At 44.7% G+C, this 142,991-nt stretch overlaps 3 protein-coding genes across 6 annotated transcripts; 1 reads left to right on the top strand and 2 right to left on the bottom strand.

Annotated features, from left to right (window-relative positions):
* Positions 1-21,922: 21,922 nt before the first annotated feature.
* LOC134512661 (calpain-8-like) lies at positions 21,923-52,495 on the bottom strand. Its single transcript, XM_063328226.1, has 21 exons — positions 52,145-52,495; positions 49,377-49,446; positions 41,466-41,584; positions 40,222-40,355; positions 39,751-39,919; positions 38,778-38,861; positions 37,892-37,977; positions 36,454-36,528; positions 35,289-35,449; positions 34,422-34,597; positions 32,385-32,396; positions 30,470-30,681; positions 29,870-29,906; positions 29,110-29,175; positions 28,115-28,172; positions 27,474-27,538; positions 26,177-26,245; positions 24,790-24,868; positions 23,750-23,866; positions 23,055-23,113; positions 21,923-22,152 (listed from the first exon to the last, which is right to left on the bottom strand). Exons 1-21 carry the CDS (start codon positions 52,379-52,381, stop codon positions 22,129-22,131), a joined length of 2,109 nt encoding a protein of 702 aa, XP_063184296.1. The 5' UTR covers positions 52,382-52,495; the 3' UTR covers positions 21,923-22,128.
* A 6,404-nt stretch (positions 52,496-58,899) lies between these two features.
* On the top strand, positions 58,900-88,740 carry CAPN2 (calpain 2). Of its 3 annotated transcripts, XM_063328224.1 has the most exons (21): positions 58,917-59,392; positions 60,297-60,366; positions 69,094-69,212; positions 69,582-69,715; positions 70,587-70,755; positions 72,680-72,763; positions 74,349-74,434; positions 75,123-75,197; positions 75,428-75,588; positions 75,931-76,100; positions 77,366-77,377; positions 78,809-79,020; positions 80,321-80,357; positions 81,232-81,297; positions 81,871-81,928; positions 83,800-83,864; positions 84,942-85,010; positions 85,585-85,663; positions 86,688-86,804; positions 87,301-87,359; positions 87,991-88,740. In XM_063328224.1, the coding sequence occupies exons 1-21, from the start codon at positions 59,156-59,158 to the stop codon at positions 88,012-88,014; spliced, it is 2,103 nt and encodes a 700-aa protein (XP_063184294.1). In that variant the 5' UTR covers positions 58,917-59,155; the 3' UTR covers positions 88,015-88,740. The 3 variants fall into 3 exon arrangements, 2 of the variants coding, with proteins under 2 accessions (XP_063184295.1, XP_063184294.1); XR_010070197.1 differs by lacking the exons at positions 85,585-85,663; positions 86,688-86,804; positions 87,301-87,359; positions 87,991-88,740 and adding an exon at positions 82,737-82,930 and having other exon boundaries at positions 58,900-59,392; XM_063328225.1 differs by lacking the exons at positions 84,942-85,010; positions 85,585-85,663; positions 86,688-86,804; positions 87,301-87,359; positions 87,991-88,740 and adding an exon at positions 84,582-84,600 and having other exon boundaries at positions 58,903-59,392; positions 83,800-83,916.
* An 823-nt stretch (positions 88,741-89,563) lies between these two features.
* TP53BP2 (tumor protein p53 binding protein 2) lies at positions 89,564-139,677 on the bottom strand. 2 transcript variants are annotated; one of them, XM_063328222.1, is made up of 18 exons: positions 139,414-139,677; positions 119,243-119,390; positions 114,176-114,289; positions 112,456-112,535; positions 111,410-111,511; positions 108,428-108,602; positions 106,798-106,979; positions 106,240-106,404; positions 105,568-105,805; positions 103,653-103,781; positions 103,051-103,187; positions 101,753-102,242; positions 100,606-101,387; positions 98,567-98,704; positions 97,831-97,964; positions 96,405-96,571; positions 93,089-93,288; positions 89,564-90,315 (listed from the first exon to the last, which is right to left on the bottom strand). In XM_063328222.1, exons 1-18 carry the CDS (start codon positions 139,438-139,440, stop codon positions 90,274-90,276), a joined length of 3,450 nt encoding a protein of 1,149 aa, XP_063184292.1. In that variant the 5' UTR covers positions 139,441-139,677; the 3' UTR covers positions 89,564-90,273. The 2 variants fall into 2 exon arrangements, with proteins under 2 accessions (XP_063184292.1, XP_063184293.1); XM_063328223.1 differs by lacking the exon at positions 139,414-139,677 and adding an exon at positions 128,692-128,709.
* Between the last annotated feature and the right edge of the window lie 3,314 nt (positions 139,678-142,991).

Genomic DNA, 142,991 nt, shown 5'->3' with positions numbered 1-142,991 from the left:
GACTAATTGCATATCAAATTGCACCCAAGCCAAAAGCCAGTTGCAGAAGAGGCAATATGTAATTTCAGATAGGGTGAAATGGGATCATGTGAATGCATGAACTCAGCCACCTAGGTTCTGCTTAAATTCTCACTGTAAATATCCAGCAGAATTCACAAGGCCATAAGCCGATGCTCTGCGTGAATGTGAATTGCATCCGTAGCATGTATGCAGCTGTGTCTTGTATAATTCATGAGAATAGACACACGGGGTCACACCAAAGGTTCGTTTAGCTCAGCATCCTGTCTCTGAGTCTGAACAGTGAAAGCTGTGTAGGAAAAAAGCATAAGAAAGGGGATAAGCATAGCATGCTCCTTCCCCTGCTGGACCCTTTATCTACTGACAGTCACTAGTTCAGGGATTTCTGGAGGCTGTTCCTGCTTCCCAGAGCTTAATGGCCCATGAGAGACCTTTCTTCCCTGATTCTGTCTAATTGCGTCTACAGCCCATTCATATTTGTGATATCCAAAACATCCTGTGGCAAGGAGGTGCACAATTTAATTATGTATTGTGTGCAGATGTTCTTCCTTTCATTTATTGTGATTAATAATTTCATGTGTTGCCTGCTAATTCCTGTATTATAAGAAAGAGGGAACAATCTTTCCTTACTCATTTTTGCAGTTTTCACTTCCTCCTGTAGATTGCTGTATGTTATTTGGAGAAAATTAAACCTTGAACTGACTCATCTCAAATATTAAGGTGATAAGAGATCACATCTACTTGTTAACTTCCAGCCATATCTTTATAGTGGGTATGTTCTGAATTCCAGGTACAAGAAATGGTCTCTCTGTAGTGTTGAAGCTTTGAATACAAATTACAGCATGAACCTGACTGTGGCATTATTATCCATTGGGCTGCTGGGATTTAGAAACTCTTTGTGTCGTGTCTGATTACTATGGCCATTCTCAAATTCTGTTATTTCTGTGCTTTGTACCAGAACCGTAAGTATAAGGCTACGCTTTGGGTTGCCTTCAAAAGTATACAGCATTTCAATGAAAATCTCTCCATGTTCAGACACAGAGGTTTCAGCAGACCCCTAGACATGAAGACAAAAAAGAACCAAAACACCTTGGCTCTAACAGAAAAACAACCCTGTCCCCCCTTTCTCCTTGTCTTCACACATAACATTGTGCAAAATGCTGCTATGAAGGTCTCCCTCTGCAACTGCTCAACCCGTCATTGGCTTTTCCATCTTATTCAAAGTCTTACATATATCTAGTCTCATTTTACCCATGTACCCATAGAAACACAGAATGGTTTAGGTTGGAAGGGACCCATCTCCTAATAATGTACAAGATGCATCCTCCTGATGCTTGCCACGGGCAGCAAACATTTTTTCTTTCTCAAGGGAAAGCCATATTCATACATCAATTTTCCACCTTCATGCCAGAGACTCTCTCGCTTGCTTCTTGTTCTTGAAGCCCCTCGTACGAAATGCACAATGGCTACGAAATGACAGAAAATCAGAGCACCTGTATTTTGTATTCACCCGGCACTAGCTTGAGCGGCTGTGCAAAAGCGCAAGTCTGGAGTTTTGAGGTCGCCAGTCCTCAGCACCCTCGTAGGTCTGTTTCTTTTACATACTTTTTTCCCCTTTGCCATGTCTGAATTTGACTGTAGCTTCTCAAAGGCAGGAGAAGAGGGATATTCACAGTGCTTTGTTTCTTATTGCCAGTGCCTGAGACAATTAACCCCCCAGGACAGTGGTTCACTTCAAGTGTGGAGCACTACCGTTCTCGTCAAGGGGAGACAACCTAGTGCAGTTCCCAAGAGCTCGGGCTTTTTAAGCTCCTTTTAAAAATGACATTTCTGTAGGCAACAGAACATTTAGTTGAGTCATTCCATGCAAATTGAACGAAATCTTCCTGTTGTAATCAACAGGGGGTGCCTCATTTGAGGGGAGTATTTATACCGCCCAGCGTGGAAGTTTGGTTTATACTCTTTCTATGAGTGAGGGGATTCTGAAGAAGCTACCCGACAATCAGTACGTGAGGATGATGGCCCAACGGGACAGCAAGCTGCAGGTGATGGTATCTGCATTAGGACCTTTAGCTCTTCCTGGTCATCATGCCCTGCCTATGTGTTGCCCTTGCTCTGAGCTAATGGTGCTGCTGCCATCATATGTCAGGCCTTAGCATGAGCTGTGTTAGCCAAAATCCGAGCAGGGTCTGAGTGAACAGTCACAGCTCCAGGGGTCCCATCGAGCCTCCACCCTCCTGTGTGACCGTGCTGCGGTTTGGCTCCTAAAGGACCTGAACTCAGCCCTGGTGGCCGCTGGAAAGGGTTCTGGGAGAAGGGGTGTTCCCAAACTCCTACCCTAGGATTCATCACCAAACGACATGTACCTAGTCCAGAATATTGTATGGCAGACATAGTCAGAAGAGAGAAAAGACCATTTTCTTGTGGACATCGACTGTGGGGGCCCAGGAGTCATGGGGATTCAGCCAGTGAAAATGAATCAGCGCCTGCAACAACAGAGTCAGAAAGCACTGGTAGAAGCCTAGAGGCAGGAAAAGGCATAATTTTGTTCCCCGTTCTTTGGGAAACCCAGTTGACAAGGAATTGTTCATAGCCCAGAAGAGAGAGCTATTGCTGGCATTGACTACAGGATGGCTCTGGCACCTTATCCCCATGGGTAATGCCCTTAGAGACCTGTGCGTGTGCTGGGATGCTCAGTGCCCCTGTGCCACACAGCAAGGCTCCATCGGGAGCCCTTGGGCAGCCTCCATGGAGTTATTTCCAAACCCTGCGCAGCACCATCCCTCACCGTCCCTTGCCAGTGAGTTGGAGTGACTTAGAGCAGTGTTGAGAGTTGGGAAAGATGGGCAGAGGTACACACCTGGGCTTCCTGACCTGCTGCACCTTCCTACATCTTTTCGGTTTTCGGTTTTCAACCCCCCAAAGCATTTTCTCTCTTCCTCCTTTTCTTTTCTGGTTGTCTTTGACTTTCTTCTCCCCAGGCCTCTTTTCTCTTTTGTTTTCTTCATTTTTTGTTGTGCTGAGGAGAGGTTTTCATTGTGACCTTTCGATCTCACAGTGGTATTAGATAGGGAAAGCCATGACCCACTGGAGTCAGTTCTTATTTTAACTGAAGTGAGCTCACTTTACCTTCTTTCCTCTTGTCAGTTGTTCCGGGCATACCAGGGAGTTCCACCATACTCTCAGGGGTGATTGGAGGAAAAACTCGAGGAGCCTAAACTAGAAATTTTGGAGTTAACCAGTGGAAAGAGACAACCTGGAGTAGTAAGTGACTGTTTGCCAAATTGTCACCTTCGCTCTACAGAGAAGATCCCTTTGGCTGGTTTGCGTCATCTACATTTTGCACAGTCCACCCCACTCCACCCTAAAATAGACCTGATGAAGCTCTGCTGAAGTAAGACCTCAGCAAAAGCCCTCTCAAGATGACAGCTGCTCCCCTCTGCCTTTTTGTAGGAATTTTGTAGGATTTTTGTTCAATGAGGCACATACCTAATGCATTTGAGAAACAATCTTTATGGGTTTTTTTCAAGCTTTTCCAAGAATGTGACTGTGAACACTAGCGCAAACATTGAACAAGATGTGGGGGCTCTGTCCTCATTAGTCTAAACAAGACAGGAGAAGCAGCAGATGCATGCAGAGTGGGCATTGCTGAACGATGTGAAGTTAATTTGAGCTTGGATGAAGGAGGCCTTTGACTGGCAGCCAGCCCTACATGTGAAAGGGCACTGATGTGAACCAGCACGTGCGAGCCCTCAGACACACTGCATTGCACATTGCCGCAGTGTCCTTCATTGGGATCTGATTTTGCAGCACCCCAAAACACCAAGGGCAACTGGAACAGAAATTTTGCATCAACCTGTCATTGTAGCCATTTTAAACCTGAATTCACCTTGCGTTTGAGAGCACATTTCCTTAAGCTGTGTTCACAGCGCCCACCATGATAATGTTCGTCCAGGGCATTTTTTCCTTGCAGGCTTGCTGTACTACCACCCACATTTTACAGAAAGGGAACAGAGGTAGAGAGGGAGATTTGCTCAAGGTCAGAGTAGGCTGCTCTGGTAGAAATGGCAAAAGCACAGAAATGATGTGGAAAAGGTGGGTCTGGTCTAAACAGGAGGGACTTGAATGACAGTGATATTGCAACTATTTATACAAAGTCTGGAATGAAAATACAGTGTCAAGGCTATTTACATTATCTCCTCTTTTTAATCTTAATACTGGCAATGATGTAGCTTGAAAATACAATTACTCTGACCTTAAACATTGCGCCATACTTCAGATGCATTATAGTTGATATTTTCCTTAGGGATTTCTAACTTCTGATTATTATCCCTTACACTTTCTCATCTCCTCTTTTTCCTTCTCAATTTAACTGCCATTTATTTATGACGCTACCCACCTCTGAGCAGCCAGAATGTCTCCTCTGAGCAATACTCCCAAAGTAAATTCCACTGAAGTTTAGGAGCACACCTCTTCCTTAATCTAGTCGCAACTGCCTCTCTTTATTACAAGAAGATCCAGATATAGTCACTATTTTCAGGCAAGCTCGTGAACCCGAAGAGGTTGTACGCAGTGTTTTGTGCAAAACCATTAAAACAGACAGCCTCCTCCACCTGCGTGTTGTTTCGCCTGGGGGCAGGTTGAAGTCAGTCCCGTACACAAGGCTCTGCGACATGCCACAGCTCTCTCCAGCATAACAGGGCTTCCCAAGGAGTACCCAGGGCTAGCTAGTGCTGTTGCACCTAATGGTCTGCTATGCAGTAGAGAAAAAAAAATAAAATTTTTTTGATGAAAAGAACCAACGATACAGGCATCAACTGTGAGGTGCTTTGAGTCCCCCTGTGAGGTGCTCCATCATGCCACTGGCAACAGTCCGGAGCCAACAGTGGTGTATGTGTTACCCTCAGACCCTCTGTAAGACCACAGAGATTTGAACACAGACTCCAGATCCAAGCTGCAAGACTGAAACTGTCTCTGCTTGCTTGGGTAGACCTGTCTCAGCCAAGGATGATATGGCAAAAAAGATAAAAGAACATGAAAACTACGTGGCCCAGGGAGGAAAAGAATGAGAAAGGCCCTCTGTAACACTACAGACAAGACCACTGTGCCTGTGTGGAGTGGCTGAGAAAAACATATGTTTTAAATGAGTCCCTTGGCAAACGTACGGTTCTTGTTCAGTCCTACTGCACAGAACACAAAGCATCGGCCTGGACACTGTAGTTCCTCAATGCCTTCTGTAAAAGAGCCACTTGGCGAATGTCCCAAACATACGTTAGAAGCTAGAGAGAAGAAGTCAGAGCTGAGGGTGACAGCATCTCTCTGTTTCAGTTCTTTTCCTGATGCAGAGAGCCTGTGGGATTACATGAGCTGGAATACAAGTTAGAGCAGCTCCTAGCACCATTTCAGTTTCCAATTTGGACTGTTCAGGCCTCCTGTGAACTCAGAAATCAATGTGGTGTAAGTGTTTGGAGTTTGTTGATTTGTGTAACTTCAGGGGCTTTGGTAAAAGTATGTTATCTTGAAAATCTTTCCCCAACCTTGAAGTAAAAGTAGTCTTTATTACAGTGTAGGCTTAGCCAACCGTGCAATGCCTCTGTGGATGTGTCTCTTAACTAAAGCAATACACAGAGGTGAAATAAGTGTAAAGTGACCTTGCCTGGAGAAAGTCAGTTTTATTAAAAAGAAACCTGAAAGCAAACACTTCCTTTTGCCAATACTTCCTTGTCATGGGGCAACATGTGTCTCTCTATTATGTCTGTGTAAGGCACAGAGTTTTCATGCTTCGTCTAGGCAATGATGGTAGCAGTTTAATTCTGATGGTAAATAACCATCTTCTCTCCCGTAAGAAGTCTTTGCTCTCATCAGCTGTTATACTGCCCCCTTCACATTAACCATAACCAAATTCTTCTGGACAGACACTGAAACCTGTTTCCTTCGACTAGAGACTCAAGTCTGTAATTCACTCCTGCTACTATCAACCTTCAATTCAGATCAAACTTTTTGAGAACATCTAATAGCAGTTGCCAATTAAATCATTAGGCTCAGTTATCTTAAATAGATGCAAATTTTACCGGGAAAACTATAAAGTAAACAGCTGTTGAGAGAGGAGATTTCTCATGCTACAAATTATAAAATATTGCTAATCGGGCAATGTTTCATTTTCCTGGGGTGAAAATACGACTGCTGGGAGGATACAAATGCTGAGGAACTTGGGTGTGATTCCTGCAGCTCCTTCTGAACCTCTGTGTCTCTTGAGCTTTGCCACTCTCTCTCTTCAAAGAAAAACATTTGAAAAAGGGGGCAACATTAGTTAACCTTGTGTTTAGAGCCTGTCAGCAAGGGTGATTAACGGTATGAAGGGAGAAAGTCCTTCTCAGCAGGGGCTCAAGGAATGACCTGAAGGATTGCTGTAATGTAGTGTCTTGTACGAAGTCTGTGATGGCGTCTGCTTGCCCCCATTTGTACTTACAAGTATAGTTTCAACACTAGCTTAAGACTGGTCTTTTTTTTTTTCCATAATAGCCTAGTTCAGCACCTCGCAGAGCATTTAGAATCATAGAATGGTTGGGGTTGGAAGGGACCTTAAAGATCATCTCGTTCCAACCACCCTGCCATGGGCAGGGACACCTCCCACCAGACCAGGCTGCTCAAAGCCCCATCCAGCCTGGCCTTGAACACCTCCAGGGATGGGGCAGCCACAACCTCCCTGGGCAACATGTGCCAGTGTCTCACCACCCTCACAGTAAAGAATTTCTTCCTAGTATCCATTTAAATCTCCCCTCCTTCAGTTTGAAACCATCACCCCTTGTCCTGTCATTACACTCCCTGATCAAGAGTCCCTCCCCATCTCTCCTGTAGGCCCCTTTTAGGTACTGGAAGGCTGCTATAAGGTGTCCCCGGAGCCTTCTCTTCTCCAGGCTGAACAACCCCAACTCTCTCAAGTCTCTCAAGTCTCTTCTTGACTGCATGCAGAACGCAGTCCCTTAGAGAACACCATGTACTGGGGGAGAAAATCCTGCCCACTGTGTCTGTTGGTGAGCTACACCCTATAATTCCCCCACAGAAGGCAAGTGCTTGTCTAACTAGGGAGGCCTGGCCGTGGCAACCTGGTTAGGCTACTCATGGGACTGTGACGTGCTGTTTCTCACATTCCTTAACTCCCACCTAATGGCTGTGGATTCACAGCCCAGCTTTTTACTTTCTTGTGCTTAACTTCATGGGTTTGTCTTTTTCCTTCCCCAGCTTTTTATTTATCCACCTTTCATCTTCCCAAACACAGGTTGACTGAAAATGTAGAGTGAAATTTGTAGCACACGTAGTAATCCCAGATTCACCCCCAAGTATCACTCTCTCCCCCCAGGTCTTACTAAACTCTTCCTTCACAGGTGGTGTCCGGATCTACCATTTAAGTCCCTGAACACATTTTCTTTGAAGTATTGGCTAACAGTTCCAAGAAAAGTAGGACTTTGCCTCATTGCTATTCTCCCCTTTAGCAAATCCTACTATTTAGGAGCCACGCCATTTGTTACCACTCACTGATGCACCACGACATTAAAAAGCACATTGCATAGATGTACTGGGAATGCAACAACACTCTGCACCTCCACTCCCTCTTCCTTTCCCTCACCCTGGACATCTGGATTGTAGTGCTCCATCCTAGGAAACAGAGCGGAGATGAACAAGGCTGGAGGAGGTCACATACCTTTACCTCAGAACTCTCTGAAGGCTGGACCTTTCATGGACCAGAAGGATCTCTAAGGTGAATATTCAATTAAACTACTGAAACTAGTTCCCAAATTGAAGTTTGTGTCCAGTTTGTAGCATGCCAGTCCATAATCAGTGGGGAATCTTTTGCTGCCCCAAGAGAATTACCATTACTTTGAATATCCCTGCTTCTCCTATATTCTAAATGAAGGTTTAAAAGCCAAAAGCCATGAGGGTTTTTTTGCTTGAAGATGATATTACAATTATGTTGGTGTTTTGATTTCAAACATTTTTCCTGTAAACTAAAATTTTGAGGAAAAATATTGAATCAATTCATTGATACTCTCGTCCTGCTTCAACTCTACTCTGATTTCTTTCAACACAGAGGCGCTTTCTGACCAAAAGGGCATTTTGAAGAGACATTCCTCAAGTAGTTGTTACAGAGGCAGGCTGAGAGCTTTCCGAGATCTCCCTCTGCCCACTCTGCCACCTGCCCATTACTCCAGCCCTCCTCTCTGCAGCTTGCCAGTGCCATTCCTATCATTGGGGATATCAAAATAAAAGGGCTACTTTATCAACCAGCAGTCTCTGGGCTTACCAAAATGGTCGAGGGAGATGCTTTGGAGCATAGTTACATGTAGGAGAGCTGAGTCACAAGCTTGCATTCGGATCTTGCTTGCGTTGATCTCAAGGTCTTATGCCTTGAGATAAACTGGCATAGCTGAGGTGACTGTACCAACAACCTCAATGGGAGGTGGTTGTTACAATGGGAGCTGTGGGATGGCATCATGCAGTGCTAAATCAGAAGGGAAAATTATTCTGGCTTCCCTGTCTTGTTCATCAGGATTTCAGGAGGTCAGAGAGGTGCAGACAGTAGGTGACACAGAGCGGCACTCAGTGTCAGCTGGCATGCAACCACACACGGTTTCATCTGTTAAATTAATATATTCAGTCCTGACAAAGTAATCCAAGATAAGTGAGGAGTCAACCAGAGCTGGTCTTCTCGGGATGGGATATAATTAATTTAAAATTACTTATTTAGTGAAATTGTGATGATCAGTGTTGTGTTCTCTCTCCAGATGACAGGGTTATTAGCTTCAGGCTGCCTCAGGGTATGAAGTAGGAAGGAACTGTAGTTAAATAGCAGGCATGTACGTGCCACATGTAACACATTGATAGCCCCTCTCTGTTTTATCCCTGTCGTGCCCCCTGGCCATACCTCCTTGGTCTTTTACTTGTTTGACCTCTGGCACATATTAAAAAACTACTCACAATCAAAGGTCAGCACAGTCACTTACTACCGGTTGTGACCAGTATTAATCAGAATTTAATTTCAGCTGCTGCAACACAGTGTGAAATACAAGCACTTTCTTCAAACGCCTCCTGATTTTCTCTCCCAACCTCCCAGATTTCATTAAAACTACCCAACTGAATTTTATCTTGCAGTGTTCAGGTCACATACACAAAATGTTTATCAAATAAGCAGAAAAAAAAAAAAAGACCCAAACCAACCCAAAATAAAAACAGACTAAGAAATGAATATAATAAGGACGTGAAATGTCAGCCTTGGGGCACTGCAAAGGCATAGAGAGGGATTTAAATCAGCAGTAAAAAAGATTCTGTTTATTCTTCAAAATGTAAACATTTTTCATAGTGACATTCAGCTGTTTATAAAAAACAATACTACAACCCTAAGAGTTAGTGGAATGGTACTCCTTGGTACTCCCTCACCCCGAATTTCTGAATTTCTGGCAGCTTGCCTGTCTCCATGCCCCGTGGTACCTTGCCCCATAGGATGACAGGTCCTTCCAAGAAGGACCTTGACTGACATGTCCCTCGGGCCCTGGCACGGGTGGAAGTCACTGGCAGCACAGCTGTATTGAACACAAAGTTAGGGGCACCTCTTTCAGGCTGGAAATAAAGGATATGGCCACCTGAAAAGCCAGGGGCAATGCTTTATTCTAATTGAAATTTTAGGTATCATTGATCTCCCGGTCATTTTACTCTTTTTTTTTTTTTCCTAAAGGGAAAAAGGTATGCATCTCTCTAATATTCAAATTTGTTTATGATAAGGTTTATGCTATTATTTTAAGTGGTACTTACCAATTTTTTAAAACAAATTCGCAACATTCTCTACACACGCTCAGAAATTAGCTTAAATTTAAAGTTCAGTATCAACAAAATCAATACCTAGCAGCTTTTGCAATCTGTCCATGTCTCTTTAGAGACAGAAAGTACTGCATTCAGGATAGAAATGGACATAATAAATTCCACGTATAAAAAAGAAATAGTGACAATTAGAATTTCAACAACCGACACAAGACCATTTCAGCAAGGATAGATGAGACCGAGTCATTCGGCCGCTGAGTCTCTCTGGGAGAAGAGATACTTGCAACACCTCTCCGTCATTCGTACACCTTTGGCTCATTCTGGTCACGTTTCTTAAACAGGTTTCTCAGCAGAGGACCTTTAAAAATGGGGTGGACATTTCTGTAAGGGTCTTTCACCTTGATTCTCCTCTGATACAGTTTGTTCTGAACCCCAGGGCAGCCCATATCTCTCCAGTGCCACCGTGCACCAGCCACCCAGCACCAGAGCACCCAGCGGCACATTAATGGCAGAGCCTGAGGGGAGCTGAAGTTTTCCTCTGCTTGTGAGCAAGTGAGCTGGAAAGAAAATTTCCAGAAAAGCTCTGCTTAAATATGTCCAGGCCCTGCCAAAAGGAGCCAGCATGTTATCATTTCAATAGTCCTGCCATGCACAAGTAGTCACTGGATCTCTGCAGCTAAACAGTTCCAGCCTTGAAATTGCTTTTGAAAACAAGTGATGCTAACTCCTTCATCTGAGTATGAACTGGTGATGTCCCCTTGACTCTTCCCCATGTAGTGAGTCATGATCCTCATAGTTCAACTCGTGTCCAAAACTGAAATGAATCATGCTTAGTATTTTTAGAGCTAGCCACGGGCACTGACATATGTGAGTGTATTCAACTAGGATGTTTTGAGGATTAAAGCACCCTCCTAATCTGAACTGGAAAGAATGAACTGTTTTATTAGCTGATCTGACCTTTGCTTGTATTAGAGTCAAACTTGTGACTTCAGTGATAACTCATGTTTTATTGCCTTTTATTCCTGTTACTCCTATAAACCCTGAAAATTGCAGTCCAGATTTTATTTCTTTTCTGTATCACCAGGGGAATCGTGTACTGAGTTCCCAAACATTTATACTTTACAAATTCACTTAAAGCAAAAATGCCACTCAGGGTACAGGCTGAAAAAAACATCACGTCCTATTTTGTTTGGTGGAAGCCATATTCATCATGATGGTCTGGGACACCTGCCCAGGTTGATGGGTGTCACTGAGAAAGTTAACAACTCTTTTGTTTGGAAACTGAGCATAAAATTTCATACGGATATCGTGGGTGACAGAAGACACGGGGCTCTGCCAGCCTGCATACAGAGGAACCTTTCATTTTTAAAAGAGGACTTGCACACTTGGCATGGTAGTGAACTTCAAGTATAACAGACCGTCACACGTAGAGAGAGATCCCAACATGATGACTGAATCGCGGTGCTAGTGCAGAAATGCAGGCTGAGCAGCAGTTTATGTCTAGCTCATGTAGATGGTCTAGTTCATGTAGATGGGAGAGCCAACCTGTTGAAGAATGGACAACAAATATGGGAAACGGAGACCCCAGGAGAGATGAAATGACTTTCTCAAAATCACGCAAGTCATTTACGACACAATCGAGAGCCCAACCCAAATCTCCCAAGTCTAATAGCAACCGCATCGCCATCCTTTGCTTTCACAGCCTGCCATCCTCCATTTGCACTCTTAGAAAGCGCGATGGTGGCAACGCCACCGGCAGTGCAGTCTAAAGTGCATTGCAGAGGGCAAGCGGTAAGACGGATCCTGAGGCTCAGGCAGCCCTGGCTGCTGTTTTATACTGCTTCTAATCGGGCTGTGCTGAAAGGCAATTTTTTGGATTTCATTGTTTGGGCAGTGCTCGTGGATGCAGCACCTGGTACACGTCTTACCCAATTTGAAAGCAGATCTGTCTCACAGATCTTGGTCGCTGGAATGGATGACAGGCAAAAACTCAGGCTGCAGCTATGTGTTGCTGTGATTTTGTTAAAAGGGCTAGATGAAAAGGACGCATTACATCTTGTATATTATCATCGCTAAGAAGCATGTTTGCAGACAGAAATATTTGTCCCTTTGGGTACCCAGATGCTTCCCTTTTGGGAACTGATCTCTATCAATACAGCTATTTAAAATTCTAGTGGGTTTTTATTCAATCCCACATGTAATTTTCTAGAGCTGTTAGAAAACAGGAATTATGAAAGGATGTTTTCAGGTGATCCGGGGACTATTGTCACCATTATTATCAGATGTGGAAATCAGAGCCGTGGGTTGTCCCCATGCTGTGCTCCCTGAGGGGGCCCTAGGGACCCAGAGAGGTTTTTCATAATTGGCAGAGACCAGGATTATGTGAAATATTTTTAATACTTGTCTTAATGCCCTGAAGCCCACACATTGTGAGTTACTTTTATAGAAAAAGACAATTATACTTTTATAAGTTGTCCTCTGCTTTAGAGTAATTTTTACCCGTCAAATATATTTCAGCCAATTCAATAATTGGCCAGAACTGTGCTTTGCAAATACCTTTCACAGTCTCCATTGCCTTAGAAGTCTATAAATAAAGAATAAACATATAATTTCCCACTCAGCTGCATTTATTTAGGATGCAGTAAAAGCAGCAAAGGAAGGAGGAGGAAAAGTGAAATAAATCTTTCTGAGGGGGCAGAAGTTCCTTCTGCTCTGTGGCGTGTCAGCTCCTCTCTGCTCGGCAAAGCAGAAGCTGGCGTTAAGCTCCTGGCAGGTGTCTGAGCCCTTTTCTCATCTTGCCAAATATTCTAGACCAAAAACATCCAGTGACAATAAGCTCCGCATTTTAGTTAGCATTTTGTAAAATACATTTCCTTTGAACAGGTTTAAATTTATTACTTTGATCTTATATTGAACATCATCTTCTCTTGGAATCATAGAATCATGGAATCATAGAATCATTTAGGTTGGAAAAGACCCTTGGGATCATTGAGTCCAACCATCAACTCCCCTCTACAAAGTTCTCCCTTACACTATATCCCCTAACACCACATCTAAACGAGTCTTAAACACATTCAGAGAATGAAGCAGATGTTTTTGGGGAGACCTCTTGGTAAACTGATTGGCTAAGAAGCCAGGTTTTACAAAATTTATAAACAAAGGAGGAAAATAAATACAAAATATACCAAGCATTATTATGAAGTTTTTGGTTGGTTTCAGCGAAATATGGGGATAGGGCAAAGAGGATCCAGATTCCAGCTGCTTCCCAGTAGTGGTGGAAACCCAGAGGCACCAATGCTATGTTGAAGCACATCGGTGCCGTTGAAAAATACATTTTGTGTGTTTAACCTCAGTCATGTGCGTAGCTGAGTGAAACAAATAGTGCACTACTGCCTGGCAGATGTATTTGGCAGCACTGGGATGTGTGTTCCTTCAAAACCAGACTCCTCACATGGGGATTTTGGTTTGCATATCTTTATACTGCTTGATTGTAACTACTCTTGCATGGTTTTATTACATATCTACCTATACCATTGCGTATGCCAGTCACAATGATGGGATGGAGGGAGGCACCTGGGGGTATGGGTTCCTCGTTTCTGTCAGCATCACGTGAAAATGGCTAATTTGGGGGCTGATTGTGCTCCCAGTTTCAGAAGCATGCCATCTGTTGACAAGGACTTAGTTACTCCCCAAATGAGATGGCACTCAAGAACACATAGTCTAGCTCCTGGGTATTGTAGGGCCAATAAAACTGTGGATGCGCGCTGCAAATGGCTTCCTCTGGCTGTTGTTTATAGGACCTCTTAACAAAACCCTTACATCAAGCAGTAAGTGTCTCCACAGTAGTTCCATTGATTTCAATGGCACTACTCAAGTAGTAACTCAGTGTGAATAAGGGTATCCATCTGGTCCTCGGAGACGTAGCTGCATCAGTTGAAGGATCTGTCAAGCGTTCCCCAAGCAGTCTGTGCTCGTAGACATACGGGCTAGCACAAAATTAGGCCGGGGAGTATGCTGATGGAGCGGCAGGCAGAATAATCTGAGCAATAGATAAAGACCCTGCTACAATCCAAGAGTGGTTCCCCAGTGTAATTAGGAAGTACACTGTTATGCAATTAAGAAAATTAATTAGAAGTAAACGTTTAGGGAGTGCAGGTTGACGACATGTTGCAGCACAGTCTTGTCTAGCTCTGTGGTACTTTTAAGATCTGCTGGTGGTATAATTGGTTTTACAGTGTCTGTGAATGAGCTGTATTCCCAGACTTCTCTACTGACCACTCCAGTGGCACGGAGCATAATTTACTACACACATCAGGATACTTCAACGTACCAAAACCGGTATCAACACTTGCTGTTCACCTTTTGCTTAATGCAGTGAACCTCTTTGGTCCAGCCAGGTTCATTCATCTTCTAGCTAAGTTCTGATTTAGCTGTCTCCATCCATTCATACAATGATCTTGAATTTAGAGATGGAAACATTTCCTCACCAAGCATCCTCAAGCCAGTTATCACTATGTTGCCAGCTGCTTTTGAATGAAATAAAGGAGACCCAGACAACACTATTTTACTTACTTTTTTTCCCAGGAATCCCAAACCAAAAGTGTTCATTCAGAGTAAAATAAAGTTGAAACAAAAAAAAATCATACTCCTGGTATCTGAGGAAATTTCATCTGTTGTATGTGTAGGAATTCAGAAAGCAGTATCCTGATTTGACAAATACTGTGATTTTTCCAGACATGTTCATGTATATGCTGTTCCCAAAATGCACCTTCTCTTCAAAAAAAGTCCATCCCTATTGATAGTAGGACATCACCATTCCATAGCTCCATTACACCACAGAATGGTGATAGGACATCAGGTAGTGAAGAGAGATATCCTTTAAACTAGAATAACATTGGCAGTCCTGTGGACAGAGTTGGCTCGAGGATTTTCATGAGGACAGGCAAAATTAAGTCTGCCGGTGCCAGGGTCACTGGGACCCCCTGGGATGCAGGAGTCATAGACCTTTGCCAATAAGTCACCTGTGTTGAGCTCCCACCCATGAGCAGGACCTCAGGCTACACTGCTCCATGGAGAAGACCTGCCCCTCAGAATTCTCTGTCTCACCAGGTTTTCTGTATTCCTGGCATGCAACTACTTGAATTTATTTTGTATAGTGGCACAGCTTCCAGAGGAAGAACGGAGAGTCACCTCCCCTCCAATATCACCCCTGGTCTAGGTGGTAGACCCTCTACTGGGACAGGAGATGCTGACTTGCATCATCTAAAAAGAAGGCAGACTTGAAGCAGAGCTTCTCACATCCATCCTAGTTAAGTGCTTAAACCACTACACCACCGTGTATGGGAGGAGAGGGAAAAAGGTAGGGAAACAACCCTTCTGTAGACATATTCCAGACAAAAGCAATGCTATCGCTGTGTTTCAGAGAGAACTGTATCCTCCTGAGATGCTTCAGGCATCCTCAGAGATGCCTCTTCTCTTGGAGGACTCTTTCTCAGAGAAACATCTAGTACTTGGAACCTGGTTAGCCTTGAGTCTGAGCTCGATGCCAAAACCTGAAAACTGTCAAAACTTAAATATTTCTGCACATTTAGAGAAACACAGCTTTCAGGGGCCAGTACAAAATCTGCAGCACCTCTGAGTGGAGGTATCTCCACAGGCAGACAGCAACCGAACACAGGCAAGTCTGAGTGGTCCAGCTTTGGAGTTAGGGTCTAAATGCAGGTGGGGGACAGTTTAAGTGAATGCCCCAAGGACATTCTGGAAGTGACTAGCAAAGAGTACTGAACATCAAGCTCCTAATTCAGAAGGCTGCACTTAACCTTTCTACTAATTTGACAGAACACGCAGGAAATCCCTAGTGTGACCCACATCATTTTTAAAGTCACGATTTTTTCTTGTCACTCATGTTATTGTTATCACCGTACAACGCAAGGCGTGAACTGTGAAATTCATTTTATTTTCTCTCTCTGTAAAGCTTGTTCATTGTTTGTGCTCTAGTCAGCTTGGACACTAAAATTTGGTTAGATAATTTCTCGTTCAAGCTTTCATGCACCAGACCAGCAGGTCTGGAATTCAAACATTATGAGCATGTATAAAAGCGTACACGCACAAAAAAAATCCCAACCCAAAACTGAGATGAGTTCAAATTAAATTAACATGTAGAAGGCTGGCACTCTCTGCTGGAATCAACTTTGTTATTATGAAGTTCACAACTGCTGCTTCAGATAGCTCCTTCTCTCAGGATTTTGACTAAAGGTGCTTTACAAATTAGAGGTCAGGTTGGTACTTTATCATTTTCTCATTTTCCCTTTAATCTCCTTTCTTCTGTTTAATTAATTCCACGCTGATTCTTTCTGAAACTGAAAATATTTCCCTAGTTTTCTGCATTTGCATTTACCCTCTCCCAGGCGAGGCTTCCCCAGCAGAAGACGCCACGGAAGGCAGAGGGGAGCATCCTTCGTGTGACACAACCTGCACATCGGCACAACAGGGGATGCTGCTGCCCTCCAGCACACAGACCCCGCGGGATGCCCCACCGCCTGCCACAACGCCGGCCACCGCCAGCGATCAATCCTGCGTTTGACGAGCTCCGCGTTTCCTGAGCTCCAACTCCCTGCAAATTCACCAGCAAATACGATGAGCTTTTAAAACGTAGCAAAACACAATCTGCCGTAAACTGCGTTGGTCACAAAGCCCACTTAAACTCCCAAGAGATCATACCTGCTTTGGCGTGCGTGCTGGGTAAATTTACACAGCAGTCTAAGAGTGTGATTACAGCTTGGGAAAACATACACAGTTTTACAAACACATACAGTTTTAAGCTAGTGAGATTAGTGACTGTGCCAGATATCTTACTGATATCATTTACCAAATAAAACTCTTTAAATAAAAGGAAAGATTTTCTTTTCTGGTCAAGCCTGCATGGCTTACATTAAAGATGGATGACATTAAAGTCCAGGTATCCAGAGAGCTATGCCCAAGGAGTGCTGGCTAATCAGGCAGTTAAGGTGTGCAGAGAGAACAAGACACAGAAATGAAAAATCTGTGGAAATCCCAAATCCGGTGCTCTCTGTAGCTAAACTGTGGCAAAAGGATTCCATTCATTATTAAAGACAGCACCGAGGATTTTATAATTAAAGCAATGTCACACTGTCCTGGACTACTCTCTTTTTCCTTTAAAAGCTTCAGCAGGCAAAGAAGTAATTTGACTTCTTACAGAGGTGTGAAAGGCAACGAGAGCTATGGGCACCTAGTAATAAATCTGTTTATTTGCTTTTGTGTCTAAATACAGGCCCTCAGTGGCGCAGAGGGCGGTTGCTTATTTTCTCTTCGCAGTCTGTGATGCCACTGCCAGGGCAGCGACATTCATGGTGGGAAGTTCAGTAACGTACTCATGCATTTACAACGCAATGAAGACACATCTTTGGAAAGATTTGTGGTGCTTTCTACATGGATAGCCTAGCGGTTTTCTTTCCACGTACCTGTGTTACCTGAGCTGCTTCAAAGTGGCACGTGGCCTCAGCAGAGCTCCTGGGTGGTGTTCCCCTCGCCAGCGATGGTAGCTGCTCCTGCTGCTCCACCTCAGCAACTGATGGTGACGTACCAGGTCTGAATCACTGGCGTAGACCCTGTTGCTGGGGTATGGCTCGTGACTTGGCTGGCAAGGAGTGAACAATTGAGGAGGACAATGGAAATTCCCCTTCAAAACCAGCCTCAGTGTTCTTTGTCTCTGGAGACATTCAAAACCCGCCTGGACACATTCCTGTGCAGCCTGCTCTAGGTGAACCTGCTTTGGCAGGGGGATTGGACTGGATGATCTCCAGAGGTCCCTTCCAACGCCTACCATTCTGTGATTCTGTAATTCTGCGGGTTTTTTACATATAACAGAGAAACACTGAAACATGTTACCATATCAGCTGACAAAAAGCCTACAGCAGAGATAACAGTGTGACCGTCTGTGCAGTTAGGAGAATAAGAGAGAGAATATCAAAAAGGATGTGGGAATTTAGCAAATCCTGAAATGTTCTAAGACATTGGAAGAAGTCCCTCACTGTTATCTTCTGTATAAGAGCTAGATCAAGCAACTCCATTTAAACTAGCCTAGGAAACCTAATTGGTGAGGGATCATATTGAGGAGCAGACCAGCTAGCTTGACCTTAAAGAAAGCATCACTGCTTTGGGGTTGTTTTTTTTTTAATGAATAGGAGGTAGGTTAGAAGAAATACATACATCAACCCTTGAGCCAACAATGTAGTTTTTACACATTTAGAGGTGAGTGAATAGACAAAATCAGCAATGCGTTACAGAATTTCCCAAAAAAGTGAAGAGCATTTGTTTTCCTAAGTCAGCCCTGTGTATTACCAAGAGAGCGCATGTGCCTTCTTCCCTGAAAGCAGCAAGAGTCAAAGAAACCGTTTTCTCCAGTTCCTGACATTGTTCATTCCCTGTGTGGATGAAACTCTGATCCCTTCAGCTTCTTCCTGGCTGTTATCCCAGCATTTGTTCAGGTGCTTCTTTAGTCCATCTCCTGGATCCATTCCTACTGATTATTTTCTGCTCCACGCTCTTTTTTTTCCAACACAACCCTCCCCAAGAACCACACTGGCTGAGCCCTCCCGCCCACACAGGCAGGTGATGCTGCACTGATGGGGGCCTGCACTTCAGGTGAGAGCTCCATCAAAGATTTCAAAGGCAGAGGAAGGAGTTAATGAGCGGCCAACAGTAACAAGTGAAGTAATTTGCTCTATTAAGGAAAGAGAGGATTTTATGCCATACGTGCCAGTTATACAGAGAGAGACAGACACCATGGCAACAAGCTTGTCAGGCAGTAGCAGGGCACTACTTTAAGATTAACTATCACTGGGGACATCATTAGTGGTGGAGAAACTTCAAAAGCTTTGGAACTTGGGTTCCTTTTGCACCCAGAATCTCGCTTGCTTTTATGGACATTATTTGAATCTCCAGTCTATCAGCTTACGCTGGGCTAACAACAACAGCAGGCTGGGATTTTGGATGCATCCTGAATAAGATGGAAAGGAAAAACATGCTCACAGTATCTCACCGCTTCCAGGCCTGCCAGGTTGTCTGAACTGTATGGAAATGAAGAACTAAAACATACCGTTGAGTCAGGTTCAGTGGGATTGTCTGAAGTAAAGAACGAAAAGGAGTTTGAAAAGGACTGCTCCTTCTGTGCTTACTTGTAAGCCATAGATCTGATCATTAGCCTGCAGTGATGAAAAGGAGAGATCCCTCTGTAAATCTCCTATTCTGGGAGGATGAGCAGGTGACAGATAATTGCGTGTGCGAGGTTGATTCTTTTTATCCTCCTAGCTCATAGGCAGAATCCCAAATCCCCGTGATTGTCTTGCACGCCATGCAGACACTTACTCCGGCGCAAAGCTGGTGTCAGGTGCTGATGTGGTAGGATTTATGCCCACAGGAAGTTCCTCTATGGGCAACCACAAGACAATTAGTGCACGAGGAGTCTGGAACTCTGAACATGGCCTAATGTGAATCACATTTTACAGGAGCGATGTACAGAGTTCCAGTTTTGAGTTCACGAGGCTGCAGTGAATGAAATGAAAACATTTTGATGGAAAAGTGGAGAGAGAAAGGAAAGGTCTGAAGATCCATTGCGGAGTTTCTGGGGGGGGTCGGGTCTCTTTTGCCCCACCTTATTTATAAAGCGCTGAGAATGCCATGCCGCACGGATTTCATAGTGACAGGGAATGCATCACAAATTCATGAAGCTTTGTGACTCGCCTGCATTATAATTCCCCGTGACTGAGCTACTCAAGTCTAACGGGAGCTGCAGCACTTCACAGCTCCAAAAATGAAGCACAGCCAACATGCAGGGTATAAGAGCGCAGAGAGTCCAGATGTCCAAGCCCCGGCTCAGCCCGCTGTGCCCCACTGCTTCCACAGGATCTGCTGCAGGCGTTTTAGTCAAGAGGCATTTTAGCCCCATCAGGACTAACTGGGAGAACTGATGAGGGCAGACATTTGTTCAGCTTGCAGCGTGAGGAAGGAAAATAAGGTGGACATTAATCATCTTTTTGCAGATGCGTCAAGTAAAAAGGAGAAGTGCATTCAATCCCATGAAAAGGATTATTTTTGAGCAGTTGCTCTCTGAGACCTGATAGCCAAGTGCTGTGCTCAAAGAGCAAATGAAAGAGGAGGTGGCTCATCTGGAGCTGCCTGCTTCCCGAAGATAAAGGAAGATGGGAGTGCAGCACTCTGCCCATCCTGCGCAGGAGGGTGAGAATCATCGAGATAACGACGAGGATTATTGTGGTGGGGGCATCTTGCTTGATGAAAAGGGAGAAGAACTGGGAGCATGCAATGGATTTCTGTGTATAGTTGAGCTTTCCCAGCCCTGTGGAGAGAGGCCTCTCTGTGATCATAATTGGAATGAACTCATGAATAGAGCATGTGAGCAGAAAGCAAATCTGAAGCTGCAAGTGGTTAGCTCACCCTGCTGCATGGTTAGTAAGGAGACGTGTTGCATACTCAAGATATAGGGCAGGGAAGAACACGTTCACCTTACTGAACAGGCAGAGCATTCACTAGAAAATTCTCAAGGTTTTGGAGACCTCAGCTTGCCCCAGGTAGCTCTGTCTTCAAGACAGGTGGAAGAACATAGATGTATATTGTAGGTCAGCAGGCAAATATCTACTATGAGAAACTGGTGGCAACCTGAGGCAGCTCCATGCATGTCGTGACCAGTGATAGGTGTGCAGGGACAGCAGGGGAGAGCCTACGGTTGCCCCACTGGCTGTTTTCATCCTGCAACCTGAACCAAAAAGTATTTATTTCTCTCTTACTGGGAGAGGACCTCTAAATGAGAGCAGCAAAGACCATCTATTAGAAAGGCAGAGCCATGCACTGAAACAGGTCATACTTCCCTTTTAGTCAGACAGCTGTACCCAGCACCAAGAAACGCTGGGAGATGTCAAGCAGAGGCTTGGGGTTTGTTACGAGGTGTTTGGTGTTCGGAGACGGGAACCGAACAACAGCTTTCTTCCTACTTAAAGAAAGAGCTTGGGAACAAGCAGGCATGGAGAAAGGCCCCTCTCACACTCAACACTGAAGAGAGGGGGATGGAGCCTTGGCCCCACGTCTGCCTTGGGGGCACGGATCTCTGCCTGCACTCCTCCTGCTGCCGGGGAGAAGCGTCAAAGACATGTCATCTCATCAGATCTTTACTGCGAGTTTCAGAAATATTTTCCAATTGCTAAAAAATTTTCCAATTGATGGATTATCTTGCCTGCATTTCTGTGCTATTACTCTTTATAATACTGTGAAATTAAATGCAGGGAGTTTTTTTAAAAGGACAAAGGTTTTACAAGATCTGAGGAAAGCATAGCACTGTTAGCCAGTGACTATTAGCTTCAGTTTCTTCTTTAAATCTTGATCCACATTAACACATCCTCTCACATTCAAGCTCCTGGACACCCTACATGCGCATTTTATGTTCCTATCCTCACACTTGCCTTCATGAGCTTCTGGGCTCCAATCTCTCACCTCCTAAAACTTCACACCCCACAGTTGGGCTCTTAAGTACACATATGGACAAGCATTCACAGGAGAAAAACTCAGCTGAAATAACTGCAGCAAGTTGCCTATGGCCTTCCGTCCTTGCTCCTCTTCCTGAAGGACTGAGCCAATACTCATGGAGGAGTGCTATTGTGTTTGCCTAATTCCCTGTTCATCCTTGGGGCTGTGTCCATGCCTGATTCCCCATTGCTCTCAGCAGCTCATCGTCTGCCTCCAAGCTTCTCACCTCCAGCTTCTGCGGGGGCTTGGCACAGCCAAAGCAGACAATTGGCGGGGACGGGAGGTAGCCAGGGCAGCAACACAGATTTTGACCGTGCTTCTGAGCATTGGTTTCTCTCTGTGAAACATATGCTGGACGTTGCAGGCACTGGAGAACCCTTCCAGGATTTTGAAAACTGCTGAACTTTGATGCACAGTCAGAAGTCACACCAAAGCCACCTGGGCCCATCTGTAGCAAGTCAAAACTTGTGACATTTCAGTGTGACAAACAGAAATACTCTCTGGGTGGGAAAAGAAAAGGAGGTTGGGTCTGGGTTTCTTTATTTTATTTGTTTATCTTTTTTTGTTTGAGATTTATTTTATAACTAACAGGAGATCACTTCATTTTTAGTGGGTTTAAAATAAATCGCCAGTAATAAAACCAAGTTTCTCTCTCTGCTTTCCATAACACAGAGAAGTCGAATGAATGGTTCCATGTTCAGAAGAGCCTCAGAAGTCTCTGCTGAACTCATTGACCGTGGTTCAAACCATTGTGCAGCACAGCCACTGAGGGAGAAACAGAACAAAGAGTCAGACCATCTGGAAGGTCCACAGGATGCCACCAGGGCACTCTATCACGGCTTTGGGAAAACAAACTGGGAAAGGCTGGAGCTGCGTTTTGATCTGTTGTACATGTAGGATCCATCTGCTCTGGAACTTCGGGGAAATTTATTGCCAGAATCAGCCTCAGACATTGCAAGTGGGATCTCTTCCGAAGGAAGACCAGTTCTCCAGAGCAAGCTGTGTGACCTTTGAAAAGTTTTAGGGTCGAAGTATGCAATGTACAATTTCAGCTAGATTTAGCTAACTGCAACAGAGGGTCAAAGGGCTTCCTAGCCTTCATCCTCCCTTTAAGCCAGTCTTCAGCTGAGAGGACTAATTGCATGGACCTCTTGGGGCCCCTTCCAGCTGTTTCCTGAGATATATTTGCGTTCTGCAAAGGGAAAACTCAAGCTGATTGCTTTTATTACAGCTTCGAGAGGAGAAATTTGCATTAAAAACAATGTGGGGAAAAAAAAAGACCTGGCATCTTAAAAGGTCTCTTCTAATTCTGGCAGGTTTTATCAGTACATTCTCTGCCAGAAAAGCACAGTTCCCTGCTGTGTGTTTTCTAATGAATTGACCACTGCCCTCTAAAAGTAGACAGTGAAGCACACTTGTGTAAGCATCTTCTCAAGCAACCTTACGGGTTTTGAATGTATCTTTACTTTTTTGCTCATATGAGGTAAATATTCGTTCCGCTAATTCCGACAGGCCTTCTGAGCTGAAGAACCTTTTCACATAAACAAACTTTCCCTTTGAATCACTATTGAGTTTACTGCTTATAATAGTGATTTAAAATAAACATATTGTAGTGTGGCCCATTGCTGTAGCTTAAACAGATGGTATTTCAATCTGACCAGCCTCACCTCAGCCAGAGAGAGCTGGATGACTCCACTCTTGTCTTTGTCCAGGAGATGGAACACTTCTGAAAAGTAGGAGAGGGGGAAAAAAACTGGATATAAACCACCAGAGTTTGGCATGTAGAGAGTCGCTGTCTGACAAAATGTAGAGGTCTGGCCTTTTGCCATGATCTACTGGAAATCTAGACGGGTTCTGTAACAGAATATTACAGCTGTTCTTCTTTCCTCTTACAAGTAATTTCTAAGCCGCTTCATGGGGCGAAATAGTCAGATCTACAGCAGCAAACTGAGAGTTGGCAGCAGGACAACTATAAAACTGATGCAGTAGCATCTGGTATGATCCGGGGACAAACCTGTAAATCGGGTCTGAGTAAGGACTGTAAGTGATAAATGGCACCATTTATGGGAGCTGGGACAACTTGGGGGCCAGAGCATGGACCATAAAGTGCAGATGACTGTAAAGCAGAAGATCATGGTAGGTTATGAAAACATGTCCCCCACACTCCATGGTCATTCAGACAGAAAGACTTTTGCTATTTCTCTGCTGCTTTCTCGAGCAGACACCATTTTGCTGGCACCCTCACATCTCCATGCAATTTGCTACATTCACAGTTAAAAGGCACCAAATGATTAATGAAACCCCAAAGTTTTCAGGAATTCTGAATTGGAATCATCCTTGGCTGATGAACGAAGGCGCTTACTGAACAGGGTCTCCAAGCGGATCATGCAGGCCACAAAGCCGTCGAAATCAATGGTCAGCTTGCTGCAGGCGTAGCGCACGACAATGCTGTGCTGCACCTGATCATTGAGCGTGAAACCTGAAGGCACAGGAAGCACAAGAATCACTGACACAGCAGGTTAATATGCTGACTTTGACGTGACTTATCCATGGACTGCTGCAGCTGCGGGAGGACCTGGGTGAAGGATTGAGGACTATTCCTCCAAGAAGGTCTCTTGGACTCCGTCACCCATCTCCGCTGCGAGTCCTTTCCAAAGCCCATTGTACTGGGTGAAGAGAGGCATAAAGTTCTCCCACAGCATTTTGTCAGACTGCATATTTCACATTGTTTCGCAGCATAACCAGTCCTATTTTCCCCAGATAAACCCCTAATTAGCGAGTCTTGGTGCTGCAGCTGAATAGCAGTGATTGCAGTAGAGCCAATTGCTCACGTAACACATTGGGCTCTATTCAGGCCCATATTAGTGCTATTTCTGTCTCTGGATCATTCATATAAACTCCACCGAGCGCAAGACAGATCAAAAAAACAGTGGTCCCCTAGATGCCCCTGAGCTGGCAAGCACTCCTCCAAAAGTGAATAGCACATCAGAGAGGATATCATTGGGGCCTGCCTTGATCAGGCTTGCACCTTCTCTAGCGCTGAGAAAGGCGGTGGGAGGAAATGAAGGAAAAAGAGGATTTGGGCATAGCTCTGAAAAAGGGAAATTAGATTAGGAAATAATGAGGCCAAAAATAGAGCAAGGAATAATCAGATGGATAAGCAATGGTCACAGCACGGACAAAAATATCAGTGGTTCATAGTGCAGAACAGAGGACAGGTTTTGATGTATATAACAGCAAAAGGATGTAGCGGTATGTGACTGTCAGGAAGGGAGAATGGCACTGGCAATGCTGTGATCTAGGAGACAGGAGGGAATCAAAGCCATTAAAGGCTCCACTGTTGTTCCGATGCCTGGGGGAGGGCTGCAGTGATCCCACGGTGCCCCCGAGCTGCGTACTCACCTGCCTCTCTGAGGGCATTGCGCATCTCGTGGGAGTCGATGGTACCAGAGTAGTCACTGTCCACTTTCTTATAGATTGCCTGCAGCAGAGGAAGGAGGGAATGTGGAACTGGCTTTTCAATGGGTGCCCGTGCAGCAGCGTGATGGTGCAAGCACGGGTGGGCTTTGGCTTTCATGGCTGGATAACAACAGTAGTGAAGATACGGTAACGCGAGGCTCGCCAGGAGGTAGCAGCCAGAATGAAATAACCAGGCATCCTCTAGGGTTTCACCTTGGTTTGCAGCCCATGTCCTGCCATCCTCCCTGCTCCTGTAGCTAGATTAAAGCCAGGATATCGGTGCCTACCCCTGCCGCGTCCACACCATCACTCTGCTCTGCAGACACAGCCTCGGCTTTCTGACGGCTGGGACAGGGGCTGCCCCTACCAGCCCAAAGCTCCTACTCTTTGCAACGTTCATGAGCAAGGGAAATGTTTCAAGTAGCCACTGGCATGCAAGACAGACTAGGAAACACGTTCCCATGGGCTGGCAGCCTGCCCGCCTTCATGTTACGTGGTGGCAGACAGGCCATTGAGGAAAATATCCTTTCATTTGGCAAACACTGCAACAGACAAAGACCATTTTGCTTAATATTTCAGACGAGATGACAGATGCTTCCTACTGCCAGCAGGTTTATTATCCAGAATTAGAAGCCACGCAGACCTACAGCTCAGACTAGAATTGGCTCTCAGGGCTTGCTCTGCCAACACCAGCCTCAGGAGAGAGCCGGTGCCTCCGGCTGAAGGGCAGCTGAACATCTCATGAACCTCCAGGACAGATGCTCCGTGCTGACCAGCATCACGCATGGTAGCAGCAGACTTGCCCCAAAGGGATATTGTCAAACAAAACAGGTCCAAATTTGACCTTCCTTTAGACTGCTTGATTCCTGGTGCGCTTCTTGGGATATTAAATCCTCTGTCAGAAAAATAATTCAGCGCTTCTACAGGATTTAAAAAATGCAAAGCCAGGTTCTTATAGGTCCCAAAAATATGTGTTTCTTGTGTTTGATGGTGCTCAGCTGGCAATGTAACATACCACAACAGCAGAGGCATATTCATAGGAGCTTTAATACAGCAGGCAGCAGAGAGCTGTCTTTGCCAGCAATGAAAGAGGGTTAATCTGCCTTTCCATAAGGTATTGCAAATTATGGAGAGTGGTGGGTCCAAGGTGAAAGAGGATCTGCTTGTGTCCTTTTAAATTAGAGGTGTTTCTGAGCCCTGGAACAAACTCCAGCCATGAGAAAGAAGGCTTCCAAGTATATCCGCCTGCAGTGGCTTAACCCTATCTCGGTTCAGGATCTGTACTTCAGAGCTGAGGGGGAAGAGGAGACAGTCAGAAATATTACCTTACCAAGTACTTTTGAATCTTCATCCAAAGTGTCTTGAATTCTACAAGTCCCAAGGTGCCAGTCCCATTGGTCTGGGGATGTTAAGGCATGGTTCAAAAACCAGGATTCCTCTATGCTTAGTAAAACTGGAGAGCAACCAATTCTGATGAAAATAAATCACACATCACAGTGGCATCTTAATGCCATATTCATCCTCATTTGTAATACGTCTCCATCTCACACAGACGGGCCCACAGCTTTACGTTTGCCTAGCTAAAGGCATGCCAAGAGTTTCCAGGCTATCTGCGCTCTCAGGGAATGATATATGGGATTGCTAAATATATAAGCACAATCAGATCCACTCGCATTTTGTACAATTACCAGTAGATTAAAGCCCTTAGGGAGACAAAGGACTGGCCTCACAGCAGACGAGTGTTAGAAAGCAGAGACAGGAGCTGGAAGTGAACAGAGAGAGTCAATAGTAGGCTACGCAGTCTTTCCCCGTGTCCTTCAGGGCCTTGAACATCCCTTCCTATGGAAAATCATGCAGAAGCAATGAGTTGGCCCCCGTGGTGCTGTATTTATTGAGTTGCCCTGTGGGGTTTGGGAGGCTGTGGAGTGTCGGGCAAAGGCACCACTTCTCCCAACAGCCAGTGATCCACAAGATCCACAGATAATCCCTGCTGACCTCAGCATGACCACGTCATGAGACCAACATTAGCATGATCCTGGCAGCATGGCCGTCCGAGTACACTGGCTACCTTCCCAGCATGTCAAAGGAGTACTGGGCAGATGTGCTGATACCTCCTTTTCCCTTGGCTACGCAGAGCTTATTAGCACCCATGTGTCCTACAAGCTATGCAGAAAGGAGGGAGACACAGCACTTACTCGAAGCCTTCCTCCTCTGAACAGGCTCCCCAGCCTCCCTCTGCTGCTTTGGGCTCTGTGCTCTATGAACAGCACCTGACTTAGAGATGGAAGTTGAGGCTGGGCTGGAAACCTGCCTCCCGCCGAGCGTGCTGTGTATGCATCCGAAACTGCACAGGTGCAGCCAGGCAGAAGCTCCCTGCTTCTCCTCCCTGCTCTTTTTTAGGAAAAAGTTTAAGCGATGAGAGATGCAGAGCAGGTGAGAGAAGCAGCTGATGATTAAATGGTTCAGGTTTCCGCCATCCTGAGCTGATAGAGCTGCTTGGCTGAATTTTATGCCTTCAGACAAGCGCTTGGACAACGGAAGTGTAAACTTAGCCTTATCTTGCCAGGAAGTTTTGCAAAACAGATCCAGAAACTTTTAAAGGTGATGAAATGACGTTCAAAGGATACATCTAAAAGGCTGATCATCTCCCTGCAAGTGTTAATGTTGAATCCGTCACTTTTAATATCCTTTCCTGTACAAAAAGGAAGTGAAAATCCAAGTCAGAAATACTTTTAGACAAATATTTTTCTGCAGAAACCTTGAAGATGTCAGCCACCTTAAAATCTCGTTAGCAAAGTAAATGCTCTGTCATTTCTTCCACTGTTTCCCTTCAGCTGATTAACATGGCTTTTTTTTGGCACAGGGGCAGGGGATGCTATTTGTTTTGGGGGTGGTAAGCCTCTATCTGTCCATAGAAGTTATTCAGCAGCATAATAATATCTTCCCATGGTGCTCCCCACAAGAAGGTACAGGGAATATAGTGCCTCTGAGGGACACCGGCTGGCAGCACTTGGAAGGGGAGCACCAGGTAGTATCTTTCCCCCACATATTAAAGGTTCAACAAACCAGGAGGAACCCAGCTGGGGGGTGGACAAAAACTGTTTTTTTCATTGCCATTAGCTGATAGAGCTGGATTTTTGCTAGCACAGATCCCTTCTGTGTGCTGATGGCACAGATGCTCACGCTGACCAAAGAGCAACTTGATGTCTCACCATTTCATCACGTGCCTTTCAGCTCCATTCAATGGGAACTACACAACATTACTTACTCTTCGCCAAAACCCTGTTTAGGATAGTTTGAAGTTCAATTGCAGTCACTTCGCAGTCCTGGACAGAAAAAATATTTCGTACGTTAACACAAAAAATTATTTGAAACAAACTATATTCATTTGCTGTTAGACATTCAGAGAGTATTTTCCTTCCATATCTAAGGCATGCAAACCTTTGGTTTTTTTCTAACACTTTACATTTACCATCAGACATCACGTGGAGGAGATCCTCAGGAACCCTGAGTATTTCCTAGCCTTTCAAATGGGAAATAAGTGGTTTGTTACGTGCCGTGGTGGCATGACCCAGTAAATGTTAACTTTTTAACGGGTTTGACCGAATCGGGTGATTACCGTCTTTCTCAGCTAGAGAGGTTCAGGAGAGCACTTGAGATTTTCTGGGCTTATGGAAACTACAACCAAACAATACTAAAATTGCCCTCTCAAAACTCAAAAAGGTCTTTCTAACTAGCAAGATGTTTTTCCTCTTCGGTGCCAGTGGCCACCTGTTCATTAAGAGAAAATCTGACTCGACAGCCACAGGCTAGCACAGCAGGGCTTTGTCGATACTGAGGTTTGTCAAATACAATAAATAGAGAGAAAGCTCAGCCAACAGTTTTTCCAATGCCCGAGGCTTCTAAACAAAGAGGAAGGAATTGGCCAACTAGGCAATTGTCAGAATTATATGCTAACTCCACAGGTAATTTATTTCACCGTGGGATAATATTTTCACAGCCCTCACTCCCATCACCCCTATTTTCAAAGTTATTCCATGCCCTGCATTACCGAGGGAACAAATCACATTTTGCACCAATAAGAGGAACAATGTAGCAAAACGGCTCTATTGTAAAACAAATTGAACTGAAACTGTGAGTTAATAAAAGGGAAGAACTGCTTGGTTTTTTGAAGACCAGACAGTAAAAGGAACTGGCAAGTCAAATATTTGCATAATCATAACAGAGAGGTCCCAATCTTTTCTTTCACCTTAATCCACTTACCTCTCCAGAGAGCTTTTGAAACAGAGTCTTGAACTCATCATCTATATCTTTGTTATCGACATGAGGCTAGAGGAAAAAGATGACCGAGAGTGTGGTTTACAAGGTGGTTCTAGAACGCGAGCTGTGGATAGCGTAAAGCAGCTTTACAGGGGACTGTTTACAGCAATGGAAAATGAGCGCTTGCTCTGCAGCAATGTCAAACCAGAGGCACTACTTAAATCACGACGAGCCAGGGGCTGGCTTCATTTGGGAGTATATACTTTCTAAGACCGATGAAAAAGTTTTCTTCCACTACCAAAATAGTTTTATAAAACAGTTGCAGTGAAAATGCAACTTGCTGCACCTGGCCATAGCAATTCAGCAGCTTCTTGGAAGTCTGCTTTTGCAATTTCTCTTGGGCTTCAGGAAGACTGTTTCTATGAAAAGGATCATTCGGTGCCCTCCCTGCCTCCTCCTACCTGTACTAGATGGAAGGACAATTTAAAGCCCAGTCTTCAAGGGTACAGTTTCTGTTCCACATGGGCCCAGGTACACAAAAATGCACATGAAACTAAGCCACGGAGATATGTAAAGAATCCTCATGACCAAAAAATATTTTTCCTGAGCACAAACTCATACTGTGATCTCAACTCAGGGGAAAAATAAAAATCTCACCCCTGTTTTGCCCCCACATTATGAAAGGAAAGTCTGTTAAAAAAAAAAAAAAAACAAACAAAAAAAACCACGCACACAAAAAAATCTGCCCAGTTAAGACATTTACCTCATATGGTTTTGCAGCCACCACATCACCAATCATCCTAAGGAACAACAGAAAAAAAAATCCAAAACAACAAGAAATGACAAGTCTATCATTTGCCCTTAAAATAATTAGCAAAACAAGCAGTTTTAATATAAGGTGTTACCAAATGCATAGAATGAGCCCCCAGGTTTCCCGCTTCCTACACCTCTCTCTGTCCCACCTCTTTGAAGATTTCCTTGGGAAATACAGCCTTGTTATTCTTTTCTTGTATCCAGACTCCTGGTTTTTTCATTCAATGATACAACCCTTCTTAAAACCACCTCCTCGTCATCATACTCCCAAATCCTCCACTCTTTAATTGTGGGAACTTCTACTTCACAGACCTGAGGGATCTAGTCACCGCTTGAGTACTTGCTGGAGGCCACCTGAAGAGCCATGACTCTCTACCATGGATGCGTGTGTGTCACATATGGTAGACTATGTAAGAAAATAGATCCTAGAAATGGGCCTATTTTGTCGGTTAAGGGAAAAGATAGAGCACGGGATATGGGTGAAACACCTGACCTTTTCCTTTACGTGCCTCATGAGCAGAAGAGAAGGCTTTACAGAGAAGATACGCACTGAGTTTTAGCCTGTTTCTCAGAAAAAACTCTCAGGCAGAACTCTCCATTTTTGTAAGGCTCAAAAGTGGACGGCACAATGAGGTACTCTCCCCGGGGCAGCTTCATGCGGCTGGAGACTTCACGCAGGTTGACATAAGGATCAGACCGGGCTGCTGGTTGGTTCCTTGCGAAGAAAGCACGGTTCGCATGAATATCTGTGTTATTTTCCAGCTGTGGGAAACGTGTTTTTGTTAGAACCACTTGACAATTCACTGGTAAGCAAGCCACCCTATTTCAATTTCTGTGCTTTAAAGCCATCTCAAGTTTTTTCTTATAAAATAATAAATCTGCAAATGATGGCGTAAGAGATAACCACCAGGGTTCTGTCATGAGAAACAGTCAAGCAGATAATTAGAAGGGTAAAGTATCTTCCTTTAGAAGGGTTATCTTTTCACATGCCTCTTTACGGTCTGTGATATAAAATAAATAAAAAGTTAATAATGCATGCTCATATCTGGTCAAACTAGCACCTGCTGTACTTAAGTCATCCACGTAGTGAGAATTTTTTGCTTTCACAGGCTGCTCGTGAGCAAATTTAAATTTCAGAATGTTTTTGAGCAATGTATGGGATGGGATGGATCTCCTAATTGCATAGGGCTTGTAGTCTTTGATTTACTTAGAGAGAAAATAATATTAAAGAGAACACAGTAGCAGTCACAAGGCTGAGACTTTGGGGCCAGATTAGATGATTTACCCAACTTCTATTAGTAATACTAAGGGTATTCCTTTGGATTATGTGGAAAACAGTACTGAACTTTTCCTTAATGCCAATATACTATTGTACAAGTGGAACGTTGCATAGCTCACAAAACAAAACACCAATGTAACAAGAAACAGTAATGTAAGAATAACGCCTCTGCTTTAAACCTTCTACTCGTGACTTTTGCTCCACAGCGATGTCTTTCAAAAAGTCTGATTCAATGATCCACAAAAAGTGCTGTGTGGTTGGCATTGCATACGGATAAGATTTCTGGCTGTCTAAGATCAGAGCATACAAAGATGTTATCAAATATTTTATAATCATTCTGCTTTTCTGTTGTAAACTGTAGAAAAATATGGGCTTTTTTCCTCTTTTGTTCTGAGGATAAGATTGGATTTGGTCTTTATTTGACAACACCATCCTTTCTCCCCACTCAATCTTAAACTAAGTGGGACTGCAAAGATTAAGAAGCTAGATCCATATCTTTTTCAATATATAAAGTTCATTTTCCCTTTGCATCTGCAAGGCTGTTAAAAGAACACAGTTAATTGCTACATGACCACACATTCATTTACCAAGAGAGAAGAAAAATGCTGAAAAGCCAAGGAAAAATTGGCAGCGCAGGCTGCTGGACCTCGGTAATGAGTATAGGCTATTCCTACTGCCAGACACCCCTGGGGTCTCTTCTTTCAGGAATGAAAAGCCCCTTTCCTCAGTATCGACATGTGGGAGGTTAGGGAAGGTTCAGCGGGGTTTGTTCATTACCAGGAGCCCCAGCTCAGAACTGTAGAAGGAATGGATCCCCAGAGTTTGGCATTTCTTTGGAACAACATTAGATACATTTTCTCGATTTTAGAGTACAGAGACCCTGCTCTGCCTTCACCTCTACTAAACAGACAAATCTGACCTACGTTATGCAAACTTAGTGGAAACCAAATTTCAACAAGTGTAAATGAAGCCAAGGTTGGGACTCAGACATCTGTAATAAGGCCTCATGCCACAGTCCCTTGGAAATGGTTATTCAGAACTTGAGATATGGGTCCAGTGATCCAAGAACAAAGCTCTCCAGAAGAGCTGTCATTAGTAAGGAAGAAGTCTTCCCGGTAGCTAAATTCTCCAGATCAACAGGAGGTGCCCATCTGGAAGCTAGAAGTCTTCAGCAGAGATTACATACCTCCTGAGGAATCTGAAAGGAAGAGAAAGAGCTGATGTTAAAGGGCTGCTACATACCCACTTCTATCATTAAAAAAAAATAAATCAAACAAAGCCTCCTCCAGACACATTTTTTTTTAAAAATCCATTTACAACCACTTATTGTAGTATCGGTTATGCACGAAGTTATGCAGGAAGTTCTCAACTGGTGCTAAAGCTATTCCACAGGAAAAACAGGATCATGCAGAGGAATCTATACAACATTTAACTGCCTTTCTCCTGATACGGTGCTGTGAATTATACTACTGGTTGGAAATATTTGGGTAAGCCTTGAAAGGTTCAGCGAGGAAAGTCAACAGCATAGCCCCACTTTGCTAACAAAAAATGCACTGAAAATTTATTACAGCAGACCTAAAATCCACTAGTCCACAGTTACTGGTATATGATGAAAATATAAGGCTACCATCAATTATAACAAGTAACCATAATTATAACAATTAACAAATTTCAAGATTGGTCCTTCCTAAATTAACTCAATTGCTATATTAATTTGTACTTCCAAATAGAAGGTAGCTTTTCCAAGAGCAATTAGTTGTCTTGAGAGCACAGATTTCTGTGAGAGCCAAAGAGAGTGTCCTCCCAAGTCCCAAAAGAGCTTTTGAAAATATCACCCACACAACGATTCTGGGGCCTGAGATGGCCCCTTGAGACCTCAGGTCTTGTTCCTTACAACCAGCATACTAGGCGGCCAGGAGCTTGGCGATGGGCACACTTACAGTTATTGTCAGTAGGTAGTTTGAGCCACATGACTTACAAAAGCTCTGCAGGGCAGGTAGACCTGAGCATACACCTTTTCACCTTCTCCTGCACAGAGATCTCCTTTGGGTTACCATCCATGCTGTCCTAACCGGACCTCCTTAGTCACAGCATCAGCTGCAGTGATGTAAATCCACAACAGTGGGAGTGTGACCCAAGGAACTTGGATCATAGCTGAATGTCCACCTGAGGTGACTTAGCAGCCATTTCTTTCAAAAGAAAGACTTCATCTTCTTAAGAGTCACCAAGTCTACCCTACTATGGAAAACATGATGGAGCAGACAGATGCGATTAAATAGATGTAAAGCAGAAGGGCCTGCTAATGTCTTCAAGTTTTTACCCAGATGTATGAGCAGACAAATATCCTTAATGTGCAAATTCTAGGATGCCTATAGGCCAGGGTCCTTGGCACCACGCAGATGGCAAATCAGAAATGTACTCGGTGAGAACCATTTGTGTATGCAGACACTGAGGCACTAGGGAAAACCTTGCCTAGTTTTGAACCATCCTGCACAAGATATATTGGCAAAAGTCAGCCATTCCAATCTGCTCCCACCTGTGCTGGTTAATGATCTTCATCCAGTGGAATCTATGCAACATCTAATTGCTTTTCTCCAGATATCATATTGGGAATGATGAATACTGGTTGGAAATTTCTATATTTACTTCTCTCCCCTCACGTCACAGAAATTAGAGGTGACACTGCAGATTTTTCCCTACATTATATTTTTAGAGACAGAAGCAATACTGTGAGAATCAGGAAGAAAAAAAAAAAAGAAAAAAGACAAACCCAAAACTACTGAACCAGAACAATAACACGGTAGACAATGAATCAAAACAATTTTCAAATGCAAGGGAAAAATAATAAAAGAAAAAAAGAAAGTGACTACTGAGCACTAACGATAGGCTGTAATCAGAAACACTTATCTGGAACTGCCAGGCACCCTGAGCCTGCCCCCATTCAGAATTTGAAAGAGAAGTCTCTCAATGAGACTGTTGCTAAATTATTGCCTCTAGTTTTACGTTGCTCTCCTGTTAAAGAGGGACAAGAACTGAGCCTAAATTTATCTGAATCTTCCCATATTATGCGGGTCAGGAAGAAATGAGAAAAGGATTTGAATCATCTTGCAAAATCCAATTCTTATTGAAGTGTAGTGCTGAATGTCAAGATGTAGCATATTGCTAATTTTTTTCCAGGGTAACAGAAGAGGGAGTAAAGCCTTTAATCAGGAACAAACTTCACCTGATAGAGCGAATAACCAATACTAAGCAGAGCTTCCCCCATTTTCTTCTGTCTCCTGCGGTTCTTCTGCATCAAGCCCACCAGTATAGTACAGCACGGTTCATTCAAACTCCCTTCATGGTCATCATCTGGTTCGTCCAACCGGATTTTAAACTGGGGATTGGTCCAGTATGTCGCTAAAAATTCCCAAGGCAAGACAAAAAGAAGGAAATTTTGTTGTCATTGCAGCCAAGATGGCTGTCACTAGAATTACACATAATATCTCTTTGGAAGGACTTTTGCCTGGAGTTTTTCCAACCCTTTCCATTACGTTGCACGGTTTTATGTTTTCACAACTATGCTGAATATCAACTGGAGCCAGGGCAAATCAAAGCACCAAGGTATTTCCTGGGGAGTAACGACCAACAGGGAGGAGCTGATATTGTTAATTCCAGCCAGTCATTTATCCTCAGGAAACGTCCTTGGCTGAGGCCGTTATTGTCGCAAGAGGACCAAACGCCAGACAGCCTCTCCAGAGGTCTGACCTGAAAATGAATGGGAAACAACACTGCCACTGAACTGTGACACTTTCCTGGCCTACGCAACCCTTCGGAGGATTACTCCAGTCAGTTGCAAAAGCCGTGTAAGCAGGAAAAGCAGACAGAGAAAAAAAAGGAATACAGCCATGAATTAACTGCTTAGTGGGCTGGTAATCCCCAACGAAGAAATCAGTGTGAATTAGATCTTGGGTTAGGCTGCTGAGCTTTTGCTTACTAGCTAAACCCAGCAGAAAGAGCTGCACCTCCAAGCCCTTCCCACCAAAGCTCCCACTGGTTCACAAGCATTTATTTTGATTGTTTTTTTGGTATTTCTTGGCTGGGTCTCCACCTTGGTAGTTCTGGCAGCCCCCAGCAGTCGAGCCCCGTCTCCACTGTCCATTAAACAGGGTCAGGTCCCATTTATTGACCTTGTTGCTCGTCAGCGTGTCAGGAGTCAAGTTGCAGATCTCAAGGCGGGTGAACTGCCTTTGAAAATCCGAATATGCCATCCTGGTGCACAAAAAGATCAGGGTTAGTCCATCAGTCTGCAACAGTCCAGGTGACTGCGAATGCATGTTTCCCCCAACAGGGTAGCAAACATCAGTATGACAGAGCTGCCCAAAGCCCCGTTTAATTGAACTCTGAAACTTGGAGCCGGCTTTTGGGAAACAAAATTACCCACTCCCTGAATGAGCTGTATCTCCTGGACACAGTTGTTCTCAACAGCTGTTACACATTATGGGCTCAGTCATACCGTTTTCTGCCATCTCCAGCCATGGGCAATCCCTCATGGATCATACTTCATAAGTAAATTCACTAAAATTGGTGGAACAAAATGTGCAAGGAGATGCCATTTAATGTGAGTAAGAGTTGGCCCGTATGAAAGAGTCACTCTGTAGAAAAAGTCTCCAGTTTGTGTTTTGCCTTAATTCTATCGTTAATGTTTGTTTTTAACATCCCTAGTAGGTTTGCATGAGTGACAGGCCTTGATCTCTTCATGCCGCGAGCAGAGGTCTGTTCTCATTTCTCAGTGCCTTATGGCCCGTGTAGCTGATTGCACTGAGAGATGGTGCGCATTTATCTTTCCAGTCTAGGACAGAGTGACATGCATTCAGTACTGATCCATATAATCAGCTAACGGGGATGGGCTTTCCATTAGGTCTGGGTAAACAGACTCTTCCCAAGCTAGTAATCTAAACTTTTTCATTAGTGTGCGGCATTTAGGCAAAAAAACAAACCTCAAAATATAGAGCAGCTGAGGTTCATTCTTACCACCTCATTGATTTTATTACCATCTGGTCTCTATATTTTGGATAAGCACTGAGTTATGCAAGCTCTAATAAAAGGTAATGTTTGAATGGGAAGGGAGACAAACAAGAGGCTAACAACACACGTATGTTGTTATTAACCCCCTTGGCGCCGGCAGTTTCTCTCCATACCACTGAGAGGACTACTTAAAAAGCATATGTGCACATAAAATGAACAAAAGATTAAGCTAGCTGGACGATTCTCACCAAAACTCTCCATCATCTACTTGCTTATCCAGAGCCTGTCTTTGTTTGGGATGAACATAATTCCACTCAGGAGCACTGCAGACAAAGCACAAAAGCAAGCTGTTCAGTCGTTGTATTTCATTCTACAATGAGATCAGAGAGTTAGGCTTTGTCTTCGGTTACAGCTGATAAAGGAGCATGCATTTCTTCAACAACTAGACCTTCTGCCCCTCTCAATGACAGTACACACTGCAACCTGACTATACAGGGCTGGAATCAGACTGCAACTGTATTTGCAGCAAATAAGTCTTAAACTGAGTCACCGCTGCCAGGTGCTGGGATGTACATATATTGCAGACTGGATGGATTAGGTAACACGCAGCCTGAAAGTCAGGCAGAGCTTCTGCATTGTAAGATCTGTTGGGATGCCTGATATTCTCCCTAGGGAAACGATACAAGCTCTGCTGTTGGGGTCACCAAAGAACAAGAAATTCAAAAAGATGGGATTAGAAAATGTACTGCAGAAAACAGCATTGCTCTTTTCCCATTCTGGTGTTGCGGTGCAGCAAGCTGGATTCTGCTCGGATCTGCTCCCACGTGATGGTGCAGTTCTGCACCTGCCTCCGCAGGGTTGTCCCATGGCAAAACAGGATATGGCACGTCTGCGGGCCTGAGGCACCTTATCTTGGGGCTGAGCAAAGCAGCTCTGATACAGGTAAGAATAATTCTAATGTTTATCTCTATTGTCTGTCCTTAAGTATTATACAACATCAGCACCGGTGCTGCAGCCAGTCAGGACAGGAAACTGAAATCTCAGAGGATTGCATGAAAAAATATATTGTGGCCCAAATGAAAATAAAATCTATGCCACTCTGAATATAAAAATAAAAGGCGTGCAGTCACTGCCATTCTCATGAGATACCGAGGCAGTTGAAGCCCAGACAGTTTCTGATAGATTTTCAAACTTCTAGGTCCTTAGCTTAGTCAACATCCCCATTTTTTCAGATGCTGCAGTAGAAACCAAATAGTGGTCTCATTTAGAGCCCAGCAACCTTAGAGCTGAGGCAGAGGCACAACAGAGGTTTACCCTTGCTGCATTTCCGAGGAATAGGATTGGTTTGCATATCCTACAAAGGCCCTGGCACCATCAGTCGGATCAATCTGAGAAAAGTCATCTTGCAAAATGACCTGGATATGGCTTGCATTGGGCTGCTCACAATTAAAACATGGGCTGTTCTTTCTTATTAGAAAGCTCTGCCTGAGGCAGGGAAGAATGTCCGCTGGGCAGAGTGGATCAATATCTAACCTTGCTAATAAATTAATAGTGTTTTATCCCAACTGATTTAGTATCTCTCCTAAATGTGCTTTGTGATTGGATTAACTGCATAGTCCCAATTTAATTTTTAAAAGATACCAGAACACACTGAAGAGAGAGAGGCAGGGGCGTATAAAAACCTACTTATCACTCCAAGCTCCAGTCCATTCCACTTCACCCCAGGGATTTCTAAGCCTCACGAGTTTCTCTGGCCGTCCTCGGTAATATACCTAAAAGATCCACAACAAACAGAGCCTAATCACTTCCATTATTCCAATCATCATGGGGCAATTGCTTTTCAGACAAGACAGAACACGATTTGTACTTGAGAGACACAGTCCATAACAGTTTGCAATAGTTAAAAGACACCTAGATGCGTTCCACCCTTATTTTACATTATCCTGCGCCACCAAGTGAGCCATTAGCCGCAGCACTCACCATTTCATATAAAGACAGCAACCTGCAAGGAAAAACATCAGCCAGAAAGCAGCAGCATATCTACATCCTCAAAAGCAGGAGATACCGCACAACGCAACAAGGTTCGGAAGAGGTTACTTGGCATGGACACCTCTGTAAAGGTTCCAGTTTCAGAGCAGGAGATCCAGGGCTCACTGTGAAGGTGGGACTGATGAAGGAGTTCATAAAAGAGGCGTTTACTCTTTTCCGATTAGCGCTGACTGGCAAAATACACTGCTCCCACCTCATGCAGTACAAACACGTGGAGAAACGGCTGCCTCTTCTCATGTTTCTCCTTTCCGTACCCTCCATTTCAGTAACAGCTTGGCCCATTTTGTATTCCAGTCTGTTGGTACAACACGAGTTGTGGACTGCACAGTATACTCTATATAAACTACCAGTATGGAGCTTCCAACCTGGCTAAGTACCACAGGTACTTTCTCTTTCTGTCAGAGGGTGCACGTTAGCAACATTTTCATTTGGTCAGTCACAGAAAGACATCAGAAAGTTGAAGGCACTGCAGTATTGCAACCCCAAGCTGTTTTGTATGATGGCCCTGGAGAGGCTGGCTTACCTCTTCTGCTCCAGTGACAGAGTAAGCATGTCCCTTTACCAGCTTCAGGCTTGTGATTGCTTCTATTTCAGCTGTAGAAGTTATCTGGGGCAATAAAAGTATACACATTTAGGACTACATATTGTGTAGGAACACAGCTTTTGTGAGCAAATTAATACGGGGGAAGATATCCAAAGTGGTATGCACAATGAATATCAACATTCTTGATGCAAAGTGTATTAAACACAGGTGAGATCCACAGCAAAAGTTCATCTCCACAGTTTCATGCCCCTAAATACGTAGTCCTAGCACAACAGAGACTTAAGAACGTACAAAGAAATCTAAATCTAAATCCAATTCCCAGCTCAGGTAACAGATCCAGTCACCTGCAAAGATGTGTTCATGTCAACAAAGCTCTAGCCTGCCTCGGTTGAGAGCCAGCATATCAAGATTTCGACTCTGGTAATCCTATATGCCATGAACCAGGATTTCAAACAAGATAATGAAACAGGATGTGAAAGGTGTGGAGTTTCCAAAACATGTACAAACATCATCTGTAACTTGAGAGAACTTGTATTACAGGTGTCAATAATCTTTAGGATTGAAAACAAAAGCTAGAATTAGACTGCAGGCTACAACAAAGTATCTCAAAAAGTTTGGCAGTTGTGTGTCTAGAACTGAAATTATGCAGAATTTGAATGAGAAAAGATACTCAGAGAATGAAAATGGAGTTCAGGAAGAGTAGTCCCCAGTTCATGGCTCAAAGCATTATCACAGGCTGGCTTGTAAAACGGAAGGCAGGATGAGAGTTGGGTATTTAGAACCTCATCCAGAGTTTTTTATAACTGAAATCAATAAAAGTCTCCCATTAATTGTAGTATGCTTTTAATTCAGACCTTCCTACCTATGTTGAACATTGGTTTGAGCTTTTGTTACAGTATGGACCAGAGCCCTAAGAACAGGAGAGGAGAGTAAAGCAGCAGCAGTCTCTTACATCAATGGAACAACCAAGCAACGACCCAGCTCTCAGAGCCTTCTGGATGATTTGGTACAAGTTTGAAGGAGCCCTCCGCAGCTCATAGGACTCAGAGATGCCTCCAGTAAAATCCTCAAAGCCCTCCATAGTGGACCCTCCTGTGAGAGCTTCATAAGAGCCATTCAACCTGTGAGGGAGATGACAAGAGCTGCATAAGGGGCCATCTCCACTTGTAAGCACTGGCACTGCAGAAAGAAGGGTTCATAATTTGGTATCCCTCAGGCTGTCTGATCATCAGTGTGACCTGGGGCACCAGAAGTAAAGCCCCTTGAAACAGACGGTTGGCAATACCCTTTATGGACCTGGAGGAAACTCTAAATAATGGGTGGAACTGAACTTGAGTGAAGGGCATTGTGTCGAACACCACAACCACCCAGGCTGTCAACTTCTGCACACTCAGGAGCGTTGCCTCCTGCTTAGCCACCATACTTGGCGTAGGCCTTCTCCAGCAGCGCGCTCCAGAACTCATTGCCTTCCTCCGAGTGCACGAAGACCAGCTTCCCGTTCTTGGTGGGCAGCCTGTCATCCACCACGACGTCCACCCACTCTCCGTACTGCCAGAACTGATGAAAAGAAGAAAGGAAAAGATGATGAGGGCTGGTGTACACATAATGGCTCTGCAGTGCCATCTTCCTACCCCTTCACCTGTCACCAGTTCTCCCTGGGTAAGTCACTGTAAGGTTTCATTCCCATGTTGGACTCCTCTTCCTTGTAACAGAGGCAAACTCTTCCCATCCCTACGAAGCACTGCTCAGGCTCCTTAATGCTGTATTAAAGTTTTGCTGATAGGTAATATTAACAGCAACATCTTGCACATAACATCTGGAACACTGTTGGTGCGCCATGCAGAGCTTACTTGGTGGAGACTCCGGAAAGCCAGTGCGGAGACAGGATACTCTGAAGTCTTTTCTTGTCTACTCTTTTAAGGCCCAATCCATGGGAAAAAAAACCCCAATGATCCCGTAAAAATGCTGCAAGGAGAGGTCACCCAAAGGGGAAGCACTCAATAGTGCTAATCCCTTCTGAAAATACTGGGAAACATGTGAAACACTGCTAATGCTATTTTTTTGCCTGAATTTGATGCAGTCCTGAAAGGAAGGGAAAGAAGATCATTTACATAATAACACCTTTGCTGAGATGAGCTGGTGGAAGGGATAAGTATGTGCTCTATATCTCTCCTCACCGAAACACCTCCTTGAGCTTTGCAGGGTGGATCCACACTGCTCACACCTGAGCCTAATTTCTAGTCAAAGCAGGCTGGCTCACTCCCAACACGCCAGGCCTGCAGGCAAGGAAGTCTCGACAAAGTGGTGGGGAGGTGAAGGAAGGGAAGGGAAGGAGGAAGAACCACATCAGCCTGAATTCACTCTTGACAGTCAGCAGCGACAGAGCTGGTCTTGACTCATGTGGCATAATGGTTTGGCTCAGTTACAAAACCTGTGTAACTCACCAGAGCCCCGTCAGCTGTAAGACAGCAGAACCTACCCGGTGAGCAGGTGTCATTCAATATTATTTTATTCTGTTCCTCTTTTTTTCCCCCCTTACCCCCCACCAATTTCACTTACACACTGTAATTCTTGAATATTTAGCCTGTGCCAAACATAAAAAAGCAGCTTTTAGCAAAATACTAGCATTTTCCTCTTTTATTCTTGATACATTGATCATATAGGTACCTGGAAATGAAAGATCCCAGCATAGTCCATCTGGAAATTCTGATCCTTGGGAACAACGCGGTACAGAACATCTGGATTCAAAGTGAGAGATGCAATGGCAGCTAGTAGCCAGCAATCACCTAAAAACACGTGTTACAAGGCAGAAAAGTTTATTAACAAATAGCGTTTTGCCCAGCTGATCCTTACGCCATTCTGTCACACTCCCACCCAGACCAAAATACCAGCATTAAGTGCTTTGCAAGGTCCTGCCAGGTTCAGGATTGGTTCAGCAGTCCATTCTCGTTTTGTGGTGTTATTTATCACTTTTGCTCATTTTCCACTCACCCAGACCACATAGGTATCTTGGGGCCTTTGAGGCTAATCATGGTAATAATTTCAATGGTCTAGTTTGGACTTTGCTATTTTGATTTTTTAATGAAGCTGTGAAAGCTGGCTACTTTATCTAAGCTTGTTAATGCCCTCAGGAGACTGAAAACATAGCCAGAGAGAGAAGGCATTTGGGGTATGTGGGTTGCAAAGCCTGGCTGGGCAGTACAGAGTTAACGACCTGTGATACTTTAACTAGACCTGAGCCTCCGCACCTGGGAAAGGCAAGGGCTTAGAAGGCATCCAGAAGGAAAAAGCTCTGGGTTCATAGAAGGGTGGTAGGACTTCATGCCTATCTTTTGGAGAAGATTTGATGGATAGCAGGAGCATTTCAGGGGCTATTCCTTCTTAGCCCTTTCTTTGAAGGTCTGAATTTGAACCAGCACTTGGGGGTATTGCTACAGATTTGCCCACAAGCCTAACGGAGGCTGAAGTCTCCTGGGAGCTCTGTGAGGAGGTGAGTCCTTTCTCTGTCTCGCTCCTTATCCTGGAAAGGATGGACATGCCTAGCCCGTGCTAGAGTCTGGGTGTCTCGCAGCTGTTTGCTGGGTTGGTTACTTGTTTGTTGTGGATTGGAGGCTGGGTAAGTGGAAGCCTCTATCGTGCTGAAGGTGGAGCCCCTGGGAAGCTCAGTGACTCATGGGTTTCTCATGGTATTTGCATACTGCAAACAGTAGGAAGAACTTCTGTGTCTAGGAAAACAAAGCTGCTCTGAAGGTACCAATGTTTTCCTGGTTCCCTGTGATTTATCTGTGCCAAAAACGTGTTTCTTTCTGCAGAAGGAATTGGCATAACAGCTCTTGCTTCAGTGGAAATAACCTGACAGAGAAACTGAGGAAAGAGTTTAATCTGTAGCATGATTTAATATCTTAGAGCAGCAGTTAACTCTTTATGTTGACTTGGGCTTTGTGTTTCAGTGCCAGGATGAATATAACTGTAAAGGTAAGATGCTGGGACTTGCCTGGTGCTGTGTGCTCTCTGGTGCCTGTATCCTGCTGATCGCCCCCAGATGCCTCCTATGAGCTGAGCAAGAAACAGCTGTTCCTAGTTAGGCAAACAGTGACGGGGAGAAACACCTATAAAGAAGTACCCCTGGGGTGATGACCTGTAACCACCTGAGCTGACTAATCTGATTATGGGCGCAGAAGCGTGATCCACCCAGCGTGCCAGCTCGGGCACTTCAGTGAGGAGGGAAAGCCTAGTACTACTATGTGAGGTTCTGCTTGAGCTTTCCCCCAGGATTGCTCTGTGTCACCCTGACCGCCATGTTCAGGAAAGAGCGGTCAAGCTCGAAGGGGGTAGAAAATGGCTGGATTACCTGCTTCCCCCCATCCACCTGTATTTCTTATGAGAAGAGGTTTAAAAAAAAAAGCGTGTCCTGCTTATCCTACGCAAGTAAAGTTTGAAGAGGAAGCGTGAGGCAGGTGAAATGCTACTTTGCAGAAAAGCAGTTTGAGGCAAGAGCTCTTACTTGAAAGGTAAGATTTCCCTTGTAAAAGAGCAGATAAATTACAATAAAAGGGTTGTGAGATGTTTAAACTGGAAATAGGAAAAAGTTGCTGCTGTGCGTATAGGAGAGTCCAAAAGCCTCAGCCTTTAGAACAACTATGAGCAAAAACCTCCTGAAGCCCACCTTCAGCCTAGCTCTTGTACAAATTACTTTGCATTCTGTGGGACAGGGCTCAACTCACTGGCCTGGAACGTTCCTTCCAGCCTTAGGTACCTATGTGTAAAATAAGTGAAACTGGAAGAGCACAAAGCAGGGGAAAAACAGGCTTTTAAGAGCCTTCTCTTCCAAGAAAATGTAGATTCAGGAAATAATGAGATTGAGAATGCTCAGACCTGCTTTGTATCTATTTCTTTGAGGGTTTGCTTGGTACGGGTGTATGCCTTATGCTGCTTTTGCTTGGAGAGGTAGAAATAATGGTGATAGGTACGGAAATGGCTTTTTAGAGGAGGAAAATGAAAAGCCTTATGAAGTTAGAACTGAAGCCCTCATTTTTTCAGCTGCCCCAGATATTCTTGCTGCTCTGGCTGCTCCTGGCATGCTGTGAAGCACCACAGATTATTTCTGAGAAGGTGGCAGGGTGGGGGTCCTGCTGTCCCTGTTGCGTGCCTCCACCTCGGTGAGACCAGAGAAGGTCAGCAGCAGTGGTGCATTGGTGCAGTCCCTATGTGCAACATCTGGAAGGGTTTCCCCTCCCTGGTCCAGGCCAGGCTTTTACAGCCAGCGAAGGGGAAACTAATCTGGGCTTTGCTGAGGATGGTGTATGTTTGATGCGCAATTAGGCAGAAGAATCAGTGAAATGAGAGGGGTTTCCTTAAATACGTTATTTATTTCCCTGACTCAAAACTAAACAATTTCAGAATCTCATCCCCATAAGATGCCAAACGCAGCGTGAAATCCTTTACAGCTATCTTACGGTATGAATTAACTTCTTAGCATCTGGGAGAGTGAGTGGCACTGGCACTTCTGCCTCCCGCAAATGCACCATGCAGTCTAACCTCCCGGGGAAGCGTTTGGGGCAAGTCCGCCAAAAGCGCGCATGGAAAGAATTGCATTGGAAGAATTGCAGCAGTGAACTTGGCCTTAAAAATAGATGTGCTTGCCTTGAGCGATGCAGAGTCCTGTCTCTAAACCTTGCTTGGGGGCCTAATATTTTTGGCTAAGCTTGTGGCTGAACAAATATTAACCGTGCCCTCCGAAAGGAACCAGCTGGGAATTGGCTGCTGTGCAGTAACTTGATAAAAAGGAAGGTTTGCACGGGGTGCCTAGATGCAGATGGTTTGGGGGCAGCTTTGTATATAAGCAACGTGTTACATTCAGCTTCCTGTGTCGCTGGCTTTAAGACAAACTAAAGAGGATGCAGGAATCTGTCCTTACCAAGGAGCTTCCAGGATGGAGCCTAAATTGCACAGGTTGCCTCTGATCTTCTTGTACACCGCAATGGGGTCCTGTTACCTATTACTAAGGTTTCTCAGCCCTACTGGGTAATACGTTACAAGTTCTAAAAGTATAAGTTGACAGTACGTGTTCCTTTTTTTTCGAAGTTCAACACCATTTTGCTGGCAGCAAAATTCAGAGTTTTGTTTGTGGCTGTGCTTATGGTACAGTGCGGCTGCACGAGCTCCCTAGAAAGAGAGCTTGTGTAGGACCCCTAAAACTTGTCCTGATTCAGCGGAGGCTTATAAGCCATCTCTCAAACTGCGAGGAAACTATTTGTTTCCCTTCCTAAAAAGTGATTTTTTGGAGGGAGTGGAAATGAGGCCGATGGCAAATTAATTAAATATTTAATTAGAATGTATTTCCATTACAGTTACGGTCAGTAAAACGACAATATTAAAAAAGGATTTCTGCTCACTACATGTGTTTGAAGTTGCAGCCTTTTAGCTTATATAAATAAATAGCGTTCTCAGCATTAGCCCTGCAAGGCTAAATCACCTACCGGCACATATGTACGCCGCTTTCTGCTCGGTCTCGTATTTCATGAACACAAGTTTCAGACAAGTGGCAATTGCTGCGTTCACTGCTGCTGCTGAACGTGTTAAAAGGCAGCCAGCTTGACTCCTGGATCCGAGTCATTTGTAACGTTGGTAAAGTCTGATTAGGTTTTGGTTGTTTTTATTTTCATGTGAAATAAAGCAATTCTGACCTTGAGTTTGTGGTGGGAAGGGTAAATGTGAAACCTAGCTGTGCCTAGCTCTGCATGTATATGTATATATACATATACACACACATGATCTTGGAGAATTACTTTGACTATTAGTGTTCTTGAAATAAAATCAGTCTCTGCTCACGGATGTACTGAGATGGCTGGTGTTCTCGGTGCTACGCAGGCACCTCCTGGCTTACAGAGATAATCGAATTGCTGCAGAGAATACAGAATCCTTGGTGACCTGGGAGCTGAGCAACTCCTCTATATTGATGATGTTTACCCAAGCACGCTGCACTCTCAGCGGCCATAAAATAAATGAGAAATTTGATTAGTTTCAGTTGCGGCAGAGCTGTGCTCAGTTTCTGTCTAGCTATCATCAAAGTGTCTAGACGCAGACCATCTAAACTTTTCATTGACCTAGTGATGGGGAGTTTAAGCCAAAACTCCAGGATCTAACCAGACAGCACAGAGGCATTTCTGTCCTGGCTGTACTTGGGCTTGTCGCTATTTCAGCAACACCTGGTGCTCAGGAGGGATCCAAATACAGCGCTGTGGCTCTTGCTTCCCGGTTTGTCAAGCAGATTTGACTCTCAGCTTTAGTCTCTGCTGGAAGCTCTTCTTCAGAGCTTGTAGTACCTGGGGCATCCTACTAGACATCAAGGAAGCACTGACCCGCTAGCTTTGTAATTTCTGGCAGTGCAGGCTGTTCCTGCTTTGAGATTTCTAAAGAAGGCTTCCTAAAGTTTTCTGTGGAAACAAATTAAGCTCTGCAGCTGTGTACAGAAAGGCAAAAGAGCACCCAGCAAAGGAACAGGCTTTCTTCTCTTTGAGGTCTCATAGTTGTCAGTGAAGGTATTTTTTGAGATCTAGGGGATATATCTGCTAGAATGAAACCCCAAAACCCCTGGGCCCGTGGGACTGAATATCAGAAGGGCTATATATTAAAGTCTATAGCAAGCTATGTGAACAAACCCAGTACTATTAAGCACTCTCCTGCCTACAGGAGCTCCAAAGGCTCCCTCAACAGGTACCAGATTTATCTCAGAGCTGCCAGGCTTTGGTTTGTTCTCCAATCTACTCATAATCTTCTCAAATCTGCCCGTAAGACGAGACACGCGTAAAGCATGCGTGGGGTGGGCTCCTTAGCTGGTGCGAACTGGTGCATCTGCGTGGGCTTCAGGGGACTTCTCCAGCTGAGAGCCCAGGCCAGGGGAGCTGCAGTGCCTGGAGTACCCTCTGAGCCTCCAGAACAAAAGGCGCCCCATGAATATAAATGACGTGGATCTGGAAAGCTAATATTAAACTGGGAAGGTTTCGGTATGTTTTATATTATTTAAATTAAATGTATGCCACTTGCTTCTTAAGATTTTCTGCAAACAATTCCGGGGTTAACTTATTCAGATAGCTGCAAGAAAACTTCCTAAATCACCTTTAATAACTAAGACTATGTGACTGCATTTCAAGTTGTTACTAGGCTATCAAAAAGATATGGTTCAAAGAGCGTTTAAAATATTTCAAGTCTTTCAAGTTCCCATCAAATTTCCCAAGCTGATATTCATCTAGCTTACGCTGTTGTCAAAGAAATAAGTTTAATGGAGTGAGACTAACTCTGGGTTTCCCTGTTCCTTTTGTTCACATAAACCCAGACCTGCAGTGTTATTTTTAAAAGAAAAGAAACGTGTCAGAGAAGATTATTAAAAATAGGCTCTATTTCCCTAAAGGGCTTGTTAACAGGTCACATACATGGCTTACGTAAATATGTAATCAGGGCCTGTTTCAACAGGAGCGTTTTACATGAGGGCTTTAGTAACAAGGACTTTGATATTCAAGGTATTGGATCAAATACCAAAAAAGCATAATATGCCTCAGAGGTGTAAAGCAAATACCTGAACGCTAGAAGGGAAGTCCCATGCCTATATTCTGAAGTTTATTTTTGTGAAGGGTCAGTGTGTGTAGAAGCGATTGTAAGCAGCCTTGTAGAAACACATTGGGTTGTCTTTGATTATTTTATCTTTTTTTGAGAGAGAGGGAGAAAAGGAAGCTCCTAACAAAAGCAGAAACAGATCTGGGGGCTTTTCTTCTAGGTTTAGGGGTAGCTTTCAGGACTAGCTCTTGGGGTACTGCCTGCCGAGGGCTGACTTGGGAAAGCCGGGAGGCAGGCACCGTCCCCAGGTTCACAGGAGGTTTTTGGGTCCAGTTCTGTTGTTACCACTATTTGATGGATTTTGGCGCTGCTCTAATGAAAGCCCATTTAGCACAAAGGACTGGGACTCCACAGAGACATTCAGGAGGTGACAGAAATAAAAAGGGGCTCAAGGTATTTGCATTCAGTTCCTAGGCTTAACACAAATAATGCATTGACCTCTTCTAGTTTTAAGAGCAGGTAATATTCTTCAGTACTTTAGCTTGTAAACTGTCAAGGAAAATGAGGTTTTACTTCAGGCATATGATTTTATTTTTTTCATGCTATTATAGAAAATCCCCAAATTGGAGGTGACAAGAAATGTCGCTTTTATTATTTATCTGAACCATTCTCCTAAAATACAGGAAGTGATTTCCCCATACTCTGTGCCAGCATCCACCGAATAAATATCCTGGAGCAAGTGTATGATTGGGCATCTTATTTTTAGCATTTGGAGCACAGGCCCACACACCAGGGAATTTTTTAGCAATTGCTTTAATGGTGCTGTGTTTACAGGACCAGCATTGGTATTATTTATTGCCAATGACTTGCAGAAATTGTTTGAATCTCATTTGCACAATGGATGGGCTAGAAAACCAGTAAGGTCAGGAGTACTGCGGTAAGCAGCGCGGGAGGGAGAAAGGCTGATTTCTCTGTGTCTAATCTATCAAATTCTCATTACAAGAGTTTCAGCCTTCTCGCCTCTATATGCAGTCAGGAGAGGTTGCTGCTGCTGTCTTCTGGAGCTGGATCCTATCAGCGAGGCAGGCAGGGAGGGCGGCTGCTGCCGCAGCTATTCAAAGGGGGATGAAGCCCCTTACAGCTCCCTTCTGGCCCTTTGCAAAAGTGGGTAAGCAAGTTTTTCTATGATGGACCTTCAAGAGATGAGTGCTGGCTGAGAGACATCTCATCAGCATCAGGCCCTAATTTGGAGCAACACTGCCTTTTTTTTGGCTGTGTTTGCACAGCTCCTCTCCCTGCTCGTAGCTCTACACCAAAAGCCGTACAAGCAGGAGGAGCATTCGGCATGAAGGGCTTGGAACAGTTTGCTTGCTGGGGATGATATTACAAAGTCTACGTGCTCTCTTCATTTTTTATGATGTGGTGCTTGTTTCTAACTCATGCCTGCAAGCAGGTGGGCCATCCTGCTTGGCACGAAATGGCACGTCAGAGCCCCAGCCCCTCTACTAAACCAGTTCCTGCTCTGCTCGGTGGTTGTCGTGTATTTGTGTTGTGCAAGACTGAGGCTGGAGCTTGCTCTGCCTCCCAGAGAAAAATCCCTGATGACTAGGTGAAATTTCCCTGGTGTCACTTGTCCCAGCCGCTCTTGCTGGGGTGGGCTTGAAGCCCACTCTCTTGCTTCAGGGCAAGCGCTCTCATGATTAGCTTGGTGTCCAGCTCTGTCTCAAGAGGTGAAAAGCAAGCTAGCCTTCTGCTCCACAAACGGTTAATTAGTTTCCTACCTCCAGGAGACACTTTGGTGTCTCCCCGGTTTGACATAGCTCTTACAAGCCCATATACACATTGTCTCAGGCAGCAATGCTGGTGCATGAGTCCTCTTCTTGGGTATCTGCCTCTCTCCATACTACGTCTGGGAGATAGCCAATAAAATGGTCTGTGGATGAGGAATTTTTAAATGAGGCTTCTTTTTTTTTTTTTTTTCTCTCCTCCTTCTTCCAAAACGAAATTCAGAAGCGCTGTACGTACCCAGCTCTCCTTGGCAGACATCTGTTCGAGTAGCTCCTCCAATTATGAACTGAGGGTTGGCACATAACTCCTGAAACGACACATTTTCAAAGTATGCATCACCCTTTCTGGTCTGAAAAGTTCTGATTTCTAGTTCCTTGTTTCAGTGTTCAAAAAACACTGAACACTTTCAACATTTCTTAAAAAAATATGTGTCCTTTGTCCTCTGTCTGATTAACATGATGTCAGGAAAACATTGCCTTATTAAATTCAAGACTGCGTGTATTTTTTTGAGGCAAATCCTGAAGCCCTTTGCTGCTTGAGGTTGCCAGTAAATATTGGTGAGAATTTTTGCTACTGTGGGGACAGAGGTGAAAATTCAACCTCGACGTTTACATCTTACTTGATCTTGCTGTGGTTTTGGCTCAAGCAGTGTGAGCGAGTTTGTGACGGTCGCTTCTGGCGCTGGAGCTGTGTTGAGCTTCTATGGCCACGGGCATGGAGGAGGTTCCCCCCCCCGACCCCGCTTCCTCAGAGGCCGAGCACAAAAACGCTTTTATTGGTGGCCTCCCTCCCCCCCGCCCCCGCTTCTTTCTGGTCCTTCGGGGCCAGATAAGTAGGTTACGGCAATGACTGTCCCTCCTATCCCAACCCTGAGCCCTCCAAAAATTCATGGCCTATATTAGGAAGTCTCTCTAGAGACAAGCGCCTTTCCTTTTGCACCAGCATTTCCCATGAGTTTCTGGATGGCAGAAAGGGGCAGTTTATAGGAAGCCTAAGGTGGCAACCAGGGTTGAGGAAGGCTTAGGCAGTCACCAGCTCTCCCGGAGCCCAGCAGTTGTCAGCTCTGAGCATCCCGTGGAGACAGGGAGAACCCAGGACTTTGTGTGTGTGATGAAAAGCCAGTTGGTGAATCTCCTCTCGCCGTAGGTGTGATCTCAGCTACATCCTTTTTGCTTCTGTGGTTATCCAGCGGGTCAGCTGCCTCGTGGCTGTCTCAGTGGGTAGGAGTCAGGAGCAGGTTACCTACCACACAGCAAATGTTTTGTGTTGGTTTCTCTCTCCTCCCTCCAAAGGGGTGCACCCGGTGATAGTCAGCTGCGAATGACTTGTTACTCACCCAGACACCTGTCCTTGCTGAGCCGCTGCCAAGTGCCACACACACCTTTGGCACAACTGCCTTTCCACCTCCTCTCTTTCTGTAAACCCACTGCTGAAATCAGAAGATAAGTCTTTGATGGCAGAGTGGCTGGCACGCTCTGTCTGCACACCAGCAGTCGCAGCCTCGGGGCTGGGATGGTCTTAGCAGTGGATATTTATTTTGCAAGGGGCATGTTTCCAGCAGGTCTCGTCCAGTTTGCCCACTGGGTCCTGCTGCCTGTGTTGGATGCAGGCAGGTAAGTGAAGAGGGGTCCCATCGGCCTGCAATCACGGGCAGAGTTTGTGGATGGAAACCGGTTGGCCGGATGAAAAAGTCCAAGAAATGAGCAGGGCTGTGACCTCCGACAGGAGTCATCCACAACATGGAGAAGTGGGTCAGATCCAGGTCCCTCCGTAGGAGAGCAAAGCAGACTGTTTGTGTCACCTTGCAGCAGGGATTGGACTCTGTCCCACGCACAGGGATAAGACAGTGGGTCCCAGTACTCGTGGATTAAGTGTCCGTAAACTGCTGGTGTCTTTGCTGAGTGCCAGGAGGGCGGAGGGGTCCCATGCAGGCAGGGCTGGGACATTTAACCCTTCCCTCAGTCGTTCTTGACCAGGCTGCACTTGTGACTGTGACTCTGCTGCAGGCACGATGCTGTTCTTGCGTGAGGAACCAAAGTATAATTTAGTGAGCTTTCTAAGGCTGATCTTCTCCCAGGGTGGGCAAAGCCAAGAGGTGCTTCTGTGGTACTTGTTGCTGAAACACCCAGGTGCCAGAGCGAAGTCCTGATGGACAAATGGGGTTGCCAGGGTAAAATGTGGCATTATTAAGCCTGCACATTTCTGTTTTTCACTTCTCAGGTGAATAAAAAAAAAATAAAATCTAAGCCTTGAAATTTTCCTTCTTCTCTTATTCTCCTTTCCCCCATCAGAGGAAGGGAAGTTGTTTGGTATTTTTTTCCTTCCTTCTCCTTTTTTCAATTGTTCTTGATGTTGCAAGGAGGGGCAAAATGACAAAGGAGGAGCAGAGTAGGGACAGAAAAAATGACTGAAAGATGAAAATGCAGAAAAATCTCTGAAGCCCTGATTTTTGTGGTTTAAAAAAAGAAATTAATCAGCATCTAATCTTTCCTGATGAAACTGGCTATTTATAGGATATATGTATTTGGGTAATAACTGTTCCAATCGGCTGGTCTCTAACTGTTGTAGGTAGAGAGGCAGAGGATTTTATTGAAGTAGTAACTTGATTTGCTGGGGTGCAGAGTGGCAGGACCACCGCGTAGGTACCGTTTCTGGGCTGCCCTCTGCTCTGTCTGGGTACATCTGGGGCTTTTGTGTCCATCTCTGGATTGCACCCTGGAGCCGTGGCTCTGTGGAGCTGGGATGAATAGGGAGGAAGCAGGTTCCCATGAAGCAGTCATAGGATTCTTTGCTTTATAAAGAGCTTAGATGTTGATTTTTATTTTTTTTTTTCCTCTCACCCCCATTTCAACCTTGTTTCTGCTAACTGTGGAGGTTAAGCAAGACAAACCAAGACCTACAGGAACAGTGGATATTCAGGCTCACCAGTGATTTAGCGTGCATGTTCAGGTGAGCTTTGATTAGACCTGAACTCAGGAAAACAGGCAGTTATAAAGCACTCTTACCGTCGGGCGCTTCCAGATTATCCCCCGGGTTTTGAAGGAGTATGGTCCCAGGTCCCGGTAGCCCAGTGCCGAAGGACAGGCTGGGAACTCCTCATCCTTGAACAGGGTGCCAGCCTGCAGGCACTGCTGCTTCAGGGTTTCGTAGTCCTGATTCTTGAACTTGATGGCGTTCCTCTTGGACCCCAGCCCGTCGGCAGCCGCCCTTTCTTGGCAGAGCCTGGCCGCGACCCCGGACATGCCGGCTCAGCCTGCCGGCGTGCAGCACAACGCTCTCCTACCTCCTGGGCAAGAGGAGGTGAACGTAGGCAGGTAGCGGGGCTCAGGTGGAGCCAGGGGCTGCCCTACACCAGCTCCACCAGCTCTGGAGGGAGGAGGCACCAGAAGTGCAAATATGTACCCAAGATGTACCTGAGAGGTGCTGGCGGGGGCTGGGACTGTGGGCGCTGCTTTGTGCTACTCCCACGTTATTTGCTTTCTTGCTGCCCCTTTTTAAAACACATTTTTAACAAGGAGCAAGGGAAAACCAGTGGTTTTGCTGACACGCCTATTTACACTTGGAAAGCAATTGTGTGTGTTCAGTGTCAGGCTTGAGGACCCGTGCTTTAAAAATCCAGGTGAAGAGGGTTTAAAACTCCTTTCCTTCCTTCTGAGGTCTGGTTCTATACTCCTGGAGAGTAGAGCAGCCGCAAAACCTGGGGCTGGGTATCTGCTGCTTACAGCTTCATTGGCTATGGTGATGTCAGTGAGTTTTAAAGCAGGAAAATGTTGAAAAATTGAACGGACTTCTAGCTTAAATGTACTTTTTCAAAAAAAAAAAAAAGAAAAATTTCTTTCATCTCTCTAAGCAGTGTGGGTTTTTTTTATTAATTAGTTTATTATTAGCAATAAAAGGTGTGAACTTGACAGAGCTAGAAATGGCCACTTGGCCATATGACCTGTAGAGGGCAAGGATACAATCCAGGAGCATGACCCAGGCCAAAAAAATGGAAAATTATATCACCAAGCAGGAGGCAGGCTGGTAACCCCTGCTCCCCATCTCCAGCGCGGCCGTGGGCATAACTCGCTGTACCTTCCCCATCTATAAAAACGAGTCTTATCTCGGCTAGTGAGAAGTTACCCATCATATTTACAGTCTTTTGGTGGTGCTTCCTGCATATAAAAATAACAAGCAGAAAAAAAACAACAAAGAAAGCCTTGGGCACAGAGGGCTTTTTAGACCTTAAAAAATAGAGGTTCCTGTTCTCGTAGTAGAAAAACTCCAAGTTTCTATCCCGGCAACCCCATTTTGTAGTGACCCAGGGGTGCACACCTCCCTGGCCAGGTGGCTGCAAACGTCTGTAGGTTCCAGAACTGAAGCAGGAGCATTTTTCCGCGGCGTACAGCTGCTCTCTGCTGTCTTCCTATTAAATGGCCAGGTTTCCCCAGCAAAGCCCGGTGCGTGTCCAGCTGAGAGCTGGGTAAACACTAACTTTGTTTGCCAGAGAGCGTGTTTGATGACTGCCCCCTGGGAAGTTTAGACAGAAGGTGTGGGGAAGGGAAGAGAGAATTTTTAAGGACCGAAACCTGTTGAGATAAGGAGTCCAAACAGAGGCAAGCCGGGTTGCTTGTCTGCAAATATTTGAAGAGCATGAATGCAAAAGAGGAAACAAAATGACTTGGTCGGTTCCAGGGTGGGCACAGGTAGAGAAGGCTGGGCTGAGGGAATTACTATATGGGTTATCTGAAAATTAAATTATTACTGTTGACATTGAGTAAAGGAGGAGGATGGCCGGAATTTAGTCTCTCTTACGTTTCAGTACGTCTAGGCGTCTCTGTGAACTGAATCAGAATGGAGAGTGGAATAATAAAGGGTTGAGGGGATGTTTTTTTCTTTCCAGGATTGATTTTTATTTATATATTTTTTTCTGACAAATAGACCCACTCAGAGGTACCTGCTTTCTCTGCTCATGAGGCAGAATACTGGTTTCTTTCCCTCCCTGCACCAGCCTCTTACGCTGAAATTTCCTCTGTTCCCGTGGCCCAGAGGCACGCTCCCATTCGGCTGTGCTTGCTGTAAGCTTTGGTAATGTTGTTCATGGGTAGCGTGGTGCTCCGGCATTTGGGAAATGCCATTTTGATTAGGGATCTTTTGTTTCCCATGTATTTTTTTTTTAGACATACCCTCGATATGCCGTCTGCCCTGTAACTCCGGTTGCCACCGGGCACAAGTAGGCATGGAAGGGGTGAACCCTTGTGCATCCCCAATGAGTTAAGGTGCAATACAGAGGAAATACAATCAGACTTTAATCTTCATAAATTCCAGTAAAATGTGCATAGGATTTTTTCAGTCCTGTGTCTCACATTTGGGAAGAAGCTGATGACAACCATTTCCTATGATGGAGGCTTGGACTGGGTAACCACCCAGTGTGTCCACCACAACCCTCAGCACTTCAAATCCATTTCCAAGCTTGAGTAGAGGCAGCATGATTTATTTTGTGTAGAAAGTGATACACAAGCACCATCTAGAGGATATAAAGCAGAGGAAAAGGTGATGACTGTATAGTTGACTACATTTAAGATCTGACAGTTATATTATTGGGGAAAAAAGTCTTCAGGTTCTCCATGACACCCAAAAACTGCCTCTGAAGGGACATTAACCCCCAGGGAAACAGCAACCAGAAAAAAAAAAAGATACTAAAATTATCCTGATTTCTGTTCCTTCAGGGATTTGTGTATTTTGTCTGTTCTCCTTCCCCTCTCTCCTTCTGTTGTTGATAGCAGGCGGGTGAGAGAAATGGGGAAGAACACAATATACCCAGGAAAATGCATCATCTTGGTTTCAAAGAAGAATCTGCAAATTCCGTGAAATCAAAACCGTTCTGTATTTGTGGAAATCTTTAGGAGAAAATAGCTGCCAATTACCTAACAGTTCTAGATGCATTTTTGCTGTAGTGCATTAGAAGGAAATGAAATGGCTCTCCTGTACCGCAGCACTTTGCCAATGAGAGTTACAGCCGCTTAGCTGTATCGTGGGCCCTACAGCGTGAAAAGGGATTAGCTCGCCATCTCCTGTTCTAGATGTATGGGCTCCTACCCGCACTACTACTGTGAAAAAGAAGTGACTTTTAATAGGCAGTCTAGTGTGAGCTATGAAAGGTCACCCTATGAAAGGTCCTAAATGTTTGTCTACAAGATTATTCTTTCAAAGGCTGCAATGTTTTATCTAAATGTTTGAGGAGGGAGTGGTCGCTACAAGCTGCAGCCTCGTGGGTTCCCTATAGGGAAAGGCATCTGAAATTAGCCAGAATCCTCCTCCTTTGTTTTATAAAAGCCAGAAAATTGTCTTTGCCTGAGGAGGAGGAAGATGGCATGCTGTAGTGGTAACGCCTGCACCCCAGGTGTGAAGCTCCACGACACAACCAGGCTGGTCCAGGGGTGGTGTTTCAGCGCTGTAAGGAACTGGGAAGGGTGGCTGCATTTTTGCAGGATGACCCAGGTCTTTCTGCCACCTCTCACTGCGTTGGCTGGGGCTGCAGCCTTGTCTTGCACTGATGAGGAAACCTCAGTCCCCCTCCAGATCCCAGCTCCAGAGGGGAAAGCAATTCCCTTCTTTGTGAAACATCACCACTGCTGCTGCGAGCCTCCTCCTCTGGGAAGCCACCCTTCTCCTGGTGGGGACAGGGCAGCTCCATGGGAGGAGAGCAGGAGCCCAGTGGGTGCACGGCCCCATTTCCCCCTTCCTGGGTGGTTGGCCAGTTGCTCCCCTTTGTCCCCCCAGTATCTGTGTATAGCGGAGGGCAGATGAGCCAGAGCTGTGAGGCAGAGCAGCACTGAGTCGCTCACAAGTGCTGAGTGTGGGCCTGGGGTAGGAGGAGAACATCCTCCTACCTGGGACTCTAGGCTGTGAGTGGTGGCAGCTGGGTGCTCCTTATCAGCAACCAGCATGAGCTGCTGCAGCAACAGCTGAAGTCGTTTTACTTGAGAAATGTGAGAGTTAGTGACTTTGTTGAAGAGCTGCAGGTGTGCAGAGAGCTTAAGGGAAAAAGTCAAATTTCTTTTTCTTTCTCAAGTTGCCTAGTTTTAGGGAGATGCTAGTGCATAACTATTTTTGGGGCTGCTATTTTTACCAAGGAGCACTGAAGTGGTCCCATGGTCAAGTGGAAATCACCCCTTTCTTTAAAGAAAAGGGGCATATTGTGTGAATATGTAGAAGATCAAGGACTGGCTCGTATAGAGCTCAAAAGAACTTCCTTCCCTCTAACTGTGGGCTCACACCCACATCTGCTGCTGGGCTGGAAGTGGATGACTTGCTGACTTACCTGGCTGCAGAGGACTTTGTGTAGGTAGGCTGTTCAGATGGCTGCTGGTATGACCAACTTCCCATATAATAAGAAAAATCCTGTATTGCGCCAACATATCCTTGTCTCCCATAAAAACACTTGGGACAGTACGGCCCCTGTATGGTTGGGACCAGTCTAACAAGCCGGGGTGGCAAATATACCTCTTCTTGGCATTGCCCCAGGTACTCTCCTACCACCTACTTGAACTCTTGCTGGCTCAGTTTCCTTCTGGCTTTGCTCCCTTCTGTTCTTCTCTTTTTCTCTTTGGCTCTGTCTCAACCCCTGTCCCACCGCAGAGACCCTAAGAAAACTCTGGCAACTCTGACTGCAGAGAGAGGCCATATAACGTGCTTGTACACACTTGATCTTCTTGATCGTTGTCCAAGCGGAGGCTGTCGGCACGCTGCCAGCAGCCCCTAGAATGATCTGTGAATATCATCTATGGGACGTCAGGGAGATGACTAAGAAAAGCAAAGTGATTATATGATAAACTTCAACCCAGCTTAAACCTCTGCACCTACTGGAAAGTGGCTATAGGAGTTCACAAACCAAAACGGTTTTGTGGGCCAGTGAAAACCACTGCTTTAAACTGAGACTGGTTTTCTTTTACCATGACTTGAAAAATCAGAGAAGTCTGATCTGTGGCAGCTGTACAGATTTGAACCACTGCGTGGAGCCAAACAAACGCCTTTTGAGCAGCTCTACGGCTACTGGATCTCTTGCGTTAGGATGCAACATGGCTCTGGTGAGGTGCTGTTGTCTCAGTCCCTGGTTCAGTAGATGGCCTTCTTGCCTGCGAGATAATTCAGCAGTGCTTAATGAATCAAAACAGTGGAGAAAAACCATCCTCCAGTGTCGTACTCTGTGCTGCTAGAGCTTCAGCACAGCCATGCTGGAGACCTGGGCTAATGGCATACCAGTAATTGAGTGCACACAGCATGTACTGGTTCTGTTCAGAGAACACTTATGGCAAGTAACTTTACTTGTTCTGCTTCCAGTTCTCCATGTGTGATTGCTTTCCCATGTGCCTCAATATTCTGCTAAAAATACCATTATTCTCTTCATTAAGAGAACCCCTCTGACACAAAAGGAGGAGGAGACACCTTCAAAGCAGAGTGAAGTTGCACCTGGCCAAGTTTGGACAACCTCAAAGGCAGCATCAGGACTGCTCCTTTGGGTGGCCATGATCTAAACAGATGTTGCTGGCTGGTGTGGCTCATACCACTCTCATATCTAACTTCAAAAAGATTTTGAGGGCCTCCTCTGCTACATCGTGAATTGAATGGGCAATGTTTATCTCGGTTTCCTATTTACTAGAAATGGCTTCCCACATGACTGTGTAAGTAGGACTCGTGCTGAATATTGGCAGAGGAATTATTAGAGACTGAAGTCCAAAACCACCAAGCAAATGGACAGTGTTTCCCAGTACATCGAGGCACCATGTATCAGCAACAAAGAAAAACTTCTGATTTGTGATTTTCAAGGGAAACTTCCCGTCACATCTCAGCAAGTGGTACAGCCACGTACTTTATGGTTTTTTAGGCATTTTTCAAACAATAACGTTCATTTTAGGATGGCTCCAAAAAAGTATTTAGTGCATCCAGTGTTTGGGATTTGACCTACAAAAGGAGGTGCCTCTCCTTCGGAGGCAGCGGACAGCCAGCGCAGGCGGTGGGTGCAGCACTAAGGGCTATCAGCCTGTGTGCCGCAGCCCGGGGAATGCCGCCTGGCGCCCAGCACGTCCTGAGTCAGATCTAAAATATGAAACAAATGGTTTGAATCCTCCCTTGGAGGGATGCCGTACTATGCGGGTGCCAGCAGCAGCATTTCAGCCAGCCTCGTCAGCAGCTCACCGCCCAAACGGAGGCACTCCTTTCCCCGCACCGTTTGGTGGGGGTGTGCGTTTGCGGGGAGCTCGCTGCGGGCGGTTGGGGCTGCGCGGGGGGGTGTGGATGGATCCATGCCAGCCATGGCAGCAACATGTGCTGTGGTTACCGCCAGCAAATCAAGCTGTAAATTATTGCTGTTGAGTGCAGCGTTCAAAATCGCAACAGGATGACAATGCCGGGTACATATGTACCAGATTAGGTTTTGAGCGATATTAGGTTTTATCCTTACTTTTTAGGATATACCAGTACATGCTGTGCGCACTCAATTACTGGTATGCCATTAGCCCAGGTCTCCAGCATGGCTGTGCTGAAGCTCTAGCAGCACAGAGTACGACACTGGAGGATGGTTTTTCTCCACTGTTTTGATTCATTAGGTTTTTTTAAAACCTTTTTTTAGGTTTTATCCTGCCTTTTTTCTAAGTTTACAGATTTGGACATGGATCCTTCTGCATTTTACGCAGGAAATACTGATATTTTTTTTTATTTTTTTTTTAATTTTTTTTTTATTGATGAATACGTGTGGCAATATGGGAGCCAGGGCCGGCGCAGGTGCTGAGCCGATGAGGTGCCCGCTGCGGGGGAGACGTGCTGCCCTTCGGGTCCAGGGGGAGCAGAATTGGAGCGCGGGGGGTCTCGGAGGGGATGCGGGTGACTCCCGCCACGGAGGGACTCCAGCAAGCCGGAGGATGGTGCCGGGCTGAGCACTGGCGGCACTCGTGACATCCGCCGGAGGGGGCGGGGGGGGGGATTCGGGCCGTGCCGGGCGGGGCCGTGCGGGGCGGGGCGGCGGCAGCGGCGGGGCGATGGCGGGGATGGCGGCGGCGCTGGCGAAGGAGCGGGCGGCGGCGGCGGGCGAGGGGCGGCACGGCCACGCCGTCCCTTACCTGGGCCAGCACTTCGGGGCGCTGCGGCAGGAGTGCCTGCAGGAGGGGCGGCTCTTCCAGGACCCCTCCTTCCCCGCCGGACCCGCCGCGCTCGGCTACCGAGAGCTGGGGCCCAGCTCCTACAAGACGCAGGGCGTCGTCTGGCGCAGACCCACGGTAGGGAGGCGGCGGGGGGGGTGTCTCTGTGCCGGTAGCATCCTTCCGCGGCATCACCGCGTCTTTTCACCCGATTTTTCTCTTCCCCCGCCCCCCCCTTGCCTTAAATTTGGCTTGATTTAATTCTGCGGGTGCTGTTTGCGTTCCCCCTTCTCCCTCTCAGCCCACCCGGAGGCGCGTTTTTCTGGCCGCCGCCCGGTACCGGCACCGGCGGCGGGTCAGGGCACGGATATCGAGACCCGCTCCCGCAGCCGCCCCGCATAGCGTCCAGGCGGCTGCAAAATCCCCGGTGCGCCCGTTTCATGAGGCTGCGGCCGCTCAGAGCCCTGGGGATGTCCCTTGGCCCGGGCTGGCGGGGTAACATGCTCCATCTGGAAAACAAACAGCCAAAAAGCCGTTGGGCTCGCCAGCCGGAGCTCTCCCTGTGGATAAACCATTTGCCTTGGGTAGCGCTTGGGGCTGTCGCTTCCGATAACTCTTTTCCTTAGCAGAGAGATGAGCTGACCGCGATGCAGAGGTTTCCTTTGAGCCCTCGCTCGACACGCACCTCTGGCTACAGAAGCAGCCCTGTCTGGCCACGGGAGCCATCAGGTCAGGAGTCTAGGCATCTCTGAAAGACCCTGATGTAGTCAGTCGCGGGGAGGTAACAGCAGACTGGTGTGTGCACGTGTGTGAAAACACAGTGGACCTCCTGGCACATACTGTGAAGTGAGATGGCTGCCCACAAGCTTTGGTCACCAGCTCCCATTCTCACCGTGCTCAACGTGTCTCGTGCCCCTGCACTCATTCCTGACCCGCTCCATCTCTGTGGCGTTGTCTTGCTGTGGTCAATTCTTGTTTAAATTGGCCTTGTTCCCTCCCTTACCTGCAGAAATATGTAATGCAAGGCTTGTTTTGTTCCCAGGAGCTGTGTTCCAACCCCCAGTTCATAGCCGGTGGAGCCACTCGCACAGACATCTGCCAAGGGGCCTTAGGTAAGGTGGAGGCAGAAAGCCGAGTTTTCCATGCAGGTGCTGCCCCAGGACAGCACGGTTTACACTAAGTAACGCGCTCTGTGAATACATCCTTTTACGTCCTACCACCTCTCTTCATATCACACCAGATCTTCCATGCCTTCCTTGTGCAGGTAGGGACCACGTGTGTTTGGCCACTGAGCACGACCTTGCTGTGTGCACTGAGCAGGGATGACACAGGCTGGTTTCCTGAGGGCTTTTCTGACCACTGCCAGTCCTTTTCCTGTCCGCATCCGTGTGCCTGAGAGCGGCCTGACTGATTTTTCCCTTTAACAGTCTGCTTAGAAAAGCGGTTGCGTGCGTAGCAGGGCATTTCTTTCCCCAGTGGAAGAGAGTGCTGCTGAGCAGGAGGAACCCCCTGGAAAGATGCGGTTCGGAGAAATAAATTATATGGGGGGGTTTTCCCTGCTGCTTGCCAGCTCCCCAGGAAAACAAAGCTGGGATATTTCAGGAGGGGTGGGCCAGCCTGTGAGCCCGCTGCTTTTGCCATGGCTGCCACTCAGTTTGTGGGGTGGCAGCCCCTCGGTCCACCGAGGAGGAGCCGCAGGAGCTGCAGGGATGCCCCAGCGAAGAGCGAAAAGTGAGTGGCTTATCCTGGCTGTGCGTGCACGGCTATCTGGGTCTCCAAGCCTCTTGCTTCCCAGAAGGGGTTTTAGGCGAGTGTCTCCATGCCTCTCCTCCCAGAAGGCAGCGAGGAGGAAGCCGCGGGGATGCGAGAGGAAATAAGCTGGTGTGGAAGCAGTGAGGCTCCTATTTATTCCATAACTGTAGGGAGGGGGTTTTAGATTAGACTGACAGCGTGGTTGAGAGGGAAAGCTCTCTGCGTAGGGAAACATGACTAATACGTGCCGTGTGTTGCGCTTTTGCAGCGGGGTTGGCAAAGGAATAAAGTTCTGTTTGTTTGCTTTTCGTCGGCATAATATTAGCCACGCTGCGGCTTCTTAGTTTCTAGTCCTGCTGCTGCTATTTGTGTTTTCACGTCCAAAAATACAACGGCTAGGGAAGCTTATTTCACATATTTTGTGCTTGCGTTTCTTTCAGAAGTTATTTAGGTTAGTGCTTTAACAACTAGATACAATTTGAGTAAAAAGCCCTGACAATAAAAAGAATACTTAAATTGTGAATACAGTTCTCCTAATGCCCCGATATCATCTGTGGCGTGGATTAAGCTCCATTGTGTCATCGGTGAATCCTTGGCATGTCACCAGTTTCCTTCGTGTCTTCTCTCTCTGCCTGATACCATGTCTCCCACCATGACTATTTTGGCATAAAGCCTGTCCCAGCGCTTAACACACGTGCCAGGCATTTCTCCTCTTCTTTTTTTTTTTTTTTTTTTTTTTATTGCAAAACTTTACAGCTAAGGAGTTGTTCAGCTTGAAATAGGAGTTTATTGTAATGCCATTTCAACATCTGGCATTTTGTAGAGATGCTGGTTTCTGGAGGCGCTTAGCTGCTTTCTGCCTTCTGCAGGCTTCCAGCTTTTCTATCCAGATGTTGTGGCAGCAAGAGCACTGGAATGAAAGATTTGTAACATCATTTTCAAGTTGTGGAGTTGCTGTTGCTAATGCCAAACCTTGCTTGAACTTGATGAGAGCATTTGTTGCCTTAGTGGTCTTCGGACCAGTCAGATGTTCTCATGAGGTTGTACGGTATCACCAAAGGATATAAAGTGACTCACAGCTGGTATTATTTAACCTCCTGAAACAATATTTAAATCGGACATTGTTAGTGTTCTTGGTTGTGTTACTGTTTTTGGCATGACTAAGTACTGCGGTGACTCACCCTGCTATCTTCTTATGAATCTGGGCAGGATTCTGGTATTGTGTGACAGTTTAGTGGTTGATTTAAAAACTAGATGCTATTGGTCTTTTCTCTGTATAGCCATTGAGTTACCAAGAAGCCCGTATTGAATCTGCTTTTTCACACAATGAGGCTAGCAGATGTGCTATACAAATATGTTGGATTGTTTTTTTGACACTGCCCCAACTGACGCCAGCATTTATATCGATACGTTTACTTAAGCTTCCATTTACTTGAGCTTTGCGTGCTGACACTGATGTCCCATCCCATTTTAGGATGTAACAGAGAGCATTGCAGTGGAAGATGTCAGGTGTTGTTGGAAACCTGTACTTTTTATTACGTTGCTTTTTTCCATAGGAAGCATTTGTAGCCTTTACTTATCCCCCAGAGGGCTTGATCACCAAGTAGCAGACTTGTGCCCATATGGAGTTTCATTGCTGTTGCCAGGTCATCCAGAACGTCTTGGAGTGCTGCAGGGACAGATGAGGCATCCAAAGCACAGGTACCCATCGCTGCTGTAACAGGGTTCTTGGCAGGGGATGTGCAACAAAACAGCTCGGCTAAGGAGCAGTGGTACAGCTGTTCCTTTTAGCCCAAGAGGCTTTGGTCTGTGGGCGAGATGCAGCCTATACATTTCATCGCTTTTGACCTGAACAGTAGGATACTGCAATGTGTAAAAGGCGTAGCTGCTCATCAGCGTGGACAAGGTTGTCCTCGCACCAAGGTGGCATTTTATTAGGTTCTCCAGACACCAAAATTCTGCCCCTTGGGCTTTGGATTCTCCTTTATTCTGTTCTTGTTGCTTTTTAGGAGAAACTTCTAAAGGCGAGTATTTGGAGTTGGTTTTGCAGTATCAGAGCTGAAGTCGGTGATGGTATTTGGCTCAGAACGGCAGCACATGGGATGGGGTGACTCAGTACAGCAGAGGGGAGGAACCAAAGCCACTGCGGAGAGGAAGCTTATTCACCCTTAACCGCCGCCTTTGGAGGGGATGTCACCATGGTATCACAACACTGGGGCGTACACAGCCCAGTGTCTCTCATCTGCTGCTTAGACACAGGTGTCTCCTCCTTAAATAAAAATGTGTGGAACAATAATGAGTTGGGTAGGGTGACTTTAGAAATTTAGATGCATGGCTTTCCCACGGGGGCTGTAAGTGGGTGGCCACAGCCTCATGTTTGTAACCAGGAAACTTCCCGGAGTCCCATAGTATTAATATAAATATGTTCAGCCATTGATGTAGTTGTTAATCTATAGCTATGAGTGTTTTAAAATAATGATGTGTCCGTGGTTGGCTGAATGTACATTTTTTCTTTGACCCCCTACTCTTACATGGGCTGTGCAGTGGCCAGAGGAGCTGCCTTCTGCTTACAGCCCTCCAGGCGCTTCAAGGGGATGCGATCCTTGTCTTTGCTCTCCAGAATGGCCAATTTTATGGCTATTCATGCTTGCCTTGCAATTACTTTTTTTTTTTGTTTTGTTTTTTTTTTTTTGTAACGTCCTTGTTTATAGCTGGAGGTTAGATAAATGCAGAGATGGATGTGTAGAAATAAGTAAAACATTGATAGTAGCAGAAAGGAAGCACGACAGAAAAAAAAAATATATTTCTTGTTAATATAAATAAACTCTCAGCCTGATAATATCCACTTTTCTGGTAGCTTTGTTCTGCCTATTTTATTGTGCATTTCCAAAAATCCTCCATGATTAACCTAGCCTTACTAGCAGACCTTTCAGTCTTCACACAAAGAACCTGCTTGTTAGCCTCCTCTTGGACTTCCCTTCTCTATCAAAGAAAAGCCACCGTCAAGAGCTTTACAAAAGCATCAATTCTTGTAGTTAAGACTATTTGGTAAAGACCCTGCTCAGGCTTACTTAGTGCAGACTAAAACTCCAGGTATTATCACAAGATCTGTTCTCATCCAGGCTTTGAGTTATCAGGTCTGCTTTTAGTGATGACTGTTCAGGAGGAGAGAGGTGATACCCTGACTGTTGAGCACTTTTAAATGTGGAAACCAAAGGGTAGTGTTTCTCCCAATATGCTGCATCTGCCTTTTAACCTCAAGAAGACCCTGCCCAGAGTTGTCTGAGTTAAGATCTATGTTTGTCTGACCCCAAGTTCTCTTTAGAAACCAGTATAAAGTTCAACAGAGAGATTTTACGGCAAAGTCTGCTGTTTCTTTCTTTTCACGTCTGCCTTGATGGGACAGCCAGAAAGTAAAGGAAATTCTTTGTAAACTGCTTATGGACTTAGAGGTCCTCTGGGGGGAGTTTCTCCTCCTGGAGGTTCAGTGTTTCTTATCTACAGGGGAAATCTGACTCAAAGATGTATTGTAGCATTAAAGGGTGTACGCTCTTAGTCTACGTGCCTGACCAGCTTCTTGACCAAGGTTTCCTGAGCTACTGTGGTCACGCCAAGCTGTTCACTTATTCTTTCCCTGCTTCTCTCTGCCTGCCCAGCCCCTGCCTTGTTTATGGAATAGATATACTAATGTTTCTTTGGAAGAGTGGTGGGACAGCTGCTCCCTGAGCCAGACTTGCTACTAATTTAAATCGGCACAGTTTTTCTGAGGGTAGTAACACCAATGTCAAATGCTCTGGGGGTGTCCTGGGGCGGCTGGGTTTGCCTGGTCGAGTAAGGCTGTGCAATGTGAACTCTGGTTTATGCTGCAGGTTGAGCAATAGAGAGGAAAAATACCTCCACAGCTGACTGCGAACAAGGGGCGTAGGACATGCCGCCAGCAGCTTCCACCCACCCGACAGAGCCTGCACAAAGTGCCCTCAGCTCCGTCCGCAGCTTTGTTGCAGAGGCCAAGAGCTGTATGGTTTTACCCAGCTGTGCCTTAGGACTAGCCCAGCAGTGCTGGGCCGGCTGAGTTGCTCTCTTTCTGGGTTTATCTAATTTAGTCTGAATGAGAGCATGGATCTGCTCTTATGCATGGGTCAGCTCTGTGGAAAAAGGCCTGGGAATCCTGGTGGACAACAGGATGACCGTGAGCCAGCAATGTGCCCTTGTGGCCAAGAAGGCCAATGGCATCCTGGGGTGCATCAAGAAGAGTGTGGCCAGCAGGTCGAGGGAGGTCATCCTCCCCCTCTGCTCTGCCCTGGTGAGGCTGCACCTGGAGTACTGTGTCCAGTTCTGGGCTCCCCGGTTCAAGAAGGACAGGGAACTGCTGGAGAGGGTGCAGCAAAGGGCTACCAAGATGATTAGGGGACTCGAACACCTCTCTTATGAAGAAAGGCTGAGGGATTTGGGTCTCTTCAGTCTGGAAAAAAGACGGCTGAGGGGGGACCTTATCAACACTTATAAATACTTAAACGGTGGGTGTCAGGAGGATGGGGCCAGGCTCTTTTCAGTGGTGCCCAGCGACAGGACAAGAGGTAACGGGCACAAACTTGAACATAGGAAGTTCCACCTAAACATGAGGAGGAACCTCTTTACTTTGAGGGTGGCAGAGCACTGGCACAGGCTGCCCAGAGAGGTGGCGGAGTCTCCATCTCTGGAGACATTCAAACCCTGCCTGGACGGGTTCCTGTGCCACCTGCTCTGGGTGACCCTGCTCTGGCAGGGGTTGGACTAGATGATCTCCAGAGGTCCCTTCCAACCCCTGTCATTCTGTGATCTGCCTAACCACGTGAAGGCATCCTGAAAGTCTAGGTAAGCATACCTGTACTGGCTTTAGTCTAGCTAGTGTAGGTCTGAGATGCCAGAGACTCACTTCACTGCCGAGTTGCGTGTGTCTGTCTGTAAAAAACCTTGCGGAGCGTGGGATGTGTGCTGGGGTCGTTCTGCTGCTTGGACAGGCACCTCTCTGCGGGTTATCAGTTATTTGGCCTCTGTGCTGAGATGAGACTGGTTAACGTATAAATTTGTGTGTTTGTGACTTGTCCCATGCCTGTTCCCAGGGTTCAGGATGCTTTGAGATTGCTGTTTGTTAGAAATTGAAAGACTCACTAAGGCTTGCTGACTTTTCCCAGGTGTGAATGATTGCTCCCGCTGGAGGAGGAACAGCGGCACAGCAAGGAGAATGACGATCCTAGCTCTTTTTCTTTTGGGATTTTGTTGGTCTTAAAGACACAGCGGCTCCTGGGTGCTAGAAGAGGAATATTTGTGGGGGAGGCCAAGGGTTACCCACCTGTGTGCAGTGCTGGGGTGTTGATGGAGAGTGCTCAGCTCTCCCGCAGTGTGTGCTGGTCCAGTGCACATGTATGTTTACATAAATACCATTCTCCCACTATGTCTCTAACACACAATACTTCTGCTGCCAAATACATAACAACCCACTGCTCTCTTGACCCAGAAGAGGCGTGTGACAAGCTGTGACCTCCTTTAACTCCGTAAGGTGACAGAAAGACTTTTTGTCTGGGTTAATGAATTGACTTGCTGTGTGATGAGTGCCAGTGGGAGAAAAACAAGAGCCCCAGTCGAAGTGCCAGGGCTGTTCTTCAGCAGGGAGTTGTCCCTTGGACTTGAAGAACCCCAACTCTGGCTCAGAAACTACCTGTTTCGGGGACTTAATAAAAACATGGACCCTCAGTACAGAAGGGATCTCTGGACAGTCTCTCCCAAGTGATTACTATGTTAGCCTTATTTGAAGACTCCTTTGGTCAAAAAAAAAAAAAAACAACCCCAAAAAGAAAAAAAAAACACAAAAAAAACCCCTACAAACATAACTTTGCGTGGGCAGGCCATGTATGGGAGAGCACAGATCTAAGCTGAACTGAAGTTGAAGTCCCGTTGTTGCCTTTTGACCAAAGGGTTTGTTTGCAGAGCCCTTTAACATCCTCCTCTGTAAGGAGAATTGCCGTGAAGGGTAAGTGCTAAAGCCCCCGTGTGGCTGGGGGACAGAGGATCGCGCTGTTAATTGTAGATTAGTCCATCTGAAAATATCTCTCGGTGTCTTCTGACCCCAGTCCCTTTCCCAGCAAGCACGGTTGCTGTGCTTGGCGGTGCCTCTGGATGCACCATGGCACCAGAGGGTGCGCGGCTCCCGGGGAAGGGGCTCCCAACCCTGTGAGGTAGGCTGCAAGGCAAGAAGAGTCGCCATTTTGCAGGGAGAGACGGATGTGCTGTCGCAGAGGAGGGAGGAGGAGCATCCTCGTTGCTTCATAATCTGCCACAGGAGAATGGCAAGGTGATTTTCCTGTTTGGAACCCTTCTGACAGATTTTCTCCCTTTTGCAGTACAAGCAGCCAGAGGCAGAGCTGAAGGGAAAGTTTTATGTTCGATTCTTCCCCTCTGGGTTATGAAATAGTAAAACAGCTCAGGTTTTGAAATTGTTCTGCGATTTCACGTCTTCCACCTTTCGTGAGATGCGAAAAGGGCCACGGGACAAATGCCATTCCTTGAGCTGCTGCCGGGGATCAGCTGTGAGAAGCGATGGGCGGCCTGGAGGGAGCTGCCGGTTGCCTGTGTTCCTCCATGTGCTCTCTGAGCAGTGCCGGGTTTGAGCCTGGGGGTGACCAGGAGCTGCTTCTCCCAGAGACTTTCTCCCAGCCACCCATTTGAATCCTGGCTTCTCCCCTGCGAGATTTTGACCTTTTGCCGTAGGGGAGAGCTTGCTGTATAGAGACGGCTGTTTTGCTGGCCTCTGACTTGCTGGCAGCCGTGGCCGATTGATGTTTCTTGAACCTGCGTTCCTACACATGCTGCAGGACCATTCTGTGGGATCTGATGGGTCATGGCAGATCTGGTAATGGCAACAAGGAGTTTTGTGTGGGGTTGTGGGAGTCAGGGGACCAGCTGGGTCTTTAAATCTCTAATCACCTTGCTAATGGGTTGCGGAAAACCCAGGGCTGAGCAGCAAGGTAGCTGCTCTGTTAAAGTTACACTGGTTTCTGAAAACAGTTAACAAAAAAATAGAGGTAATGTTTACATAGTTGTGATCTCCTCCTCCCTCTGCTTGGTCGGAGATGATGTGGAAAAATGCTATCCAGACAGCCTGGGCCCTGGGGCTGTGGCGTGCAGGCTCGGTGTGTGTTGGCTCCATCCCAGGAAGGGTGAAGAGGTGTGAGGGACTGGGGAACAGTGCCTGCCTTCAGACCTTCCCTGACTCTCTGGTGACTAGCGCCAGAGACGGGATGTGGGACTAAACAGGGAGGCCTCTAGCAAGAGCCTCCAGAGCTGTATAAGGTGAAAGGAGCTCCTGTCTGGCACAAGTCTGGCAAGAGACCTTAAAGGGAGCTTGTCTGTAGGGTAGACCTCTGGACGGCAAGTCAACAGGCGTTGATTAAACATGGAGGAGGGAAAGGAAAACAGCCAACGCTTGAGAAAACACTGGCCTTTTGAGGAGAGACTGCACCCCTGAGTACCTGCGTGTGCCCACAGGCCCGGCTCTTTGCCTTTTCCCCATCCTGCTTCCTAGCCTGTAGACACTCAATTGAATATCAAGGTTTCTTTCAAATAGTCCCAGCATGGGTGATAACTGTGCTAGTAGATCATAAAAAGGCCTGCTTTTACTCTTTTCTTTTTTTTTTTTTTTTTACTCTGGTCTTGAGGAAATGCAGCACTCACCTGGAAATGGTGTGTGTTTGTGTACGTGGATTTGATCTGCCTTAGAGGTAAAGCGATGGGAGGGGTGATCTGATCACAGCTGAGGTGGCTATTAGTTATAATCACAGAGTCACAGAATGGTTAGAGTTGGAAAGGACCTTAAAGATCATCTCATTCCAACCCCCCTGCCACGGGCAGGGACACCTCCCACCAGACCAGGCTGCCCGAAGCCCCGTCCCATTGTCTAAGAGCATTCTGTAAACCTTTGAGTTGTTTAAACATTTCTGTACCTCTCCCCCCACCATTTTAGCATCCACTCTGCATGCACAATCCCTATGTAGTACAAAAACTAAAGAATAAGGTTTTAATAATGAAATTCTTTTTTTTTTTTTTAACAGGGGACTGTTGGCTCTTGGCCGCTATTGCCTCTCTCACTCTGAATGAAGAAATACTGGCTCGTGTCGTTCCTAAAGACCAGAGCTTCCAGGATAAATATGCAGGAATTTTCCACTTCCAGGTAAGTGGAAAACTGTCTCCTGCCGTCCCCGCGGTGCTGGTGGCCAGGAACTGGCTATTCATGTCCACATGTGTGGTGTTTCCTGGAACATTTTGAGGGGTCTCAAAGAGTCAGGCATAAAAATGGAGACATCCAAAAAGGGTCATGATGGCGGAAGAAAGATGACTGCTAACCAAAGAACCGTGAGCAAGGGCTGTCTTTGTGGTCCTTCCTCCACCAGCAGATCCAGCTGAGGATGTGCATCCCTGAACAGCTGGCTGTGAGGAGGGGTTGCTTTTCCTCTAGGAAATGGGTGTTAGCAGATAAACGTCCTGGTGGCCTGAGTGCACAGCGTGGGGCGGTGACGAGGAGTTTGTGCTCTCTCTGCAGTTCTGGCAGTACGGGGAGTGGGTGGACGTCGTGGTGGACGACAGGCTGCCCACCAAGAACGGGGAGCTGCTCTTCGTGCACTCGGCGGAGGGCAGCGAGTTCTGGAGCGCGCTGCTGGAGAAGGCCTACGCCAAGTGAGTTGAGGCCAGGGCAGCCCTGCTAGGGCAAGGGAATCTGCTTTCACCCTGGTCAAATGTCCTCGTGCCTCTCCTTCCCCATAGCATCCTCAACTCCACAGATACTATGCATTTACAATGTCAGCCTTATTGTCACCCTTCAAAACTTCTAGGGTATCCCACAGGGGCTGCTTTAGTAAAGCTTTGCCAGCAGGTGCTTAGGACAAATAGCCGAAAGTATCGGCTTTGCTGCCAGCCAGGAAAAAGAGCTCTTGCACCTCATGGGAAGGCTGTTCCTAGAGTGCTGTCCCCTGTCACCGGGGCCTGGGAAGCTCCGTTTCATCTGCTCTATGCACCTGTGAGGGCTTCAGCATGCCAAGCACGCCGGTCCGCGTGCCCAGGTCTCTCAAATCCAAATTTCCAGTTTTGGGATGGATCGGGGGCAATTCTGCCATCTAACATTACTATTTTCAGTTGACTTAAGAAATTGAGCTGATTTAGGTCAGCTGAAAATTAGACCTGTGATTGTTAAAGGAATGGAACTAGAGAGGCAAATTGTTGGGTCTTGATTTTTTTTTTTCTAAATATTCTTCTTTCTTCAAATAGTGATCATGATTTTTATCATTGATATGACCGAGCCTGCAAACTGTATACATGATCATATAAAATGGGCTTTCCAAGTACAGAGGCGTAAGGAGCAAAGCTGGGGGGGCGCGTTTGTAGCTGCTGTGGTGCTGTTAAAAGCAGGAAAGCCGTGACAGTTGGCACAACTGAGTGCCCCTCTCCAAAAGAAGAGGAGAATAGGTAACCTGATGGTTGTGTGTGTGTGTGTGAGAAGAGGAAAATACAGAGCCTGACGGTTGTCTGTGTGTGTGTCCCCATTCGGCAGGCTGAACGGCTCGTACGAGTCTCTCTCTGGTGGCACCACCACCGAAGGCTTCGAGGACTTCACTGGAGGAATTGCGGAATGGTATGAGCTGCAGAAGGCACCACCCAACCTCTTCAAAATCATTCAGAAGGCACTTCAGAAAGGCTCTCTCCTTGGCTGCTCCATCGACGTGAGTTAGTGGGCTTATTGCTGGGCGCTCGGCTCTTGCTGCGTGTGCGGGCAGCTGGGGGTGTGCACAGGAGGTGCACGGAGGATGCTGGTCCCCTTGATGCCTCCAGTTCCCTCCTTTCCCTTTGAGCTGAGTGTGTGACACAGGCATGTGCTCCTCTGGGGCGTTGCTTCTCAAAATAGGGTGAAATCAAAATAGCCTGACTTCATGCGTAAAAGCTCAGTGCCTCCCATGTTCTTCCTCAAGACGTAAAGCTTTTCCTGTTTCAGAGGTTCACGGTAACGAACTGCACAGGGAACTCATTAGGGGTCCCGATGGACATCTTTGCTCTTGAGAAAAGCCCATAGTTTGGCAGCAGGTTGGCACAGGCTGGGTGGGTTTGGACAGAAAGCTGCTGCCAGTGGCTTCTGCTGTCGGATGCTCAGAGGTAGCAACCTCCGTCCTTGCTGTAGCCTGTTTCTCGCACAAATCGTACCAAAACGTTCCCAAAAAAATCTGGGCTCTGTTCTTGAAGCAGAGAGGCTCAAACTGTTGCCAGGCCTTTAAAAGGCTTTGTGGGGAAAACACGTCACCAGAAGCTGAACCTGCACCAGAAGGGAAAGAGGAGCTTTGGCCCTGCCGGCAAAGGATTCGGCATTGCTTTTAGCCTAGCTGAAATGAGTCTTAAGTATTGTCATTACGATAATTGCCCTGCTCCCAAAGGAGATTACATCTTAGTTATGTCTAAAGGGAAGGTAAACTGTTTACAGGGACCCTGTTCATAATATAACTCAAGTGTTTCCTCCCATTTTTTAAGTTAAATCAGAGTCACCGGAGAGGGAAGCTTCACAGCAGGAAAAGTACTTGGTTTGATGTCAGCGTGCAACTTCACAGCACTTTTGAGGCCTGTTTTACTAGTTTGCATTTAGATGAGAATCCGACATCTGGATTTTTACCCCAGCACGATACAAATCTTGTCGGGGGCTAGGGGAAGTAAATATATTCTTTTGTTGATAAGTGCTGACACTTTCTGTGTTAGAAACTAATTGTTAGTGACTTTAGCCTTTGAAAAATTCTGTAAAATCTCTCCTCTTCTGAAAGAGAAACAGGGACACAGAGGTTAAGCATTACATGGAGAGTGCGCTGCGGGGCAATAAAAGGGGCATGAATTGACAGCAGGAATCGCGTCTGCTTGATCCCACCCTCTCTTTTTGTTACGCTGCTGATCTGCTTGTTTAAAGGTCACGCACTTTCTGAATTGGTGGGAAGGCCATGGCAAACATACGTTTCATAGAGGGTTTAAGCATCCTTAGAGCAAGATGTCGAGCAGTCACTTTCTAGCAAGAAGTGGTTTTTCTCTGCAGCGTTTATAGGCCAGACTGCCCAAGTATTGTAGTGGCCACGAAAAAGTGAGAGGGTGATATGCCTTCAGGTATGAATGGCATCTGACGTGCAGCCTTTTCCCTTGCTCCCCTGCATGGGTGGTGGAGCCAAAGGGGGTGTTTTGACCCAAAAGCAAAGCACTGAGGCTCCCTGGTGATGCCTGGGCAGCCTCAAGCCAGTCATTCCCTGTGTTCTTCCTGGTCCCTTGAGATCATGGACTTTGTCGTGTGTATTCCCTTTGAATGGTGTTTGGAGATGGACCAGAGGGGATGTGCCACACCAAGTGTTTTGGAGCCAGGAGGGAGCTTTGCTGCAGTGGAGGGGTTCTGGCGTGCACCCCGTGTCACCAACATGGGCCCTGGAGGCTCCAGCACCACAACACATGCTGGTGTCCCCTTTCCCCGCCTTGTCACACAGATCCCTCTCGTTGCCTCTGTGCAGCAGCTAAACCCCCCCGCAGCCTGCCAGTGAGATTAAAGTTCCATTGGAGCGGGAAGCTTTGCTCCGTTGGATCTCCTTCCACGCGGGAAGCCACGCTCACTGACTTTCTTTGCTTCTCCAGATCACCAGCGCGGCAGAGACGGAGGCAGTCACTTCCCAGAAGCTGGTGAAGGGACACGCATATTCAGTCACCGGGGCAGAGGAGGTAGGTGGGCTTCCCCGCAGGTGTGAAATGCAGCCAGCTTTGTGCGTGGCCCTCCCCAGGTCGCGGCAGCAGCCACAAATTCATCGTCAACTTGGCAAATCCTTCAGTCTCATCCGTTTTGCCCAATGAAGTTTTGAGTCCCTGCTTTCTGAAGAAATACCGAATTAGTTGGCGTGTGTTGGATAAAGGCAAACTTGACTTCTGGTGGGTTTGATTAAAAAAAAACCCTTTTTATTCATAAGCACTGCTGTTTCCCGGTGAGCGGGGCGGCGGGGAGCCCTGTGCAGAGGGCACACTACCCTCTGCTGGTCACCGGGCCCTTCAGCACATTTCTGTACAGCAGGCAGCACTCTGCCTTACCTGCACAGCAAGACGGGCGAGAGATGTGTGCCAAGGGGGGGGGGGAAAAAGTTATTGTCCCTTAAATGCCCGCTGAACAGCACCTTTGGGCAGGGCACGGTGTTCCGATGCAAGGTCCAAGAGCAGGTAACTGGGGAAGGCAAGGCCAGTGAAAACAAAGGAAGCAGATTGTGGCGTCCTTCCAGGTATGTAATGGACTTTCGGGTGTGTAATGGCCACTTCACTGGTAATTGTTTCTGAAATGCCTCTGAAACTTCAGAGCGAGGTGCAGAGAGCTGCTGACAGTGCTGCGCTGAGGTGGACGCTGCTAATGGGCAGGTTTGTGTGTGTGCATTGGGTCGTCCTCTCGCAGCAAAAGCAGCGAAGAGGGAGTTTGTTGACCTTAATTCACAAACAGGCGTGACTTAGCCAGGCTTTTCCTTTGGACATACGTGCAGGCTTTGTAAGGATAGTTCATCTCGGGCACCGGACCGTCATTTCTGGACTCTGCGCTGCTGATACTCTGCGCAGTTTTCTTGGCTTCAGGCTGTAGAGGTGCGCCAGCTCCTTCGTCAACTTAATGCTCTGTGCGCCCCATAAATACTGCGTGTTCCCACTGAAACTCATACAGCTTTGCTTGGCCTGGCCCCTGTGCGCGCAGAGATCGGCAGGTAACGAGCCAGGGCCTCGGCGCAGTGCGAGGAGGTGCTGTGGTGGCAGGGCTGATGCCGCCGCGCTGCGGGGCATTTGTGTGGTTAAAGGGGCTGTGGCCGGACTGAGTATCCCATCTCTTGTAATACGTGCAGCTGAGATCATATATAGGGAGGGGAGAAAAAAATCAATTTGAATATGAAAGGGTGGTTAATACTTATATATAGATGAAAACTTTAGGGAAACATCCCCTTGTACCTGCTTTCTGGCAGTCCTGCAGCAGCTTTACGTTCCCTTTGCTTGCAATCCCATCAGAGGTAACTTTTTGTAGCAGCGCAAACCAGACGTTTTGGTTATTGTGAGCTTTGATTGCAGAAAAAAAGCCTCTGGAGAAGCTTGGGCACGTGGAGCTCATTCAAAATCGGTTTGACTTCATGTCTTTTCGACCAGCTGAATGTGTATTTGTGTACATACACTGTAGTGTTTGCGGAGTGCTGAGATACTCTGTCATGTCCTCTAATTCCCATAGAAAAGGTGGAAGGGAGCGGAGTGCTGAGTCCCTGTGTAACTCTCCATACACTTCTGATCCCATCAGGTGAGCTTCCGAGGAACGGTGCAGAAGCTGATCAGAATCCGAAATCCCTGGGGGGAAGTGGAGTGGACGGGAAAGTGGAATGACAAGTGAGTCGATGGCTTGCGTGTTCCCTGTAGGCTTTTACTGCAGGGGTACGACTGCATTTCTGCTGTCGTCTGTCTTCCCCCTACCTCGGATTCCTCTCACTCATCTGGATATGATGTCTGCTCCGAGCAGCTTAAAAGAAGCCTCCCACACCACTGTCATCTCCTGCATAGGCATCACAGCATGCAGTGCCCTTCATGCAAACACCTGCCTTTGTGTAAGGCGCAGTGGTTTGATTGGTGGCTCCTACAAGCCTCTCTGTAGCGTCTGCTTCTTTAACAGCCCAGGTTTGGTGGTGAGCTTCTGAAAACTTAATTTCTAAAAGGGCTTTAAAAATCTGTTTCTGTGGTCAGCAATGAATACGCGCTTCTGTGGCTGGGTAGTATTTATTCTGTGTCTTGCTTTTTCTAAAATAAAGCTCCGTCTCAGTCAAAGCATTAGCACTTTTTGCAAGTAGAACTCTGTTTCAGGACCTTACTTTGGATATTGAAGAAGTGAGGTATCAAATACCCCAGGTCCCTGTATTTTAATTCTGCTATGGTTTGAGAGCCCTGGAGCTGCTATCAGCTAGATATTGTGGAGTACTGCAATTGCATGGAGCTGTAAGAAAGTAAAATCGTTGTTCCAGAACAGCTACGTTAGGGTTTAACCTTTACCGTACCCTGTAGTTGACGTGGGGTTGTCTTTCAGCTGCCCAAACTGGAGTGGTGTTGACCCTGAGGTGCGGGAGCGTCTGACCAGGAGGCATGAAGATGGGGAATTTTGGTAAGTACCACCGGGTTTCCATTCAGGCTGAAGAGAATGTCTTCTCCTCTGTTTTTTTTGCACCAGGTAACCTCTCCCAGTACACTAGTACACTCTCCAAGAGAAGTGAGCAAATTCACCCCAAATCCTAGTGCTAAATTGCAGCAGGAGAGAGGATGGATAGACAAGGTGGTACTTTAGAAAACCTGTCCGTTCTAAGGAGACGTTGTCTGTGGCATTGCCTCCCACAGGATGGCGTTCAACGACTTCTTGAGACATTATTCCCGCCTGGAGATCTGTAACCTGACTCCGGACACCTTGGCAAGTGACAGGTACAAGAAGTGGAGCCTGCTGAAGCTGGATGGGAACTGGAGGCGAGGAGCCACTGCAGGGGGCTGCAGGAATTACCCAAGTAAGAGCGTGCAGTCACCACTCTGATGGAGGGAACCCTTTATACTTGTCCACATGTACTTTCTCTGGGAGCTTCTTCTGGGAGCTGGTTTGGGGTGACCTATGAAGGAGGAGGATGTACATGGGATACCTGGGACTAAGGTCCAAAAAGTGCAAGGTTTTTGGGGAATGTGGCTCCCCGATGGGGGATCTAGTTGTGGTTGTAGAGGCTGGGATGGTAGTGTTAAGATTTCCTTCTCGCAGCTGATTTTGGAAATCAGTCTTGCATCTGTCCTAGACAACATTTATGTATCGGCACGGCTGCTTTCAGCATCTGAGCTGTTTGCATAAATCCAATTCCCAGACACTTTCTGGACGAACCCACAGTATTTAATTAAGCTGGAGGAAGAAGATGAGGATCCTGATGATCCTGAGGGCGGCTGCACTTTCCTCATTGGACTGATTCAGAAGCACCGGCGGAAGCAGCGGAAGATGGGAGAGGACATGCACACCATCGGCTTTGCGATTTACGAGGCAAGTAAGGCAGTACAGGTGCATGGGAGGAAAAGGAAAACTTACCCTATAAATGGGGCACTGCAGTTCTCAGATTGGGCTTTCTGTCAAAACTCAGCTGGATTGAGTCGGACACCAGCTGCAGCAAGGAAAGTTCCACATAGATGTTTGGAAAGTTATCCTCCACAAAAACAGCGGTGCAGCACAGGGACAGGTACCCAGAGAGATGATGGAATTTGTGTTCCTGGAGATGGCCAAACCTAGGCTGGACAAAGCCCTGAGCAACATCATTAACTTTGATATTGGCCTTGCTTTGAGTAGGGGGTTGGACCAGAAGACCTACAGAGGCCCCTTCCCACCTATAATATTCTGTGATTCTAGATGGAGGAGAAAAAAATTATTTAAAAATAAAATTAAATAAAATTAAAGCGTAGAACTCCAGTCTGACCTATGCTTGCCAGGCTGTGGTGAAAAGCAGCAGGGTGAGAGTTGCTGTCACGTGGTGGGGATATGACGCCAGCTGGGACACCAGCGGTAGCTTGGGGAGTGTGAACCCAGCAGCAGAACCAGCCAAGACACCTGTAAAACTCCTTCTGCTGAATAAAGGGTCGGAGACATGTCTACAGTAAGTCCTTAAGCAGGACATTTTGTTCAGAGCTGCGAAGCAGCGTTGGTTAGCTGGCAGTGAAAACAGGAGTAATGGTCGTGCCTGCAGGTTGCTCTGTAACCACGGGCAATGTGTGCAACTGCTCGCTTTCTCAGTGTCCCGGCTTTGGAAAAGCTTGTTGGAGAATCTGGTCCCTGTAGGCAAATAAGGTTTAAAGCAAAGCTAGGTCCTCTGAACCCATCAGGAAACAGAAAGCTGCATTATTGTCCCGCTCCGCCCCTGTCCCCTCTCCTGATGGTGGGGAGGACAGGTGGGCAGAAGGGAGAAAGAGAAGATGGGAAGAAATAGTAGAGAAACTGAGTCTAATAAAGATATCAGAGTGGGCAGCAGGGTCGAGGGTCAGCAGGAAGCCACGAGCAGCCTGGCTGTGTCCGTGCCAGGCTGCCCACGCTCCGGGTCAGCCCCGCCTGCCCCCGGGATGGAGTTGGGAGCAGAGCCAGCAGTCGGTGTTGGGTGACGTGGGCTCAGTGCTCACCTTCCCCCTCGAGCTGACTTTTTTTTTTTTTTTCCTTCATTTTTTTCCCAAGAACGTGGATGTACCTGCTATCCAGTGGTGAAAAGAAGTAGCCCCGGAGCTGCCATTCCACAAGCAAATAACTCTCTCCTTTTCTCCTTGCAGGTGCCCCCAGAGGTACGTAGCATGCGTTGGCGGCCAAGATGCAGAGTTGGGGCTGAATGGCTTGTGGGAAGAAACAGTTCAGAGGATCCTCCCTCCTTCACTGCAGGACAATATTGGCTGTGCAGAGTCTAAAGTTAGAGGCCACTTATTCTGGAAGGGGGCTTGAGCCCATGTTGCGTTTTCAGAGTGTCTCGGGTTGGGATGAGAGCTCTCTGTGCTGCAGAAACTCACCACAGCTGCTCTTCCATGGGTCTTCTCCCACCCAGACCCACGCCTGCTCCCCTGGCGCGCAGCTGCTTTTCTCAGGTTTGCGCAGACTTTCGCGTTTGACACGCAACCAGTATTCCAAGGAGGTGTTTATTTTCATTTCCCTAAGCACCGTCTTTATTGGTTTCTCTCTTGTTTCTACCTGCAGGTAGCTGATAGCATGCCCCAGGGGTGCGAGAGGGGTGCACAGGCAATGCCTATGCAATAGGAGGCAGGGCCGCAGACGCCTCTGAGCTGCTGCTCCTCAGAGGAACAAGTGAGGTTGAGCAAAACGCCTGGTAACCTCATTACAGGGCTTTGCTGGAGGCAAAGCACCTCGCGGCTCCTGAGGCCACGCTCAAACCATCTGCTGTTATGTAAAACGTGGTTTCATCAGGAAAGGAAATCGTGCTACCAGTTAATGAAATTTCTTACCTACCTTTTGAATGCCTTAGCAGTACTCTTGTCAGCTGCTCAGCTCTCACCCTAGTGGTTCAAAAATAGGATTTCCATAAAACAGAGACTCTAGCTACAGTCCCCGTGACTTCTCCTCCCAAAGGTGGAACTTTATCTCCCACCGTGGCAGCGGGTCTGACAGGTTTCGCATTCTTAAAAATCCAGGAGGAGGTTTCTGAACCATGCTGGTTCCTGATGTTTGCTTCTAGAGCTGAGCTAGCCCACCTATAAGACCCTACGCAGAGGAGTTTGTTCTGGAAGATGTGACGCTCCAAATATGTTTTTATAAGGCATAATGTTTATTTCATTCTTGGGGGCCTTGATAAGCAGGCGCTCTGCCTTGATGCAGCCTGACCTCAGCGGCAGAGCTGAGCTGCAGTCCTTGGTGGCACCAGCTCTGGGGACCAGAGGGACATGGGTTGTAATCCATCTCACTTTAAAGAAAAATGGTTGGTGGAAGAGTTTGCCAGATGTCTTCACAACCTGTTCGCCAACTGCAAAACGCAAGCATGACCCTAATGATTTATTGAGATGATCCGCAAAATATTGTTTGTACCCACAGCTCAGGAGTACTGTGGTGGGATGTACCCACCCACTTTCTCTGTTCTCTTTTGGTTCTCTTTTTTTTTTCCCCCATACATAGCCAATTGTCATATCTATTACATTTTTAAATTGTAAATGCAAATACATGCAAACTGTGGGTTGGTTGGTTTTTTTCCTTCTTTCTTTGCTTTTCTGAAGTTTTCTGGCCAGACGAATATTCATCTGAGCAAAAACTTTTTCCTGACCAACAAAGCAAGAGAAAAATCGAACACCTTCATCAACCTCCGAGAAGTGCTGAACCGGTTCAAGCTCCCTGCCGGAGAATATATCGTCGTGCCCTCGACCTTCGAACCCAACAAGAATGGGGATTTCTGTCTGCGAGTCTTCTCCGAGAAAAATGCAAACTCCACGTATGTAGCTTTTTTGTAGCCATATTAGAGCGGTGTGGGCACACGGGTGATCTCTGGTCCCTCTCATGGGTGTGGAAGGATGGAGCAGCCCAGGGCTGGGGGACATCGGCTTACGCAGGGAGCGGGGAGTGGGGATGCGCAACTGCCCTGCGCGGATGGGCTGCCGGCAGCCCTGGTTTGTCCCCAGTTTCCCCATGTGCAACTGAGGAAAGTCTGAGTAAACTTATCAGGAAGGAATGGTGATGGAATAATAAAACAGTATAATATAACAAATAATAATAATTATTATTAATAATAATAACAACTCTTGTTATTACTAGCCGTAACCTTTTTAGTTGCTGGGCTGTAGGCAGCTGGGTGCCACAGCAGAGGCTGGTCTGTGGAGAAGAGGAAGCCCCAGCGAGCGCAGGCTGGGCTCTCCACGCGCGGGAGATGCCTGTGCTTTTGGCCATCTGGGACCGCGCTGTTCGCAGCGATTGGTATCACACCTTTGAGATCAGGCTGCAAAAAAAAATTCAAGATACTTGCTCAACCAAATGGTACCTTTGATAAAATTAAAATGGGCTTTAATGGAGCGGGATCAAACCGCGCAGTTAGCTGCGAAGAAGCCGTGAAACAAGAGAGACGTGTGTCGCATCTTAAAGAGCAGCTGGGCTAAGGCCTTGGGAAGAGGCGTGGGATCTTTGGTGTTGAGTTCTCTAATTCAAAAACGCAAAAACCTTTCTACTGTTCTGTAATCTGTTGTTGCGTGTTTCTGTAGCAGTCAGAAAACTGGGATGTCAGTTGTGCGAAGGCACACATCTAGCTTTTGATGGGCCCTTATCGCTGCTTACGCACCGTCTGTTGGTGTGATGCTCCCACCACGGCTGGGGGTCAGTGTGAAACACTTCTGCCACTCTGGCACGTCCGAATGACTTTGTCTCTCACTCTTGCTGTTTTAAAGGAAAAAAAATACTAGATATAAGTTTGATTTGCGCCTGAGAGCCTGGTCCTGGGCCGAGGTCTGTAGGCAGTGGCACTAAGTGACCCAAAGGGTTATGTCTGACCCAAAATCCTGTCTGTGACTCTGCAGGATGTTGCACAGTTTGTAGTGTGGTTTGAAACTCTTGTTGCCGTGGCAAAATACTGCTTTCAGGTGTGGTATGCAGGGTCTGTGGCTGATTTAATCCAGTAACCTCTGAGCTTTGAACGCTCATCGTTATTCCCATAATTTAAAGAATCTCTCATTAACTGAAACTTGAAGCCAGGGCATCAGAAAAGTGACTTGTTTTGGTTTTAATATTGATTTCTTTCTTTCTAGGGTTATAGATGATGAAATTGAGGCCAATTTTGAAGAGGTATATCTTAACTTAAATGTTTTAAATGGAGAAAATTTTGCTGTAAATGAGTGGGGTTGGAGTGCTCTGTTCCCTGCGCGGGGCAGCGCTTAGCTACAGGCGTTGCCAAGAACTGTTGTCCCGCTTTGGAAACAGATCTTTCAATATCCATAGTTGAACGTCCAGCAAATGGAGATATCGTAAGCAAAATGGAAACGTGTTGTCCTTTCTCCAGAATGGTGAACTTGGGCTTCCCAGGTAGAGGAGAATCAGGTACTCCCTGCAGAGGCAACTGGGGCCATGGGAAATTCCCTCTGTTTGCCAGGAATCTGAGAGTGCAGCCCTTTAGCTACAGGGGTGTTTTTGCATGCGATGTTGTTTCCATGAGTAAGTAGTGGCTCACCGTATGCTTAGTCTTGCTGGAGATGTTTCACCTCCTAATGCATCTACAACTCTCTGTGATTTCTTTTTTTTCCATATTTTTTTCTTCCCCAAGATGAGAACTTAATTTTGCTTTCTTGTCTTTAAATGAAGGCAGCTGGTCCAACAGTCGTAGCAGCAGCGACAATGAAGTTCTGAATTTGGGTGTGATTTTTCTTTTTTTTTTTTTAATAAAGAATTTTTAAAAGTGGGGGGGGTTGGGGTTTTTTTTGTGTGGTGCTTTTTTTTTTTTTTTAGTAAAAGACATTGCTAAAGTTCTTAATTCCTGCCGTGCTTGCAACACCAGCATTTTGAGGCATCCCTGAAAATAAAACTGATTAAAATCAAAGTAATAGCACTCTGTACCTTCAACTTTGCCATTTAAATTGTGTTTTACTAGAGGCAAGGAAATGCATTAAGTCCTTCTCAGGCAGAAAAGTTCCTCCTTTCCATATTCTCTATTTCCCTCTCCTAGACCGAGATCAGTGAAGATGACATCGAACCCAACTTTAAAAAGCTTTTTGGACAGCTAGCAGGAAGTGTGAGTGTTTTGGGTTTTTTTTGTTTTGTTGTTTTTTTGTTTTTTTTTTTTTTCTTTTAAGGACTTACTGCTAGCATGGGTGAGTGGGTAAGAGAGACGCCTCGCCCAGCATGGAGTGTAATTCCTGTGCTGAGTCAGATCTTGAGCATGTGCATAATTGTGCGTGCAAAAATCTGTGTAGTTACCAGTCTGCTTACACAACGGATTTGTGAGCGCTCCTGGCAAATGATCTCCTCTCTCTTTGAACTGCAGGCTCGGCTTTTATCTCTGCCGGTCCCTAATTCTGTCCTTTGGGCAGAGCATTTGGTGCGGGCGCGTGGGTCCCTCCGGGAGGTGATGAGGGCTGGGCTGTGCCTTCTGCCCGGGCTGCTCCCGCCTGCCCCGGGGCTCAGGCAAAGGGCTCTGCTCCTGGGAATGGGTGGTGGTGATCCACTTGCGTTTCCATCCAAGGGAAACCTGAACTCCCAAGGGATGTTTGAACTTGGCCAACTTGCCCAAAGCAGTCAGAGCCTGCTTATGAGATGGTGTCTGCAGCTCACAGTGGAAGAAAACTTATTTTCCTCTTTCACGCAGGATGCAGAGATCTCTGCCTTCGAACTCCGCAACATCTTGAATAAAATCATGGCTAAACGTAAGTACTTTCCTCCAGCTGCGGCGTCAGTTGTCCACCAGCAGGTTTCCAGCATGGCTGTGGGAGCGGGGAGCCCACCACTGACCTGGGCAGAGCCAAAGCGCTGTGGCTTGGCGCTCCGTGTGGCCACAGCCAAGTGCCCTGTTCCTTCAGGGGGCTGCGGAAACGCTGGGGCTGTGCACGCAGGACGTGTGCTTTGGCAGGGCACATATGGGTGCTGTTTATCCCAGCATCTCCTACTGGGAACTGGCTGACAGGAAGATGGATGGATTTGATTTAATGCCTGATAACAATCAAGAAAAGGTACTGCTGTTACTTTAGTATTGAACTGCTCAGGATTCAAACAGTAGCCCAGCCAATGGTCTGGGGTGCCTCTGAGAAGGAGAAACTTTGGGGTGTTTTTTCTGTGAAGCGATTCAGAGTTTGGCTCTGCGTTATTTTCCTTTTCATAAAACAGTGCTTCAGATATAAGTGCTTGGAGAAATAAGTGTCTCTCTGTTTTCCAAAGTGAAATCTTAGCCAGGTAGCCGGGACTGCATTGTATGTCTGTGTGCACTAGCCAGTTAGCAATGGTGTGTTGCTGGTTACCAGGCTTGATTTGATGTTCTTCCCTTGCATGAAGCTACCTACAGCTGACCTCCATAGGTCAGAAGCCCACGTTGTCCACAAAAGTCCACCCTTGTCTCTGCAGGCAGACAGTAAGGGCAGGAAAGCTTTCTGTCTGCCTCTTGCTTGTGTTGCACACCTACAAACCAGACTAACTGGGCTGTTTGCTTGGGGAAACATCACAGCTAACTTTCACTCAAAGTCTCTTCATCAGGAAGTCAAAGAGGGCTGCTTATTAGCATCCATTTGCCTGCTTCAGTGCTGCGTCCCTCTCATGCAAAACAAGGACCATCCTCTGACCATTCGCCAAGAGCTTTGTAATTCTTGCTCGTGTGTCCTCCCCCCCGAAGCTCTTCCTCGCTTGGCAAGTCCTGACCCCACTGAGCACACCTCTCAGTGAGCATTGCCTCCCGCTCTGCCGCATGCAAAGGAGTTGTCAGGGGTCATAGCTTACCTCAGAGGGGGGGACCTAAGCAACATCAGGCAACGGTTTCCCATCCGGTGTTTGAGGGAACTGTAGGATTACCGAGTAACAGGTGATAGGACAAGAGGAAACGGCCTCAAGTTGCACCAAGGGAGGTTTAGACTGGATTATTCGGAAAATTTTTTACACTGAAAGGGTTATTAAGCATTGGAACAGGCTGCCCAGGGAAGTGGTTGAGTCACCACCCCTGGAGGTTTTTAAAAGACGAGTAGACATAGTGCTTAGAGATATAGTTGAGTGATGGTTTTTGTCAGAGTTAGGTTGGTGGTTGGACTAGATGATCTGAAAGGTCCTTTCCAACCCAGGCAATTCTATGGTTCTGTGATCCTGACTATAGCTCTACAGGCACCACATCCTCCACTGTCAGCGTTGCATTAGGTACTTGCAAATTCCCAAAGGCTTAGGGATGACAGTAATAACTCCCGGAGCCGGAGGCTGGCATCCCCTGCTGCTCACAGCACTCACCTGGCCCAGGCTGCGGCAGCGGCACAGTCGGACACCTATTGCCAGGGGAGGATTTGAAGTAGGCAGCGGATGGCCATTGAGTAACGAGTAGGTGTGTATTGCAGACATGGTAGAGTACTAAGCACATGTTACCTAGAAGCAAAAAAACCCTGTAAAATGAAAAAGATTTCTTGCCAGTTGCAGAGGAAGCCGCCGATGACACGGAAGCACATAAGGGCTGAGGTGTATACACTGGTGACGGAGCTCCCGGGTGGTGTAGGAAGGCGCTGTGGTACAGCGTGCAATGATAATCCTGTCTTTTGCTCTCTCTTTACAGGCCAAGATATTAAATCTGATGGCTTTAGCATTGAGACATGCAAAATAATGGTTGACCTGTTAGATGTATCCTTTAAGGCTGTTCCTGGATGATATTCTTCTGCCTGTGCTGGAGTAGGTGAGCTGCTGCCTTTGCAGGTGGGGGTCCATCCTGATGTACTAGTGACTCCTGAGGTGGGGGGCTGTTGCTGCTGACCGTGGCACTTGAGTTCTGCCAGGCAGTGGGGAAGATGTGTTTTCAGCCAGGACGATCTGCTTTCAAGTCTTCCCAGCTGTCGGACATTCTGGTTTAGCTGGCGACAAAGTGCAGTTTGTGCTGGGAAAAGGCACCTGGCTCTCAGCGTGGCGTGGATTGCCTTGGCTGATAGAGTTTGAACACGCACATCTGGGGGCACTTCACTGCTCTGTTGGAGTTGGTAAGGGCAGGAGGACTTAGCAAATAGAAAATGAGGGAAACAAATACAGAAACCAGAGAGTATGCTGGATTTTAGGAGTTTTTACTCCTAAGAATAACGGCAAAAGCATAGGATGAAGGATTCAAGTCTAAGAATAGTTGTGTTCAGCTTCCTCGCACAGTGGGCGTTGAATTGCATAGTCAGAAAAAGGGAAAATTACCAAAACAGAATGATGCTCTGCTATAATTTGGTGTAAAATATGGCAGGCCGTAGGGGCTCCTTAGTGGGTTTTGGGAGCCGTGCCAGGTTCTTTTGTTAGCTGTTTGTGCAAGAACTTAAGTTCTCCAAATGGCAGGCTTGGCTGTGGCTTTTCCTGTTTATAATGCAGGCTTAGGAGTCATGCTGCTATAACTGCAGGTGTTGAACCAACAATGCAGAAGAAAATCACATAATCTCAGCTGGTTTATACACGTATTGAAAAGAGAGAGAGTTGCCAAAGGAGGAGCAGAAAGATCTTGTGACCTGGTTGTGGTTTAAATGCATCAATCACCTTATTGATTTCAAAAGACATCTTGGACAACAATTGCATATTCAACAGGATGAATCCTTCAGAGAGGACTTGCATCCTTCTCTTAATTGCAAATTTTTTTTAAGTATTAAGTCACCACTGCCTACGTAAGTAAAACCCAGCACAGGGAGGGGAGGCCCTTTTCCTTCCTTCCAAAGAGCTTACCTTAACTCGGAGAAGAACGACGGGAGTGGTAAACTGGGACTGAAGGAATTCCACACCCTCTGGACGAAGATTCAGAAATACCAGGTGAGACGCAGCCTTTTTGGGCAAGCACGCAGTCAGGCGTAGAGGTGGCTGGAGACTGATTTGCCTCGGACACTTCCCCAAGCAGGGGCTCCCGCTCGAGCTCAGGATGCATGTCTGTCCTTGGTCGCCCAGGTTTTGCCCCTCAGAGCCCAGGGGTGTGATGGCTTCAGCCCTGGGGGGAAGGGCTGAAGGAGAGGCCGCCTCTCTTCCTGTCGTGCACTTTTGAGGGGTTTCTGGTTTGTTTTAACTCGTGTCCAAATACGTTTAGCCTTCCCACTTAACAGAGCGAGTTTAATGTCAGTCTTGCTGCTTGCTTGGGTAGCGATAGTGCCATTTTGCACAGGTGTCCAAGGAATTCTCTGGAGTCTTTATCCACTCCGGCTGCTGCATTAAAAAGACTTTCCAAAGCTGATTTTAGACAAACTCGGGGATAAGTCCCTGTTTCTTCAGACCAACGTTGCAAATGCTACTAAGGAATGTGCAGGCTGCATTTCAAACTGTTTGACTTCTGCCGAAAGCCCAAACGTGCTCTGAATTATTGACAAGTCTTAGCTTTGGGTTTTGTGTTCTGCAGAAAATTTACCGGGAAATTGACGTGGATCGATCTGGTACCATGAATTCATATGAGATGAGGAGAGCGCTGGAAACAGCAGGTATTTATATCGCTCTGTCTCTTTTTAGGATTGTATCAGTTTCAAGCAGGGTTGGTAGACACTCACTAGTCGCCTGTATATCACTTATAAGCTGAAAAATCCTGTGTTCCTGGACCTGATGGAAGGCCTCCATTTAATCCAGATGCTCAGCGTGGGCTCCTGTCTTTGTGTAGCAGAGTCTTGCCACGCAGGCACCCGAAAAGCATCTCAAAGGAGTGATAGGTTTGCGGTTATTTTCTTTGGTGACCAGCTTTTGAAGCACAAACTGTAACAGTCTGGTCTTATAAGAGCATACTGTCATCTTGCAGTGAGTCTCTCTGGGTAAACGGGGGTTTGGGATAAGCCCGTGAAAGAGGGATGCTGTGACCTAGGGAATGGAAGTGGCTTGACCAAGGGGTGATGCTCGCAAGAGAGCTAAAAGAGGAGTCAGTTTGCTCCTGCAACCACTGAAAAGCAAATCTGAGTTATGGCAGTGAGTGAGGCGGGGGTCACAGACCCATACCATCGCAAATTAACTTACTGATCTCCTGGGGATGCCTTAATGTCAGCGCTTGGGCTTTCTGGCGCTTTCCCCTCCTGTCACCGCCTAAGATGAGGCAGCATTTCTTTTCGTCCCAAAGTTTGGGGGCTCTGTGGAAATATAGACCCGTTTGCCCACAGAAAACCACTGCTTCATCTCGGGTCTTGGGGGGCCGAGTCGGGCAGCCACCTCGTTGCCCAGGGAAGGACGAGCTGGAGCAATTGTCCGTGTCCTCAGGGAAATGGGTGTATAAGCGTGGGAGAACATGCAGCAGAAGCAATACATGACCTAGTCACAGCTCTAAATCCCTCCAAGAACAGAAGGGGTTGTTGGGAGTTTCCAAAATGGAGCAAATACTCTTAAAATTTGTGAATTTAATCAAAAGTAGCCCATTGAATTTCTGGCCATGTATAAGGTTGAGGTTTTTTGTTGGTTGGAGCTTTTTGCCTTTTTTTTTTTTTTTCCTTCCTCTTCTTTTTTGAATCCTTGACATTGTATTTTTAGGGTTCAAATTGAACTGCCGGTTACATCAAATCATTGTGGCTCGTTTTGCTGATGAAGACCTCATCATTGACTTTGATAACTTTGTCCGGTGTTTGATTCGGCTGGAAACCTTGTTCAGTGAGTACATGCTTAAGAACCAGACAGACTCTGTTGCTTTGTGTTTTCGAGTCCGGGATAAGTTATTCAGAAAACTTTTGTACTGGAACCAAAGCAACTTCCAAGCTGAGCTATAAATCTGGCAACCCGGTCTGCACACTCCTCCTAGAGCTAGGAATCAGCCTTTTAGGCCAGGCTGCTGAACCAGAGCCAGGCAGTCTTTCATGCAAACAACTAAATGTTGATTTAAAAACAAAAAAAAAATCAATCTAAACATTTACGGATTGACAAATAGCGTCAACACTACAGAGTGAACTGTTAAAAACGTTCAGTCTCATTCTTGCCCACAGGCATGCAACAGCTTTAGTGTGGCTCCTTCTGGTTTGGGGTTGTAGACCACTGTTGAATTTTAGTCTCTGGGACTAAACTCCTTTTTGATCCTGAAGCACGAGGAAGGGGCAGGCTTTCCAGGTAGTTCCTATATTCATCCTTGTCTGTCATCTCTCTCCTGCCACAGAAATGTTTAGAAAACTGGATACTGAGAAAACTGGAACAATAGAATTGAACCTTGTTAATGTAAGTTCATTTATTTCTAAAATACTTGTTTTCATCTTTTTTTGGGGGGGTGGGGGGTTAACAGTAGAGACCGTCCTGCTCCGTTCTGACTGATTATGGATGATTATGTGTACACACATATATGCTGGATTTATATAGCTTGTGTATTTATAAGCGGTCTTACCCTTTTTTAAAATGTACCTACAGCACATTCTCTAACAGACAGACAAGAACCTGATGCCACTTATCCCTTACGGGCAGGAATCTTGGCTGACGTGTATGCAGGCTTCTTCCCTGCCTTTTCTGTCAACAACAGCGTAAGCTGCAGGTGCAGAGGCAACTCGTGGTCTTGACCACATCTGCCCTATAGAAAGGACTAAGTTAGAAGAAAACTACCCTCCTACACATGTTCAACTTGCTTATTACCCAAACATAACTTATTTCTGGAGCTAAATGAGGAATGTGCAGATCATCCCAAAACTCTTCTGACTTAAACAAGATATAAATTTAAATCATTCAGGAAAGATCTTAAAATTACTTCTGTAACAATAGACTTTCATCCTTACGCTAGAAATGGGAACACGTCTACTTCTTACCGGTATTTTTACTAAACTTAACCTTGGGCTATTCTCCTCTCCCTCTCTTGTTGTAGTGGCTGTGCTTTACTGTCATTTGAGCCACTGACATCAGCTCAAGCCACCTCAAAAAGAGCAAGACCAGGTGAAGATAATCAAGCAAACATACAAGTAATATTCTAACGTGAATGTGCCTTAACGTATGCATGGCAAATGTTGCACACAGTTATACGAAGGAAAGCATTCTACTTCAACAAGAGAAGACTCTGCAACCTCATTTTTTATGGGCCTGACGATCTTTTATCTACTATTATATATCCTCTGTACAAAAGCTTTGATTTAATATAAATCCTCAGTGCAACTTTTGAAAATACTGCTTTGCTAATATCTTTGTATTTATGGTGTTTTACATGATTTCTGGGAGAAAGCTCATGATGGCTTGATGGTCTGGTTTAATAAGTGCTTTTTGAACGACAGCTCCACTCCATCCTGTGTCTCTGAAACTAGAAAAGGGATGGTGTTGCAGGTGTTTAGGTGAGATATGGGTCTCTTGTGTGCTTTTTGTCAAGCCCCAGCTTTGTTCTGGTTCAATATTTTTTTTTAAGACTTTACGTAGCAAGTATGTGTTTGACCAAACTAAAGACAAGTCTTTCCATCCTGACCATGGCCATGCCTCTAGCAGGAGGCTGTGGTGACAACCAGACTCTTCCAAGAGAAAGCCCATGCTCTCAGGTGGAATCTTGATTTCCTGGATATTATTTATCTTCCTTTGAAATAAAAGAAAGTGTATTTATCAGTAGAAATAAAGTTTGCAACACTGTTATTCTTTCTGCCACTAAGGACATTATTATTTTTTTTTTTTTTTAGAGATAGATCAACACAGAGCATATGGAGAGCTCTCATTGTCAGAAAGAGAGTATGTTGCTTTTTATAGGGGGAGAAAATCAGCGTTCTGGTGTTGACTAGGTTGTGTGTCAGTTAATGAAATGCTAGATAGTTTGATACTTTATCTGATGCTTTAAAAGATCAGTGCTTGAAAAACTAAAGGTTTCCAAGAAAGGTGACTGATGGTATATACCCTGTACCCAACCCTATTGAAATCATGAGGCTGGGAACATGAGCAGGTTACTGCTTCCAGGAGTTCTCACTGCTGCTGGCTTAAATTTACCCACCTGAGGAATTGCGTCCTCCTTTCTACAAACACGGTCTTGTATTTATGGGCACCTTTTCAGAAAGCAATAAGGACCTACCTCGTAGGAAAACTTCAGCCTGAAGAGTGAAGCACTTCCTAAATACCCTTAAGGTAAGATTTGTTCCTCTCTATTTAATAGTGTTCATTATCAAGTGATTATTGATGAACAGACAAGATACAAAGGATAGATCTGTGGGAAAGGCTTTGTTTGGAAAATACTTGTAACAAGTTTTTTTCTTAAGTATGTCCCTTAGCTTTTATGGTTAACAAGGTTATATGCAACTGACAGATCTGCCTTAATTTTAAGTACAGAAAAACTGTCTTGAACAAACTGGGGAGGAGCGGTACAACTTAACACAGAAGGTAGAGGAATATTAGCATGGTGTAGAACAGCAGGGTGTCTCACTGCTAACATTTTCAGATGGTCTAATAAAAACATGACACTAAAATACCCAGAGTTAAAGCTTAAGAGGAGACAAAAGTTTAATGGTATCACAGTCAAGTAAAAACAAGTAAGTTGTCAAGGACTACAGAAAGTTTCTACACTTAGTTTTCAAAGTACAAAATACAATAAATACATGAGGCTCTTTTTGTAAAAAGAGGAATCTAAAACTACATTGTCTGTTACAGCACGTAATATTTTGGATACATGGAATTCCTAAGATGCTACAGCATTTTTAAAAGTTATTGCTTAATGGATTGGTCACGTGGTTGTCACTGTTCAGATGCAGTTCGGTTTAGCTTCTTCAACAAGTGTTCTGTTTCCAGCAATAAGCCTCGGGATAAATTTGGACAGAGCCAAATTAGCTGTTTCATGATGATTCCTTCAATGGTAAATTGAAAAGGTCCTTGGCTTTAACGCAGAAAGATGTGAAATTCTTTTCTGCCATGTTTGAAGAAATCAGAGTGGGTACTTGAACATAATGGCTCGCTTGGACCAAAGGCGCAGAATTTCATTTGCTTGTAACCATTATTTCGTCTTGTAGAATGCCCTCATCTATTTGCTAATGCATCAATCCTTCATTTGTTTTCAAAGCACATTCTTCATAGCTTTCAAATTACATTGTCATTGAAATAAGTCTCATGATATTGGAACCAACACAAAATGAATTTTTTTTTTGTAAGTCATCCATGATTAGTACTTCAAGAATCTGGCTTCTGTACTATTTCATGCCAAGCTTCTTTGTCTAGGTTTAATCCTTGGATACAGCTGAGGGTAAAATAGAAATGAGATTTAAAATTTTAGTGCTTTAAAAGGTTAGGTTTTTTAAAGGAAAAAGAAAGAAAGAAAAACCTCTCTTTGGTGCTACAATTCTAATGTAATGTCTAGTAGCAAAAATATGGTTATAAAAAACACCCAGAGCACTAACAGATACAAATTTAGCATTCTTAGGCAAGTTTAAAAACTACTAACCATAACAGGACAAGAGGAAGGCACTGTAAAGCATGTAATTCAGTACCTCCAGCTCTACCCAGATTTGGCTTTGTAAGTCAAAAAGACTTTTGTTCTTAGTGAACTGTGTGGTTTTCCCCTGTTTTATAACAGAAATAGAGAGGTATTAAAGTCTGTTTTGCTTTCTCGCTCTCAATGCCTATCAGCCTTTACAGATCTATAGCTTTGGGCAAGCTGGAAACATCTGGCTGCATAACGGCCACAGAAGAGTAGGAGCTGTGCTTTAGATAGTGGGTGGCCAGTTAAGTGAATTTAACTGCCCAGCGGTAAATCAGTAGCTGCCACCCCCTGGCCCTTGAGCTGTGTGCTAGTGACACATTGCGGCTGCGCACAGAGAGGCACGGAGACTGCCTCGGTTGCAGGGTGACGATTGATGGGACGCAGCTCGCCACAGCGTGCAGCAGCACTGAGGTGCTTGGGAAGTTCTTGGCTTCCATTTGCAAAGCATGGCTACTGGCATATAAAAATATGCCAGTATTTTTACTTCCACTTGCAAAGCATGGCTACTGGCATATAAAAATAGAAGCATACACTTCATACAATTAGGAAAGATGAAACCTCCATGCTGTGAACGGCCATGCATGCCTACATTACATCCTGGGTTTTTTCAGCTAATGTTTTCCTTAAAGCTGCTCTCTTCAGCCAGACTGTAGCTTTCTTCTTTTTCGTGGTCAGCTAATGATTAAGAAAAGACCAACAACTTCACCCAAAGGTTTGTCTCAGCCTGCCGTGACTTCACCACTAGCAGAGATTCAGTCAGTCAGTCAGTCAGTCACAGTAGCATAACACCTGATAGTGTTCAAAAGATTTCATTTGGTATGAAGAAATCAGTATTTTGACAGTATTATCTTATTTGCATTCAGTTTTAAGAGCTCTCCCACAGCTTAGGGAGTTAGTGAGTCAGAAGGGCAGAGGACTGATGCAGATAATTTCATCCTTGTTTTTATTCAGTGCACCTAACTGCAAAAGGATAAAGCAGCTGTGATAAATTAATATAAGACCGTATCAAACTACCAAACATTTCCCTCTGTGCTGAATATCTCAGCCTACATTTCAGCTGCTATATTAAGAGTCCAGTAATTGCTTTTGATAATAACCACGGAATCCTTGGCACAACTGAACGTGCACAAGAGTGAACAGTGAATACTGGGCCTGGGTAGTTGTCCCCAAAGGTTCTGTTTGGATTGTGTTCTGTTTGAAGGTTGAGTTGTGACCCCCAGTCTAAGCTGTGTTGCCTTGTGCTTTTTAGTACAGGAGCACAGATGCTCCTGGTGTTCTCACACACCTGCGCTCAGGCTGAGAGCACAAGCTTATGAAGTAGCACCTGCCCAATTCACCCTGGGGCAGGAAAAAAATAAAAAGCTGCCATTTCTGACCTTTCTTGACCTTGTTGTGCAGGGCTGATGGCTGCTCTCAGTCCAAAAATGCTTACATTTGGAAGGGAAAAACCTGAGCAGAAGTACTATGCTAGGGAGAATTTTACAGTACATTGTGGGTAGGCCTGACCTGAAAGCAATACAGAAATGAAAACTGATTTTGCATTAGATATAGTCGCTCTGCAAAATCTAACCAGTTTAAGAGTAAGGATTATCTACATGAGGAAGGAGGTTCACCCTCTTTCAAGCATCATACATCAATCAGCTAAAATTCACACCAGTTAATCTTTAGCATTGGCAGAAGCTCTTATCTCCAGCAGCAGGGACACCGGATATGCAGAAAAAAGCTTAATGGAATTTTTATACATGTCCATCTGCTATAGTTTTCTAGCAACTCAGCCATGAGGAGAAATATGGGGACATAATTGAAAATATCTATTATTTGTACACAGCTGCTTTTAATAAAAGAGGTAGTACAAAGATGGTTAGGGGAGGCCATTAATTTAAGGCCTTTGACGTGTGGTTAGATATTACTTAAAGAGCATAGGAGAAAACAAAGATCTGCCTTTATTTGGCAACATGATCTCTTTTTCAACACTAGAAAAAAAGATGACCATAGAATTTTGTAGTGTTTGTCTTAAAACTCTCTGTGAAACCATCTCAGGTCACAAGGTGCGCTGTGTACACCCGGGCAGGGAAGGACTTGTGACTCATTCTTCATACAAGTTTCAGTTCTTAAGGCCCTTTGTGCCGGTGTATCACGCTCTAGAAGAGGGGAAACCCAGTTCTCTTCATATGCTCAACAAAACCTTATGCACACGTCATATTCAGATAAAAGCTTTTTTTTTTTTTTCCCCTCGAAGAGGGTGAGACAAGGTTAGTATTAGAACCTGCCGCGTACAGCAGGGTGGTGATACATGTTCTTTTATGCAGCCATTAGTATAATCTGTGTTACGTATCTAAACAGAGGGTGTTAAACCACTCTGACAAGGTATTCAACTCCCCAAATGAATAAATAGAGAATGTCAACTCCTTCCTCTTGACTTTTGGAATGGCACCTGACCTAGACGCATGAGAATAATGCTGCCTATACTCCACATAGTGGGCTGGGTTTTTTGGGTTTTTTTTTGACTTTGGAAAGATCAAGGACTCACCCCTAGCAGGTTGCGGGGAACGTAGCCTTCCTTGTCATTCAGCCGTGCCCACCACCACTCAATTTCATCTTCATCTTCCCGGCGCAGGATTGTCATGCAGTCTCCCTCTTTCATTGAGAGCTCATCGTCATTCTGAGCCTCATAATCCCAGAGTCCATAAATCACTCCTTTGTTCATTATCCCCATTTTCTCCTGGACTCCTGCAACATTAAAAACACAGAGCAGCTCAAAAAAATGTTAAAAAAAAAAAAAAAAAAAAACAGTTGGAAAGGCTGCTGTACTCTTACCGAAAATAGTCCAGGAAAAAAGAAAAAAGAAAAACCAACCTTGGTTCCTATCACGCTTAGCACCTTGGTGTCATCAGCCTACTGAAAGTCACTCCTGGAACAGGTGGCATTGTGAAGTTAGCCCTTGCACACAGCAGATTCCTTCCTTACACACATTCAAAAAATATGAGGTAAATGGGGAGAGGAGCACTGATTGATAAAAGGTTATATTTTTGTGCTGGCGTTCACGCTTCCTACACTTAAGTGATGAGCAAGAAACACTTGTTTATACTCTTAGTTCATCGGTAATCTCTTTCTGTCAGAGGAAGATAGCAATACCTGCTTACGCTGACCACCATTGTCATTTTAATGCTTGAGGTGTCATCTACCACTTGTGCTACATTATTTCAGAACTTTGAAACAAGTTGCGTCTCAGACCTATACCTGAAAGATTTGTCTGCTGCCTGCCAGCTGCTGTCACTTAACTCAGATACTTCAGCAGTTCTTGACTTCTGCCACTGTGTTAGTTATTTTTTTTAAACACTGAATTCAGAAACAAATTAAATTGCTTCTGGGCCAAGGTGTTTTAGAATACAACATATACCTTGCGGGTGTTATTTAGAATTTGCTCATTTTACAGCTGTAGCCAAAGATGAGATACTATTTTTTCTGTACACATTCCTCAGCTTCTAAGCAGCAAAGCGGAAAAGGTATCTTAATCAACTGTTATATAAAATGGAATAATTACCCAAGAGAAAGTTTAAAATACTGAATCCTACTGGATTTTTTGTTTGGTTTTGGTATTGCTGGGAGCAAAGAGCGTGTTGCACACTGTATCACAAAACTTGTCATTTCCCTTTCCATCTCTTACCTATTACAACCTCTTGTATAGGATGCTTACCTATGTCTGCTAAAGAAAGCATCTGCTCAAATCCAGTTCTATTTTTCTGCATACCAGCTCATCATGTAACATTAAAATACTTCCAATGAATGCTTAGTTCTGCTTAGAGAAGCCCCTCCCTTGCTTTGCATTTGGTACAATTAAAGGTTTGGCAAAAGCTGTCCTCTGCGCCCATGTGAAAGGTTAAGACTGAGCACTGCATATCAAAGCAAACAAAGAGAAGATGCGCACAATGGATCTGGTCTTCTATAAAAAAGTGTGAACACTCACGGCAGGGTAGCAGTGCAAACATGCTCTTAAGCAACCGGACAGGCATTAAAACTTAGAAAGTGAGAAGTGACACACTTAAGCAGCAGCAAACTAGTCATTTAATCAGTGCTAAAGGACTAGTGGTTTTATTTAAACATACTTGTAGATGATATTCAATATTACACATCATGTACAACAAAAAGGGATTAGGTGAATCAATGAATTACACCAAGGTTTCTCACCTGACAGGTTTTAATATGGTATCTCTTCTGGAAACAGATACACATCCCCAAACTTCTTTTACAGCAAGAAACAGATTTAGCCAGTGAATTAATTTCTGACTATAACTATAGGCAACTAGAAACAGTCTTAGCAATAGGATTAATTCCTAATGGAATAATATGGAAATTTGATAGCTGAACAGCCAGCGTATCAAGAGACGGATACCTTTACTTTCAGTGGCTTCAGTTTGGAAAAGCTCACAATAACCAAAGCCTTACAGACTTTTCAGGACCCATTAAGAAATTTCTCATGACACACACACACAAAAAATATCTCAAACCCAACTCAAAACAGAGTATCAAGCGAGATCACCAGATGGTGGGTCCAAAAAACCCCGCAAACAAAAAGAATGTGTTTCTTCATGCTGTATATAATAAAGCCATGGATCTCCTTCCCACAGGATCTTATGGGCTGTTTACCTGGATTTTAAGAATTAGACTAATTCCTGAAAGAAATCTCCCAAGACCTATTCTACACAAAGATACCATCTCTTAACTCCTGTCAGAGTTAAAACCAGTAAGAAATACCAGACGTAGTAGTATTATTTTTAATCTAATCCTACAATCTTCCTTGGGCATTTGCTGTTGATGATCACCATTGCAGTCTGGATACAAAACTAAATGGAATTTTGCTTAGTCCACGAATTTCGACGCTAGTTAAACAGGCTTCCTCCCTTCATAGGGAAAACTATATATTTGGGGCACCAAGAGATATATTTTTCAAGCTTAGTGAGGACAGCTGGACAGACAGTTTTGAAATATGCTGGCTGAGCAGCTTATAGGAACTCAGATCTCACATGTTCCACAAAACCAGAAAGGCTATATTAAGCTTTTTACACTGTATTACATTGCTTTTACTCTAACCTTTTACAGATAGATGACACTCCAGCTGGTAGGTGCCTAGGGGACAAGAACTACATACAAAAGATAGAGAAAAGTAATTTAAAACCCCATTGCATACAAAACATACAGTAATTTAAAACCTCATTGACTAATATTCATCACACCCTGGGGGAATTCATCCTTTCCATTAAAAAAGATAGTTTCCCTGTAGTCTTACTATTTGAATAAAATCTAAATTGAAAATGGGATTTCTTTTTAAATGCAAGAGAAGAAAAAGGCCGGAAAGATAAAGTCAAATCCAGTGCTTACTAACCTCCGTTAAGGCAGAAGTTTGGCAGGACTTTTCTTGGTTCTGAAGTGCACATTAGGAAGTAGTCCTGATTTAAAGACACTAGGTAGCAGATACGAACTGCCTACTGAGATACCCATACTACTTTTGGGTTTATGTAAAAAAAGTACTTACATGGTAAGATTCACCTAATTGTTACCTCATACCAATGTATTTGTCAATGCACGCTTTAAACTCATTTCAAGGTCTTTAATGTAGGGGAACATGTTGTTACTCAGATCTTCTCTATGGGTTCAGTACTTAAATTTGGTCTTGATGGACCTCACTCTGTGACAAGAAGCCGGCTAAAACCGCTCTCTTTCCAAGAGAAACTCGAGGCACAGGCACACAACCTAAGCATGCAACTTGCCGCCCCTCATCCAAAAACATACCAAAAAGTGCCAGGTGAGTCCCTAGCACGCTCCAGAACTTAGCTGTCATCACCTACCATATAAGAACTGGGAGCACTGTGTGTAGCCTTCCTCCATTTCCTCACACTTGTCTGCAGCCGTCTGCATGTCACTGTAGGTCATCGCAAATACAGCTGCACCTGACTCCACCAGGAACTTGCACACCTGCACGTTATTGCAAGATGCTGCACAGTGTAACGGGGTCCTGCAAGCCGAGGAGAGAAAGATGACACATTACTTTTATTCCTGATAGCAGTACTTACAGACTCTTAGGGGCAAACCGCTTTCATGCGTGACCTCCAGCACTCAGTACTGCATCGCTGAAGGCTTCCCACCAGAAGCACTTCACTCAGGATGTCAAGAACAATTGCTTTTCACAGATAATGGGAGCTGCTTGAGCCCTAAAGCTGGGTTTCCATATGGATCTCTAGTTGTGCTACCTTTTAATAACCCATTAACATTTTAAGAATGTTGATTAAAGCAATAAAAATTAAAAACATAAATCTATATTAAAAAAGCCACTCAGAAATCCTCCTGACATCATGCTTCTTACAATCTAGATAATTACTTCAAGACCTAACTTGGTGACAAGCGCAGGTAATCACCGAATGGTTCAGGTTAGAAGGGACCTTAAAGATCATCTCATTCCCACCCCCCTGCCCTGGGCAGGGACACCTCCCACCAGACCAGGCTGCTCACAGCCCCATCCAGCCTGGCCTTGAACACCTCCAGGGATGGGGCAGCCACAGCTTCTCTGGGCAACCTGGACCAGTGTCTCACCACCCTCACATTAAGGAATTTCTTCCTAATAGCTCCTCTAAATCTCCCCTCTTTCAGTTTAAAACCATTACCCCTGAGGCTGAGGGACAACAAGCATCCTAATTCAATCTTGGGCCTTAGACACTTCTGTTACAGGCAGAAATAATAGTAAAGTCACTGCCCCCTTCCCCTAGCCTTTTGTAAATAAGCTCCCTAGCTACCTTAAGAAGGATTTATAACCCATTCAGTTACAAGCCTAGGTTGTAGACTGTTATTTTCTGCTTTGTCTTGTTTTTAAGTTGTCCAAGTACTGGACAAAAAACTGAGGCGAGTTTGCAGGGCTAGGTACTGCCCAGAGCATGTGTAAGCTACAGATTATTTCACAGAGAAGACACCGGGAATTTCAGCAAACAGCTTGTTATGCATAAGCTGTCTTCAATATCTCAAAGAAAGAGGGCAATTTCCTGACAATTGTATCCACCCTACTGGGCCTCAGACACACTTCTTCCATATAGGGAATATTAATATAATTTGCCTGTTTTCTTCTCCGTGCATTCTCATATGATGGCCCACAGAGAACGGCTGTTGCTCTACTGTGGAAAAGTCATTGCCAGCTGTACAGGAGCAAACCGAGGGACCTGTAGCAGCCCCCGAGCCACAGCTCTCTTGTGGAGAGCATCTGTAAGGTACCACTTAAAGCCTTACCATCCATCGCTATCTGCGGCGTTCACGTTCACACCAAATTGCACCAGGAACTTGACGATTTCCGTGTGTCCAGCACACACGGCATTGTGCAGTGCAGTAATCCCTTCATCGTTGGGCATGCTAGGATCTTCAACCTAGTCAGCCAGAAAAAAAGCCATTCACATTCCGATGAAACTCTACAATAAACATCTCTTCACATATAAAAATGAGCTTTCTTATGCTGAAATATGATTTTAAGCCATATTCCTATGAAGGACATGAGCAACAGGCAGAAAACTACAGCAGTAGCCAATCTCTCAAGACGACACACATATAAGCTTGCAGCCTCCTTTTAACAGTGAGAACGTAAAGTGGTTCAGAGAAATAATATCTTGACAACTTAGTAAAAGCATTTATAACAAATTTCTCATATTTGCCTATTTAACTGTAAGAAAAATTCACGCGGATTTTGCTTATCAAATTATCTGATAACATGCCAGACAGGGGCTGAAACACTACATAAGAAATGAGGAAAATGTTGTCCTGTGAATTTATACTCTTGATGCTAAATACCCAGCGTGGGTTTGACACACTTAAAATCAGCTCCAAGTGTCCATGTTCTGTTAGGACTTATCGTCTCCTCAAGGGCAGATCAAGGTTGTGCACTATTATTTTAGCTTCCCCAGCCCAGAAAAGCTGCAACTTCCCAGTTTGAACAAGGATTGCTATTCCTTCTCTTACAAGTTAGCATTTGTACCTCATAAATTATTCTCTGCACGAGGTCAAACTCCCCCTCCAAAGATGAATCCAGAAGCAATGCGAGGGGATTGAATTTCACTCTCATTCCATGCCCAATTCTCTCAGAGCCAGTTTTGCGCAAGTTCGTCCTCTTCCCCTGTGAAAAGGTAAAACAAGTTACAGGCATTTTTTCCTGGTAAGAATAAGAATACAGAATTGCTTATTTGGGAATGACAGCAGAAATGACCAATTAAGGCACTGTTTAATATGAAGTTTAGACTATTTTCTACCAATTCCCCAACACGTTATGCATATAGTAGGTTAGGCATGTTATGAAACGTCTCTGCCTTTATCTCTAGACAAGGTCACTATTCAACTGAAATACAGAAGTCACCTTGATCAAACACGTCAACAAAATAATAAAACTCCCAAATCCCTGCAGATCAGGAAAAAATGCAATTTAATTTATTTATTTTTTTAATTATTCAGATCATTTTTAGCATTAGCTCTCAAAGCTGTTACACAAAGCAAGTAGTACGCTCCATGAAGTACACTACTTTTTCAGCACCGATGTTAAGTTCCTAACACTTGCCTAAACTTAGCAGAGGTTAGCAGGAAAAAGAAAGAGTTATGGAAAACGGTTTTGGCAAGAATGTAGGACCAAGCCTAAAAACGCTTTACATGCTCCCAGTGCTACTGGAAACAAAGTATTTCTCTAGCTGGTTTGTACTCTTTCCTCGAAGAGAATATGCAGGCATTAGCTCAGTGCTCTCCCCAGCTGGCTGTGCAGCAGCAATAAACACTATTCATAAGGGTATGTAAATTTCTGTCAGATGTCCAAGCAAAGATGAATAGAAATGACTCATGTTCTGCAAGAGCAAACGTGTAAAGATAAGATATATAAGAAGAGATTCCCAGAAAATACTCTTTTGCCTGTTGATTTATACATAATATCAAAAGTACAGGCTTTTTAAAGAATGAGCCTGGCAGCACAACCCAAGTATTTGAATATGAAATCAAGAAGTCGGGCCGGTTTATTCTAATCATCGCAGAATTATTACAAAACCAACCAGGAACGAGTGCTTACAATTTAGGAAATCCTACCACTCAAGTTTCCTTGTAAAAGGGAGCAAGGACAAAGCCTTTAAAGCATGAAAACATGCAATGACTATTCCATGCAGAAATTACAAGGTTAAAAAGCACATTTAAAGCTTTTAACTCCTCTGCACTGAAGCGATGGAGGAAAAAAAACACTTTCATCTATCAAGTTATTAAAATTCTCTTCATGATAGGTTTTAAAAGAAACTCTTTGGGGAACTGAAAGCAGTAAGCATTTCTGTTCTACAACAGAGAGATAACACCGTACCACACACACAGATACAAACTTCCAAGACAAACAAGATGGTAAAATGCTGCCGACCCTTAGCCCAAAGCGACTCCATTTTGATGCAACTTAAGAACTGACTGATGTTAAATCAGGTTCCGAAGAAAAACCCAGAAAACATTTCAGTAGAAGAAATGCCAACAGTTGATGTCTACAAATGAGTTTTTAAAGCAGAAACTAAGTGTGTTTCTCCGTATTTTTCAAGCAAGGCACTTTCAGACAAACAAATGCAATCTGGGATTAAGATAATTAGTTTCCATTTCATATCAGCAATAGCGGGAAATGTTTGTGAAGTCTGTAACTGTGCCTCAAAAAAAGTGAACTTTAATTTCTCTTAAGATAGAAGTATAGTTTGGATGTAGTAGGCAGAGTTCTATAGGGAATGTTCTTTACAGCCCGGAAGAGTTTTACTATTTGTGTATCAAATTCCATTTGAAACTTTTCATCATGTCATTAATTCTAGAGACAAGAGAGACTTTTCATTACTGTCATTCACTCTGGAGATAAGAGCACGGCACAAATAGAACAGATAGCCATGGAAAGACTTCTAGACTATTTGTGTGACTGTTCTCCCACATCCACTTAAGTTCTACAATACAACACACAGGATTTATGTCAGAGCTTAAGGTGACTTATTGTCAGGGCATCCAAGTTGTAGGCTAACTAATACTTACCGGAGGCAAGGAAAACTGTCCAGTAACTTCAGGAGGCCTCATACTGAATGAGTCCTCTCCCAAACTCTCTGGTTCCCCTGATGGATAGGGAGGTGGTGGGTATGGAGGATATTCTTCCATGTATACCTCCAGTGGCAGTGAAGCTTCTATGCTTGGTTCTTCCATTTTTGGCTGCGTGAGTTCATCACCATCTGATACTCCTTCAGGTACAGTGTCCAAAGCTACAGAGGGAAGAACAGCTTCGCTCTGATCCGCTGGGGTGTTTTCTGCTTCCTCAGCAATGGCCGGTTCTGGCATAGAAGCAGCTGTTTCTTTTTCCGATTCTGGGCTTAGATAAGGATTTGGGATTTCTGCTGGGCTTTCAGGACTGGCAGCTGATGCTGTCTGTTTGGAGGGATGTGATGGAGCTGAGATAGTCTCCATTGCAGCCAGAGTGGTCCTCTGATACAACAGCTTCTGAATATTGGGGCCATTAGGTCCTTCTGGCTCAGTAATGGAGCTACGTTTCTTCAGTGGTCTGGGTGCATTGGAGAGCTTTTTCCGTAGTGCTTCCAGATCAGCGTCACTCTGGTTGCGATACGGGTTGGATAAGAAAGGCAGCAATTTGGTCGGGCTAAGGGGACGGGGTATTCGCTCTGGTTCGTGATTCTCATGAGCAGAGGCTGTTGTTTCCATCTCAGGCTCTGGACTGCCTGGCTTGCCTTGGAGGTTTGAGTAGACGTTCTCCGTCTGCGGCAGCTGATTCTGTACACCAGCTCCTGCCATCACAGGCTTGCCATACACTGTGGAGGAGTTCGGAGAGGGGTGGGGGGGAAAAAAACAAGTGTGAATATTTGATCAACAAGCCTAAAAAGAACACACAACCTGATTCACCCATGTAGGGCAAAGAAGCAGAATAATACGATCAAATGAACAGAACTGATCTGGTAACCAGGTTTACCATTAGTTTTCTTGCAAACGCAAGACAGATATTCTGCACTTTTTGTTAGAGCCCGTATACAGCATGTCAGATCCATCTAAGATTCTTATAGCTGCACTAACCTGCTTAATTCCCCTGCAGAACAGCTTTATACCCACAGACCAAGTGGAAAGTACATATATCTGAGGTTTATGAAGACAGAAGAGAGGCAGGGCGCCACATGCTTACCACTTGGGAAGTGTGGTCCCCTGGTCTGCGCTCTTGTCAAAGCACTTTGCACTGCCTGCTGGAAGTTCTTCCCAGGAGTCTGCTGTTGCGTGTACATGCTATAAATTGAACTTGCAGCCACAGTTTGAGGCTTTCGAAATGGTGGGAGTGAGGTCTCTTTGGACGGCTGAGGGGTAAAAGGTCTCACGGCTGCTGCTGGGGGACTCTCCTGTTTGCAGGAGGGAAGAATTTGGTCCTGGCTAGAGGAAGGACCTGCAGGAGGTACAGAAATTCTTTGCTGTATCTGCTGAGAAGGATGTGAGGGCTGCTGTGCCACTGGTTTTTGTTTGTTCCCCATAGTTACAATAGCCAAAGGCAGCTTCTGCAGGTTTCCATCCAGCTTAGTATCAGAAGGTTGCAGATGACTGGCTTGACCAAAGTAAGGCAAGTTTATCTGCTTTGGTTTAGTGGGGACAGGTGGTGGTACCTTTGTTACATTTTTATTGGCCGTCTGAAAGACAAAAACAAGTTTATTAACATTAAATAGCAAAACATGTTTTAAGAGTTTTAGTGTGAAGGACCAAAGATACTCTAAGAATGATACAGTATCTGGCGTTTATACTGTTTACAACATCATTGGAAACATGAAGAGAGCTCTTGAAACATTTTATCATCATAGTTGTTTACACTTTGAACCCATTCTCTTTAATTCGTTCTGTAGCAGCTATGTTTAAAACATCAAGCAATGGCAGGGCACAGTAACTTCTCTGGAGATAGCGGGGGCACTTAGTAGCATTGGTAAGCAAGAAGCTTCTTTTCCAACAGAGCGCTTGTGAACCCCAGCTCTTCTATGTTCGTTCACCCCTGCCCGATCAAATCGTGCCCTTGTGCCAAGGTTTAGGTGGGAAGTCTTGCTGCAATCAAACATCTGAAGGGCGCTGCTGCATTAAACAGTGAAACAAGCGTGTAAACGATTTTTAAAACCCCATGCAAATGCCTCGGTGCATACAATCTTGGGGGGGGGGGGGGGGCGGGGAAATGCGTACACGCTAGTAGAAGTAACACAGACATTTTTACGTATTCAGTCAAAATGTAGATTTTCACCACTGTGACTGGTGACTGTAGGGAACAACTCTGAGTTACCAACTACCACTAAAAGCTTAAAAAAAAAAAAAAAAAAAAAGACTTCTTTTCCTTAGAATTAGTCTTTTAAAAGTAGGAAGTAGGTGCTTTTCAAAGACCGTCCTGACAGCAATATTTGAAGAGCTGTGCAGTAATCCCTATCAGCTGGAATGCAGTAGTTCGAGTTTCCCGCATACCTGTGCTTCTCGCAGGAGATCTTCGCTGCTCTGGTTCTTTCGGAGCGTGCCCAGCCCAGCAGATTGGTCCACAGAATCAAACATGGAGAATGGACGAACTTTTTTCTCTTTGTCTCTTAAAAAAGCTTCTCCTTCAGCTGTTGTTAGAGAGACAGAGGGGAAAACGTTTTAAACAGGCAACAGAATTGTAGGAATAAAAGTCCTGGTCTGTGCAATATTCAAGACAGTGCATACAAGGGGTGCTTTTTGTATTGATCCTACCCCTGCGCCAAGGGTGCAAGGGCCTGCCAAATGCTGTGTCTTGCAAATTGAACAGGAACACGTATGAAGGCATTAGTATCTACTTCACCACCTGAAACAAGTTTTGGGTTGTTTTTTGGTTTTGTTTGGGTTTTGGGGGGCTTTTTTTGGTTGTTTTGTTGTTGGGTTTTTTTGTCCCAAAAACATCCCTGCAACGATACTAAAGCTTATATGGCAATATTCTTCAGGGAGGTTTGTGCTCTCAAATGAATTCTGTGTATTTATGGAAGCATTTAGAACAGACAGATATCATTAACTAGATTCTCCATATTTTAACATTAGCCAAACATCTAAGAACATACCTTGTCCTTCACTAGTCACAATTCCTTTTCCTGAAGTCACGGCTGATCCTTGACTAATATGATTGTCTGCATTTGAACTACTCCAGTCAGTGGCAGATGGGGAAGGTTTTGCACTGGGGACTACAGAACCTAGGAGAGAACAAGTGGAAGTGATTAAGCTAAAATAATGTTTTCATTGACTTATTTCCTACAAGTAAGTTTTTTTGTGAGAGTCAGGTCCAGACACTGTACAAGTATCATATATAAATTAGCTACTATAAATCCTATTACTTTAGATTTTTTTGCTCATTTGTTTGTTTTAAAAAAAGAAAAAAAATGCAAAACCAAGCTCAGAAACCGCTATTAAAGCAGCAGCAAAACTATTTGTCCACAAATATTTGCACGTTTGCACTTTCAGCATTCAGCCAAGAAACTTCTCCAGACTGCCGCCTTTCCAGTTAATAAGAAACTTTTGTTGGATATTTACAGTAAGTCAGAAATGACAGGACGGTAAGAAGGAATGAGAAAGATATATATATAGATATCAAAGAAAACATGATGCTTTAAAGCATAAGTAGGTCCTGCCAGTGATAGCCAAAACAGCAGAAAGATCATCTGCATGTTCAGTGTGCGTACAGGCACTGCATTAAAAGCTGATATTTAAATTCACTGGAGCAGGCATCCAGTCTGCCTCAAAAATAACTAAGAAAATGCTTGCAACTTGTTATTAGTTTAAATATTTCACCAAATTCTCTCTACTAAATTCTAAATTATCTAGTACAATCAGTGATAGAAAATACAAAGAGTAATGCTAAGTATCAGGAGAGAAGTTTCATTCTGACAAAGTGTTGGATACTATCTGTCTAGGAAAGCAGTCGTTTTGCCCAAATGCTAAAAAATAAGGAGTGATATTTTAGTTCAAGTAGCACACCACTACACGTTCCTATAGCAAAAATTCAATTTTTGTATGGACTGGAGCTAAAATTCCACTCCATCAGTTTTAGGATCTGCAAACCAGATAAAATGAAACAGTTCCCCATTCTCCAGCACAGCAAGAGACACTTGGACTGGTTTCTTGTTATGGCTACTTTAATAACATCTGCCAGAACTAGAGATGGAAGGAGGGAGATAAAAATAAACAGAACTCTTCTATAAGCTCAGCCTCCATTTTTTCCTTTTGGGAAGATCACAGAGTTTCTCTTATCTCCCAGCTGAAAAGGGACTCTTCTCCTTCCAAGATAGCACAGAAGAGGTATTTGCAGCTCTCAACTTTCTCCAGACTTCTACTCTCACAGAGCCGAACTGTATCTCGTAGGTAGGAGAAAGCTGCAGAGAGAAGCCTGGCAAATCTCCATTACCACTCCCAGCAGGAGAGGCCAAGCCTTCTATCAGGTGTTGGACTTAGGTCTCTCTCTATTCCTACGCCATCAACGTGTCAGCAAGTTCATTGCTATTTCTATGCTACAATCACCTGCCTCCTTTATAATATTTCTTGTAACAGTGGTTAATCCTTTACATGTGTCATTTCCAGAACGCATGATCAGAAACTTTGCTTTGCTAGAGTTAAGCCCAGGCACCAGGTTGTTACCATGTATATTCTAAAACTGCCTTTAGAAACTTGCACAAATACTGTTGTATAGTTTTTAGGAGTATTTTAAAATAAATAAGTAAATAAATAGTTTACAGAAAAATCCTCCTAACATGTAACAACTCAGATTGCTCCCTAGAAGGATTACTAAATTTATAACACATTGAGTAGTATAACCTCAAGGCTTATAAAATATATTCACCGGGGCAGGAAAATTGCAAGTAGTAAGATTGACATCTCAAATAATACTTTGCTTTAAAAAAAAAAAAAGGAAGAAAAAAAAGGCAGAGTTGGTAGATAAGAAAATAAGACATTTTTGGAAAAGAAATATTAATTGTAAGCTATTACCTGCAGGAGCTTTAGCTTGCGAACTGCTCCCAGCTCTCATGTTAGGCAGAGTTTGTGTTTTTAGTGGACCATCAGGTACCTGCAAAGCTTGTGTCCCATCTGAAAATGCTGGTTTCACCAAAAGTTCAGGTCTGGAAGCAATACGTGGCATAGTAGAGGACTGGATATAAGGACCTACTGCTGCCACTCGACTTGGAGCAGAAGCCACTGGCTGGGGTAAATTCCCGTCCGAAGAAACCTTTGGGGGAAAAAAAAAAAAAAAAAGAAAATGTAAAGAATGTTATGCTGCAGTATCCATCCATCAGAGTTTGAAATAGAAGTCAAAAAGGATAAAACAAATAGAAGATGATGCTACAATATTAAAAATGCTTTTTAAAAAAAGAGCTGTAAGGAGATATAAACATGAGATAGTAATAGCCAAAAAAAAAAAAAAAAATCTAAAAAAAAATTCCACGACAGCATAAGAAGAGTTCTTGTCCATAAAGAGTAAGTAGGTTAACACCAATGTACCATGAAAAGTACTTTAATAATACAAGACTTCCACCACGTATGGATAAAAAACAACAAGTCTAGCATCCGAACAGCCTTCCCCCACAAGCAAGTTTTTACTTCAGCCTGTACGGGCCACAAATGAAATTCATTTTTTTTGTTATTAAATATCCCAACACTTACTGGTACATTCTCTTTCTGTTGCAGAGCTGCCTTTTTCTTCCACAGGCGCTCTCGCAGCTCATTAACACGCTTATCCATGACTGCCACCTCCGAGTTGCGCTTGTTCAAACACTCCCTCTGTTGCTGCAGCTTGGCATTCTGCTCCTGGTTCAGTTTGTTCCTCAACTGAATAAATTCACAAAGCCGGGGCGGTGGGGGGAGGAGGGGAAAACAACAAAAATCAAAACAAATTAACTTTCAGGACTGGGGACAGGAAACAGTTACAAAGGGAAAAGCCTTCTAAAAAGTCAAGTCACGCTGGCAAACCCAGATTATTTTCTCCGGAAAAAATGTTGGTTTGTCTCCAAATTTTGCAGAAAGGAAAGGTATATACACTGTGTGCTCCTTCCCCTGTTTCCCTTGAATCCAGTATAACTAACCCTCCACCCTCAGCATGCAGGTAGCCACGCAGCTCTGCCAGGAACAGGAGCAATGGGATTTCTTTCCGACAAGGCAAGAAACGACCCAACCAACTTTTGGCTCCTAGGAGTTGTGGCTCATGAGCTGGCTTTGCCTTACCTGCAGCTCCTTGTACAGGCGGTCGAGCTCAGCTACAGCCGACTGGTTGTCATGGTAACCATCAATTCGGCCGTTCTTCAGCATCTCCAGTTGCCTGGTGAGTTCCTCTACTTTTGACACCGCCAGCACCAGCTCGCGCTGCTTTTGCTGGAACAGGCTGTTCATCTGTTCAATCTCCTCCACTGGAGAGGACGAGAAAGCACAATAGCTGCCCTGAGAAACAACCGAGCGTGGGCCGCTTCCAAGGCGGTGGTTAAGGGGACAGAGAGCGCCCTGCCGGCCTCAGGAGCAGCGCTGCACGCAGGCTGCAGCCGGCTGCTGCCAACTCACGGTCCCTGTCAAACCAGCTCTTCCTCCAAGCATTTGTAAAAGCAAACGCACTAGCAAGATTATGTAAATTCGGTCTACTTAGAGTTCTGATGGGGAGGGAAAGAGGACATTTTTTTTTACTTTCTGAAGTATGGAAACAACCAAAACCACACTACCAGGCTGAATTTCATCTGTAGAAGCCTAAATTCACTTAATGCTGAATTCCACAGGAAGAAACTCACTCAACCACAAGGCATATTTATAATATTTAAAACTCTGAATTTAGGTCACAGGAACTCAATGACAAAACACTCGAGCTGTTATGTTAAACAAAGACTCGGAGGGCTTTTTAGGGTCTATTATGAATGGTTGTCATCAGCTGCTCCCCCTGCCAAAACTGTCACATTACAGAATACAGCTTAAGGAGTCGGTAAGTGTTGAAGCAAGTACCAAGACCAAACAGGCTGGGGAGGATGCAGGGAAACAGACACACATGCTCCAAGATCTTGTATTACTCTACCATCCTTCCATTCCTTTAAACTGATGTTTACTGTATGCAACAGAACCCAAGCAGAAAATGTGTCCTCCCCATAGAAAAACACTTTTATCTGTAAAGCACCATGCTTCTTAATAATACAATATATTTCAATTTTACCTTAATAAACCAATATATTTTCATTTGAGTCCAGCTGGAAATGACAAGTTCTGTACAATACATATAGAGGGAGGATGAAAAGGTAGGCAGAAGAATGAGTGTTGATATGAAGGCTGAAATAAATATTTAATGTTGCATCGACATGCTGAACTGCAAGCACTCAACTAGTACTGTAGCAAGCCAGACACTAGTCCGATTTCCATAATTAAAAAGAAAATACTCAGCCTCTTTGGCCATTAAGTTATCTCTTGCGTAAGAAGCAACATGGGTACCCATGCCAGCCTTTCTTATAGGCCAAGAAGAAAATAACACTCTAAATGTGTGGGGTATTAACATCAAGGATGAAAAAGTTACTGCAGTAGACAAAGGTATTTGAGCAAGGGAACAACTTACACTGTAACTTAAAGAGCAGACATATTAGGCTCAAAACACAGAGTGGAAATGCCCTTAGGGGATATTTTAAAATACAGCAAGAAAATACATTTTGTTCTAGGTCATTCAGGAATTTTCTCGGTAAATACAAGATGTGAAATTGTTAAGATTAACATTTCCTGGAACACTGTAGATACCTCTTCTGAATCATCGAAATCACTAGAAATTCTAGAGTTCCAAGAAGCACCCTTCATGAAAAAAACACAGGCTACTTTTCCACAAGCAGCAACTCACCTAATTTCCCATTGCTGAGTCTTTTTTGCTCCACGTGGCCTTTCAGTGCTCTCACTTTTTTAAGTTTGGCTTCCTGATTCTCAGCAATTTCCTTTAATCGCTTCAGTTTTTCCTGCTCAGCAGCTTGCTGTTGCTGTCGCTGATCTTGCTGTTTCAGGAATTTCAGACGCTGTTCCTGCAGTCAAGACAAGGAAATTTTTTTTTATTTATTTATTTTAAATTAAACTTATGGTAAGATACTAACAGGAACAGTCTCAAAACTTAAAAACAATTTGCCACAGCAGCTCAGATCAGCTTTAGTCCCATATCCTGACTTCCCAGAGTGTCCAGGGAAGTCTGAGAGAACAGAGCAAGTGCGTACTGGTACTGTCCCAATACAATCCTCCAGGTACCACCATTCCGTAGCCCAAGAATGTATGCAAACAGAGGTGGTAGCCATGTCTAACAGCCCTTGGTAAATTTTTCTTCCATTAAATTGCCCCAAATCCTTTGAAGCTTAAGAAAAATTTTAGCATTCATATTCCATGATACTTGCCAATTTCATTTAATCACTACTTGGCTCTTGAGTTGCAAGAGCTAATCATTATTTCCCCTCTACCTTCTTTCCATGCTGATTGTACTTTACAGATCTCTATTGTACATCACATTTTAAACAACTATTAAGTCATGCTGGAAAATATTAGATATTCTTTATATGGAAGATATTCCATAAATTATTGATCATTTTCATCATTCTCTGTACTTTTTCTAGTTCTGTTAGAACCTCATTCAGATGGAGGATCAGTGCACACCAAAGCTCTGCAAATTTGCTGTTTCCTGGTAACAATCACTGCCATCACAAGACAGGAGAATTCAAGACACGGGAAAACCTTCTCATTGACCTGGCCCCCATTTATACAACAGACATCACCTCAGTGGAGAGGATCCTTTTGCCTCTCCAAGAGTATGAGAGTAGGGTGGTTCACTGTCAGTTTCTGTGTACAGATGTCTATAGTTCAGAACTTATAGAAACGACCAGATCACCCATAGAGACTTCCTTTAAGTCACTGGCCATTACACATGGCTTCCAGGTCTGGAGATGATGGGTTGTTCCAGACGTAGGAGAACTGCTAAGACTTCCCCAAGCACCCACTAACAGCCAAGACTACCGCTGCTTATGAACATTAGAACTCAACACTTCCTCCAAAAAAGGAAATTAAAAAAAAAAAAAAAAAAAAAGTAGTCACCAGTCATATTTAGAAACAGGGAATCTTGTGCACTTTGGATAAAAAAGGAAAAGCAATAAGTGAGCTTGCCTTCCGGAGAAAACCAGGCAGCACCTGCAGTGTGGGCACTAGTTTAGAGTCAATCCCACGCAGGAAAATGTCAAAAAATAGATATTACAGCTCATATCTAAAAAGAAAATGTATTTTTCCCCCTCAGAATCTATTTTTAATATTACATCTGATTTCAGAAGGCAGGAAAGAGGCAATGGAAATGTTAGCCACGAACACAACCCATGAAAGCCTCTCTTTGAAAGGGCATCTAGGAAAGCAGGTTTTTTCCAGAGAGGCATGTTAAATGAAATATTCTCCAGTGGGACACCCATAAGGCTACTCTTCTTCAAACCACAGGCGGCAGACACCTAGCCGATGGGCAGCTATCCAGACTCAAACTCATAGTTGGTTTGGTTTTAATCTTTTGCAACTCCCTTTACAGTAAATTTATATAATGTTCCTGTTTCTGGTTTCATATATATATGGTGATTATGGTGCTATTTATAAGACCATGGTCTATTACCATCACCTGTGAGTGAAACAGACAAAAGTTACAAAAGCTTAGGCTTCTCTTGTATTTTAGCACATCTCAGCTGGAACTGAGAGGGCAGTAACATTCTGTCTTGGCAAATTAAACAGGGCAGAATAGGTATTAACTGTGCTGCTAAACTTTAACAGAAAACTCTAATCACTTAGTTGACTGACTGATTTCTTACATTTATAGCTGCATCTTCTTCTTATCAGTTCCTAGCATAAAATGGAAAGAAAGTTATATTGGCTATTCACTGGGCCACAGTATCACTTTGAAGAAGTGCAGAACTATTAGAAAGCCCTGGTTTGAAGCACTTCCCTGAGATATGATTATTGAAAGCCAGGAGAACCAAACAAGATGCTAAACATAGGGGGGAGAAAAAACCCAGCTGATCTCAAAAGGAGAGGGAGACAGGGCTTCTTACAGAGGGAGAGCGGTGAGACAAGAGCCCCAGAGCAGCCTCTTCCCCAGTAGAGCACATTCTGAAACGCACGGGAATGCATCCACCCAGACAGCTGAGCGCTCTGCAGGATGGGCTCGCATTTAACGATTCTCTGACAAAGGCAGCATTTTCTATGGTATTTTCGCAACACTTAAGTCAAATATGAAAATCCATGCCACCATTCTGCAGATGCATTCAGAGTATTTTTCCCCTAAACAATCCAGGAGCACCCCGTGTGCTTTCATTAGCTTTTCTGTTACTGTTCAGCAAGCATTTTATAAATCACTCTCCTAGTTACTTTTATCTCATACACGCCATCTTTTCTAGACAGCTGCCCCAGGAAACCAAGCACACATCGAACCCTATCAGAAGAAAGCAAGATATCATTACAGGACAGCATTATATCCAGAGACAAAAGCATTGTTCAGTGATCAAACCGGTGAATGTCTGGTCACCACACGGAACACAAAGAGGGCGGTAGAGCCACCAGGATGAATGACAATATATTAATGTTATATGCTCTATCCTTTTAGTAAGCTAAATGGTCACTTCTACCACTGGCATTATTTTAATGTTTTACTACTGGATATTTGCATAGGTTGACTTTCAAATTTAAAAAGGAGGAGGCAAAGAAAGGAGGCCCTCTGTTTATAATAGGGGGAAAAAAACCCAAATCCCCAACCCTCCCCTCCACCTCACATGACTCTTACTACCTTTGTTCCTGGCTATAAACAGTCTCATTCCAAACTCACCTTGTTAGCCAGCATTTGCTGTTGAGCCTCAATTTGTTGCTGCTGGCGTGATGCCATTTCCTGAAGTTCAGCCAGTGTCATATCCATCCTTGGAGCACTGACCTGTCAAAGAAAATCCAAAGCATGCTAAGTCTAGAATTTTTAATTTGGCTAGCGTGCAACTCAATAGAGCTACGGCAGAAAAATATGATAAAGGTCTTTAACAACGACAACCGAGTATCCAATAAAATAATTAGAAAGCAATGGTGTATTTCCATGGTAAAAGAATAAATAGTTGTAAGCTCATAACACATGTGTAGCCCAATCCAGCAACATACATAAGCTGACATCTCTTGAAACATCAGTATTTCTAGCAAAATCCCAGCAGCATTTTAAAGAGGCGTTTCACAGCCCTTTATAATTAAGCCCAGCATGAATCAGCTTTGACTGACTGAGCCCAGAATGCTCAGCACACGGCAGGACAGATCTGTGGTCGTAGGTGTATCGTTGCAATTCAAAGCCCTTCAACGTAAGTTGAAGAAAATGGAAAGTTTAAATATAGCAGGGAGGGGAAAACCTCACCGCCCTCAAAGATAGCACTATTATTACATTAATTATCTGTTCGTATGTTTCCTGAATCTAGATTCAATCTTATATCCATAATTACAACTTATGGAGCAAGAATAAATGACAGAAAATGGATTCAATGCTGAAACACTAACTGGTCTCAACTTGAAATCTGACACAAAACTGAATGTGAAAATAATCAATGAACTGAAGGAAAAATAGAGAAAATTTTTGATGGGAGTAGAGAGGGAAAGTATGCCCAATTCGCTGCTCTGAGATCACCTGTAGAAACACGGATATGGCAGCCAATGGATCTCAGAAACATCTTAAAAACTGAACGCAAGGGTGAAAATTGCTCAAGGTTTTGTGTCTGGTTTAGAGCAGTCATTGGGAACACGTCCAGAATAGTCTCTTAGTTTCCAGGGTAGGATTTGCACCAGTATCTCAAAAGAAGGGAAGCCTCCATTTTCACTATACTGGCCATTGCATCAAGCACTTACTCCATTCTCTATTCTTCGATCACCAGGCACTTTCACGCCGTTTCTTTTTAAGGCTGGATCTTGAGATCTTTGTCCAGTTCCTAGATAGAAATATAGGATAGTCAAAGATGATAAGGTATGTTTTTGGTTTTTCTTATCTCTTTAGACATAGCATTCAATACAAAAGGAGAAACAGTACAATCATTTGGGTTTAGAATTTGAACAACTGTTCTTCCCATGCTCTTACCACTCAGATAAACTTAAATGATGACACAAGATATTTTATGAAGAGGCTCCTGTTCAATGTCAACATTTATTTTAAAATATAAAACTGCTTAAAAACAGACAAATAAAAAAGCTTAACAAACAGGATGCTATTGCAATATTTCTCCTATGGTCAACAGGCCCCCAGTAAATCTGCATTACAGATGAAGAGTCACAAAAACCTGTTCCCCTCTGCAAATGACACCAAAATATCTGGTTAATTCACTGAGGCATTTGGATCACAATGTCTTAAAATCAGCACCTAGGTGTTCTGATGTGCCTTTGTCAACTGTCTCACAGAGAACATCAATAACAATAGCTAAAGGTCAGTCACCTATCATGAAAGATGCACCATTTAATCTACAGCTGATTATTTGCACATACAGTTTAAAAGCACAAAGTTTTTTCTTCCTGGCAGTCATTGTGACAATAAAGACGCTACTTAACTGGAAACATACTTTAAAGTTTCCATCAGGTTACATACAAATGGTGTTCAGATGCCAAATACCAAGATCACTCATTTCCCTGTCGGACATAGATATACTACCAGATGAAGCCGTCTCTGTTAGCTTCTTGCCCATTACACCCTGACAATGAAACTGCACTGTAAGACCCTTAGTAGGTAGAGGTGGCGCAGCTTCATCTTTTCACGTACTCATTACACATTTCAAACATTAAGATGCATTTAGCCATTTTAAAAGACACTGGGTACAATGTCACAACACAAATGCGGTATTTTCAATACTGAGGAAGATTACCAAGGATGAAAACAGGAAAAGAAGAGGAAGAAGACTGACTTAAAGGTGAACATCTTAAGTATTCTACTGAAGAGATTTAATATGGGATGCACAGAAAAAAAACTTGAAAAGCAAGAATTCATTTTCTTTGCAGGTTTCATATTTAGATTTACAATGCATAGATCTTACGTTCTCAGAGAACTTGACTAGGCTGTTCATTTAAAGCTATACCTCAAACGAATACAAATACGTAGATTGTGGGAGAAACACTGAAGAACTCTATCTTTGCCAAGTATGCTAAGTTTATCACTCTGGTAAAGTATTATCCAGGTGAAACATCCTAAGCCCAAATAATAAATTACATTACTGGACAACAGTTTGCTTACTAGATTTAAAAGAAGAGACTATCACAGATCTCTATATATTTAGCTGTGGCTAATATATTTAATACAGGATGTGCTTGGATGCTTTGGTGATGACCAGCTCTAGAAAACCTGCAAAAGTTTCAATTCGGATCTAATGACCCCAGACCTGGCAAGGGAGGATGAAGTATTTACTAAAATGAGCAAGTTTTCTGTTACTATCATTCTCTATTCATAAGAAAGTAACAGTCAGACCAAGAAAGGCTGCAACACGACACTGACTACCAATATTAATAAGTAACATATGCAAGCTGTTTCCTTAACCTTGAGGAATGAAATGAAACTTCGACAAATGAACCAGCTGAGATCAACACCTACCTGTTTCCCGACAGGGAGAGCGTTCATGTCGAAGAAAGAAACGAACCTCGCTCCTCTGCATCCCAAAGCGCTGCAAAATATCCAGCATCCGTTCGTTATCGGCTATGGGACGTTCTGCAAAGGAAAAAAGCCAGTTGATTATTACATCTCTATGTAGCTTGGGCACGCACCAAAACAAAACAAAAAACATCTGTCCATCATCTTTCACTGGAACACCTATTATTACTCAGGTGCAGCGCGTGCACCTAACCCTTGCGCTCACCCAAGGCATTTCTACCCTTCCCTTAGGAAGGCGCTGTACCACTCCTTGCTTCTCAAATTAAACCAATACTTCTGAAAAGCAGATACAGCCCTTTAAAAGCCAGCCCCTGAAGGGAGAAGCTGAGGCACTGTCGCAGCCCAAGGGGAAGCAAATGGGCAATTTAGAGCTTTTGGCTCTAGTGCCTTAAGTTTTGTATTTGTAAATCATCTTACCCGCTCAACACCACAGGAAATGTGCTGGCGTACCTTTCACTCCACTTCCGTAGTACCTCGGACAAACGCTTTCCCACCTCATTCCCACCCCCTCCTTAAGGGCTCCTCTGCCCCGATTCCTGCAGGGACTCATTGACTTCCTATTCCAATGAGAATCAAGAGAGATGCAAGGATAAACTCTCAGAGAAGAGAAATTCTTCTCTTAACGCTTCCTAAGGATGGTGATCAAATGCTGGATTGCAGCCCTTGCGTTTAAGCTCAGGCAGAAGCACTCAATACCCTGAAGAGGCTCCTAGGCATTACCCAACAGGCCTGATGCTCAGCAAGCCATCACAGCTCCTGTCACTTCGATGTTCTCCCACAGCTCCTATCAGCCATAGATCTGGCTCATTCTCTCGGACAGCAAATTTCACGAAGATCAGATCACATGCGTTTTGAAAGCCCCACTTCTGATAAACCTGGAAAAGCTGAACTATTTTGAATTCAAAGCTCAAAGGAAAAAAAGATCAGATGGTGAAAAGTGACTCCAGTAAGAACTTGTCAATTTTCTTTCAGACAGTTAAGACGAACTTTCATTAAAAGTTGCATGCACAAGTTCCACCGTTTCCTTTCCTGCTCTTGTTCCCAAGTTTGGAATTCAGTCACATCTCTAATTTTTAAGCCTTATTCATTGCCTTTTGATGTTACAAAAATCCAGTGGGAGTCTTCATCTACTGCCTTCTTTTACCAGTACTCCTCTCTTTCCCTATTACTGTTCTTCCAAAATTTATCTGCTTCACAGCTAGGCATTTACAGACAGGATATAATTAGAATTACTTTTTGGCCTGTAAATCTTTACATAAAAGCAATTTCTTTTGTTGTTCTAGACATTTTGCCATACATTTTTACACCTATTTCAAAAGCAATGGCAACTATGAGGTCAATATATCATAGCAGTCAACTTTTCATAGTCAGGATACTGTCATGGTATCTTATGACAACATCCGCGACTCATGATCAGGTTGGATCCATTTGCACTGGGTGCCAGACAAACAGAAGATACTGTTCCTGGCCTGAGAAATAAGACAAGCAGACAAAGACTGAAATTAAATACCACTGCTTTTGCACCAGTTTCATTTTTCCTGACATTGCTTTTGTTGCATGTTTCCTTTCATTATTTAAGCAAAGGAAGGAAAAAAAAGAAAGAGAAAAAGAAAGAAATCAGAGAGTAGTTCATTCATATTCAATAGAGTCTTTCAAAGCCACTATCTTAATATGGAATAATCATTTCAGAGGAAAAATTGTTGGTGTTAAGTATAAATGTTTTCAGTTTTATAAGAAGAGGAGCTACTAACATATGTTTTCAGAATGTGAAAAGCTCTTTTTCAACATAAAAGTGTTTCTTTAAATGAAAATGCTGCAGCTGTGCTCAAGCAATCTAGGAAGGAAAATTTCTGGAGTCACTGTCAAAAGAGATTAGCTTTACAGAATAAGCAAGTAGGTCACTGTTACAGAAAAAGCAGTCTCTTGGCAGTTACTTGTCTAGACAGCTAAAAAAGCTCTTCATCTGCTAAACCTTAATCCAAGGCAAAAAAAAAAAAAAAAAGGAAAAAACAAAAACCCAACACTACTGCTGTCAGATTTCCATCTTACAGAATATACAGCAGGTTTATGAGAGATTTCTAGCAGCTCAGCAATACTTCAACTGAAACTCTATAATCAAGGGCAATGCCCTTTACACCAGGAATCTGTCAATACCACCCAGTGACTTCAAAGGAAGGTCAAAGAGGCTTTCAAATACCAAACAAAACTACATTTGGAAAGCCCAAGAAGAAAGGACAAACAATCAGACTTCATTTTTTTTTTTATTATTCCTTATCTGTCTCATAAAGAAAAAAAACCCAAAAAACAACCAAACAAAAAGACCAACCCACCTTTATACAGGCATACACCTTTTGACTGCATTCCACAGTGGCCAAGGTAGTGGCCTAACAGAATTCTGGCACTAATAGGAAGATCAAGAAAGTCTGCCCTGATACTCATCAAATTTCAAGGAAAACTGGGAAGACAGGGAGAGTAGTAAACTTGCCCCCTTCAGGGAGTAGAATGCCTCAAGCGCACTTGCGGCAGTCTTTCAAAGTACACTTAATAAGGCCTGACAACAGAAGCTAAAATTCCTCGGCAAGCCTCAGAGAGAGAGAGAGACAAGGGATCTAAGGAGGATCTCGGTAACTGAAGCCTGAGAAGTCATTTTCCAAGATAAATCTTTTGTTTCTACCCCAGAAGGTTAGCTACCGCATGCAATGTTTATTTTAAAATAAAGTTTAATTTGTTCGGTGTAAAACGCAAACACAATAGAAGTCATGGCATATCTTGGCAAAACAAGATAGCGAACTTTGCCGACACCTAAAATGAGATTAGGTAAAAGCTAAAACTATTTCTCTCCCACCCCTCCCCCCTTCAAAAAGATCCCATATGTACATGAAAACAGATCTTGCAAATGGTTGCTACTGGATGTTATACAAATGGTTAAGAAAGGATATATTTTATCCAAAACAGCAAGTATTTCATCCAGTACTCAAGTTTTTAATGTTACTTGATTTGAGACTAGTGCATTTTTTGTGACCAGGTACAGTTTGAAATTGTATACAGTTTTACACATACATACAGTGTTTGGATAGAGAAGTAAATAATTAGTAAATATGACAGGATCAGTGAAGGGAACAAGAATAATTTGGTTTCTAAAACAATTGCCAAGGCTTTTACTACATAAATGGATGATTTTTTTTTTCCTCTTATGACAATAGCTGTGGCAAGTAACAATTTAGATATCTGTTCTCATGGTATCTCGTGACGTCTTTGCAAAGACTAATCTCAGGAAAAACTCTCTGCTTCACTTCATATTTCTGTATCTAGATTATTTTCTTACATCTCCTTGAGTAGCAGAGAGGCTGACAACCTGATTTTACAAATAAACCTCCGTGCATTATATGGTCCCGCTCATCCAGAAGTTCACTTTGCAGCTTAACAAGACCATTTGGACACTAAGCGCTGGCAGACCTCACCTGCCTCTCAGTATCAGTGCTCTCCCTAGGTTTCAGGACAATCTCGTTGCCCTTTCTAGCATACTCCGCATCAACATCTCAAAAGTCAATCAAGAATACAGGTTAAGGAAACAGAAGGAGAGGAGCTACCCACTCTAGCAGGGCTCCAACTTTGGTAACAACAGGAGAACCCTGTCCCTCACCATCACAACCTGAGCTCTTAAACAGGGTGCGGGGCTAAGGCTAACTATAAATTCACTGGTTTTAACTAAACCTTTTTTTTTTTTTTAACTTGTCTTTCACTGTAGACTTTGGTATTGTGTTGATTTAGACAGAGTTAGACAAAGACGTACAATAAAAACACTTTCCTAAAAGATCTCTTCCCATGCTAGATTGGTGATTTTCTTTTACTATCACTTATAAATAAAAAATGCTTTTCTAAGGAGAAGAAAAAAAAATTCTGTTGCATTTTTTAAACTCAGAAATATCAGAAACATTACATCTCTGTCAGAAGGGGCTAAAAATCAAGAGACAACTCAGGTATCTCATGCCATTAAACAAACATCCAGCTCACCAAAGACTTCTTCAAACAGGTAAGAGCCTGAGACAGCAGCAGAGGAAGACAGTAACATAAGCCCTTATCATCTGACTCTCTTATAATTTTGTTGAAGCATCTCAAAAAAGTTGGATCAAATATCATTATTTTGCATGACTTAAAATCCTGTCTGTGATTCACCTATTTTATGCCTCTGGGTGGCTACCAGGGAGACAGGAGATAGTCAGGAGTCCTTTCCCATTTAATCCATGAAAAGTTAGCCATACTTTAGCTTTTGATTTGTTTGTTGACATGTTCTCGAGTTCCAATGGGCACTGCAAGCTAGGAAGATTTGAACTTCCAAGAAAAAAAATCAGCAAGAACATAGACGGGAAAAAAAGCCACAAGCGACCACAAACATAAAACTCTCTTCCATAGCCTTAACAGGACAGGGGACAGTCAACAGTAGTTTCTATGTTTTTCCTCCCACCCACCACACACCTTCTGTAGAGCACTTGCCATCAGCTAACTCCTACTCCTTCTGCTAACACTCCTTTCCTTCCCAACTCAATTAACACAATCAGAAACAATGAAGGTGTCATCAGAAAAAGGAAGTTTCCTTTGCCACTGGAAGTGAAAAGAGCTATGGGGTTGAAGAAATGATTCTGTGTCACAGAACTACTGATACTTACTGCTTCAAAAACCCTACATGGGCCAGTGGCATCCCACAGTGGGGAGAAGAAGGAAGAGAAAACAACTCCCCCACACCCTTCAGAGACTCATTTGAGTCAGAGAAGTGCTGCATACACGCAAGAACATTGCACACTCAGGTCCCCTTCTTTTGCTTTAGCTCATTTTTGCATGTGTGAGCCTTTCTGTAGATGCGTTATCATACAGCAGGTCTGATGAAGAGATCGACAAAACCGTAAGGCAGAAAACCCCCTTGAGACAGGACCACGTCTGTCAGGTCTCTGTCTGCTACCTTATTAGCAGCAGTGAATGCCCAATAATTCACAAAGTGTGAGCCTAACCTACCTGAGCCACACCACACTTCAGCCAGGTGGCACTCGCTCTCACCAGGCTCCTTGCACAGCTCCACCACATCTCTGCAGGTTGTTTCAGGGGTGACTGGCACCTCAGTGAAGTGCTGCTCATTGTTACTGAGGTACACTGTCAGAAACATCTGGAAAAGACAAAGGCAACAGTGCATGGTTACTTTAGAACACAAAGCCATTGGAGTCACAACCCTCTCATTAAATGCATTGTTTTCAACACAACTGTATCATTTGTTATCACCTACTGTGCATACAGAATTTTGAAACAAAAACCAAATTTCTTTTCAAGTTACAAGCAAGTGAGACAATACGGAAGTAATTATCTGCTCAACTAGATTACATTGCTGGAGCACTGTTTGGTTTTAAATCTGGACCTCCTTCCTTCTCTCAAGGTGATGTGTCAGAACTCCTCCCACCTTACTATACATATAATACTGCACCCATTTGACGCAGCAGGAGAAACAGTCATCTAGAGTTCAGAAATATTCTTTGTAGTGAAAAACAATGGCAATTACATCTGTAAAAAAAAAAAAAAGAAAAAAGAGCAGAGCCTACTACATAGGCAGTGAAGTAGAAACATAATTTGCATTTCCGTAACACATTTCATCGGAAGGTTTCTTAGAAACACAAGTCCAGTTGCTACACCCTTAGTCTCAGTCTGAATACAAGGTCCCCCCCAAATCCCATTCCCAGGAAAGCAAGGGTATTTTACACTTGGCTTCCTCTTCACAGCTGTAGAAGGATCCTTGTCTTTGGTTATTATTCTGTATAAGCACACCAGACAGCTAGATGTTATTCTGGCACATATCTTTCCAGACACAACTAGAAAAATGGGCATTTTAAAAATTAGTTGCCTTATTTGACAGAAAATATTGATGATTACTGCCTCTGAACACCACCTCACTGGATGCTATTAATACTAAACTGCTATCAAAGTTTAGCTGCTAGCTAAAAATTAATATCCATTCTCTTCCGAGGCCTGTTCTCCACTTCAGTATCTATTGGCTGCTAGTCGCATGACTTCCAGCAACACAAAACTCAGTCAAATGTTTTCAGAAAGCAATTCCTCCACCGAGCATTTCAAGCAATAGAAACCTTATCAATAACAATTCAGTCTTTTTCATGCAGCTGGAAAAGCTGTTTTTGCAGGAAAAGACACAAATGCTTGCCTGTCCTCATTTTTAGAAGGTAAAAGGGGTATACATCCTTATGAATAACTGTTCAAAGGTAAAAAAAAAAAAAAGGCCAAATCAAAAAAGGCAAGAGAGAGGTATAATACCCTTCTAAATTTAAAGAAAAAATAAAACAACACATTACCATAAGCATTATTTCTGTGATTTGTTGTGAATACTCTGGGACAATATTTCTGATACCACTGTGAAGTGAAAATTAGCCCCATCGTCTTCACAGTTTTAGGAACCCCCACTTGGGGATTCCCCTGGAATACAACTGTGCACATTTGTGAGGTCTCCAAAGCCTTTCCAGGGCTCTTTTGAGTGCCAAGATCCCCTCCACCCCTATGAGAGAAGCTGGTTTTATTCTTGTAAAAACTTCTATGAAAACACTCCACACTCGGCATGTCTTGTTATACAGAGTATAAGTATTCATCCCACTTGTGGCAGTATAAACACTTGAGAACGCTATTTTGGGCCCTGGGACTGCACCACATTCAGCACCAAGAACACGCGGAGATTCTGATCTCTGGTCTTGCCCAGCTCCACAAGTCAATAGTTTCTGATAAATTCCTAAAGACCTTCTACAAATATTCACAGAGTGGAAAAAGCCTGCTAGAAGAGAACTCAAAACTGCTCGTAATCCTTAGGAAAACATTCAGATCCCTAAATGTTCAGATCCTTCCACCATTTCCTTGTCACATTCTGGCAAAAAAAGAAAAACACAAACACTTGGAGCTTGTAAGGGGAGGAATTAGGAGAGAGAACACGTTAAAATGCAAAGGCAGCAACAAAATTCCAGTTACTGACCAACGGAAGCCGGTGAATCCCATGGAGGGCAGGTGGGATGGATCGGGACACCCAGCACTTGAGGATTTTAGCTTGAATCAAGGCTGCTGCTAACGCCGCAGTCCTGCTCTTGGAGGGGAGCATCCCACCTGCCAGCTGGGGTCACAGCTGCTCGCCCACGGCCGGTGGCAGGGAATTTGTTTTAAGGCTGCTCCCTCTCCGGTATGTTTTGTGGGGGCCAGAGCTGCATGGCCCGCAGTCAGGTAGGATCAGCTTACCACATACACTTATTATATAGTGAAGATGGATGCAACCGTTGTGCTGTTTACAGCACACTGCATTGAAGTACTGACCTAAATTAAGAGACAAAGCTTTCCACTCTGATACTCTCCTTTAATCTGTCACTGAACAGGCTATCTTTTAGATGTAGTGTTTCTAGAGGAGGCTGACAGCAAGGGATGCCTTACGCAACCAGGTAAGAATACCACTTAATTACAAAAATTGAGGCAGAAAAGTACAAAATAAAAATAAAAAAAAAAGAGAGGCTCCCAAATAGCTTTACAGTAGTGTTATAAAGGTATGTAAAACACAGCAACACTTCACAGCTGATGCTGTACAACCTTGTATTCAGAACAGCACTAAATCACACAGGCTGTGCATCTGCAATAACATTTGCTAGTTTTAAAAGATGAGCTCATAGATGGAATTAAAAGAAAATTATAAAAACCATGGTATTATACACAAAGCAGACCTAATTTGACCCTAGCAGGGCCGTTTACCCTTCAGTGTGCCTGTTTATATCCAGTTGTTAATCCTTAGGATTTACCAATAGAGACAACTACGCAGGAGGGATCATGAGCTGCCATTTCTACCCACAATGCTCAGGATAATTACTAACACATTAAGCCAAGAGCACTCAGACCTGGTGTGTGAGGGCCCTTTCTGGGACTTGGTAGTGTCTGCATTATCTCTATCCCACGTATTCTAGGACCTGAGGGGAAAAAAATAAAGCAACCAAACTCTGCAAATTCCCTAAAAACACACCTCAAAGTCTTAAGAGAGTCTAAAGCAACTAAAAGGCTACAAAATTGACATGACCTTCACAGCTACCTCATCCCACTTCCCTTTAGCTCCAGGGACAATGGTGAGATGATTCAGAAGTCCATTAAGTAGTTGTGTCCCTCCTCTCCCACCCAAATGGCTATAACATTTATCACCTTGCAGGGGAGAGGCAAGGAGCTAGTCCTGCTTGCTCCACTGCCTGCGTATCTGCAAGGTCTTCTGGTGTAGCCTGGTCCGCCTCACCATGTCTGAGCCCAGGGCAAGCACTGAGCAGAGAGTATCCATCACAAAGATGTCTCTCTCCCCAGAGAGGGCTGGAAAAGGTGAAGCAGCTGGTGTGAACCAAAAGCCTGATACGGCTTCTCGGCACTGCTCGTAACCACCGGTGGCTGCTGTGGCTTGCACCACCTCGCGTTGGGATCCCAAGAAGTCATCCTTCCCCTGGGAACGGTTCAAACACAACACTAACCACCCTACCAGCCAGTTTATGTTGCTGTTTGATTGCTGTGCAGCAGCGAAAAACAAAGGAAACAAGAATGCTCTCATGACACGTTGTTCAGAAGTTTGAATCCTGTAGATTGCATCAAGCTAGAGCATAAAGCGGTCTTTTGTTCCTCCCTGAAACCAAAGATGTCAAGATAGCTATATACAGGTATCCAGGAATTAAGATAAAAGGAAAAAGGGAAAAAAATCAGTTTCAAACTAGGCATAAATGAAAGATTTGATTAAAAAAAAAAAAAAAAAAAAAGGAAGACAGACCTCAGCCAGACCTTGTAGTTCTTTTAAAGATGGCATCCAGGCAAATACTGGAATATCTGACAATTCCAGATTGGATTAGGGGTTTTCTTCCTCTCTTAGACTTTTAAAGACTGAGTTTTAGGAATGCCCAACACACAGGCTGAGCACCTTTAAACAGGACTCAGGTCCCCAGCTAAGTTCTAAACTAGAGATTTCCCCACCATTCCTCACCAAGAGGTACTCACTGTTTATAGGTACCAAAAAGCTTTAAAATGTAAAAGCGTTCCAGTACCGTGGCATACTTGCAAGAAAGCAGGGATGCGTTGGGTACCTATGAAGCAGTTCCTTTTAAAAATCACATCACAGATTACAGCTGACTCCGCTCGAGCTCAGAAAATAAAAGTTTGCAGTTATGGAGCCACCAAATGAGGCAGTTCGATCGGATGCACCGAGGGCATCAAAGGGACAACCAAGGACACATGAGCTAAAGTGAGAGATGGTTTCTGCAAGGAATGGCTACAACGCGTGACCTGCAAACAACTGAATAGCAAAGCAGACTACCAAACATGAAGACAGACTTTATGTCTCAAAAAAGCCTGCCACTAAGACAAATCTAAGAAAATCCAAATTGGTATGAATTACTGCTTTGAGTCCTCTCAGCACGAAACAGATCTTTTTGTTCAAACCCATATTACTTAAGCATCACCTCCAACTACAGCCACTAAGGCTGGATTGTAACACACCCAGGAACAGGAAGAGAATGCAGTAAGAAAAGCAACCAAACATCAGGGCATCAATTACAGCAAGTCACACCCCACTTCATAATCTGCCTCTCTTTTGCACGTCAGTCCCAAATGGTCTTACATTTGCCTGCAAATCTGACCCATTTGTTGCTAAGCTTATCAACAGGATCATTTCATACAATTGCACTGATATTAAATACAACGTAACAGGTCTCGACATCTGCAAATAAATTTTCAACTGAAAGTGCTAGGCTATAACCACACCACATTTTGACCCCTGCTTTGTTGTATTAAAAAAAAAAAGCAGAAACCAGCTTCCAAACCTATTTGGAATACAAACCTCAGCAAAAACATGCCTTACAATTCACATTCATCCAATGAGATATCATTTCATATCAAAGACCTCATATCAATTTTCTCCTTAGATCAGAAGGCCTCAATTATTGATTAAAAGGGGGAAAAAGTAGAAGTGCAATTTACTTTTCAGCTTTTATGGTGTTTCTGTAAAGATCAGACTTCTCTTACCCCTTACTTTTTATAAAACTGGTATCACACACCTAAGGTCTTAAAAGGCTGTTAAATTGGGCATTTTATAAGTAACATACTAATAATATTCAATTATTCAGGATGCAAGTATTCAGAAGAAAACTCTATTATTGTGCATGATGCAAATTAAAATAAAAAGACTTTGTTAATTCCCGAAACTACCCAAGTTTAAAGGATGAACAAAATTTCCCCCCCTCCCCCCAACAGTTTCTAGTGAAAGATCTGATTCAGATCATAACATTTCAACAATGGACAACAATCTACCAGAGCAAAACTCAGTCCCTTATGAAGTATTATAATCAAGTAGAGAATTTATAAAAATAACTAATCCCTAACTCAACCCTGCTTTTCACCATTTGCTGAATTCCTAACTTTATGCAGCCTTCCTGCACAGCACGTAATACACAATACAAACTACGGCATCTATTCACATAGTACTTTTCATCTTCAAAGGATCTTATGACCAGGAAGCCGTGACACAAGCAAGCAGTTTCCTACTTTACAGGCAGGGAAACTGAGGCATATAAGGCGGCAATGACAGAGCCAAGAACATTATTTGGTAGCCAAACAAGCATACCGCCTCTGGAAATCATGATTCATTTCATTACCTTGCAGAAGAGCTAATAGTATAATTCTGTAGCACATTCCATATTCTCTGCATTTTAGACTGAAACCTAATACCCTTGAACCACACAATACTAGTGTTGGCGTTTTTATATTTCCATAACACAGCTAAATAATGGTCTTAGCTTGCATAACAGATTTTCTTACCTCTCATATTTAAGGAGGCATTAAAAGTCACTCTTAAGGTTGACAATGCAATGCTTTGCAGTAATATTCTCTCTATTGTTACCTGAGTTACGCCTCTTATATTACAGTGCAAATGTTTCAACACAGACAATATATCTTCCTACAACATGGACAGCATGTACACCTGATCCGCTCTACAAACAAGCCTCCAAAAAGCACCTCATAGCACACCCTTCAATGACTTTTCTCCACAGTGTGGTTACACAGCAGCAATATACAGCAGTACAGAAAATACATTTCACAAGTATCTGAAATAGCTTTTTTCCAAACACTGCGTGGGACAGAAAATAACTGCAACAGTGTAATTGACATCCTGAACTAAAATATATTTAGAAGGTAATTTTAGTTAGCCAAAAAAAAAAATAGCAGCATAACATTTTAGAATGAATAGATTAACTATCAAATTTCAAGTACAAATGACAGAAATGAGCAATAACTGCTTCCACCAGCAGACCTGATACCTACATTTTTAACCACAAATGAGTCTTTCCTGATAAATACAAAATCCCTCCAAACAAAGAGTTTTAAATGGAAGTCTTACACCTTACCTACTGGGAACACTGATTCTGCACCTTCCCAGATAGCCGCAAAGAAATCAGCTGCTAAAATAGATATTTTTGCTGACTTGATGCAACTTTCCAAACAACAGAAGACAGCCTGCACAACGGCACATTTCCCTGTGCTTCTGAGAAGCAGCATTCTGAGTTAGTGCATAGTTACAGCTCGCCATGTAACGCAAAGTATATTTCAATAATAAAGTAATTCAGCAATTCTTTCGCATCAAGTTCCTCAGAACCCTGAAACAGTCCTTCAGCAAGCAACGTGCTCCCTTATTGTAACCTGCAGATTAAGGTAAGCAAAAGATTATAACAGACTTACTAGAAGACCGGCACAGGGGATGATTGCTATCCCCAATCCTTTTCATGTTCAGCTGTTCAATAAAGCTAGGTTCAAGAGAAATGCAGAGTAAAGTTTAATATTTGCCTATAGCCACACCCAAATGCAAGGAGTTAGGTTCCTGCCATCTCACCCGCTGCACACACTACTCCGTTTATATTGTACTGGCTTTTGGCCATAAATATGAGAAAGGAAGTTATGATGCAAGGTAGGTGGAGTACAGTAGGAAGCACCGTGGGATTGTTCAGATTATTCCCAGTCTATATAAAGCACAGCCCTTTTCCCTTTCAATTGTATCACAGGAGAAAACAAGACTGAGCCTTTACTCTCAAAGGCACGGTAGTTTCTGCTTGTATAGTTTATTTTAAGGATAAGTTTATTATGTATTTGTATTTTATCTTTGGTAAAAATGTCAATTTTTTCCAGGACTTCAAATACGACATACACCATGTCCACTTTTGGGGGGATGGGGACAAAGAGCTGGAAACAGCAAAGAGGAAGCTTTCCCTTTCCCTTCCCCTTCCTTTTTTTCTCCCTCTTATCCTTAATGCAGAGAGAACAGAACGAAAGCCATCTGCTTTTGGTATACACAAGTTAAACCGGGCAAACGTTATAGCACAAACACCACGTTACATCTCACTATCAGGCATGCATCTGAATCATCGTCAGGGGAATCTGAGGAGCTGCAAGGCAAACAGTCTGAGTTCTGGCCAAGCATCGGTACCATCTGAAATTAGTGGATGTTGGTTTGCAACCCCCCCAACTTCACGGGCTGCAACCTCAAAGACAGAACTCAGTGCTTCAGTTCAGACTTACAAATGAGGAAGACGCAAGTACAATCTTCCTGCCAAACCTTATAGAAAATCATCATCATCTTAGGTTAACGATTTTAATTTTGTGAAATCTGTCAGGACTGGTAAATACAGGATTCCTAACCCACATCCCCCCCTCTTTTAGTAGGGTATTATGCACAAGGTCATTAAGAAGAGATCTTTCCAAAACAAGACTTCCAAAAACAAGCTACGTTATCCGATTTGAAGTTTTTCTTCAGTCATTCTCATATACAAGAAGAGAACAAAAGTCCTCCCCGTAAGCTAGGCATCAGAAAGGTCTATGCAAACAAAGCTCACTATTTTGGATGAACACTAAGCACAGGAGCAAAACACTCCATGCTCCTTGGCTGAGCTACCACATATTGCTAACGGCCAGAACGTCTCAAATCAAGTGTGGCTTTTAAAGCCACTTATACTTTTGCACTGTGGGTATGTATTGCAACATCAGCATTAAGTAGAAGAAAACATTCTAAAAGATACGGGCCTGTTTGTTTTTTTTAAATATATAAACTAAATTGGTTTCAGTAGGAAACCACAGCCTTTTACTGAGCATCCACATCTGCCAACACATCACGTACAGCTCATTCTGTTCAGACCTGAATCCATACTTGGATTTGCACCAATTTAGTTAAACAACTACAGGAATTTAGGGTAAACAAACCCTGAACACATTCTTCATATTGTACCACATGGCAGCACGTTCACAGCTCTCTTCCCATCGCCACCTGTGAACATTTTCCACACACACACACCCACCCCAACTACTCTTCCCCTTTCTCCCCAAATCCGTCCTCATAGCTCCTTAGAGCCACCACTTTTGCACTGTTGGACATTTCACCAAAACCCACTGCAAGCTGACTGGCAGAAAAGCAAGCCTACACATGGTGTTTGGACTTGTACCGATGGTGTCCTACTTGGAGCTCGCTCCTCCTCCTCCTGGAGTCAGCAAAGGAGAACTGGGTCTTTGGAGGCTTGCCCCTTCAGGCAGACTCTGCCTCATCTTCTGCGTTCAGCACTGAGTTATAAACACTTGGTACACAAGGAGAAAGCTATTAATATTATTTTCAGGACGATAAAAAATGATACCACGTACTTATTACAATAGGTACTATGGTGTGGAAAAGAATGACAGTCTAACTCGTACAACATAACCACAGGGGTTTACAGTTGCTCCTCCTCCAATTCTTTAGTATCGCAACACACATTGCACCTAAAAAGAGCCTAAAGCCAAGGCAACATCCAAGCATAAGGAGCAGGGTTATGAACTCAAGCTTAAGCCTGAATCATCTCAATTTTCTGTACTTGCATCAAACCCAGAGGCAGTCTTTGTACTAAAAAAAAAAAAAAAAACAACCCCCCACACATACAACTAAATAAAGGAAAATAAAAGGAAACTAAGCTGCTCTTGCTGCTCTAGAGCTTTGCATCCCCCCCCACTGGGAATAAGTGTTACTGTTCTCTTAGACTCCTAGGTGGCTAGAGGCCAATAAAAAGCCATACTAAGTGCTGCCTGTTGGGACACCTGAGAATTACATCTCTCAAAATAGTCCTTTAGGACACATGTATATTCTTACAGTGAAAAGAAAGCCTAGTATTTTTCCTGGTAATCAAAAAAGATTTCATACAAGCCAGGACCCTTCATGGAGAAAAGCGAAGTTACACCCGCGTCAGGGATGAAAGCGTATTTAACACAACCTACAGCTAAACAAAACAGGCTATCAGAGTAAACTGGCACATATACCACCTACACCACACCACCCACTAGCTAAGATACCAACTCTTTACAGGCTATAAAAATACTCATTTTCTTCTTCTCCAGACAAAGTACAATAATCTCACCAATAAAAAGACGATCAACATTCACACCAGGAAGCACTTGACCGCAGCCCACCAGAACATGCAAGCCAAATCCACGTTTATCACACAACAAGTGCCTCACAAGCAAACGTATTACCTGCTATTTACTGGCAACTGGGGGCTGTGCTCCTGGGAGCACCCATGGGGGAGGCGAGTATTCAAGTAGAACAGAGGACTTTTTTTTTTTTTTTTTTTTGAGTCAATGTTTATCTCAAACAGTTTAACAAAAAAAAAAAAAAAAAAGAACATGAGAGAAGAAGCTTTGTGATTTAATAGCAGCACAAATCATGTAGCAAGTGAGAAAAAAAAGCACAGAACACTGCTTTATTCCAATCCCAGCAAATTCATAGAGCTCAGTGACAAACACTTTTGAAAATACTACTCCTTACATCACATTAGTCACTCCTCCAGGAAAACAGCTGCCAAAATCTGTGTCCTACCTCCCATGAAACAGACCTATGACAAACCAAAATGCTCATGGCACGCACAGGTAGGTCAGAGGACACACCATTTCTGGCATCTAAAACAATGACACATGTTTTAACCACATAAGTAATTCTAAGTGTGGGGAAAGTCACGGGATATATTGTTTGGGCTGTCCTGTGTTACAGACCGACCAGTCTGATATCCTAAAATGCATTACTACAATGCGAAATTCAGGGGTATTTTAGCGCACCGCAGGTCAACATCTCCTTTATGCCGCAACCACAGAACATGCTGTCCAGCCATCTATCTTCAGGACAAGCAAAAAAGAAACAAACCCAAACCAGGAATTTCAGACCACATAGCATAACAGTCTGGATGCTTTACTGCTCTCAAGGTCGGCTCCAGCTTCCCTATATACTTGCCTCCAGGAAGCAGAGGCTTCCTGCTATATGAGCATCTCAATCTCACTAGGATAAATATATGTTTGTGTTAGTCCAACTTCATCCTCGCAGTGAGTAAGAATACCCAAAAATGAAACTCCCTTTCTATTACCAGAGAAGTTCCCCTCTATTACCAGCTCTCAAGACAACATGGAGGTTAAGGAAAGCATAAGGTATCACCTGCCTACTACAGGTTAGCTGACGGAATCAAGCTTCTCAACGCCAGCCCCACATTGTGTCTGATTCTGCAGCCACATGGCAAATCACTTCCACCATATAAGCCTTTTTGGTGCTTTTTGCCTTTAGTGTAGGCAGCATTTCCTCCCACCCAACTGTCATCCAGATCCTTATTAAATTCAAGGGGAAGCTACGAAAGACACGTGGCTTTGGGTGGGGATGGAAACCAAAGAAACAAGACCATCCATTTGAGCAGCATCCTACTATTAAATTAATTAGGCGTAATGTCACACCATACCTTTGCAGAAGGGTAGCTCATTCCAATTCACCATCAGTTCTGGGTGGGAACACACTCCTGTTGCAATGGAAGTGTACCTTTAAGAATGACCTTGACTTGTCAGATCTAGATGACGGCCAGTACACTGAGCGCAAGCAGCCCATGCACAGCAATGCAGGCAACCAACATAGCCATCAGCAGCGCCAAAGACAACCGGCACGAAATGCCCGTGCTTGGTGATCACATCTATTTGACAACAGCTGAAGTTATTATTCAAAGCCATAAAGAAGGGGTTTTGTCCTACCGCTTCTGGGCTGCAAACACACGGGAAGTCGTTAGTAACTGTGCAGATACTGAAGAATATTACGCTACAACAGCATGCATTCAACTGGCACGAAAGACTCATTAAGCTTCTGCATCAAAAGCGATGGATCTTTTTTGTTATTTTGCAAGTTAGAAGGGACCAGCGGGTCTATTCCAACACTGGAAATGATGGATGGTCAGATGGTCTTAGTCAACCAAATTATAGTGGGGTATGTACATTCAGATTTACAGCACAACTGGGAAGGAGAAATCTTGTCCCATCAGCCGGGCCATCAGCCCACCAAGCACTCCTCGCTTGATCTAACCTTTGCTCCTGTAATGTGGAGCTCTACATGCTTTAACTTTCATTAGGAAACATTCAGCTACTATAACAGAAGCTGCAGAAGGGTGGCAGATTGTACAGTTGATCACTGTCTGACAGGTTTTATTTAAGTGCCGCTCACTCCCCAGAGCTCTTTCTAGGCAATACCAGGCTCTACGCAGACACACCAGCTGAGAAGCAAAGGAAGGGAGAGCAGCTCATCAGAGCAAGGCAGCAGGCTTGCTGGGTGGCTCTGCATGTTGTCACCAGCAAAGTCATGATAGTGATCTTCGCAGATGGTCTCGTGTGAAACGGTGGTCACTGAGGTGATGTCACAGCTATTTTAAATTAATTAAACAGAGTAAAGTTTAATCAGATCAATATTATTCTTTTCCCCAAGAACTCCAGAAATTGTTCCCCCCAGCCTGTTACTATTTGGCCACCCAGTCTGCTTCCCTGGAGGTAGAAAACTTCTCTAACCCAAGCCCACTAACTGCTTTGCAAGAGAAGCCCTCTAAATAACAACGGTTTTGTGCAACACTGGGAAACCACACTGCAGAAAGGCCTTGTGGGCAAGACCTACATACAATAGCATAGGAAAAACGATGCAGAGACAAGAAGCATGCAGTACCATTTCCATAGCTTCCCCACACAAACCCTTACTTGTAGTAAAACTTGTTCTCATAAGGCTGGAAGGCACAGCGTGGCTACCACTGATAAAGTGGCTATGGGGCAGCATGATAAGCAGGCAATGCTCTTAAGAAACACGGCTCATACATGACCCGTGGCACAGTCACTTTGTCGTTTTTGGTATTTCACAAGAGACCTTCATGGCACTCTCCAAGGAGGTCTGGAGTATTTTGCCTGGCCCCTACACACCCTGCCTTTCACAACTCAGCGACACCTCCCTCCCTCCCTCTTTTGCAGCCAGAAATCAGTCATATTGCCTGCTATGTCAGTTCTCCGTTTTTTTTGAGCACTTCATTATTTTGAGACACACAGAGTCTTAACCACAGTTGAGATCAAAGAACCTCAAACAAATTCTGGGAATCCCATCCTTTAGAGGGTCTATCCAGACCCAGGATGCCCACAGATGGCAGGAATGGGTTTCATTTTCCTGGAGAAGCCAGGGCAGGAGCCATCAATCACTGCTCTGCATGGCCTAGATACTGATCTGGGTGAGGCTCTGCATTCAGGGCATCACATATTTATGTAGGAAGGAGAGCAGTGTGAAAAAAGGTATTTGCATGCACTTAAAAAAAAAAAAAAAAGAAAAGAAAAGAAAAAAGTGCACCAGACAAGCCACCACACTCAAGCAGCAAGGAAATTACCACTGATTTATAACTGCACACAGGCATGAGACAAAGAGCTGAATGAGAGCCCCAGCTTCAGGGAGTAAGAGCCTTCCTGTGCATTTCTGTGTGATTTGATAGTCCAGCCAATTTGCACAACTTCAACTTTGTCCAGCAAAACTAAGGAATAAGGGGGTGGAACCCCTGTGTGTCTTGCTGAAGAGGCTTGTGGTTACTGAAACCCAAGAAGGGGACAGTCACCTTACAGAAGGCCACGCCTCCCCACCCTGAGAAGGCAAGAAGGATACTCTACACCAGTGCTTACGTGGGGTCTTCCAACTCGGTATTTGCATGCTGCAAGGCTGCGACACGTTCACAGACCTGGCTGGCTGCCACTCCACTGGAGCACCATAGCACACAGGTGGTTTGGTGCAGCACAGAGCTCAAACCGGGTAACGATGACAGCATTCAAAGAGAACCTGCTGAAGAAAACCTACGAAAATATGAATTTTCCTCTTCTAAAGGACAGAAGAAACTGAAGATACTCTTCCTTAGTTTTCAATTTAAAGAAACAATGGGATTTAACACTCCACTGCAATAGAGAAAAACAGTAATCCAAGCTTAGATCTAAATTGCTCCTTAAGCAGTTAAGCCTCACAAAAGAAAAGTATCAAAAGACAAGTAAAATCTCCTAAATTATTTGACAAAAAAAACCAAAACAAAACCCACATGCTACTTCATACATCCAAGATATGCCTTAAACAGTGAAACGGGAACATTGCCCTTACACACATGTAAAGTATTTATGAACAAATGAACAAGCACCTCTTTTGGGGACTCTTCTCAAGCGTGGAACAGAATGAACTACCATCAGGGTTCTCTCCCCATTCACAATTAACCCTGCAGAAGTAGGGGCACAGGCAATGTAATTACTTTAAGCAAGGTCATTTAATACCTACATTGGATATGACAGACTTGTATTCCAGCTGTACCACAATGTACCAGCTGTTTTGACTCTACGGGTCTCCCAAATCCCAGGCTGAACTCCCTGCATGACCTTTAAGCACTTGTTAAAGTGGCTTAACCTCCCTGCAGCTTCCGCTCTCTTTATTAAATGCTCTGATCCGTAGCAGTTAGTATTTTACAGACCAGATGTTTGATACTGAACAACGCAAAATAATGTCAGAAGCTTTCAAGTCAGCAATGTGAAAGCGTCCCTGTTTTCACTTGAGTTTGGGTACTACAACTATAACCCGGGTACATTGCAGATAAAGGTCTTCCTGAATCAATTTCATAATCCAGAGAACCATGCAGAACAAGAGACAACTGCAGTGTTTGGTTTTAAAGTGTATATGCTTTACTTTGCAAAAGGATGGAAAAAAAAAAAGATGAAAGTGTTGGATTTTAAAAAACTCAAGAAAAGGGCAGTTAAGTGTTCCCCTAATTCTCCTGTGCCAATAAAAAGCACTGCACACAGCCATCTATCAAAGGATCATATCGTATTAAGACCTGCAAGCATCACTGTAGCATAGAAGAAATTGGTACAGAAATGATGTTATCACCTCAGTAATAAAATTCTTAGTATTAACACCACAGCAACAAAAAACCAAAGGGCTGGCTCATCCTTTATACACCACTGGGTTCAACACCCACATAATGCCATTGCTATGGTGCAACAACTGGTGAGGACACATGCGTGACTAACTCTAAACACCAGCAGCAAGATCCAGAATATTAATGATTAACAAAAAGCAAATAGCAAAAGCAAGCGGAAGACTGGCTTCTGCCTTTTAACATGTCCAGCATCACAACAATGTCATGATTGATGTTCTTTCACAGATTCCCTTACAGTTCCCTCTCCATGAACCTTTATCCCAAACTACAGCAATAGTTGTTTAACACTATTTTAAACAATGTTTCAGGTCTTTCACGTTTCACAGAAAAGCCTGGAACCTCTAAAACAGTTAAGCAACAGTGACTAAGATAATTAAGTATACTTCACATGATGTCCAGGATTTCTAGTGACCTTTACACACAATACCATTGGACTGTTTGAGAACTGAGGATCAAAAAGACTTTGCTTGACTCACAAGTGACTAAGCTGAGAGAAACCAGGCCTAAAGATAATAGAACTGAGAGCAGAGGGAAGACTTATCTGCTCATTACCTCATGAATAGGAGCACCTTCCAGTTTCCAGAGCACTAAGTAAGTTTTTACACTTCACAGCAAGTCAAAACCCCACAGATTAAAAGGATCTGGGGGTGCCTTTGTTATCAGCAGGCCCACGCAGAAGCCCTCCTCCAGCTGTGCCACCAAGCCATGGGAGGCAGCTTGAGTCAGTCTCCTCGGGGTTATCCAGCTCCCTCTTCAGAGAAACTGTACAGCATCAAGGCAGAACTATGCCCATAATTAAACAAGCTCAATAACATGCACAGTGGGAGAGAAAGGAGAGTCCCCGAGGCAAACTAGTAACAAGGACGGCAGCTAGACAAACGGGGCATTTTCAAGACGGTTTCTTAATCAATAATTGGAAAGGAATGCTAGGCACCTTGCCATTCTGCTAGTTTATTCTGATGAAATAACCTTTATACCTGCCTCTTTTAAAGTCCAACTGACTTGCATGTAAATTAATCTCACAAAGCAGGCCTGCTTGCTAATAAAGCGGAGATCCCGTTTGGCAATACTAGGAAGAAGAAGGAAAAAAAAAAAAAAAAAAAAGGAGAAATCCTATGAATTATCCACCCATCCCAAACTTCTTCACTGCACACTAGCCCTTGAAACAGTAAACGCAAGAGCCCCACGAGGCACTCACACCCTGAACTGTTGAACAGATCAGAAGCAGCATAATTAGCTATTCCCATGGCCTCTACAGCTTGATCTGGTACGAATTTGTAATATTTCCCTTCCCCCATTTCTGATAAAAGCCACACAAAGAAACAAAGATATTTAACACACTGCAGCGTAACATAACACAAATTGCAGTCGGAGAGCTAAGGTATTAAAAAAGTCACCTCGAGAAATTAAATGCATTTAAAACTATTCCTGGAACAATTATTCACAGGACAGAAAAAAAGAAAGATAGATCTTGCTGTAACAACATGAAAGAGGGGGGGAAACAAAACAAAACACACAAAACCCAAACCAAAACAAGAGCTCTCTGGGAACGTCAAGGCAATATTTTCTAGTGTGCATAATGACAGGTCACAGTCTATAAGAGAAGAGCTAGATGTAGGAGAAATTTAGAGGTAAGAAAGCTCAGCAAAACAATCACCTAAGCTTTATTCAGCATTCTAGACAACATACTTTAAGTGCTGAATACATTAAATTGTTTGAATACAATCACAGTATTAAAACTTTTAAATGACTAATATAAAATCGAAATTCAGTTAAAAGAACGCACAACAGCTACTAAATACTTCAATCAGATGAAGACAGGAGGCTTACGCACAGAAGAGCTCAGTCTGAAGTCCCATTCGTGTACTGAAATCTACACAGGCAGACCAGAAAAATGCTTTTAATGATTGATACACCCGACTGCAGCTTAAATAATTAAAAGACCATAGGGAATGGGGCTGAGATCCTATAGATCACTTATTGGTATCATAACAAGTTGTTAAAACTCTACAGGGGGTCCAGTTTGTTTATAAACTTAGGGCTGCTCATCTTACAAAGTGAAAGAGATTAATTTCTGTCAAAAGTTCTTTAGTGAAGCAGCAGGAAAAGCGTTTCCCAAGAAAACTGCCCAAGATGGGCTACTAATATGCTATTTCAGTCATTCAGAATCCATATGGCAATTCCAATTAACTGACTGATGGAACAAGCAAAACAACTTTAATTGTAGGAGGTTTTTTTAAACATTAAAAATACACCTGAAAAAAATATAAATACACACATCCCCAAAGTAGCGAGTATTTTGCAATGAAAGTATGTACTTAAAGTCCAGCGCTCACTGGACGTAACAGCTCAGAGAAGACCACTTGGAATAAGGCATTCAAGACTTTCGAAGGAAAGCAGAACTCATGGTATCAAAGTTGCAGCATTACATTTAAACAAAGTTTAACTTGAATAGAAAAGAATGCATGGTTATCAGGAAACTTCCACTGCAGAAATTTAAGTAATTTCTGATGACAGAGGGCAACACCGATTTAGGAATTTAAGCACTCTCCAGTCCCTAACCCTAACAATGTACCTGCACGTCTGGATCCATCCTGATTTCAAGGAGGCTCCCAATAACTACTGCACATAAGACAAATTGCAAAATGGAACCTCATCTAGGTCATCAAGGGGTTTTGGTGCAAAAACTTCACTGGGCATTAAAGGGTAGCTCAATCTGTGTTACTTCCTACTATCTGTGAAAAGCCATTTATCCAGTACGCGTAATGACGCAAATTATTTCTCAATACATGCTCATTTTTAGGGTAATAACGTAAAATAAGGGAGAGACCAATTATACCGCAGAAAAATATGCTATTTTTGAAAGTGTTTCCAGCTCCTTTTCACTACTTAACAGTACCAGTCACACTCCCACAAGCCTTCACAGATGAAAGGTGAGACTCCACATAGCTTGCCAGTGTTAACCCTGTTATTACCTTCATCAGTACAGCTACACACAAATTACTTCACATTACACCCTTATGCAGACTTTTAATACCATTGTCCTGACATATGGTTACAGCAGCAGTTTAGCTCCTGTCTGTCATCACCGCAAGGAAAACATTCCCATTTCAGGGTAGTCTCCCAAGAGCAGGAGTAGTTTTGCTGCTACAGCAGTTTCCAGGCTTTTCACTGGCAGCTACTCAAAGGTGAATTCCTGGCCGGGCTCACGCTTGCTGTATTCCCCTCTTGGGGCCACCAGCCCTCCTGTGTTGTTTGCCCTCCTCCTTGTCCACGCTACCTTCTGGAGAGGAAGGGAGATGGACCTGGAGCAGAGACTTATAAGCTCCTACAGACAATTTTATTTGGCGGGTGGGAAAGAGAAAGACATTGTAAGAAACGTTAAGCAAGAAACAAAACGTTTTGCAGATGGTTTAGGGCCAGCTACTACTTCTCATTCAAACAACCCAGATAAAGATACTCAAGTCCATGAACACCTCATTAGTGCATAAATAAAAGGGCACTCAGATATCCTAACCCCTCCTCCTCCTCCGCTTCCCACCCCAAACTCTTTCAAAATCTTTATAAAGAGAAATGAGAATTAGTTTGGGGTGGGGGGAGGGTCTTAAAAAAAAAAAAAAAAAAAAACACAGAGAAGAGATGAGGAAGTCTGTAGAAACCTAGAGAAAAAGATAAATAGTAAGAATTACTTTTGGCACTGCATTTTCCACACTTTTGGATTCACGTGAGTATATTTACTATAAGATGGTTTCAAAGTGTCAAGTGTCTGTTTATTTGCCCTACAGCCAATGGATCACAGCATCATTTTAACACCCTTTTGCACTGTTTAATATAACTGTTGGACATCTTACCCCTCTGAAGATGATACTAAAACTCAGGGTTTTGGGTGGGTTTTTTTTAAAGGCAAATTAGAGTTCTAATGCTCATAATACTTATATTTTTAATTCCTTTAGCCACATTCAACCTTCACAAATCTTTCATTATTCACAGTAAACACCATGTGAAAAGGCTGTATCCCTTTATTTATGGGTTAAAAAACAGAATCACTAATGAGTTGAGTCATCAGCCAAAGAAAAGTCTGTGCCACCAGGGCGATGAAGACGCATACCCTGATGCACACTCCGGAACTTGTCACCTGCAAATGCTGATGGGATAAGACTGCTCCTGCTTGTTTGCTCCTTTATTTGAGCTCAGTGACAAGGAACTGGTCAGCAACAGCATCTCTTGGAGATTCCGCTGTTATATGAGGGTGCTTACCTAACTCGGTTTTGACATGGGTTGAATTAACACCTTATTATATTACTGCTTGTTTTTCTTAGCTTTTCATAGGTAGACAACATCACAGTTGCACAACACATTGGCTATTTCCTCTGTAGTTGGGCTCATATTCTGTCTGTTCCTCTCTCATTAGTTACAGCAATAGTCACCCAGCCTTCTCTAGTGTTCTGTGAGATCAAATTATCAGTCATTATTCCTCCTAATTGCAGAGAAGGAACCTCACACCAATAGCAAAACTAGCATCCCTGAAACGCCCATATCCTTCCAGCACGGATTCCCAGTTTCACCTCCCAGTACGGTTCTTTCCTCACGTGCTTCAGTCAGCTCCTGTGAGAGTTAAACTGGAAATACTCTTTAATAAAAGAGTTCTGTTGAAAGGACTACCAATGCAGTATCAAGTGTGGTAAGGCAGGCCGCATCGCTTGGGGGAAGATGGCAGAGAGAACATTTTAAAGCACCCTCAACTTGGACTAAGCAGGTATTAAAACTTGCTGGGATTTTCTGTACATGTTCCAGTCGCAGAACAAGGGATTATGGGTTTCATGGGGCATCTCTGCTGGCAAAACCAGGTATTCAGTGTCAGGCATACTTGTTAAGGAAACTAAGTATTTTACATCATCACCTTCACGTATTTCGTGCTGAAAACTAAGCAAAGTTGCTGTGCTATGCTTTCATCCAACTTCAGCTGACAGAACCGGTGCAGTTTTAAAATTCATGTTAAAACTCCGATAGGAGATGGTCCTTCCTGTCCCTTTTGAGAGTGTTAAACCACAGACACCTCCCAGAACACGGCAGGTTTAACACACACAGAGCCGCGAACAGCTCGTGAAACTCTCCCAGCCGGGGATGGGAATACCTACCCCCGAGAGCTCCTCATCACTTTGAGCCGTAAACAACATGGACACCATCTTCCTCTTGGAGTCCAGGCACTCGAAAACAAAGCCACCCCCACTACAACCCACCAGAAGCAGCAGAGGCGGCACGGCTCAAGCCAACTTTAAGAACTTCATACCATTAAAAAAAAAACAAAACAAAAAAAAAAAAAAAAAAACAAAGGCAGGATTCAGAGGAGCTGCCGGTTTACCCCGCGGGGAGCAGAGCGAGCCGCCCCAGCGGGGCAGCCTTTTCTTCCCCCCGTGAGCGGGGCGAAGGTTCCGGGCTCTGTGAGCCCCCCCGCCGCCGGCGGCGGCCTCGTCGCGGTGCTGCCGGGGCCCCGCGGCCCCCCCTTCCCCCCACCCTGGCTCTGCTCCAGCGGGCCCGTCTAACAAGTTGATCCCGGCGTGAAAGAGGAAGAAAAGGAAAAGCCATGGGGGGCGGGGGGGAAGCCGGGAGAGGAGGGGAGGGGAAGGGAAGCCCCTGCGCGGCCGCGGAGCCCGCGCTGGGCGGAGGGAGGGAAGGAGAAAAGGAAAGAGGGAGGGGAGGGAAGAAGGGTCGCCCTCCCGCCCCCCTCCACGTCCGCAAGATCCATTTTCCCTCCCGCTGCCCCGCTCCAACTTTCCGCGCCCCCGGGACGGTCCCTGGGCTCCCCCACCGCTCCACTGCGATCCCCCACGGCCCTGCTCGCCCGGGACTCACCGGCATCATCTTGGGGCCGAACCGCATGGGGGCGGCCGGTGCCGGCCCCGCCGCCCGGAGCGGGAGACCGGCGACCCGGGAGGCGGAGGGCCTACGCTGCCGCCGGGACGCGCGGTGAGACCTGTTGCGGGAGGTGCCCGGCGCGGCCTCGCCTCCCGCCCTCCGCTTTGTTCCCACCGGGAGCCGCTCTCCCGCCGCTTGCCGTCGCCCCCGGCTCCGCTCCGAAACTAACCCCGGCCCGGCGAGGAGGAGCCGCCGCGCCCCGCCCGCCGCCCACCCCCGGGAGGGGCCGGCGCGGCTCCCGCGGGGGACGGGCCGCCTCCTCCGCCCCGCCGGGGGTGCCCGGCCCGGGGGGAGCCGCCGCGCCGTCCCTGCTGCCGGCCGACTGTGAGCTCAGCTTCCCTGGCCGGTGCGGTGGGGGTCAGCCCTCCCGCCGCCAGTGCCGGGACGCAGCGGGGGGCTGCGTCAGTACGAGATCCATGTGAGTCCCCACGGGTCACCCTGGGACAGCCCTGCGGAACACGCCAGGCCCCGCGGAGGGCAGGGGCACAGGCGGTACCGGTCCCTCTCCACGGAGCCTCCCTGGACGGGCAGCGGGGAAGCGCGCGCGGGCCGGGCTCCGGCTTTAGCGCTGGAGCCTGCCCTACTCTGATCCGCCGGTCCCTGTGCCTCAAACGGATGGTCCTGCCTGTAACCGCCTTCAGCGCTTCGTGTGCGCACCAATTTGGCATCCCCGCTCAAGGGACAGTTTACTTTTTTTGCTATTTTTAGTGGGACCTGGCAGTCGAGCTACAGCGCCCAACTCAAACCTCCCAGAACAACGTGGAGGGGCCAGAACAAAGTCTTTACAGGCTTTAAGGTTGGGCTGTCCAAAAAAACAACTCCACCCATCTTTTAGAGCCTCTTAAGAGGGGAAAAAAATATTCCCTTCCCTGAACTACCCTGAAAAAAATACCCCTCACTCCCGAGTGCGGGACACGCATTTCAAACCCAGGTACTTTGCTAGCAGCACTTCAAAAGCTCAAGGAAGGAAAGTATGCTAAATCAGCACCGTTACAGGGCTCTCTCTGCAGGAAAACCAGCTCCATCTGTTTTTTCCTACTCGTATTAAAATCTTCACAGTAATTAAAAAGGATAAAAGGGAAGAGGATTAGAAGCTGCCAGATGAAGGGAGAACAAAACTCAGACCTAATTTGTATATAAACACTTCTTTTTCTAAAGCTGTAAAGAAACTTTAACAGCACTGATAAAACCCCCGGCAACTCCTATGCGATAATCAATTATTATTTAATACAATACTGTTGCAGCTGGGGGGCGGGGGAAGCCAAAGAAAGCTCAAAAAGCTATTTTCGTAGTTGCCTAATTGCAGCAAAGAAAAACAAGACACTTTTTTTTTTTTACTACAGCGCTTTGAAATATAACAATATTTAAAACCCGTCCCAGAAGTGTCTCGCATCTGTTTTAAACCTGCTGTATAAAGTCTCCCCCGCCCCCAGCTCACACCTCCGGGAGCGCTTCGTTTTCGGAAGAACCACCGGGGGGAGCGGTGGGGGCCGGGCCGGGGGGGTCCAGTCCGGCCATTTCCCCGCGGCCGTGACCACCTTTAACTCCACATACACGGTACGTTTTCTTTCCGAGGGAGGAGGCGGCGGCGGCAGCCGCCCAGAGTCGCCCTCCCGCCGTGCGGGGCCCCACCACCGGGGCCGCCCTGGCCGCCCTCCCCGCGGACCTCTGCCCCCGGTCTGTCCCCGCCCCGCCGCCAGGACCGGCCAATGAGACGGCGGCGCCGGCCGTATGACATCACCTCCCCCGACGCCTATTGGGCGCCTGGCGAAAACAGCGCGCCGTCTCCCGGCAACGCCGTGGCGTCACGGCACGGCACCGCCCCGCGGCCCTCGGTGCCCCGCCGCTCTCCGCCAGCCGAGCCGAGCCGAGCCGAGCCCGCCCCGCCGCGCCCCGGGGACAACCCACTCCGCCGGGCAGCGCCAGCCGCCGCCGGTTCGTGCCTCTGTGGTGGTTTCACTCAAGGGCTGGAAACAGCCACCCTTAACCATGAGCAAAGCCCCGCATCGCTGCTCCGGCGGGCGCGCTCCCCGCTACCTACAGACGCTGCCTATATACCACCAGTCGAGCCAACACCTCTATTTTTAAACATTGCTGTAAATACCAGCGCTTTCCCATGGCCCCCATTCACCTGCGGCTCCACTGCCCGGACACATTCATCAACCTACCCACCAAAGGTTTATAATCCTGCTTTTCATTCGGTGGGTTTTTTGAACTCAAACTCTTTAATTAATTTCATGAGATAAAAATGTTACAGGGCAAAAACAGGTGGCAGCAGAGAAAAAAAAATTCTTCCACAAAAAAAACCCCAAAACTCTGCTGAATTTTTAGGAGCATCTAGCTAGTAAGGGATAAAATAAGGGGCAGGATCTTTTAATGCATGCCCCAAATACAGGCACAAATTATTTCTAATAATAATTAGAATATTGGAGTAATAATTGGAAATGTTCCAGGCCAGGCTGGATGGGGCTTTGAGCAACGTGGTGTAGTGGGAGGTGTCCCTGCTCATGGCAGGGGGGTGGAACTAGATGGTCTTTAAGGTCCCTTCCAACACAAACCATTCCATGATTCTATGATTTCTAAGCCTGTAAAATAAACTTGGAAATGTTTACATAAAAAAAATCACCCAGAAAAGAGGTTTCAGATGTGTGCATGTGCGTTGGTACCTATATTTTGCTAGTGCACGCCTCTTGCCGGTCAACCCATGGACGTCTCTGTTGGCACAACTTCTCATTTTTACAAGGTTCCACACAAAACCACAACCCCATCCCTGCTAAGGAAATGAAGCTTCAAGGGGTGCACCTATTTTTTTCCAGTTTTTGTCCAGGTTCTGTGACTCACCCGCTGTGGTGGAGGCTCTTGGTGCCATCTGGTCATGCGCTTTAGGTCACAGCTTCCCTCCAACAGAGGAGATAACACTCGCCAGGTTTGCAGGTAACGCAGGGTCAAAACCGCCTGTGCATATCTCAGCAGCATTGCTTTCTTTCCCTATGGATTTCTTACTTTCCCTACGGCATCCCACATTGCTGCCTCTTACAGCAATTCAGACATGATTTCACTAGATAAGCACGACATGAATTCCCCACAACAGGTTATTAATTACAGGAAGGATTGTTGGTTTTACGAGCAGGGAGTAGATGGTTTCCCCCCACACACACAGCAGGGAGAAACACGTGAGGGTTCCTGACCAGGTTCAATCTCCAGAGTGCCAGCAGTTGGAGGTAACCGTGTCATGCACAGGGGACTTCACAAAGGGGCAACAGTTCTCAGTCCTGCATGGGCAGAGCCATCACGAAAAGGAAGAGGAGATCCACAGGATCTGGAGCCAACGGCACAGACAGCTGAAGCTCTGCACCTCCTTCCTTGTTCCCACTATTCTTGGCCACAGTTCCCTAGAAGAGTCACAGCAAGGATCCCAGGGAAGTTAACACTCATGGAATTGCTTGAAAAGCATCCAAGAAAAGGGAAAAAAAAATAATCACCAAACAAAAATGTAGCAGAATCATTCTTCTTCT

Source organism: Chroicocephalus ridibundus, chromosome 3, assembly GCF_963924245.1.
Source record: "Chroicocephalus ridibundus chromosome 3, bChrRid1.1, whole genome shotgun sequence".
NCBI classification, from domain to species: domain Eukaryota; kingdom Metazoa; phylum Chordata; class Aves; order Charadriiformes; family Laridae; genus Chroicocephalus; species Chroicocephalus ridibundus.
The sequence above is the reverse complement of the archived record's forward strand: the minus strand, read 5'-3'. Positions and strand labels throughout refer to the sequence as shown.

Excerpts from the sequence above, each read along its gene's own strand:
- TP53BP2 (XM_063328222.1), bottom strand. The coding sequence starts at position 139,440 with ATGCGGTTCGGCCCCAAGATGATGCCG. Across the intron at positions 112,536-114,175 it reads CTCTCCCTGTCGGGAAACAG|GAACTGGACAAAGATCTCAA; the intron begins GTAGGTGTTGAT and ends ATTTCTATCTAG. Across the intron at positions 103,782-105,567 it reads GCAAGCTAAAGCTCCTGCAG|GTTCTGTAGTCCCCAGTGCA; the intron begins GTAATAGCTTAC and ends GTTCTCTCCTAG.
- CAPN2 (XM_063328224.1), top strand. The coding sequence starts at position 59,156 with ATGGCGGGGATGGCGGCGGCGCTGGCGAAGGAGCGGGCGGCGGCGGCG. Across the intron at positions 69,213-69,581 it reads CAGGAATTTTCCACTTCCAG|TTCTGGCAGTACGGGGAGTG; the intron begins GTAAGTGGAAAA and ends CTCTCTCTGCAG. Across the intron at positions 86,805-87,300 it reads TCGGCTGGAAACCTTGTTCA|AAATGTTTAGAAAACTGGAT; the intron begins GTGAGTACATGC and ends CTCCTGCCACAG.
- LOC134512661 (XM_063328226.1), bottom strand. The coding sequence starts at position 52,381 with ATGTCCGGGGTCGCGGCCAGGCTCTGCCAAGAAAGGGCGGCTGCCGAC. Across the intron at positions 29,176-29,869 it reads TGGCTGCAAAACCATATGAG|CCTCATGTCGATAACAAAGA; the intron begins GTAAATGTCTTA and ends TTTTTCCTCTAG. Across the intron at positions 28,173-29,109 it reads TTCAAAAGCTCTCTGGAGAG|GACTGCGAAGTGACTGCAAT; the intron begins GTAAGTGGATTA and ends TTTTCTGTCCAG.